This window comes from Hyperolius riggenbachi, chromosome 1 (genome assembly GCF_040937935.1).
Source record: "Hyperolius riggenbachi isolate aHypRig1 chromosome 1, aHypRig1.pri, whole genome shotgun sequence".
Taxonomy (NCBI): Eukaryota; Metazoa; Chordata; class Amphibia; order Anura; family Hyperoliidae; genus Hyperolius; species Hyperolius riggenbachi.
Genome location: NC_090646.1, coordinates 177,284,902 through 177,429,080, shown reverse-complemented (window position 1 = coordinate 177,429,080; position 144,179 = coordinate 177,284,902). Strand labels below are relative to the sequence as shown.

At 43.0% G+C, this 144,179-nt stretch overlaps 2 protein-coding genes across 2 annotated transcripts; one reads left to right on the top strand and one right to left on the bottom strand.

The window, feature by feature from the left end:
- Positions 1–43,521: 43,521 nt before the first annotated feature.
- Positions 43,522–80,223, top strand: TDO2 (tryptophan 2,3-dioxygenase). Its single transcript, XM_068278879.1, has 12 exons — positions 43,522–43,587; positions 43,665–43,770; positions 49,199–49,289; positions 50,882–50,952; positions 61,204–61,331; positions 62,196–62,382; positions 64,584–64,691; positions 66,237–66,348; positions 68,421–68,478; positions 68,567–68,646; positions 70,847–70,937; positions 79,604–80,223. Exons 1-12 carry the CDS (start codon positions 43,553–43,555, stop codon positions 79,755–79,757), a joined length of 1,221 nt encoding a protein of 406 aa, XP_068134980.1. The 5' UTR covers positions 43,522–43,552; the 3' UTR covers positions 79,758–80,223.
- A 763-nt stretch (positions 80,224–80,986) lies between these two features.
- On the bottom strand, positions 80,987–127,936 carry CTSO (cathepsin O). Its single transcript, XM_068278880.1, has 8 exons — positions 127,597–127,936; positions 107,168–107,273; positions 106,182–106,321; positions 102,887–103,054; positions 102,455–102,576; positions 98,906–99,069; positions 97,583–97,675; positions 80,987–82,117 (listed from the first exon to the last, which is right to left on the bottom strand). Exons 1-8 carry the CDS (start codon positions 127,852–127,854, stop codon positions 82,083–82,085), a joined length of 1,086 nt encoding a protein of 361 aa, XP_068134981.1. The 5' UTR covers positions 127,855–127,936; the 3' UTR covers positions 80,987–82,082.
- Between the last annotated feature and the right edge of the window lie 16,243 nt (positions 127,937–144,179).

Sequence of the window (144,179 nt, the reverse complement as noted above, 5' to 3'; positions counted from 1 at the left end):
GCGATTGAAAGTTTCAATCGCCTGGCGACAGTCGCTGCAGCAACTCCGCCGCAACTGTCGCTAGTCCGCGTGAGTAAAGTTACAAGAAAAAAGGTTATGAAAATGAATTGGATCACTTAACCACTTAACGACCGCCCCCAGCCGATGGGCGGCGGCAAAGACCGGTCCCAAACGACCGCAATACGCCCATCGGCGGGGGCGGCTGCGGGAGTGGCTATGCGGCGATCGCGTCATTCGTGACGCGATCAGCCGCCGGGGACTGGCTCCGCCCCCCGTTCGCCGTAACCCGCCGGCCGTTCGGAAGCGCCGGCGGGTTACTGGCATCCGGATCGCCGCTGCAACAGTGTATAATAGGCTTTGTAATGTATACAAAGCCTATTATACTGGCTGCCTCCTGCCCTGGTGGTCCCAGTGTCCGAGGGACCACCAGGGCAGGCTGCAGCCACCCTAGTCTGCACCCAAGCACACTGATTTCCCCCCCCCTGCCCCCTGATCGCCCACAGCACCCCTCAGACCCCCCCCTGCCCACCCCCCAGACCACTGTTTGCACCCAGTCACCCCCCTAATCACCCATCAATCACTCCCTGTCACTATCTGTCAACGCTATTTTTTTTTTAAGTCCCTAATCTGCCCCCTACTCCCTCCTGATCACCCCCCCACCCCTCAGATTCTCCCCAGACCCCCCCCCCAGACCCCCCCCCCCGTGTACTGTATGCATCTATCCCCCCTGATCACCTGTCAATCACCTGTCAATCACCTGTCAATCACCTGTCAATCACCCGTCAATCACCCCCTGTCACTGCCACCCATCAATCAGCCCCTGATCTGCCCCTTGCGGGCAATCTGATCACCCCCCCACACCAATAGATCGCCCGCAGATCCGACATCAGATCACCTCCCAAATCCATTGTTTACATCTATTCTCTCCTCTAAACACCCACTAATTACCCATCAATAACCCCCATCACCACCTGTCACTGTTACCCATCAGATTAGACCCTAATCTGCCCCTTGCGGGCACCCAATCACCTGCCCACACGCTCAGATTGCCCTCAGACCCCCCCCCCTTATCAATTCGCCCGTGCAATATTTACATCTGTTCTCCCCTGTAATAACCCACTGATTACCTGTCAATCACCCATCAATCACCTCCTGTCACTGCCACCCATCAATCACCCCCTGTCACTGCCACCCATCAATCAGCCCCTAACCTGCCCCTTGCGGGCAATCTGATCACCCACCCACACCAATAGATCGCCCGCAGATCCGACATCAGATCACCTCCCAAATCCATTGTTTACATCTATTCTCTCCTCTAAACACCCACTAATTACTTATCAATCACCCCCTATCACCACCTGTCACTGTTACCCATCAGATTAGATCCTAATCTGCCCCTTGCGGGCACCCAATCACCTGCCCACACGCTCAGATTGCCCTCAGACCCCCCCCCTTTATCAATTCGCCCGTGCAATATTTACATCTGTTCTCCCCTGTAATAACCCACTGATTACCTGTCAATCACCCATCAATCACCCCCTGTCACTGCCACCCATCAATCACCCCCTGTCACTGCCACCCATCAATCAGCCCCTAACCTGCCCCTTGCGGGCAATCTGATCACCCACCCACACCAATAGATCGCCCGCAGATCCGACATCAGATCACCTCCCAAATCCATTGTTTACATCTATTCTCTCCTCTAAACACCCACTAATTACCCATCAATCACCCCCATCACCACCTGTCACTGTTACCCATCAGATTAGACCCTAATCTGCCCCTTGCGGGCACCCAATCACCCGCCCACACCTCAGAACGCCCTCAGACCCCAGCCCTGATCACCTCGCCAGTGCATTGCTTGCATCTATTTCCCCCCTCTAATCACACCTTGAGACACCCATCAATCACCTCCTGTCACCCCCTAGCACACCTACCCATCAGATCAGGCCCTAATTTGCCCCGTGTGGGCTCCTGATCACTCGGCCAAACCCTCAGATCCCCCTCAGACCCCCTTCCGATCACCTCCCCAGTGCATTGATTGCATCTATTTTCCCCTCTAACCGCCCCCTGAGACACCCATCAATCACCTCCTGTCACCCCCCTAGCACTCCTATCCATCAGATCAGGCCCAATACATCCTGTCATCTAAGAGGCCACCCTGCTTATGACCGATTCCACAAAATTTGCCCCCTCATAGACCACCTGTCATCAAAATTTGCAGATGCTTATACCCCTGAACAGTCATTTTGAGAAATTTGGTTTCCAGACTACTCACAGTTTTGGGCCCGTAAAATGCCAGGGCAGTATAGGAACCCCACAAGTGACCCCATTTTAGAAAGAAGACACCCCAAGGTATTCTGTTAGGTGTATGATGAGTTCATAGAATATTTTATTTTTTGTCAAAAGTTAGCGGAAATTGGATTGTTATTGTTTTTTTCACAAAGTGTCATTTTTCACTAACTTGTGAGAAAAAATAAAATCTTCTATGAACTCACCATACCCCTAACGGAATACCTTGGGGTGTCTTCTTTCTAAAATGGGGTCACTTGTGGGGTTCCTATACTGCCCTGGCATTTTAGGGGCCCTAAACCGTGAGGAGTAGTCTAGAAAACAAATGCCTCAAAATGACCTGTGAATAGGACGTTGGGCCCCTTAGCGCACCTAGGCTGCAAAAAAGTGTCACACATGTGGTATCGCCATACTCAGGAGAAGTAGTATAATGTGTTTTGTGGTGTATTTTTACACATACCCATGCTGGGTGGGAGAAATCTCTCTGTAAATGGACAATTGTGTGTAAAACAAATAAAAAAATGTGTCATTTACAGAGATATTTCTCCCACCCAGCATGGTTATATGTAAAAATACACCACAAAACACATTATACTACTTCTTCTGAGTACGGCGATACCACATGTGTGACACTTTTTTGCAGCCTAACTGTGCTAAGGGGCCCAAAGTCCAATGAGTACCTTTAGGATTTCACAGGTCATTTTGAGACATTTGGGTTCAAGACTACTCCTCACGGTTTAGGGCCCCTAAAATGCCAGGGCAGTATAGGAACCCCACAAGTGACCCCATTTTAGAAAGAAGACACCCCAAGGTATTCTTTTAGGTGTATGATGAGTTCATAGAAGATTTTATTTTTTGTCACAAGTTAGCGGAAATTGATATGTATTGTTTTTTTTTTCACAAAGTGTCATTTTCCGCTAACTTGTGACAAAAAAAAAATCTTCTATGAACTCACCATACTCCTAACAGAATACCTTGGGGTGTCTTCTTTCTAAAATGGGGTCACTTGTGGGGTTCCTATACTGCCCTGGCATTTTAGGGGCCCTAAACCGTGAGGAGTAGTCTAGAATCCAAATGCCTCAAAATGACCTGTGAATAGGACGTTAGGCCCCTTAGCGCACCTAGGTTGCAAAAAAGTGTCACACATGTGGTATCGCCGTACTCAGAAGAAGTAGTATAATGTGTTTTGGGGTGTATTTTTATACATACCCATGCTGGGTGGGAGAAATCTCTCTGTAAATGGACAATTGTGTGTAAAAAAAATCAAATAATTGTCATTTACAGAGATATTTCTCCCACCCAGCATGGGTATGTGTAAAAATACACCCCAAAACACATTATACTACTTCTCCTGAGTACGGCGGTACCACATGTGTGGCACTTTTTTGCACCCTAAGTGCGCTAAGGGGCCCAAAGTCCAATGAGTACCTTTAGGATTTCACAGGTCATTTTGCCACATTTGGTTTCAAGACTACTCCTCACGGTTTAGGGCCCCTAAAATGCCAGGGCAGTATAGGAACCCCACAAATGACTCCATTTTAGAAAGAAGACACCCCAAGGTATTCCGTTAGGAGAATGGCGAGTTCATAGAAGATTTTATTTTTTGTCACAAGTTAGCGGAAAATGACACTTTGTGAAAAAAAACAATTAAAATCAATTTCCGCTAACTTGTGACAAAAAAAAAAAATCTTCTATGAACTCACCATACATCTAACGGAATACCTTGGGGTGTCTTCTTTCTAAAATGGGGTAATTTGTGGGGTTCCTATACTGTCCTGGCATTTTAGGGGCCCTAAACCGTGAGGAGTAGTCTTGAAACGAAATTTCTCAAAATGACCTGTGAAATCCTAAAGGTACTCATTGGACTTTGGGCCCCTTAGCGCAGTTAGGGTGCAAAAAAGTGCCACACATGTGGTATCGCCGTACTCAGGAGAAGTAGTATAATGTGTTTTGGGGTGTATTTTTCCACATACCCATGCTGAGTGGGAGAAATATCTCTATAAATAGACAATTGTGTGTAAAAAAAATAAAAAAATTGTCATTTACGGAGATATTTCTCCCACCCAGCATGTGTATGTGTAAAAATACACCCCAAAACACATTATACTACTTTTCCTGAGTACGGCAATACCACATGTGTGGCACTTTTTTGCGGCCTAACTGCGCTAAGGGGCCCAAAGTCCAATGAGCATCTTTAGGCTTTACAGGGGTGCTTACAATTAGGCACCCCCCAAATGCCAGGACAGTAAACACACCCCACAAATGACCCCATTCTGGAAAGTAGACACTTCAAGGTATTCAGAGAGGAGCATAGTGAGTCCGTGGCAGATTTCATTTTTTTTTGTCGCAAGTTAGAAGAAATGGAAACTTTTTTTTTTTTTTTTTTTTGTCACAAACTGTCATTTTCCGCTAACTTGTGACAAAAAATAAAATCTTCTATGAACTCACCATGCCTCTCACTGAATACTTTGGGATGTCTTCTTTCCAAAATGGGGTCATTTGGGGGGTATTTGTACTATCCTGGAATTTTAGCCCCTCATGAAACATGACAGGTGCGCAGAAAAGTCAGAGATGCTTGAAAATGGGAAAATTCACTTTTGGCACCATAGTTTGTAAACGCTATAACTTTTACCCAATCCAATAAATATACACTGAATGTTTTTTTTTTTATCAAAGACATGTAGCAGAATAACTTTCGCGCTCAAATGTATAGGAAATTTTACTTTATTTGAAAAATGTCAGCACAGAAAGTTAAAAAAGTCATTTTTTTGACAAAATTCATGTCTTTTTTGATGAATATAATAAAAAGTAAAACTCGCAGCAGCAATCAAATAGCATCAAAAGAAAGCTGTATTAGTGACAAGAAAAGGAGGTAAAATTCATTTAGGTGGTAGGTTGTATGACCGAGCAATAAACCGTGAAAGCTGCAGTGGTCTGAATGGAGAAAAAGGCTCTGGTCCTTAAGGGGCGAAAAGACTGTGGTCCCGAAGTGGTTAATGCACAGAAATCCAGCAGAAACTGAATGCCAGGGAGGTTAATAGCACATGGCCAACTTTTTTCTACATGTTACACCTAAGTTCTCTCTTTGCCTCACAACCAGCTCAGCTCAGGAGCCTATAGGCACATAAGCTCTTGCGCCCTAAACTCTGCCCCTTAACACATGCCACACCACCACCACTTATTAACTAAAACCATACAAGGTAATGTAGATATGAACAAAGACAACTTGAAACTAGAGAATACCAACAATGTGCAGATATTACCAACGACATGTAGAATTTACCAATTATAAACTGCTATTACCAACAACAAGCAGATAATACAAATCACAAGTACATTATATTAATAAAAATTGTGATAAATATTTTCTTATCACAGGCAGGTAGTAAAAAGTAGATTTTAGGAAGGTGGTGGTAGGCAATACAGACATTTGTCTGCACTGTTTTCTGCTAATCTGCTGTCTTGGACTGAGCCTTAAAGAGAGTCTGAAGCCTTATAAAATATCTGTTTTTACTTACAATTTTTATAGTGTAGTATGGTGGTTGCTGAAACGCTACTATCCCGCGGCTGAATGATCCCAGAAAGTTGCCTCTTTCCCCCCAAATCTCCGGAGCAAAAATCCATGACTTTCTTGGTTGTGGATTTCGCTGCCCGGGGAGGCGCAGACGCTCTAGCTCTGCATCACGAGTGTCAATCAGCGCACGGATCTCTGCGTCCTCCCCGCCCCTCTATGTGAAGGAAGACTGAGAGGGGCAGGGAGAGGCGGCGATGAGCGCCGATTGACACAGCAGAGGCAGAGCTAAAGCGGAAAGCTCTGCCTCAAACAGGAAGCGATCCCCGGATTTTGCCCCAGGGATTTGGGGGGCAAAGAAGGATAATTCAGTCGCGGGATAGCGACGTTTCAGCTACCACCATACTACACTATAAGAATTGTAAGTAAAAACAGATATTATGTAATGCTTCAGACTCTCTTTAAAGAATACCCGAAGTGACAAGTGACAAGATGAGATAGACATGTGCAGGGCCGGATTTACAGTTCAGGAGCCTATAGGCACAGAAGTTCTGGCGCCCTAAGCCCCGCCTTTCAGCACAGGCCACACCCCCAACCCACGCCCCCTTTTCTTACGAAAACTAATGTAGATATTACCAAAGGCAATTAGAGAACACTAACAATATGCAGATATTGCCAATGACATGCAGAATTTACCAAATATATGATATTACCAACAACAAGAAGATAATACAAATTACAAGGAATTAATACAGATAACATACAGTTTCTAATTACAGGAAGGTACTAATGAGTAGATTTTAGTGATGGGTAGATTCTATTGATAGGAAGGTTTAGGTAGGCAATATGGATGGTCTGTGAGTTGATCCACATTTGGTTGCAATTAGTCTGCTAGTGGGAAGCAGCTGTGTCCTGCCTCCCCACATAGAAACAGCACACGGTTTGGGTATACTCAAGTGATGTCACACTAAGGACTGAGCTCAATCCTTACAGGTGACACTTATAATAGGCGCCTCATCAGTCCTCAAAGGATACCTTAATCCTAAACATATCATCAAATTGACGCCCTGTGTGTGTGTGTGTGTGTGTGTGTGTGTGTGGGGGGGGGGGGGGGGGGGGTGGGGGGGGGGGGAGGGGTCGTGCATGTGCTTACTGTGTTTCCCGTGTCCAAGCATCTGCGTCTGCGTCCGTTTTCCTCCCGTTCAGAGTCCTGGTCGGCACCCTGTGACCCTCACATACTATGCTGTGCACGCGCAGTTTGTCCGACAGGTACGTCTTGGTGCGAGAGTGCGCACGTAAAGCACTTGGAGGTTCCCAGCAAGTACGGTCACAAGGCGCCCAAGTGGACATACTGCGCATGTACAGTGTAGTATGTCTGGGCTTGAGAGCGCCAACAGGACCCTTAGAATGGGGAGGAAAATAGGCAAACGAAGGCAGACACCGGCCCACGGGAGGTGCAGTAAGAATATGTACAGCTCCCCTCACACACAGACAATTTGAGGATATGTTTAGGACTAAGATATCCTTTAAAAGAAATATCAGGCATTCGCGAAAATGTGGAAAATGCGATGTACTTACCTGTTGCTTCCTCCAGCCCCGGAAAGCTGTGTCCCTTGCTACAGTTCTGCTCCCAGCTGGTCTCTAAAGGTCCCCTCGGTTGCAGATGCCGACCTGGCAAGGTCGTTATTTTCTGCGCCAGTGTGCGGCTGCTCACGATCACGTAGCCGGGAGATGTGTGCAAATGCAGCACTTCTGCGCCTGCACAGAACACTCCCGGCTACATGAGCGTGATCCCGCAGGTGCAGAAGATATCAACCTCGCTGGGTTGGCATCTGCAACCGAGGGGACCTTTGGAGGCCGCATGGCAACGGAGCTGCGGCAAGGGACACATAGCTTTCCAGGGCTGGAGGAAGCAACAGGTAAGTAGATTGCATTTTCTTTAAAATACATACTTCCTTTAACCCTCACTGATCTCTAGCTGAGAGACTACATTACTTCCTCCTAAATGTGTCCCCTTCTGAGGCAATCCTATGCTTCCCCTTATGGCCCGTACTCACGGGCTGCAAATGTTGCCTGTCGCCAGCACACGTGAGCGTGTGGGCGACAGGCCGGCGACAGCTCCTCGCCAGGTCCCTCCGCGTACACACGCGGAAGAGGGACCAGCGGCGAGGCGGAAGCTGTCGCCGTCGTTCCTCCTCCCTCCGCCGGAAGCTCCATATACTTTAATGGAGGTTGCTGTCGCTAGTCCGCGTACTCACGCGGACTAGCGACAGTTGCGGCGGGGGTGCGGCGGCGACTGTCGCCATGCGATTGAAACTTTCAATCGCATGGCGACATGAGCGACGGGCGACAGTTCGGGGTGCGCGCGCGTGCAACGGCCCATACTCACGGGCGACCTGTCGCCGCAACACGCGCGCACCGCGTGTTGAGGCGACAAAAGTCCCTCGGGTACTTATCCGTTAGCCGGGCGCATCCTCTAGGTGGCGACAAAACTCCACCAGAGTTACATCTTTCCCTACTATCCATGTCGGCCTGGAGGGGGAATAGTAATTAGCGCCACCTGCCGGATGCGCCCGGCTAACGGATAAGTACCGTCCCTCGTGAGTATGGGCCATTACTCTTTCAAGTGGTTCCCCTCCCCATTTGACACCTAGTCCTGGCCTCCAGCAGTGTTTTCACAGAGTGACACCTCAGCACTGACCAGCTGTCACCTGATCTGATCAGAGCAGCAAATACATCTGATCAGTTCAGGAGATATCTGGACAGAGCTGCCTGTCACCCTATGGAAACTTCACAGGATTGTCTCAGCAGGGGATACTGTTCAGGAGGGGAGGGGGGAGCATTATAGTCTCAGCTAGGAAAAGGAGGGGGGGGGGAGAGAGAGAATCAAAGGTCCCAAGCCTCTCTGCATAAAAGATTAGCCACTTACTGTCACTGTAACTGGCTGCAGATGTCCTGGCTGCAATGCAGGTAGTCTGTGTAAATGCACGCTGGTCCTGTAACTGTGATGTCATGGAGCAGAAAGGAATGGCATCTTCAAAAGTCCCGGGCACAGGAACAGGCTGAACCAATAGACACAGGGAGGGGGGATGAGGGCAGAGCTGTAGCCCACACGTTGTGCAGCAATCACAGCATTCCCTGCTGCTCTCCCCACCACTCGCCTGTCACTTTACTGACCCTTTGCCAGCACGTGTGAAATGGAGGGAGGACGGGTGCTGTGTGTACTTAGCCTGGCTCTGCTTTCTCCTCCTCCCTCCCCCTCTACAGACTTTGTAGTGACTTCAGTAACTTTCACCCCTTATAACCCCGGCGGCTACAGAGTGAACAAATAAAGCCAGCCGGAGGACAGTGTATGCTGCTCTCATCTCCCCGACACCTCCGTCCATGGCACTGGCTACTTCTCACTGTGTCCCCAATAATAGAATACACACGGGGCGGGGGGCGGAGTTGTAATGTAAACAGTGCAGCCGGGGCGGGCAGTGGTTCCTCAAACTCCCAGCCAGCAGCAGACGGACAATCTCACCGCCCCCGCCGCCTATGCACGCAGCTAGCTGTTGTTCACACAAGTTATAGCGCTGCGTGCAGGCATGGAAACGGTGGGCGGGGAGAGCGGGGTAATGAATGTGTGTGTGTGCATGTGTGTTGTCACTAGCCACCCGCAGCCCGCCCCTCTCTGTAGTTGCAGCCGCGGCCACACCATTATCATGTAAATGAGGGCGCGAGCGGCCGCTATTGCAATTTCACTCATTTAAATTTAAAGGGGACATGACACAAACCCGCCCTTTGACCAATCAGGCGCCTGTAGACACGTGCCTAGTGTGCCTTATGGTAAATCCGGCCCTGGACATGTGTATGTACAGTGCCTAGCACACAAATAACTATGCTGTGTTCCTTGTTTTCTTTCTCTACCTGAAAGAGTTAAATATCAGGTATGTAAGTGGCTGACTCAGTCCTGACTCAGACAGGAAGTGACTACAGTGTGACCCTTCCTAGCAGAAAATGGCTTCTGAGAGCAAGAAAGAGGTAAAAAGGGGAATTTCTTATCGGTGAGGGTCATGCTGTAGTCACTTCCTGTCTGAGTCAGGACTGAGTCAGCCACTTACTGTACATGCACATGTCAATCTCAGCATGTCACATGTCACTTCGGGTATACTTTAACCTTTCCTTATTCAGTAGAACCTGGGTGATGTATGTACTCTTATTACACACTGTTACCTTCTAGTACCAGCATCATAATTCACTGCACTAGCACTTTGCTAATGGAAATGTTATTGCTGATACATACAGTATGTTATAAGTGGTTTTGCTTTGCACAGGAATTTATTTGCACCATTTTTATGTTTATCACCTCGCTGATTTAGTCATTTCTTCATGAGTTTCACGGTGATTAGCACATTGCACTTTATTTGCATATCCTGAACCCGGGTTCACATGCACTGTGTTGCACAGGATTAAGCAGAGAGCAGTATTTATAAGCATACAAATACAAAATTTTGGACCAATTTTGGAAGCAAAATTTATGAATGATAAATGATTTAAGATAATCAGTTGGTTATCTGAGAGGTGTGAAAGTTATGATTGTTTACAATATTGTGTAGATATTTTTGGATACAAATAAAATGAATTATTTTTGAGAAATTGAATAGTGCTGTTTCCTCTTCTTTTTCACGTTAGTAAATTGCATATCGATTGCCCAGAACACACTCTGTATTAATGAGCGCGGTGAAAAATCTTCTTGTTTAATGTTGTTTTGTCATTTTGCTGGGGTAATGTTGTCTGCACAGCATTGCTCGTTAGTTTGCGGTGGCTTTAATCTAGCGTGTTTACAGACCTTACATTTGTCCTTCCGTGGCATGTAATGTGCTCTTGCTACATTAACAAAACCTTAATCGCAGTACTGCCCTAAAAGATCCTCATAAAGTTATTGGGGGAAAAAAAAAGAAAGAAATAGAAAAACTATACAAAGAGGATAATTCCTTTAGAGTTCACGCAGACATGGATTATAATGAATGGCTGACCCTGATAACAGCTGAAATGATGTGTAAGAATTTGGCAGCAGATCTGTGTACACCAATATTTTCCAGTTCTCATCTCACAATGACGGTACTACTGCACATTGTTCTCACTGATCCTGGCAATCTGCATGCACACAGCACGGTAACATTGCAGTTTATAACGATAGTCTAACAGGTCTTAATACCTTATTTTTGTGAAATGCATGTAAAGTTCTTTGACTCCTGTAGAATTAAAAATCAAATGGACTTTACTTGGTGCAAATGAACTCTAAATTCCGGGCAATGTTTATGGTGACCAGTGTCAGCCCTCACTGATCCAGGCTGTGACAGCATCACAGGATGTCCCTCTCTGTACTCAGACTTTGCAATATGTCCCCTGGAAAAATCACAACTAAGCAAATGTTTGTTTTCACTATTCCTAGATAGTTTCCAACCCCATCCATGGTGCTTTGGTGGCAGCTTTATAAACATCACCAGGTGCACCTGTGTCATGATGAGTATTTGTAAAAAATCTTCTTATGTGCTTTAATTAACACCATCACCAATATGAATTATTATTATTTAGTATTTATATAGCGCCGACATCTTAAGCAGCGCTGTGCAGAGCATATATTGTCTTGTCACTTAACTGTCCCTCAGAGGACTCCCTAATCCCTACCATAATCTTATGTCTATGTATGTATCATGTAGTGCATGTATCGTAGTCTATCGTAGTCCTCAATTTTAGAGGGAAGCCAATGAACTTATCTGTATGTTTTTGGGATGTGGGAGGAAACCGGAATGCCCGGAGGAAACCCACACAGACACGGGGAGAACATACAAACTCATTGCAGATGTTGACCTGGCTGGGATTCGAACCGGGGGTCCAGCGCTGCAAGGCAAATGACCTGTCAGCAGATTCAAGTTCCTGAAAACCAGACTTCTTGATGAGTCACTTGCACAAATCTTTTCTTGAATACATAAAGAAACAAATGGCTCTTATTTCTCTAATGATGTGAAAAGAAAGCCTTGCCTGTTTTGAAAAAAAAAAATCAAACTTATTTAAATACTAAAAAAAGGAAATGTTTAGGATAATTAATCAATCAAAGTGCCAAGCTATAGTAAAAATGTCTTGTAGGAGGCTGGGTTTAACTCGGTGGTACTGAAGTGCATAACAAAGACAACAAATAACTTTTTTGCTTTCTGTTGTTCCCCCCTTGAGAGTGCTGAGTTACTTACATGCTGGTGATGCTTATTCTGGGAATCAATCTTCCTTTGTGAAAGTATAAGGGACTAAAAGAGAACAAAAAGTTCTGTTTTTCAGTCATCTTTTAGACCCTAAAAATCAAATCTGACCAGGACCTATCTGATCTGTGCCACACACTAGGAACAGATTTTAATAGATTCCAGTATGAAGTCTATTCAAGATCTATCGAACAGATCGAATGCAATGCTATGGGCCATCGATCTGCCGCCCCTTTCGACCAACCACCAATGTACTGATATCTTCCCTCCAGACTGATTGACATATTCAATTGATAATGGATGAGAGATTAATTAAGTGATCGATCGGGCCACCATTTCTAGCAGATTCAATCACAGTGACCAAATAGGCTAGATAGCAATGGTGAAATGGATATGTTTATGGCCACCTTAAAGTGAACTGAGCACCATTTTTAGCCCCCAGGGGATTTCAATAGCACATGAAAAATGCATGCCAACAATATGTCTCATTATTAAAATAAACTTTCATTTTACCTTTTATTTTACATTTAAAGTTTAGCACTTAAGTTTTATTAGCCTACTTCAGCAGGCCTGCGATCCAGCCCGTCCACAGAGATTTCAGACAGCTATGGACTTAGTAATTGTTTTATTGTACTCATTAGCAAGAAGCAAACAATACCTTTTCATCAACAGAGGGGGTGGGTAAATAAGACACTTTCTTCAAAGAGCTTCTCTAGAGGGAATGTGTGAATATAGAAACCCCGACTTCTGTAAATAAGGATGGCGAGAATGGGAAGGGGGAACATGGCAGCTCCTATAGCTATTACAAGCCAGGAGAAATTCCAGGGAAAGAAAGGGTGCTTAGTTCCCTTTAAGAATTACATGGGGTAGAATGAAGAAGTCAAATTCTACCAGTACTTCATTTGCATCATTGCCTAAATTACCCAGAATGCATACATAAATACAAGTAACCTTTTCAAACTTCCAAAAACATTTAACACTCTTTAAGTTATTGTTCTGAGTCTTCATTTTCTCACAACACATAATACATCAGTGTTTTGCTAAATATTCTATACATTTTCTAGAGTTAATCCGCAAGACCCAGACACCTGCTGAGTGCAGCCCTGCTGGTATGAAGAGGCACATCCTGTATAGCTTTAGATCTGCAAAATATTGTATCTCACTGAAATTTAGCTCCAGGCTGCATGACTTGAAACCTGGCCAATTACATTTTCAAGAATGTGCCAGCTAAGGCTCTGTACACAGTTGTTAAAACCACAACATTCCCCAAAATGGCCGCTGGAACGAGCAAGGAGAAACACACTGCAGCAAGGTAAAGGACAATAACATGATTTTAGTAGGTTGTGAGAAGTGGTAGCCTTATGTTTTTGCTAAAGCTGACATAGAGTGAATGATGATTAGTCCGTTTATTTGATGCTTTTGTTCAACAGTATCTTATGTAGGAGATTCCAAGATAGTAGCAAATATGTTAGGAACTGATCTGGATGGACCAGTATATAGGCATAACTCTTATCATAAACCAAAAGTGGCCACAAAATATACTCTACAATGTTTACCTTTGTCAGTGTAACGGATATGGGCATTTTCTTACCAGTTCCTCACATACTATTGAAGGCGAGGTGTCCCCAATTTAAAAAAAAAGTGTTTTGTTCTTTGTGTTATTTTCTTTATGTTGTTCTAGTTCCCATTGTTTTCTTGAGGTTGTTGTGTATTGCACTTTTCCCCCATGGCTGACTTGAGAATCAGTAGGCAGGTTTCTTACATTTAAATTCATTGAAAAAATAATAAAAGCAATGTAAAGTAACCATTAAAAGTTAGAATAAAGTCCTTGCTTGGGTCTTATGAAACCAGGGCCCTCATTCAATTGACTTTTTCTCTTAGGAGATCATTTTTCATCTTCTGTTTAAAATAACTTTTCAGTACTTTGCAATTGAAAAAGTTCTGTAAACATGATTCTGTTTTCTTGCTTGTTGATGGCTTAAAGGCATTTTATTGATAAGAATATCACTCAACTTATATTGCCAAGGTATGGAAATATCACCTAGGTAGGAGAAAAGGTGAATTGCATACGGACCCTGGACGCACATGCAATTCACTTTTTCGCCTGAATTTTCTCCTAGGTGATATTTTCCCAACTTGTGAATAAAATGCATTTTAAATCGACAGCAAGCAAGAACATACTCAAAATAATGTTGATAGTAGTTTTTCAACTATTTTTTAGTACTTCTTCAATTGCAAAATGCTGAGAAGTTGAAAAAATTGAAAATGCACAATGAAAAATTACCTCCTAGGAGAAAACGCAGGAGAAAAAGTGAATTGCATATAGGCCCCCAGGCCTCCAAAGATGTTTTCAACCTACTGTACAGACACCATGGCCCATATGCAATTAATGTTTTCTCCTGACTTTTCTCCTAGGTGATACGTTTTCATCTTCTATTTAAAATAACTTTCCAACTTTCCAGCGCTGCGTAATATGTTGGCGCTTTATAAATACAACAAATAAATAAATAAATAAAATAAATAAAAGTACCGCAAAGTAGGTGAAAAAGTACCGTCAAAATTATTTTGAGTAATTTCTTGCTTTTTGGTGGTTTTAAAGGCATTTTATCGACAAGTTTAAAATTATCACCTTGGAGAAAACTCAGGAGAAAAAGTTAATTGCATATGGGCCCATGAAGTTGGAGCTCACATTGCTCTGCTCCTTGTCTCATTATAGAGGGAGATCTGGGAAGGAGGAAAACTAATATGCAGCAAAGGAGAGAGTGAGGAGATGTATGACAGAGACAGAGGGCCCATATGCAATTCACTTTTTAACCTGAGTTTTCTCCTAGGTGATATTTTTAAACTTGTCAATAAAATGCCTTTAAGCCACCAGAAAGCAAGGAAATACTCAAAATAATCTTGATAGTACTATTTCACCTACTTTTTGGTACTTTTTTAGTTGAAAAGTGCTGAAAAGTTATTTTAAATTGAAGATGAAAAATTATCTCCTGGGAGAAAAGTCAGGTGAATAAGTGAATTGCATATGGGCCAGACTGTAGTAATCCTTACACCTTACTACATAGTAATTACAATACTAAGCATATCCACCTTGACCCGTACTTTGCCTTAAGGTACGCAAATTTGATTTTGCAACTACAACACAACAAATGCTCTGCTGCACTTAGATGACCCCTTCTATTTTATAAAAAACACACACAAATATGAACATTTCTCTTGCAGCTGATGCTGCTGTGTGTTGTTATGAAAGGATGAGCCCTGATAACAGATGAAATGAGATGTGAGACTTTGGCAGCGGTCTGCGTATTCCACTTACACCATCATATGCCTGTTCTCATTTCACACTGGCTGCTGCACAATGACATCTCTGATCCTGAGACCCTGGATGCACCCAGCATGGCAAGACTTCCATTTTTGAAAAGGCTGCCTGACAGTTCTTGTTATCCGATGTTATGAGCAGTCACTAGGTATCTAAACTACTTCATCTCATGCTTTCACCTGTTTGTAAAAGCTTAATGGACAGTAATGCCAAATTACTGGTTTATGGAGTGCATACTATGCTTAATTATTTCTGTAAAGGACGCTACTTTTCTGATAGCTGCATCAGGATTTCTTAGCAGAGGATTTCTTGTGATCAAGGATAGTTATGTTCTAGGATCACTCCCCTTTTCTGTGGTATGCACCTTAACACAAATATACATACATTCATGTTTGCTTGTCTTTACAAAATGATCAGGTCATGATGACTTCAATAAGTGGTGATTGAATCTCAGCACCTCTACACCACCAGTGATTCAGCAGAGTAGAAACTAAGATTTGCTCAAATGGACAGATATTCCATTTTTTTCTGGTAAGTAATAAATCAACAAGGGCATCCTTAGGACCCATTACCAGTGCACTCCAATAGCCTTCAACCTGGTAATTCTCATGCCCAAGGACAGACATATGATGGAGATCCAAATAAAGTGGCCATCACACCATTTTGGGTCAAAGTATCAAAAGCCATCTGGTTATAAAGGTCCTCTAAGTCACCTGATCCTTCCTTCAACTACTTCTCTTACCATATCTCTACCCTAACCCATGTCATCGACCCAATCTCTTGGCTTTCCTTGCCATTCTTCTCTGAACAATGCTAACATACTAGCATTAATTCTTAATATGACCCTGAAATGAAGATCGAAACATGAAATGTTAAGACAGCCTTATTTACCCCATCTTTTCTGCACTGCTTGAAGCTTTAGTCAATGTTGACCTCCATTCCTCAAGGGCTATTTTCCTCGCAGATTTTGGCACAGCTCAAATAAGTGAAGAACACATTTCTCAATTTTTCAGTCCACCTTAAACAGTAGCATGGATATGGCCAGGACTGGAGCTTGACACCTGTGCCCTAAGGGGATGAGCAGTCAAATGATTCAACTGCTTTCCCTTATCCTGGCCACTGCATTGATACAAAAGCCAGGGAGTGGAAGAGCATTTTTGGGGTACTGGTTAATGCTCATTGGCAGGGACTCTCATGAAAACACAGCAGCGCCTGAGTGAGTAGTGCTACCTTGAAGGGAGCTTTATGCTTAGTTTTATTGTTTTAATTACAGTTTGGGTCATTTTAACTTAGTCCATACCAAGTGCCTAGCCATCACCTCACCTCCAAGCAAATCACTTATCTTCTTCCAACTGATGCCTTACCTATCAAGCAATCTTTTTGTTAAACCTCTCTAAACTCTGGTCTTTACCCAAAACTTAATCAATACGCCCAGCTTAATTTTCAATCCTGAATATCTCAAATTAAGGTCCCTATACCTAACACAACCTGCCTTATATAACCTCATAAACTTTCAATTAGCTGTTAGCATTGGGAGTGTCACATTTATCAATGTCAAGCTCACAGTTTCTCACTGACTTCACTGAACCATTAAAAAATCTACGCAATACCTTTACTGGATTACTATATGCTGCATTGCAAAGTATATTTTAGCCTCTGCTTGACTGAAAATCTAGTAGAAGAGAGTTGCTGAATGACAATCCCTCGCCATTTATTGGCGTCGCTGTACACTGCTACATTTCTAAGTGCACATAAAACATGGCTCTGTATTTGTGTTAAGCTAATAAGCTATATGGTGGATTAAAGAGTTGAATTCTGAAATAGGAATTTCCTCAATGAATAATGCTCACATACAATGACCACAAAGGTCCTATGAACCTTAGACTATGCCTCTATTCTATAATATGATCTCTAACAGCATTCAATCTTTGAATTCTTATTGTTTTAATTACATGTATGTGTCAATATCATCCTATACCCCAAATACTGTAGATCTGAGAGTACATAGCAATATTGTTTAATTAGAGAAATATTGAGAATCCTCGTGACACACATTATGCTATTAAGTATATTCATCAAAGAGGGACTTTACTGAATCTAACTTAATGATTTAGTCAATGTTTGCCCATGGACCCAATTACTCAGTTGAAGTTTTCTCCTAAGCTCTCTCCTATGTGGTATTTTCACAAGCAATAACATATTCAAAATAATTATGATAGTACTTTTTCACATATGTTTTGGTACTTTATAGTTGCAGAGTGCTGAAAAGATATTTTAAACATAAAATGAAAAAATATCTCATAGGAGAAAACTTAGAAGAAAAGGTGAATTGAATGCTCTGGGGAGAAGGCTGCATACCTAAATAGCCTAGGCTAAACATCACTGGAAGGGCAGTGATTTCACACCAATTCACAGCAATATATACATTTAGGAAGTGTTTTTGATGCTGAAACCAGGGTAATAAGTGTAAAATTGGGTATCCTGAATAATGTATTACATTGTACTATATGTTGCTGCAGTGCTTCTTTTACTGGTTGTGTTGACAGAGATGATTAGGAAACATCTTAGTGGTATCATGTGGATGGACAAAGTCTGATGAAACAGGAACACAGTTCAGCAATCATTGATCAAACCTGGTGGGAGGAATGCAGGTCAATGACATTTTCTACAGAACTCAGAGAAACTCAGAGAAAAAGTTTCTCCGAAACAATTAGAATTTCCTGTTAAGCGTTAGCAAGAAGTTCTGAATCAGGTTGATACCATTTATTGGCTAACTTAGAGGTAAATAAAAAAGTAAGCTTTTGGTTAATAAGCCAACATCGGACTTACAGTAGTTCCTGCATATTGACAAGATGTTAAAACACGCAGCTTATATACGCTGGACATTCGGAGGAGAAACATTCTTTTGTAAACATAAATACAGTCAATGTCATTAGATGCCGATAAGCGGTAACTCTGAAAAATGTGAAATTTTACTGGCCTAGTATTTGATTTAATGAGAACCTGAGGTGGAATTTGTAAATGTTAATAGGACCCAGAGGCATGTCATGTGCACAATGACATGTCTCCGTGTCCTTCTATCGGCCCTGCTAGTCCCCCGTTGGCTCTGCTGTCCCCCCTGAAACTATCGCCAGGCTAGTGACAATCTGCGACAGACTGTTTACCTGAGGCTTGTCAATCAGCCTCCTCCGCATTGCCGCCACCATTACAGGCTCCCCCAGCCACTGCCCGCCTCTGCTAGCCTCCTCCAATCGGAAGTACTCCTTGGTCACAGCTTGGCTTTCGATTGGAGGAAGCTAGTAGGGGCGGGAAGCGGCGGGAGGAGCCTGTCATGGAGGCAGCGGTGCTCAGGAGACTGATTGACAAGCCTCAGGTAAACAAACGGCTAGTGACAAGCAGATTGTTGCTAGCCTGGTAATAGTTTCAGGGGGGACAGCGGAGCACAGGGGGGAGTGGGAGCTGTGATAGAATGACACAGAGGCATTTCATTGTGCACATGACATGCCTCTGGGTCCTATTAAGATTTAAAAATTCCGCCTCGGGTTCTCTTTAATAACTTGCTTTATACTTAAAGGTATTTACATTGGAAGGACTAGGGAAAATAATTAGATTGCAGAGTATCAAAAGTAAAATACATGAATGCATGAATAATCATCATTAACAATACTAGTGATTAACCAGTTCGCCGCCCGGGTACAGTATATCTACGCCCCTTTTAACTAAATTTCCCCGATCAGGGCGCACCTCCGCCGCTATCGCCACTGTCCGCGATCCCGCTCGATGTGCGCACGCTGCCGTGCTCGTGCATGTCGCTGCCCGCTCGCCCGGATATCAATGAACGGAAAACTCCCGATCATTGATCTAGGTTCCCGCAGCAATGATCAGCTGTTTCCATGAGAAGCTGCACAATCATTGTGAAAAAAAAAAAGTTTCCCATCCTCACTACACTTCCTGTAAGCGTACTTTCTACTCTTACAGGACCATTCAGAAAAATATACTGTAACCATCTTGTGGCCAAATAGTAAAACTACAGTCAAAAGCATTTTTTACATACAAATACATATTTTTACATTTTAAATTAACTCCTTAATTCCCACAATCCCCAATTGTCACCATTTTTTGGGGAAAAAAAAAAATTACAATAAAAAAAACATAAATAGTTACCTTAGGGTCTGAACTCTTTAAATATTTATGTCAAGAGGATATAACATTTACTTTATAAATAAAGGGCTTGTAATTAGGGATGGACGCAAAACGGAAAAAAATGCACCTTTATTTCCAAATAAAATATTGGCACCAAACATTGTGATAGGGACATTATTTAAATGGTGTAATAACCGGTACAAATGGGCAAATAAAATAAATGGATTTTAATTATGGTAGCATGCATTATTTAAAAACTATAATTGCCGAAAACTGAAAAATAATGATTTTTTTCCATTTTTTTTCCTATTTTCCCATTAAAACATATCTACAATAAAATAATTCTTGGCATAATGTCCCACCTCAAGAAAGGCTAATTGGTGGTGAAAAAAACAAGATATAATTCATGTCATTGTGATAAGTAATGATAAAGTTATAGGAAAATGAATGGAAGGAGTGCTGAAAGGTGAAAATTGCTCGGATGCTGAAGGGGTAAAACCCCTCAGTTGTGAAGTGGTTAAAAGGTAACTTCAGTCAAGCAGCAAACACCTTGCACACTATAAAGCATGTGATTGCAGGGAAGAGTTTTAGAGCATGGAGTTTTTGCCACTGTCTGGGCTGCTTGCCTCTTTTTGGACACCTAGCAGGGGCGTAACTAAAGGGGAGCAGCCCCTGTGACCGCAGGAGGGCCCAGAGATGTAAGGGGGCTCTAATTACTATGACTATTATGGCCACAATTGTTTTATGACCCTTGCAAGATGAGCCTGCAGGCCATGAGGGTCACCAGGGGTAGGCAAGAGAAAGGGGGTGAATATTGAGGGGCCCCATCAAAGTTTTGCTATGAAGTCCCATGATTTGTAGCGACAGTAATTGGTAATACTCACCATGGCTTCTCCCCTTTCTGTAAAAAAGCCCATCTCATGCCCCACAAGCCCTTCATAAGCTTGTAGGGTAGGCACAATGGCAAGCAGGAGGACATTGAAATAAACCTGAGGTGACAGTTATATGGAGGCTGCCATATTTATTTCCTTTCAATCAATACCAGTTGCCTGGCTGTCCTGCTGATCCTCAAACTCTAATACTTTTAGCCATAGACCCGGAATAAGAATGCAGCATATCGGGTGTTTCTGGCATTATTGTCAGATCTGACAAGATTAGCCACATGCTTGTTTCCGGGGGACTTCAGACACTACTGCAGCCAAATAGATCAGCAGGGCTGCCAGGCAACTGGTATTGTTTAAAAGGAAACACATATGGCAGCCTTCATATCACTTTTATCTCGAGTTCACTTTAACTTTCAGCTAATATATATAAGTGTATGATAAAGATGACCTTCAGGGAGTTTAATTAGCCAAACTGAAAAATGGATTAAATAATTTCAGGACAGATGGATGAGAGGAAACTTTGCAATCTGCTCAGCATGCATACAACCTGCCACTGGGGGGGGGGGGGGGGGGAGGGAAATGCAATGTTGCTATAAGTACCAGGTACAGGCTAGTTTTAGGCATACACTATACAATTGAGATCAAGTAAAATTATCAGTGTCTCTGAGAGACCGGATGCCTCGCTGAATTCCGGCTCCATCCATCCAACGGCTGCTACTCCACCGCAGCAGGGACACCTTTGGTTCAGCCCTTCCATGATGCTAGCTGCTAACCCAGGAGAAAGGGACGCCGAGGCCGCATACTTCTGTGACATCCAGATCATCTTCACCAGCTCTGCTGAATGCTGCCCAGGAGCCAGGACACACCACAGAAATGAACACTACTGCACTTTGAAGTGGAACTCCTTGGCCAGCACTGCCTGATGTCAGCAATCAGAATCCTCAGCAGCATCAGCCATCACTGCTGAACCTTCACCTCACTCTGTCCCCACTACCCTCCACCCATCCAATTTTACAGCAATTCAATAAAAACGATCGGATCTCCTGAAAAAATCGAAAGCTTTTTTTTCATTCAACTGAAAAATCAGATCGGATTTCCCGGTTTCTTCGATTTTTATCGATCCGGAATGCCAGATATTTTTCTTCAATCTTTCTAAAGATTGTATGGTGTGTGTTAGATTGTCAATTTATTAATATACAAACCCTAGCAATTTTGTCAGAGTTTCCAATCATTTTTAATATAATTGGGGAAAAATTGAACATAGGTGTGTGGTACATTGGTCATATTTTTGAAATGTTACAATAAGTCAGAAAAATTGATAGCAATTCTTAAATTGAACAGATATTTAAAAAATTGTATGGTGTGTGGCCACCTTTAGGCATAACAGATAAATTGCCAAGTGCAACTGGTGGCACGGACATGACTGTATGAGCTTAGGGTCTGGACTACTGCTCTAGGGATCAGATCTAATTCCTACAGGTGACAGCAATTGTGCATGTGTACACTGCTCTTAGAAACATAAATTGATAATTTTGTTTGTATATGCATATAAAACACAGTTATCCTACAGTGTTTGTATTAGAAACTCAAAGACAAGAGTTCTAATGTTTGCTATGGAGTAATAAAGGGCCCATATGCAATTCACTTTTTCACCTGAGTTTACCCCTAGGAGATCATTTTTCAACTTATTTTTAAAATTAAGGGCTCTGCCTCTGATGTAGGAGTCCTGGGTTCAAATCCTGGCTCTTCCTACTCAGTAAGCTGCACCTATTCAGTAAGGAGTTCATTGGGCAAGACTCCCTAACACTGCTACTGCCTACTGAGTGCGCTCTTGTGGCTGCCTCGCAAGCGCTTTGAGTCCGACAGGAGAAAGGCGCTATACAAAAAAAGGAATTATTATTATTATTATTATTATTAAAATAACTTTTCTGCACTTCACTGCAGTAGAAAAAGTACTAAAAAAAGTAGATGAAAAAGTGCAATTAAAATTATTTTGAGTATCTTCTCGTTTACTGGGGGCATAAAAAGCATTTTATTTATAAGGAAAGAAAATATCACCTAGGAGAAAACCCAGGAGAAAAAGTTAATTGCATATGGGCCAAGGTGTTGAAAACAGTGCCTTATGCCCTCTACAGCATGCAGCAAGATGGGAGTCTTGCTAGACAGTCTTTTGGCAATGGAATTCCTAACAGAGTACTGTACTATCAAGTTTGCAAAGAACAGAATTGTGAGCTTACTGTTAGTTTTTGAAATGCGTAGCCGGCTGTGATTAAAATATAACAAAAATCAAAATCCCCTTTAATGACAGAGGGAGAGAATTATCAGGTGATTATGAGTTTAGGGCTGTTCTTCCATAAATCGGTTGACATTTATGTATTAATGTGCATTCTCTGTCCAGTGTAATTGCTTTTTATTAGAAAAATTAAAACATTGAAATGGTCAGAAAATAGCGAAAAAAATAAATAGTAAAGTTTCAAAATTTGTTAAAGGGAAACCCCTTTCACCGCTCGACTTTTTTTACAACTCCAGACTGCGATCCAGAGCACAGAGGACTGCAAATGACCCCTCACATCCAGGCCACTGCTACTTTAGCTGGCTACCATCTGTGAGGAGGCTTTGGGCAATCTCCACCAGGACTGTAGCATGGGGGCAAATGCTTCCGGTAGTATGGTGGACTGGATCACCTGCACCCTGTCGAGTAACGCACTGCATTAAGCTGCTTCTTTTTGTGTTACAGTCTCCAGTGTCATACTCTGTTTAAAGGACTTACGATGCGAGAATTGAAAAAAAAAGTTAAATGCCTGGCTGCAAGTTTTAGCCACAGAGGACGCCATCTGAGTCCTCTGTTTCATTCCACCGTGGTCTCCTGCTTATTTTCCTATTGAGGTTGGGCCTCGATCCCTCAGGTCGTCTGCATGTGCCCCATCAAATATGGCCGCCCAGTTGTCATAGCCACGAGTGAGTCTGCCCAGCTCTGAGTCCTCCTCCAGCCCCATCATGGCACCCGGCAGTCTTGTGGACATAAATCGCGCAAGACTGCCGGCGGCAGGACCTGGCGGCCATATTTGATGGGGCACATGCAGACGACCCAAAGGATCGGGTCGGGGTCCCAACTCCTGACGTCAGTAGGAAAATAAGCAGGAGACCACGGCGGAATGAAACAGAGGACTCTGATGCAGCCAGGTATTTAACTTTGTTTTCAATTCTTGCATCGTAAGTCCTTTAAAGCTGCTTTTATTATTGTATTGACCATCACTATTTATCTATGGTTGATTTTATGGTTGTTTTATGTCATCAATTGTCTTAAAGTTTAATGTCTTCCCATCTGTGCTGTTTTTCTGTGCCAAACACAATTGCAGCCACAACCAGGTGTGCTTTTCTGAATAAACCTGTTTCTGATTTTCTGAAATAGATTTTACAATAGCGAATTATATTAATTTAGTAATAGAATCATTAAAAATAAAAAACAAAACAAAGGGAATGTGTAAAAACAAAATAAAACATTTTCCAACAAGTCTTCTGTAATGCATGACATTTTGTATCTTTATATATTGTATAATATATTTACATCTCATATCAGCAGAGTCACGTTTAAGCTCATTTTTATTTCTGGGGCATTTTTTCTCATGGTACCACAATTGTTTTACACTTAAAATGTACCCAAGGCGAAATCCTTTAACCACTTTAGCTGCAAGGACGTGAGCCTCACATCCGTGGCAGGTGCTGCTACAGCCACAGGCACTTGAGGCTCTCGTCCCTGCAGTTTGGGGGGCTGTGAACACGATCGCGATGGTCCCAGCGACAGGGGAGGTTGGTGGCAGGGCACAGAAGTGCCTCCGGCTCGCTCATTTCCGTCACTCCTGCCTTTGTTCCCATTCATTCATCTTCCTTCTAGGCCACCGTGATCGCAGGCATCAGTGAGTTGCCTGCGTCACTTCCGAGTAGCACAGCAACCTATTATTTCCTATTAATCGTACTTATTGTACACTTGTAGGAAGTAATGCGCGAGGACATCTTGCGGCCAAATAGTAAAATTACACCTACATACAATAGGGATTTTTTTTTTATATTTATGTTGAGATTATTATTACATTATGGGCTTGTGATTAGTAATGGATGTAAAACTGAAAATGCCCCTTTATTTCCAAATACAATATTGTCACCATACATTGTACAAGGGATATAATTTAAATGTTGCAACAACCGGGACAAATGGGCAAATAAAATATGTGTTTTTCATGCACAGTTTTATGTTTTATTTTAAAACTATAATGGCTAAAAACGGAGAAATAATGAATTTTTTTCCATTTTTTTTATTATTCCCATTAAAATGCATTTAGAATAAAATAATTCTTACCATAATGTACCACCAAAAGAAACCTAATTGGCGGCAAAAAAACAAGATATAAATCATTTTGTCGTGATTAGTGGTGTTAAAGTTATTAGGGAATGAAAGGGAGGAGCGCTGAAATGTGAAAATTCCTATCGTCCATAAAGTGAAAACAAGTCGCAGGCTGAAGTGGTTAAATATAGTATACAACTTCAAAACTTTGAAAAAAAAAATCTACATTTTTCCTATCAAGCAGAAATTCCTTTTATGTTATTTTTTTACTCGCATTTTCTCTTTAACAGAAAAGGGCAATATGTAAAGAAATCAGCAAATTTATTTAGAAATGGGCCCATTTGAAACTTCTTGGGAGATATTTTATGTTCTTGAAATTTGGAACCCTGGAATTGTTTTTGCTGTTTTTTATCATTTGCACTAAAAACATATTCCATTTTTTTAACCAGTTCGGCCTATCTGGACGAGCTTCCTCAACCAGATAGGCACTGCAGATTTCCCTGCGTGGTGCGCGCGATTGGGCGCGCACCCGCCGCCCGCCGCTAGCCCCCCGATCAGTGAATGGGAATATAATTCCCATTCACCGATCTGACTTCCCCGCAGAAATACCAACGCTTTCTCTCCAGAGAGCGCGGTATTTCTGCCCCCAGGAAACAACTCCTCTGATTTTTAGTTCCTGGATGCGAGATCGTTCGCATCCAGGAATTTTTTCACTGTGGCCATCTTGTGGCCAAATAGTAAACTGCACCCACATACATTTTTAATTAAAGAATTCTATTATTTTACATGTAAAATAAACAGTTTTCCTCCCACACCAAAAATTACCCACATACATTTTTTATTAAAAAATAAAATAAAAAAATTACAATAAAAAAACAAAACAAAACCAACATAAATAGTTACCCAAGGGTCTGAACTTTTTAAATATGCACGTCAAGAGAGTATGTTATTATATTATTTAAAATTATAAGCTTATAAATAGTGATGGACGCAAATTGAAAAAAATCACCTTTATTTCTAAATGAAATATCGGCACCATAAATTGTGATAGGGACATCGTTTAAATGGTGTAATAACCGGGACAGATGGGCAAATAAAATACATGAGTTTTAATTACGGTAGCATATATTAATTTCAAACTATAATGGCCAAAAACTGAGAAATAATGATTTTTTTTAAATTTCTTTCTCAATCTTCCTGTTAAAATGGATTTAGAAAAAATAAATCTTAGCAAAATGTACTACCCAAAGAAAGCCTAATTAGTGGCGGAAAAAACAAGATCTAGATCAATATATTGTGATAAGTAGCAATAAAGTTATAGGCGAATGAATGGGAGGTGAACTTTGCTTGGATGCATGAGATTTTCGGCACTGCGGTGCTGAACCGGTTAACATAGCAAATAGGTAATCAGAACAACAAACACACTAAATAATGGAAATACATAAAGATATTGCAACCAGGGGCGTAACAATAGACCCTGCAAGGGATTCAGCTGCAGGGGGGCCCGGAAGCCGCAGGGGGCCCTGTGGGGGGGGGAGAAGTTTCCTTTCCCTGTCCTGAGAGACTGACAACTAAGGGCAGGGAGAGCAAAAAAGTTCTGCTCTCTGCACAATTGTTCTAATGACTACATCTGTTTAGCCACTCAGAAGAAATCATAAAAACTTTTGTAGACAAAGATTTGTAGACGGTACCTATTCAGTGTGCAGCATGGTCTTCTGTACATCGCCCAGCCCCCTACCTCTCTACCCAAGTGCTGTGTACTGTAGTGATGCTGGAGAAGTAGGGTAGGGAGGGGGCCCCATCCAAAGTTTCGCTGGGGGGCCTAGTGATTTCTAGTTACGCCCCTGATTGCAACATCAATATATCATCCTGATGCAACCTGACAGCAATCAAGTCACTAGACACAGTTTTATAGAATACTATGAATTTTGTCCAGAACAACATCTGCATTGAGTTTATATTTTTTCAGCATGTTTTCTGCATGCCCTTTGGTTTCCACATTCCAAAAACATACTGATAAGTTAATTTGTTCCCCCTGCTATATACATACTATATAATAATAATATGTGAGGACATTACTATGACTATGGGAGGGAAATGGATTGTGAACTCCTCTGATGACAGTCAGTGACATGACTATGTACCCTGTGAAGTGCTGCAGAAGATGTCAATGCTACATAAATACTAAATAATAATAGTCTATCGAGGTAAGGTTTTTGGGAACAATAAGTAAATGTACTGTCATACTGAGTATATACTGAAAAGTGACACAAAAGCATTCTACAGTATAATATCTTTATACATTTCTATGATTTGGTATTACTGTCCTTTAGTTGCCCATTTGCCTAACCTAGTAATTACAAGCAGGCACTGAAATTTCTCGTCTGTAGACTGATTTTCAAATATGATGAGAAACTATTTCAGCCAATGCTTCCCATGTCTATTGGTTATTATTTTTGTAGCTTGCACATTGTATTGTCATTCAGGTTTGATGAATATTCACATTTCTTTAATCTGCAATTATATATTTTATTTATTTATTGTATTTATAAAGCGCCAACATATTACACAGCGCTTTAATCTGCAATAAACAAACATTAAAAAAATACCAGGCCAAGTAGTTTGAGCATTAGTAACCTGCTGACAATTCAGCACACCTCTATCACTAATTGAATTTGACACTGATTACTGTTCCTTTTCAAACTTCACTTCCACATTTTATGACATAGATATCCCTTCTCTGATAGGAATAATTCCTATGCACACAATTACTTCATTGGCAAATGCTTTCCTTTTGTTTACCAATTACCCTAAACCCCTGTCTGATTGCTCTTAGCAATCACATCAAGCAACCATTTCTTCTTAACATTCCCATTGTGAGATTATGTGAGTACAATGACATATCGTTAATGGAGCACTTATGTAGCCACAGACTCATCTGACTTCATCAAATGGTACAAACTACTCTCTGATGTCCTTGGAGTGTGCAGCCTTGAGATTGTTTTTAACCACTAAGTAGTGAACCAATTAGAATGTGTGTAGACTTGACAATCAGTGTCACTGTTCACTCAAATTTGTCAAGTTCTACCAAAATACTTTGTCTTTGTTTATAGCTTTTGATGATCGAGTAACCAGACAAAACATCTAACTGCAATTAGCCATTAAAAGGTTAAAAATTATCCATTAAAAGTGTGTTGTAATTAGTTATACTATGTAGTCATCTTTGAATGTCCCACAGCCTGCATGGGTATGGAGGCTAAGTAATTGGGAAATAGTAAATTCGGGCGCATGAGGCAAGTGGACAAAAAGGGCGCCGCCATATTAATTATCGTTTGACGGGCGCCCACCGGGAATAAAGGGCGCCCGCGTAAAATAACGTTTTATCATTACTTTTTTGCTAATTTATGTTTTCCACATTTCCCCACGATCATTGTCGTTAACATATATTAAAATGTTATCCCTTACTGTTTATAAAACATTACTGTTCACAAAATAAAGCGATCAGTACGTAACGTAAATTGTAATATACTTTATCCTTTACTGTTTTTAAAACATTATTCTCCACACAATAAAGCGATCACAAAGGGGGGTCTTAGGTTTTGGCACCACCAGGGGGGTCTTAGGTTTAGGCACCACCAGGGGGGTATTAGGTTTAGGCACCACCAGGGGGGTCTAGGGGTTAGGGGTAGGTACAGGGAGGGTTCTGTGTGAGAGTAGGGTTAGGTATAGTTTTAGTAAAACTTTAGTAATACTTACCATGTTTTACAAAACGTTATTATACGTTTAACTTTTGAAACAGCGAAGATTAAAGTTTTCACAATTGCCGATTTCATACACATTATTTAATGATTTAAAACTTTATAAAACATTATTTTTAAATGAAATATAACACAATATTTTTTTTAAACGTTATTCATGCTTATCGTTTAAACCCCACGCCCTTTTTTCCCGACGCTCTTTTTTGACGTATGCAAGTAATTGTGTCTGTTTAGTTACAAACTAACTTGTTTAGTTAAATACTAACTAGTCACTATCTAAATGAAAAAGGAGATGTGCAAACTCAGTGAAGTACTTAAAGAGGAACTCCAGTTAAAATAATGTAATAAAAAAAGTTTTACAATAATTATGTATAAATGATTTAGTCAGTGTTTGCCCATTGTAAAAGCTTTTAAATCCCCGATTTACATTCTGACATTTATCACATGGTGACATTTTTCAAGTTGGCAGGTGATGTAGCTACTGCATGCTTTTTTGGCAGTTGGAAACAGCTGTAAACAGCTATTTCCCACAATGCAACAAGGTTCACAGACAGGAAACTGCCAGGAGTACCACGGTCCTAAGAGTTTCTTGTGGGAGGGGTTTCACCACAATATCAGTCATACAGCGCCCCCTGATGGTCTGTTTGTGAAAAGGAATAGATTTGTCATGTAAAAGGGGGTATCAGCTACTGATTGGAATAAAGTTCAATTCTTGGAGGAAGTTTCTCTTCAAAGCCAATATTTTATATTAAAAAAATCATACACAAAACAATGTATCCACAGGAACAACTAACTGGCTTACAATCTGCTCTTTGTCATAATTAGTCATTACTACGAGTTGATAATTCTACTTAGTTAAGGTAGCCATACATCTATCGATGTATGTGCAGACTCGATCAAGAGACAAATCTCTCATCGAATCTGATAAGGGAGAGATCTGTCAGCTGCCCATACACCACAGGCTGATTCCCAATCAATTTCATGCTGAAATCAATCCGGAATCGGGCTTGTGCGCCGCATCCACCGCCTCGCCGGTGTGCCCCGCTAATGTAAATGTCCCCCCATGTCCCATGACCCGCGTAGATATACATGACCTGTCCGCAGCCTCCGCTTGTCCCGTGCTGGCTTCCGGGATTCCTCCTCCGCATACACGTGCACCCCACGTGACATTACACGCGTGTATATGAAGAGGGGAATGCATCTGGAGCAGTGGAGGGACAATCGTAGGCCGCAGACAGGTAATGTATACTTTATACGGGGCACCGGGGACATTTACATTGGGGGGCATAGCATCGGGCCAACATCTTGCAGCATGCGTGAACGAGAATGCAATCAATTTTCCTCCCATAATTGGTCGCATTTTCGGTCGCACATGCAATTGGCGGCACCGATTTTGATCCAATTTGATTATAATAATTCAATTGGATGGTCGATGGGCCGCCAAGTCGCCTCATGTATAGCCACCTTTAGTGTGTAGTAATAGCACAGTGTTCTGTTGTTTAGTTCAGATGATGTATTTCAAATCGCTGTTTTTAAAAGAAATAATAATTCATTTATAATCCCTTGTATGGGAGATAACCTTCCTATGTATTTCTGTTTACTGCTACATCTGTGTTGGTCTCAAACATGAATTTCCTCAAGAATATAAATCTCAGGAACCCAACAGTCAACAAACAGTATCCTACCAATGTATTTAGATTTGGATTTTAGGCATCTTAAAGGGACTCCGAGCAGTGCAGTAACTATGGAAAGATGCATACCACTTTGAAGTTCTCTTTCTCCTCTTTTCAACGATATATAAACCGCCGTCCTACGCCTTTCAGTTTTTGTTTTTTTCGCGATCGAAATCGCACCTGCCGCGATCAAAATCACGAAAATAACGAAAACTAAAAGGCGTAGGGCGGCGGTTTATATATCGTTGGAAAGAAGAGGAGAGCTTCAAAATGGTATGCATCTTTCCATAGTTACAGCACTGCTCGGAGTCCAGCATTGTATTACACAGGATGACACTTTCCCCAGTGTCGGCAGCTCCATTCAGCACAATGCAATGAAATACAAGGAACCCAGGGGAATATTATTACAAACATCATGCTGGTAGGTGTGAGGATATAATTAGTTAGTTGTGGGTATGCTTAAAGGCATACCCACAGGCACTGCTCGGAGTCCCTTTAAAGGACCTCATGTTGCCCCCCCAACCCTGGTGCCCAGTGCGCCAAACATTACCTCTCCGCATCCGCCACTGCCTCCATCCATACACGCACCCCACGTGGTCCTGCTAATGAAGTGGAAGATACAGCCGATATAAAGAAGTAGCGGCTAAATAGCTAGCATTTAGTTGGTACAGCCATTATATAGAGCTAATGGATAGAATAGTTGCTAATTAGATAGCACAGCCGCTATTGTTGGTTCAGCGGCTATACAGAAAAGGCATCTAAATGTATTTATCTCTCAAATCAGTAAATTTACATTGACAGTATAGCCATACCAAAATTTCCTTGCGCTGTTATTAAGAGTCTGCTGCTGACTGCTTGCATATTGATTTTGAGTGTGTTACCTAGATCATTTCAGATATAGTGACTCCTAATGACCCAGCATGGCCTTTCCTGAACTCAACCTCCCACTTAGGCTACACATTGATAACTTCTGTATGGCCTATACCTGTATAATTGTATGACAGGCACAATGTGATTGTATTGTAATAGTACAGTACATTCACATCAGCACGTTGGCAGGAATCCATTGGAATAAGCAAAGGATGCTGTGTGGTACTGGATAACTTGCATTTCCAGTGGCAGTAAAGCATACTGTTAATGTACTGTATGCAGGGCCGGATTTCTGGCAAGGCCACATAGGCCATGGCCTAGGGCACCAGAAATTTAGGGGCGCTCAGTGAGGGACAGTAAAGCTGTCTTATGCAGCCATCCCTATCTACAAGGACAGTTTTACCCTTTGAACTTTCTGTCCTGTACTTGTGTCATCCCTGCGAGTCCTGTAAGCGCTATCCTGCAGGTACACATCAGCCTAACTTACATGGAGACACAATGGGTCCATCATTAATGAGATGGCAAACATAACATAAAAGTTGTTAAGGAAAACATAACTTATAATCTATACGTATATTACTGAAATAGCTATTGTCTGTGACATCCAATGATAGAAAGTAAGTAGATTTCTCATTGGGGCACACAGAGACAACATCCATACAGATGGTATACTGTAGTTGGCCTTGGGCGGTAAAAAGTACAAATCCGGTCCTGACTGTATGCAAATGAAGCTTCAGGAATCAAATCTCAGCTGTTGTGAAACATTCCTTCTTTCACCTAAGGAATATTGCAAGGATTAAACACCTAATTCCTTCAGAGGATCTTCCAACCCTAGTTCAACCCTAGTTCATGCCTTTGTCACATCAAGGTTAGACTACTGCAACGTCCTCTACACAGGCCTGCATAAGAAAGACTTACGCCGCCTGCAATTAGTACAGAATGCCGCCGCAAGGCTGTTAACGAGCCAACCCTGCCATTGCCACATAACACCAACCCTGAGCTCACTCCACTGGCTACCGATAAAATGGAGAATTCTGTTTAAGATTGGCTTACTGACATTCAAATCCTTGCACAATCTGGGCCCTGGATACCTGAAGGACTTGTTGCAACTACATCACACCCCCCACAATCTTAGATCAAAAGGACGTAACAACTTGGTCACCCCCAGAGTCCACCTCAAAACCTTTGGAGACAGAGCCTTTTGTCATGCTGCCCCTACACTTTGGAACTCCCTGCCACACCCAATCAGGACAGCCCCATCCCTGGAAGCATTTAAGTCTAAACTGAAAACCTACCTTTTCAGTCTGGCATTCATGAACATCTGACTATCTCCTCTGTAACACAACCCAGCCTGAAACCCTGTATTAATCTGAGACACAGCTATGCGCTTTGAGTCCTATGGGAGAAAAGCGCTTTACAAATGTTATTGTTATTGTATCACATTGCTCGCGTACCATGCAATGTGACATCTCCCCCCATTGTGATCCTGTTTTACAGGGTGTACAACGCAATCCTCCTGTATGAAAGTAGCCTTAGTCTATCTCTGAGGCTAGTTTCACATTAGCAACCTGCATTTTAGTTGTGGTCTGATCGGACCACAATGCTGAAAAGAGGCCTCGTATACTCCTGCGTTGATACACGGTAATGTAACTTTTGTCAGCAAACCAAACTATAAGGGCCAGTTCACACTTGTTTTAAAAACGTATCCGGGATACGTTTTTAAAAAGCCATACTTCTGCTGGCCTCCAGGCTGTGCAAGGGAACGAGCGGCAGGACAAGAGGTGGTGAGCATATATACGCGTATATACCGACGTGATGCGCGGACCAGAACGTGCCTGCCATCCAGATTAGATCTGTGTCAAACGGATCCGTTTTTCAGAAAAATTGATCTGTTTGACACGGATCCAATCTGGAACGGCTCTAGTGTGGCCAAAATATGAATTGCATGGTACATATCGAACCAAGGAAGTGTACTGTGTTGAAAAAATAAGCTTACGCGCATACGCACCGCAAACGCGCCCTTCAATTACATGACTTCTGGTCAACACAAGTCGCGTCAAATCGGATACTTCCGGCGCAATGCATCGCATGAGGTATGAAATGTCCCATAGACTTTCATTGCTTTAGCATTACCCTGTGGTAAAAATGGGTAAAGCAATGCAAGGCTCCAGTGTGAAAAGGTGCCTAACGCTGTCCCATGCCTAAAGCTGGTTAAGGAGATGCCAATACGGTAATTCTGGCTTGCATATAAATTGTCTGCAGATTGGAATTTTGGTGAATCAGGATCAACAAGAAGTTAATTGTATAGGCCCAATTCCATCTTCATGCAATTTGCCTGACATTTGTATGCAAGACTGAATTATTAGTACCTCATATACTCACGTATAAGCCTAATGTTTCAGCACAAAAATGTGCAGAAAAGTTACCCCCCCCCCCCAACTTATATGCGGGTCAGTGGAACTGAACAGATGGTGGAGCAGGTTTTGTTACTGGAAGAGAAGCATAAGGATCGTGCACTAGTGATCCTGCTTTTTCCAGCTGACTCCCTGCTGTGTTCGTGCCCCCCATCCACTGCAACATGGTATGCAGAGTGCGCTGCTCAAGACTACCTGTATCCCCTGGCTTACGGCTTGTTCAAGCAACGTGTTAGCGGTACAATGATCGGGTGTTCTTCCTCGTGGCAGTAAAAAAAAGGGTGCATATGGCTAGTGGACAAAAAGGGCACCGCCATAGACTGTAATGCAAAATATCGGCTATTGGGTGCCCGACAGGAAATTTGGGCGCCCGAGAAATATCGGTTGCAAGGATCGTGTTAACAAAAGTTTTCGTTTACAGAATAGGGTTTATTACAAATATTGTTTACAAGTTTGTTTTAACTTTGTAGTTTACTTATTTTTCCATTTTTATTCGCTTTCAGGGCTGTAACAAGAACATTTTCATTTACACTTATTTTATCATTTAAAATTAGTTTTCATACGTATAATGCTTAACCACTTAAGGACTGCAGTCAAAAAACCCCTTAAGGACCAGAGCCTTTTTTTCCATTCGGACCACTGCAGCTTTCACGGTTTATTGCTCAGTCATACAACCTACCACCTAAATGAATTCTACCTCCTTTTCTTGTCACTAATACAGCTTTCTTTCGGTGCTATTTGATTGCTGCTGCGAGTTTTAGTTTTTATTATATTCATCAAAAAAGACATGAATTTTGTCAAAAAAATGACTTTTTTAACTTTCTGTGCTGACAGTTTTCAAATAAAGTAAAATTTCCTATACATTTGAGCGCGAAAGTTATTCTGCTACATGTCTTTGATAAAAAAAACCCCATTCAGTGTATATTTATTGGATTGGGTAAAAGTTATAGCGTTTACAAACTATGGTGCAAAAAGTGAATTTTCCCATTTTCAAGCATCTCTGACTTTTCTGCGCACCTGTCAGGTTTCATGAGGGGCTAAAATTCCAGGATAGTACAAATACCCCCCAAATGACCCCATTTTGGAAAGAAGACATCCCAAAGTATTCAGTGAGAGGCATGGTGAGTTCATAGAAGATTTTATTTTTTGTCACAAGTTAGCGGAAAATGACACTTTGTAACAAAAAAAACAAAAAAAAAAAGTTTCCATTTCTTCTAACTTGCGACAAAAAAAAATGAAATCTGCCACGGACTCACTATGCTCCTCTCTGAATACCTTGAAGTGTCTACTTTCCAAAATGGGGTCATTTGTGGGGTGTGTTCACTGTCCTGGCATTTTGGGGGGTGCCTAATTGTAAGCACCCCTGTAAAGCCTAAAGATGCTCATTGGACTTTGGGCCCCTTAGCGCAGTTAGGCTGCAAAAAAGTGCCACACATGTGGTATTGCCGTACTCAGGAGAAGTAGTATAATGTGTTTTGGGGTGTATTTTTACACATACCCATGCTGGGTGGGAGAAATATCTCCGTAAATGACAATTGTTTTCTTTTTTTAACACACAATTGTCAATTTATAGAGATATTTCTCCCACTCAGCATGGGTATGTGGAAAAATACACCCCAAAACACATTATACTACTTCTCCTGAGTACGGCGATACCACATGTGTGGCACTTTTTTGCACCCTAACTGCGCTAAGGGGCCCAAAGTCCAATGAGTACCTTTAGGATTTCACAGGTCATTTTGAGAAATTTCGTTTCAAGACTGCTCCTCACGGTTTAGGGCCCCTAAAATGCCAGGACAGTATAGGAATCCCACAAATTACCCCATTTTAGAAGGAAGACACCCCAAGGTATTCCATTAGGAGGATGGTGAGTTCATAGAAGATTTTTTTTTTTTGTCACAAGTTAGCGGAAATTGATTTTAATTGTTTATTTTCACAAAGTGTCATTTTCTGCTAACTTGTGACAAAAATAAAATCTTCTATGAACTCACCATACTCCTAACGGAATACCTTGGGGTGTCTTCTTTCTAAAATGGGGTCATTTGTGGGGTTCCTATACTGCCCTGGCATTTTAGGGGCCCTAAACCGTGAGGAGTAGTCTTGAAACCAAATGTCGCAAAATGACCTGTGAAATCCTAAAGGTACTCATTGGACTTTGGGCCCCTTAGCGCACTTAGGGTGCAAGAAAGTGCCACACATGTGGTACCGCCGTACTCAGGAGAAGTAGTATAATGTGTTTTGGGGTGTATTTTTACACATACAGATGCTAGGTGGGAGAAATATCTCTGTAAATGACAATTATTTGATTTTTTTTACACACAATTGTCCATTTACAGAGAGATTTCTCCCGCCCAGCATGGGTATGTATAAAAATACACCTCAAAACACATTATACTACTTCTTCTGAGTACGGCGATACCACATGTGTGACACTTTTTTGCAACCTAGGTGCGCTAAGGGGCCTAACGTCCTATTCACAGGTCATTTTGAGGCATTTGGATTCTAGACTACTCCTCACGGTTTAGGGCCCCTAAAATGCCAGGGCAGTATAGGAACCCCACAAGTGACCCCATTTTAGAATGAAGACACCCCAAGGTATTCCGTTAGGGGTATGGTGAGTTCATAGAAGATTTTTTTTTTGTCACAAGTTAGCGGAAAATGACACTTTGTGAAAAAAAAAACAATACATATCAATTTCCGCTAACTTGTGACAAAAAATAAAATCTTCTATGAACTCACCATACTCCTAATGGAATACCTTGGGGTGTCTTCTTTCTAGAATGGGGTCATTTGTGGGGTTCCAATACTGCCCTGGCATTTTAGGGGCCCTAAACCGTGAGTAGTCGTCTTGAACCCAAATGTCTCAAAATGACCTGTGAAATCCTAAAGGTACTCATTGGACTTTGGGCCCCTTAGCACAGTTAGGCTGCAAAAAAGTGTCACACATGTGGTATCGCCGTACTCAGAAGAAGTAGTATAATGTGTTTTGTGGTGTATTTTTACATATAACCATGCTGGGTGGGAGAAATATCTCTGTAAATGACACATTTTTGATTTTTTTTACACACAATTGTCCATTTACAGAGAGATTTCTCCCACCCAGCATGGGTATGTGTAAAAATACACCACAAAACACATTATACTACTTCTCCTGAGTATGGCGATACTACATGTGTGACACTTTTTTGCAGCCTAGGTGCGCTAAGGGGCCCAACGTCCTATTCACAGGTCATTTTGAGGCATTTGTTTTCTAGACTACTCCCCACGGTTTAGGGCCCCTAAAATGCCAGGGCAGTATAGGAACCCCACAAGTGACCCCATTTTAGAAAGACGACACCCCAAGGTATTCCGTTAGGGGTATGGTGAGTTCATAGAAGATTTTATTTTTTGTCACAAGTTAGTGAAAAATGACACTTTGTGAAAAAAACAATAAAAATCCAATTTCCGCTAACTTGTGACAAAAAATAAAATCTTCTATGAACTCATCATACACCTAACAGAATACCTTGGGGTGTCTTCTTTCTAAAATGGGGTCACTTGTGGGGTTCCTATACTGCCCTGGCATTTTACGGGCCCAAAACTGTGAGTAGTCTGGAAACCAAATTTCTCAAAATGACTGTTCAGGGGTATAAGCATCTGCAAATTTTGATGACAGGTGGTCTATGAGAGGGCAAATTTTGTGGAAACGGTCATAAGCAGGGTGGCCTCTTAGATGACAGGATGTATTGGGCCTGATCTGATGGATAGGAGTGCTAGGGGGGTGACAGGAGGTGATTGATGGGTGTCTCAGGGGGCGGTTAGAGGGGAAAATAGATGCAATCAATGCACTGGGGAGGTGATCGGAAGGGGGTCTGAGGGGGATCTGAGGGTTTGGCCGAGTGATCAGGAGCCCACACGGGGCAAATTAGGGCCTGATCTGATGGGTAGGTGTGCTAGGGGGTGACAGGAGGTGATTTATGGGTGTCTCAAGGTGTGATTAGAGGGGGGAAATAGATGCAAGCAATGCACTAGCGAGGTGATCAGGGCTGGGGTCTGAGGGCGTTCTGAGGTGTGGGCGGGTGATTGGGTGCCCGCAAGGGGCAGATTAGGGTCTAATCTGATGGGTAACAGTGACAGGTGGTGATAGGGGGTGATTGATGGGTAATTAGTGGGTGTTTAGAGGAGAGAAGAGATGTAAACGATGGATTTGGGAGGTGATCTGATGTCGGATCTGCGGGCGATCTATTGGTGTGGGTGGGTGATCAGATTGCCCGCAAGGGGCAGGTTAGGGGCTGATTGATGGGTGGCAGTGACAGGGGGTGATTGATGGGTGGCAGTGACAGGGGGTGATTGACAGGTGATCAGTGGGTTATTACAGGGAAGAACGGATGTAAATAATGCACTGGCGAATCGATAAGGGGGGGGGGGGTTGAGGGCAATCTGAGTGTGTGGGCGGGCGATTGGGTGCCCGCAAGGGTCTAATCTGATGGGTAACAGTGACAGGTGGTGATAGGGGGTGATTGATGGGTAATTAGTGGGTGTTTAGAGGAGAGAATAGATGTAAACGATGGATTTGGGAGGTGATCTGATGTCGGATCTGCGGGCGATCTATTGGTGTGGGTGGGTGATCAGATTGCCCGCAAGGGGCAGGTTAGGGGCTGATTGATGGGTGGCAGTGACAGGGGGTGATTGATGGGTGGCAGTGACAGGGGATGATTGACAGGTGATCAGTGGGTTATTACAGGGAAGAACGGATGTAAATAATGCACTGGCGAATCGATAAGGGGGGGGGGTTGAGGGCAATCTGAGTGTGTGGGCGGGCGATTGGGTGCCCGCAAGGGTCTAATCTGATGGGTAACAGTGACAGGTGGTGATAGGGGGTGATTGATGGGTGATTGATGGGTAATTAGTGGGTGTTTAGAGGAGAGAATAGATGTAAACGATGGATTTGGGAGGTGATCTGATGTCGGATCTGCGGGCGATCTATTGGTGTGGGTGGGTGATCAGATTGCCCGCAAGGGGCAGGTTAGGGGCTGATTGATGGGTGGCAGTGACAGGGGGTGATTGACGGGTGATTGACAGGTGATTGACAGGTGATTGACAGGTGATTGACAGGTGATTGACAGTTGATCAGGGGGGATAGATGCATACAGTACGCAGGGGGGGGGGGGTCTGGGGGGGGTCTGGGGAGAATCTGAGGGGTGGGGGGGTGATCAGGAGGGAGCAGGGGGCAGTTTAGGGACTAAAAAAAAAAATAGCGTTGACAGATAGTGACAGGGAGTGATTGATGGGTGATTAGGGGGGTGATTGTGTGCAAATGGTGGTCTGGGGGGTGGGCAGGGGGGGGTCTGAGGGGTACTGTGGGCGATCAGGGGGCAGGGGGGGGCAGATCAGTGTGTTTGGGTGCAGACTAGGGTGGCTGCAGCCTGCCCTGGTGGTCCCTCGGACACTGGGACCACCAGGGCAGGAGGCAGCCTGTATAATACACTTTGTATACATTACAAAGTGTATTATACACTTTGTAGCGGCGATCGCGGGGTTAACAACCCGCCGGCGCTTCCGATTGGCCGGCGGGTTGACGTCGCGGGTGGGCGGAGCCTATTGCCGGTGGATGCGCGCGCATCCCAGCGCGCGATCCCCGGCCAGAGAGTGCCCCAGGACCTGACGCCAATCTGCGTTACGTGGTCCTGGGGCTGCCACTTTGCCGCCGCCAATATGAAGTAGGCGGTCGGCAAGTGGTTAAATATCATTTTCAAACCTGTTCTATTAGAAATACATCACTCTTGGTATTAATTTTGTTTTTTACACTTATAATGCGTCGATTATAGTTTTATTAACTTACTAATATATCGCTTTTAATATTACCATTATTTTTAATGCGATTGTGATTTTAAGGCTATCTATTCTAATATATATATATATATATATATATATATATATATATATATATATATATATATATATATATATATAAATATATATATATATATATATATATATATATACATATACACCGTTTTCTATTTATAATAATATTAATGTGTGCGTGATTTTAAGGCTATTTATCATATTACAAATATATACATTATTCAATATTACTATATTATTTATTGTGAAGTATTTTAAGGATTAAATGTATTATTGTTTATATGTGTGTAAGGGTGTTTGTGCAGTGGGGATGGTTAGGGTTAGGCACTACCAGGGGGGTGGTTATGGTTAGGCACCTCCAGGGGGTTTTAGGTTTAGGCACCACAAGTTGGGTCTTAGGGTTAGGCACCACCAGGGAGGTGGTTAGGGTTAGGCACCACCAGGGAGGTGGTTAGGGTTAGGCACCACCAGGGGAGTCTTAGGGTTAGGCACCACCAGGGGGGTGGTTAGGGTTAGGCACCACCAGGGGAGATTTAGGGTTATGCACCACCAGGGGGGTGGTTAGGGTTAGGCACCACCAGGGGGGTCTTAGGGTTAGGCACCACCAGGGAGGTGGTTAGGGTTAGTCACCACCAGGGGAGTCGTAGAGTTAGGCACCACCAGGGGGGTGGTTAGGGTTAGGCACAACAATGGGGGTCTAGGGGTTAGGGATAGGTACAGGGAGGGTTTTGTGTGAGAATAGGGTTAGATATAGTTACAGTACAATATACACCACCAGGGGGGTGGTTAGGCACCACCAGGGGTGTCTAGGGGTTATGGATAGGTACAGGGAGGGTTCTGTGTGAGAGTAGGGTTAGGTATAGTTACAGCACAATACATGTAATATATACAAATTATTAAATGATGTATATTTACACAAAGAGGGGGTCTAGGGATTAGGGATAGATCTGTGTGAGCCTACAGTTAGATATAATTGCAATAAAATACTTGTAAAATCTGCCATTGTATTACTATGCTTAATACAAGTGTAAATATCATTTTTTGTTGTAGACGCTATTTGATGTTTCATTTCAGAATTCGTTTGTTGTTATAGATGGTATTTTGCCATTTAATTTCCGTTTATTCAATCTATTTAGCACTACATTTTCGTTTACAAGCAATAAACGAAAAATATTGTTTTACATTACAATTTATAATTTCGGCTATATCCCGCGCCGTTATTTCCAGGTGCCCTTTTTTGATACACGCGTTTTTCCTGTGTGGTAATCCTGTGTCTCAAATCTATGATGCCATCTAGTGGGAAAAGTGAGTACCTCAGCTTATACGCGGGTCGGCTTATATTCGAGTATACATGGTATCTTATTTGCGATCTGTGCCTATGCTTTGCCAAAACTGCAAATTACTTCCTTACCTAGCTCTGGCCTTAATTTCTCCCTGACCGCTATCCCTGTCCCCGGCTGGATGACACTAGGCTGTCTGTGGAGTAACATTGGTAAGAAAAGGGTTTCCTTCAATTAATGCATTTTTGTATCATTTTTCTTTTCCTCACAGGAACTTGTATTTGAAGAATAAGTCATGTCAACCCCTTCGCTCTGCTACAGAGCAGAGAGAGGATGGAATGAATAATAAAGAGCGAAACAAAATGGATGTAAAGTGAGTACAATCAAATTTTGGGAATCAAAACACTTATAAGAATGCAGGTTACAGAGGAGATAAAACGTAACACAGCAGCTCAGGGTATGTCCCTATAAAGACAGTTAGTATGGATGTACAATGTATCTTCTGTGTATTGTAAAGGGTATCCCCTATTTACCTTACATCAAGCTTTAAAGCACACCTGAAGCGAAAAAAAAAAAACCCCAACAACTTATAATGAATTCTATGTGTAGTACGGATAACGAATAAAACATTAGTAGCACAGAAAAGAGTCTCATATCTTTATTTTCAGTTATATAGTTTTTAATAAAATTGCATCATTCTGTCACACTTGCAGTTTTAAAAGCGCACTCTGTCCACTACCACTCTGGGGGGGGGGGGGGGGGGTGCGGGTGCGGGTATTTGTGCGACCTAGTGGACAGTGTCGTGCGCAGCGGGTTATGAGGGGGAGGGAGGCTGGGGTGCGGTTGCATAGCTAGCATAGTTGCCCCAGTATAGGGAGTTTAGTTGCCCCAGTATGGCTAGTATAGTTACCCCAGTATAGCTAGTATAGTGCTCCAGTATAGCTAGTATAGTGCCCCAGTATAGCTAGTATAATGACCAGTATAGCTAGTATAGTCCCAGTATGGATAGGTAGTGCCCCAGTATAGTGCCCAGTATGGGTAGGTAGTGCCCCAGTATAGCCAGTAAAGTGCCCAGTACAGCTAGTATAGTGCCTAGTATAGGTAGGCAGTGCCCAGTATAGCTAGTATAGTGCCCAGTATAGTGCCCAGTATAGCTAGCATAGTGCCCAGTATGGTGCGCAGTATAGCTAGTATAGTGCCCAGTATAGCTAGCATAGTGCCCAGTATAGGTAGGTAGTGCCCAGTATAGGTAGGTAGTGCCTAGTATAGCTAGTATAGTGCCCAGTATAGGTAGTTAGTGCCCCAGTATAGTGCCCAGTATAGCTAGTATAGTGCCCAGTATAGGTAGGTAGTGCCCCAGTATAGTGCCCAGTATAGCTAGTATAGTGCCCAGTATAGCTTCCTAGTATGGGTAGGTAGTGCCCCTCCCCCCTCCATGGCCGCCGCTCCTGTTACCTTATCATGAGCGGGCGGCCGCTTGTCCGATTAGATTCCCCCGTAGCCGCTCTCCTCAGTGGCATCTCCTATTACAGCAGCGCGCTCGGCGGCTGCTGTGATGAGCAGGAAGCGGTACAGCGGCTTCCTGTACCAGCGATATGCATCGCCGTTACCATGGGAACCGCTGTACCGCTTCCTGCTCATCAAAGCAGCCGCCGAGCGCGCTGCTGTAATAGGAGATGCCACTGAGGAGAGCGGCTACGGGGGAATCTAATTGGCCGCCCGCTCATGATAAGGTAACAGGAGCGGTGGCCACGGGGAGGGGATAATCAGAAAAAATCTGTGTTGCTGACACCATTCATTACAGAGACTCTTTTCTTTGCTACTAACATTCTATTTATTAGCTGTACTACATATACAATTAAAAATGGGGGTATAGAAGTGCCCAAGGTGAATAAAATACATTAAAAGCAACTAAAATATAAATAAATGAGGTGGCTTACCTCAATGATGACACACCCATATTGGAATGGATATTAATTAGTAAAAAGAAAGCACAGGCAATGCGTTTCGTGGGAACTCGCCCACTTCCTCAGGCCGATTAAAGTGTCACTTGCCTCTCTGCAAGCCCCCTTTGTGAGTATTATTTCAACATCATTTAGATTTATTCATTAATCTGTGACGTACTGCACTATCTGGGCTCCCGTTGTCTCTGTGTTTCTTTCCATAGGGTGCATATACTCACCCTCAACCTTCTTGTACATATACAATTCATTATATCATAAGTTTATTTTCACTTCAGGTTTGCTTTAACCTTTCCTCTTCTAAAAACTTACCCCAACCTAACCTCACCTTTACCTAACCCTAACATATGTGCTTCCAACTATGCCTAAACCTAACCTACCCAAAAACTAGTGCTACTCACTTCCTTCCTCCATCCGAAATCCTAACCTTTATTGACTTCCTCTAACCTGATACATTATTGATATCTATTACAATGACCCAGCTCTAGTCATTTCTTCACTGAGGCTCTGTGCCAAAGCTAGCGGTGGCACAAACTGTTGTATCACCGATAATGTGCTGTGATTGCCAGTTGTGTACCTTTGTGCTCACCCTCAATCGTGGGTCCTCATATAAAAATAGAATGTTTTGTCCTAACTGGCTGCCCTTTTTTAACTTCTCTACTTATTGCTCAAGTTGTCTTTGCATCTGTTCTTGTAAATCGGCTTTGTACTGTTCTATATATGCCTGTTTTCTTTCAATGTCAATGCATTATTTTATAAAGTCCTATGGTGATGACATAAATTCCTGTTACTGCAAGTAAATATTACAACTATTTTGGTTGCTTTGGACAAAGTGACAGCAAACAGAAGCAGAGATAGGCATCTCGGTCACAGTTTAATAATTATTGACAGTAAATGGGCAGAATGACCAAGAGGAAAGGTGATTGGCTAATACAGAGCTAACGGTGGGTATAAATGCAAGTAGAATTCAGCTAGTTTAGGTTTGTTTGGCTATTGAAGGCAACAATACAACATAAACAATGAGTGGATGTCCGTTTATGGGAAGGAGGCTTCAGTAAGTATCGGATGTTCACTTTAACTGCTGTGAGGATGTCTGTGTACAGATAACTTCAAATATTCCATCTTTTTAAGGCATACCTTTAATGAACTATCAATGGAAGACAAAAATGGGGACTGTGCACAAGATGGATTAAATAAAGCAAGCAAAGGAGGGCTGATATATGGAGATTATTTACGAGTAAGTACCATTGTAAGAGTGTTGAAAGTTTTCAATTTTGACAGACTTCTCAATGTCATAACTTAAAAATGGGGACGGCACTACAGCCGTTTCGCGCCCGCCTGGCGCTTGTTCACGTGCTTGACAAGCACGTGAACAAGCGCCAGGTGGGCGCGAAACGGCTGTAGTGCCGTCCTTTCACTATCCCTGGTCACCCGATCCCTATACACCCCAGCACCAGCATCATCAGGTTTGATCATTCCTTAACTTGTTTGATGGTGTATAATATGTGGCATGAAGATAAATAAACGTTCAAAGGACAGTTGCCCGGTCTACTTTTGATGTACTGAATTTGTGCTGATTGCTTTTTTTGCAAGATACCGGCTGCACGTCCTTTGTTTACATCACAGCTGCAGTACGGGGGTGCTGAGGGGCGAAGATTGCCTGGTTGCCGGGTGCTTACGCGGGCCTGCATACCCCTCCCTAGGAGCACTGAGTGCCAAGTTGCCCCCATTTCCTGTCAGTGTACGTCATTAATACTTATGCTACACCCTGATCATTTTGGCTGAAAATCTTGTGTGTGAATATACACTCCTGACTTCACGTGTCTTTACTGGAGTGATTTGAAAGGATGGATCCTCACCTCTTCACTGTCCTTTTTCCCTGCCCTTTCTATAGAGCAGAACACACTGCTCAGCTGGGAGCCTAATAGTGTGTCTGTACAGCTCCTATTCCTAAACTGCTGCCAAAAAGTGAACCCTGACTAACAGGAGTTAGCAATGTGTGCCTGGTTTTACACAAGCATTTATGTAATGAGCAGGTCACCAACCTCCATGCCAAATGTCTAGAGGACACAGCAGTGGCTGCTGGAGAAAGAAAATACCCGGCCAATTGGCATTTTCACAAGAGATAAGGATAAAACTTGGGGTAATGAGGTGCAAATAATTCCGCCCTGCATGCAACTGTGAGGCCTGGAACCCACTCCAAAGCTCTATCGCTAATCGCAATCGCTAGCGTTTTAAATGAGCGTTTTCTAGCGATTTTGGTAGCGATTTTAAAAAGTGTAAGGTTTTTGCCAGCGATTGTGTAGCGATTTGCGATTATGGTATTTGATTGGTCCTTTGAATTAATTTTTTTTTTACAGTGTACAGTAATTTAAAAACACTAGCACATGCTCTACCCCTATTGGTTGGCCCTCTAGCGGCCATTTTAAAATGATTGGAGTGTATAAATAGATGTAGTTCCCTATCAGGTCCTCCACCAGATGGGAGGGCCTGCAAGCAGGAACTTAACCTAATTGGTTGATGACAGGGCGTCCAGACCATTTTGATTGGCTCCCTAGTGGAGCAAGGACTATTTAAGGCTGATTGTGTCTCATGTATTCAGAGGGCTTGTCAGCTTGAGAAAGAGAGGAGTCGCCTCTCGAAACGTCGCACAGACTTGCCCTTTTTGTCTTTTTGATGCCTTAAATAAATAAAAGAGCTTATAATACACTTGAAGACGGTGCTGGGTCTCTTCTCTTGGAGTACTAGCAAATTGCTCTGTATAGCAATTTATGAGCGATTACGCCAGCGTTTATATATTTAACATTGCAGAAACGCAGCGCAAAACTCTAACGCTCAAAAATGCTGCATGTCCTGTGTTTGCGATTTTGGTAATAGCAATCGCTCCAGTGGAATTAGGCCCATCCATTAACATTAGCTGAGCATTTAGGGAAATCGCTAGCGTTTTGAAAACCTCCCTAAACGCTCAGAAAATCGCTCTAGTGGGTTCCAGCCCTAATGCAAGTTGTATCAGATTGAAACTCAGTAGGAAATTCATTTGATTATTAAAATATATCAAAGCGCTATAGCTGAGGTGATTACAGTCCAACTAGCTTGATTAGCCACGGAGTGCGCTATCACCAGGTCTGGTAAACCTTCTCAATGTCAATTTGTTGTTGTTAAGCGCACATCCATATATTCAATAAAGTTCCTCTTGTTTTCAGTGAATTTATACTGTGATCCTCCACCATAGACACCCATAAGCATGCAAACTCACCAGATGTATTGGCCACTGCTAGATTGGCCATCCATGCACAAATCCAGGAAGCCTAGGAGCCTCAGGATCCTGGTGCCATCACATGTAAATGTGACTGGATATTCTTTTCCTCCACATAATCTTGCAAAGTGTTACCTCAGAGAAAGATCTCTCATAGCATAATACTGTATAAGCTTAAAAAATGTTATTATAAAATCACACTCACATGTTCCAAGATTTGTAAAGCGTACTATTTCCCACGGGCTCTCCACCGCTGCCAAGCTGGGCGATGTCTATGTGCCAACTTTAGTCATCCCTCCTTCCACCCTATCTCGGCCTGCGTCGCACTCTCCGGGGTCCGCCGCGCGTTTCCCGGTACGTCCATGATACGTCTAAGTCTCTGCCCCTAGACGTACCAGGAAACACACGGTGGACCCCGGAGAGTGTGGCGCAGGCCGAGACAGGGTGGAAGGAGGGATGCCTAAAGTCGGCACATAGACATCACCCAGCTTGGCAACGGGGGAGACCCCGTGGGAAATACTCTGTGTACTTTACAAATCCTGGAACATGTGAGTGTGATTTTATAATAACATTTTATAAAGGATATTCGAAGTGACATGTGATATGATGAGATAGACATGGGTATGTACAGTGCCTAGCACACTAATAATTATGCTGTGTTTCTTTTTTTCTTTCTCTGCCTGAAAGAGTTAAATATCAGGTATGAAAGTGGATGACTCAGTCCTGACTCAGACAGGAAGTGACTTTAGTGTAACCCTCACTGATGAGAAATTCCAACTATAAAACACTTTCCTAGCAAAAAATGGCTTCTGAGAGCAGGAAAGAGATAAAAAGGGAAATTTCTTATCAGTGAGGGTCACACTGTAGTCACTTCCTGTCTGAGTCAGGACTGAGTCAGCCACTTACATACCTGATATTTAACTCTTTCAGGCAGAGAAAGAAAAAAAGGAACACAGCATAGTTATTAGTGTGCTAGGCACTGTACATACACGTCTATCTCATCATGTCACATGTCACTTCGGGTATCCTTTAAGCTTATACAGTATTACGCTATGCAAGATCGGTCTCTGAGGTAACACTATGCAAGATTATGTGGATGAAAAGAATATCCAGTGACATTTACATGTGATGGCACCAGGATCGTGAGGCTCCTAGGTTCCTGGATTTGTGCATGGTTGGCCAATCTAGCAGTGGCCAATGCATCTGGTGAGTCTGCACACTTTCGGGTGTCTATGGTGGAGGATCCAGAGGCAGACAATAGGCCCGTGCAGACCGTGCAGCCGCACAGGGGCCCCAGTCCTCTAGGGCCCAAGCAATTGCGCCTGAGTATCCTTTAGGCTTTTCTTCGTGAATTTCTCTTTGAAACTCAAGAGAAACAGTGTTAATAACTTGTGCCCCAGTCATATATAAGTATAAAATGTGCGGTACATTAATACAGTGCTTACAGAATGTGACCTAGGTTCATGTACTTTTATCTTATCAGCATTGTTTGGATCCAACCATGATCTGTTATGACCACGCCCACTCACATGGGGCCTGCTACATTTATTCTGCACAGGGGCCCATCGCTGGCTTTGCCCGCCGCTGGGAGGATCACAATATAAAGTCACTGAAAAGGAGAGGATAAGAACTTTATTGAATATATGGATGTGCACATAACAACAACAAATTGAAATTCATTTGATTGGTCTAATTCCAAGTTGAATAAAATGTATGTTTTATTAACATACATTTATTTATTTTACACCTTTTTTCACAACTGAAAGTGACCACAGACACAGAAAATATTACCAGAACAGAGAACCATCAAGTTATTAAACCACCGTTATCCGAGTCATCAGCTTATCCACTGCTAAAGGGGAATTTAGAACATGAAATGGGAACATTCTTTTGGCCTGGGACACACTTTCAATTATGACTGGCCAATCATTGACCAATTTTACCATCTCCATGTAGTATGAGAGTCAGCAGATATTGAATATTAAGCAGATTGTGCAGGTAAACCCTCATACTACATAGAGGTGGTAAAATTGGTCAGTGATTGGCCAAACATACTTGAAACTGTGTACCAGGCTATAGGCTAGGTTCACAGTGGACAGTTGCATATCACACACATTATAATGAGTGTGAACTGCAATGGAGACTGGGCATAGACTTTAATACAAAGCCTGCATGCAGTGAGTTACAATAACATGATCAGTTGCTATGTAGTACTGTGAACAGGCTCACAGAATTGTATGGGCGGTGAGCTGACATGCAGCATTATTCTGCAATGTAACTAACATGCATGTGAGGTGTTGACAGGCAGTGAATTCACCGCCTTTAGTAGAAGACTACGGCTTTCACTGAGCTATGCAGCAGATAGATAGGGAGGAGATCTGTTGCATGCCCCTCACAGGACAAACCTTGTCACCTTCATCCAGAGCAGGTTGTGGAGTTTTTTCTGTGTGAAGCAACACTCACACACACATCTACTAAAATTGGCCATACAGTGGAAGCAGAGCAGGATCATCCACCAGGCAACTTAGGCAGGTGCCTGGGGCTAGTGAGTATCAAGGGGCCCACCTGCCACCTTGACCTCTCTGTACTTCAGCTTATCAAAAAATACTACTTTGCCTAGGGCCCCATTACATGCTAATCCATCTCTGAGTGGAATATAGTTGAGAGCTCATGTAAAGAATTGATATCTCCCTTATGGTGGCCATACATGGTACAATAAAAACGTTTGATTATCCTGTTTATTTGATGTAAATGATCGAATCGAGTGAAAGTTGAAAATATTTTTTTTTTCGATCAAGAAATTTGAACGATTATCCCGGTTTTTTGAGAAAAATCATATCGGACATGCTGGAAAAATCTTTTTATTCGATCTAACGGGATAATCGAACTAAATTATGTAATCGAAGAAAAATGAAAAATTGTACCATGTATGGCCACCCTTAGGACTGTTTTCCACTATGAAATGCGATCGTGATTGCGCAATCATACAGTGACGCTGAAACGAGACAGCTAATGATTTTGGTGCCGCCTTAGGCTGTAATGAGAATTGCAGCTATTGTGGAACTCAGTGACTAATTTTGGCACAGGAACTTGCTGAAGCTCAAATGAGAAAAAAAGGTGTAACTTGACCTTCAACAATAGCCGGTGCCCGAATTACGTGTCCCCCCTCAGTTGAGACATCTTGGAGAGGGAATACCATTAAGCCACCTCAGATTTTGTCTGTCGGCTTCACCCTGTACTGAAATTTGGCCGTGGCCATTTAACATGTATGCCGCATCCAGAACCAATGCTGTATACTGAGCCGCTTATCAAAACTTTAAAATTATGGTTTTGGTTGGAGTACAGTGACACTGAATTGCTTAATTTGTGAGAAAAAGACGGAATAGTAATTATACTTTATTTTTTGTAGCTTGATAAAGTGCTGGATGCTCAGGTACTACAGAGTGAAGTGAAGGGCAACAAGATCCATGATGAGCACCTCTTCATTGTAACTCATCAAGGTAAGCAGAACAAAGCAAATACAACAAATCTGGACTGCTGGCAATGAAGGGTACCAAAGGGAACCCAAAGACAAAAATGAGGGAAGCCTCTGGATCCTCTAGAAGCTTTGCACATCCTCCAGGCCCCCACCATCCTACAAGAGTGAGTGGCTCTGTGCCACTGTGCAGGCAGGGCTGGTTCATACAGGCACAGCATATGCTGCGCTCGTACATGAGGAGGAAGGCAGTCACAATCATAAAGAGGGTCCCTGGCAGTAGCCTTGGTCTCCAGCAGGATGTAGGAAGCCTCTGGAGGATGTTCTCCTGCACGGGGCTGCTCTGGGGGACAGTAAGGGCAGTTTCAATAGACTCACATTTTACCCATTGATTCCTAGGAAAATAAAAGATTGTACTGCTGTCAAGTTACAATACAGAGACATAGGCTGCTTTCAAGTAACAAATGACTTTGGGCCAATATGCAGAAAGCAAAAGTTAAAATCAGTTCTCACAAATGACACCTAGGTAACCAGGTAACTTATCTGGTGAAGACCTCATTCCATACTCTTCAACATGTGTTACTGCATAAAGTGGCAGCACGGTGGCGTAGTGGTTAGCTCTCTTGCTTTGCAGCGCTGGGTCCCTGGTTTGAATCCCGGCCACGGCACTATCTGCATGGTATGTGTATGTTCTCTGCGTATCTGTGAGGGTTTTCTCCAAGCACTCCAGTCTCCTCCTACATTCAAAAACCATACAGGTAAGTTAATTAGCTTCTCCGTAAATTTGCCCTCGACTAAGATACATACACTAAACTATATATAGACATGTGACTGAGGTAGGGATTAGATCGTGAGCCTCTCTGAGGGACAGTTATGTGACAAGACAATATACTCGATATAGCTCTGCAGAAGATGGTGGAGCTATATAAATACCAAGTAATAATAATAATAATAATAATAATAATAATCAAGTGTCTCTTAAGCTAAAATGCTAACTATTTGGGAAACTATGGCATTGTCCTGGGAGCAACAGCTTGATGGTACGAGCTGTGGATCCCAGCAGAAGGTAAATATAAAATAAGTCAAATGCAGAGCTCTCTTACATGTTTTGAAAATAGCAAAATAGCAGCAATACAACGTACTACAATCAGTGGTATTGTATGAGGGAGAAATGGAGCCACAGAAAATGATTGGCTGCAAATTGGACTAGCTAAATGAAACATTTCTACAGAATTCAGCAAGTCTCATTTTAAAGATACTGATTGCTGTTGCATGATAGATAATCCACCACTAAAAACAAACACCTCCTTATCCTTTGTGCATTCGGCATCAGTGTGCAGAGGTGTGCAGAATGGGTGAGCTTACAGCGGGCTTCATCAAACTGTCACACCATGGGAGTCAATTCCGTGAAATGGGAGCGTTTGTTCACTTTGAAGCTTGTCTTTCATTTCACAAGCATTGTGGTTTCTGTTCTGTTGTGCTTGGTATTAGTAGGAGGGCTTTTCGGTCTCTTTTATCCCGCTATACATTCCTAGTGGTTTGGGTCGCCCCGAGCTGCTTGTGTGTGTTTTACTATTTTGATTGCAGAATAATAAGTTTGTTTTAAACTCTTTACAGCTTATGAACTGTGGTTTAAACAGATTCTCTGGGAATTAGATTCTGTTCGGGAAATCTTCCAGAATGGACATGTAAGTAAAGACATCCCAGCAGACCATCAAGTGAATGTTAGATAATATAATTGTTACAGCGTACATGTAAAAAAAAGGCCCCTGGTAAATAGGGCGCTGGAGATAGCCACGAGTAGAATATTGGTAAAATTACCGATAGTTACTAGTTAATTCATATAGTACTATAACCTAAAGTTACATAACCTTATCTTAACACTAGCCGTCCATCTCGATGCCTAACACTAACTGATCTCCCACTGGCCGTGCCTAAGCCTAAAACCTCCCAAGTGGTGGTCAACACTAAGAATCCCCCACGGTGGTGCCTACTCTTACCCCCCCCCCTCCCCCATGGCTAACACTATCCCCCAACGTCGCCTACCACTAAAGATCTTTTGCCACCTAACCCTATCCACCGATATTTTCTGCACCACCAAAGGCGGCAATGCTAACAGCAGACAAAAAAATTGCTATTAGCGGTAAGTTGGCTATTTTATCAAGTGTTTTGGCTATTTTATAATTGTTACACCCTGTTAAAGTAGTGCCCCCTGTTTAAGAGGTTTATGCTTGCACTCCCCCAAAAGCACAGAGCATAGCATCACATAATGGGAAGCCAAGCATGTACTTCCCAACTCAGTTTAATACATTGATAGGTAACACTTTTCATCAAAATCTCATAAAAACAAATCAGTTCAGTAACAACTGTGTAAACATTCCCCGAAGACAAACATTTCTCGATCGATTGAACTGTTAAGGCTTCAAGTCTTTAGTGACAATCTATATAAAGCAATAGAAGCATCAGCTATACAGTGAATAGTAAGCAGTAGAAATATCAGTATGGCTAAAGAAAAGACCCACAGCAAACGTCCTAATTAGAGATGGCCCAAACGGTTTGCCGGTGAACGGTTCCCAGCGAACTTCCGGGGTTCGCGATCGCGGAGAACCGCAAACTTTTCCGGAATTTTTATTCACCCCCTAGTACATCATTAGGGTCAACTTTGACCCTCTACATCACAGTCAGCAGGCACATTGCAGCCAATCAGGCTACACTCCCTCCTGGAGGCCCTCCCCCCTTATACAATGCAGGCAGCGTCAGGCATTGACAAAGGACAAAGAACAGACGTTCCCTCCAAAGACCGCACCACTCAAAATATAAATGTTGCAAATTCATCTTTATTCAAAAAATGAAATAAAAACACTTAAAAATAGTTGTTGAGCGTCAGGCATTGGACTCACTCGTGTGCCTGCAGTAATTAGAGAAAGGATAGCTGCTGCAGACTGTTATAGGGAAAGCTTAGTTGGGCTCTTGTAGGCTTGTTAGCTTGCTCCTTGCTGATTCTTATTGCTAAAAAAAAGCACCCCTCAACAACTCTTTTGAGAGCTAATCTTGTTCTTGTGATCTATTTAATTTTTTTTGTGTGTGGCCCACTTGCATTATATTTATATACAGCACTGTCAGTCAGCCGCAGCTGGCCTTTGGCCCCTTAAATCCTACTGTGCCACTGCCAGGCCCAGCACATTCAGTGACTACCTGTGTGTGTGACAGGCAGCTGCACATTTGTAATCCCAATCACTGCACCTGTTCACTGTTTAGTCCACCTACCTACCTACCTACCTACCTACGTGAGCAAACGCATTGTTAATACACCCAGTCATTGCACCTGTTCATGGTACGTGTGTGTGTGACAGGTCACAGGTGCACATTTGTAATACCCAGCAGCACTGCATATACCTTACCTGTTGTTCAGTGCACACACCTACCCACGTGAGTGCACGCAGTGTGATATTTAATACCACCAGTTACTGTACCTGTTCACTGCAACTGTGTGACCGTACATTGTATTAGCCAAGTCAGTGCATACCTTTCACTTCATCCCCCCCAATATGGACAAAACAAGAGGCAGAGCCAGAGGCAGGCCACCTGGCAGGTCTGTTCGAGGTCGCGCTGTCGTGATTTTGTGCAGCCCTCGACCAAAGTACAGTGTTCAGAAGAAGGCACGTGCCAACAACCGCCAATATTGTCAGGACATAGTTGACAATTAACACAGAACACCTCATCTTCCTCAGCTTCTGCACGGAAGCGTGACATATCTTCCTCCTCCTGCTCCGATTCTGGCACGCCACTTAACACTCCGTCGGCAGCCATCACCAAAGTGCTATCATCCCAGGGCTCAGCGGTGTGGAAATTTTTGTGTGTGTCTGCCTCAGATGAGAGCAATGCCATCTGTACTCTCTGCCACCGAAAATTGAGCCGTGGAAAGACCAAGACCCGCGTAGGGACAACTACCTTACGAAGGCACATAATTACAAAGCACAAACTGCAATGGGATGACCACCTGAGGAAAAGCAGCACACAAAAGCAAAGCCACACACCGCAGTGGAAGATACCAGGCCGCAATTATTTCTCGAAAAAGGCGATACCTAAACTGTACCATGATGTTGAAAGGCAAGTGGTGACATCTCTGGCACACAGTGTTGGGTCAAGGGTCCATCTGACCATGGATGCCTGGTCTGCAAAGCACGCTCAGGCCTGGCCGAAGACTAAGTCAGTCCCCACACACAGTATCTCTGCCTGCACGCCATGTGACTGCCTGCCCCAAGACTAAGTCGGTCCCCACACAGCATCTCTGCCTGCAGGCCGCTTGACTGCCTTCTCCGCCACCACCAACAGGGTCCAGGACTGCAGGCGGATTCCTGAATTTTTAAGGCCGCTGCTAGCAGCGGCCGCTATCATAATTTTTCTGGTGCGTGTACATGCCTGCCTAATTTTTCTATGATAATATTATAATTGGGAGTGTGTCTTTTTGGCAAATGGAAGAAAGACTAAAAAACCATAGCGTCCCTTTTGGTGTGATCCACTTCACCCCAGACAATTCACTGTATTCATAGAAAGGACCAGATATATAAAGTACGAAGTCTCTCAGTTCTTGTGGTACAAAAGTATCAAAACATCTTTATTGACATAAGTACAAAAATTCTTGGTTTAAAAAAAAGGAGGAAATCTCTGTAAGGTGCTCCTCATAGGATAGTCACAGGAATATTCAATAGTAGCAAGAGCTTAAGGTATTCAACAATATATCAATTAACGGTATATAAATTGGCAACGGCACGCTCGTTTCGGGCAAAAATACCCTTCATCAGGCCACTGTATTAAGCAATTTCTACAAAGAAAACCAAAAAAGGACAACGGTTAAAAACATTAATATAATGTATCAAAATTAAAAGAAGAGACCAACACCCTACAGAGAGAGTATAAAGAGAAAAAGTGTAGACGGAGTGTGTTTCACACATAAACCCAAAATCAGGGTTTCCACACAGCGTCTCAGAATATAGTGTCAGAAGAAGACATGAGAAAATAGTGATTATAATATAGAGTTAGATCTGTCTAAAGGCAACATAAGACTCAAAAGTTGCACAACCGCAGAATAAGCAAGAGCTGATAAGAAAAATAGAGTAAAATCACCATAGCTGAAAAGTAGCATATGCAGCAACCACATGGGGCCTGTAAATACTGGTTCCCAAAAGCTGCGTTGAAAAAGAATAAAGACACCCATAAGCGTGACCACAGAGCATTTAAATAGATGATGTACAGACACCAACCTATTTATCCTGTTGGCGACATATGGCAGGAGCAAGAAACAAAACGGCATCTAACTTAGCAGACGCATATCACACCTAGTAGAAAATATAAAGCATAAAAATGACATATACTCTAGAGTATCACACAGCCTGAAAGATCCATTTAGCCTCAGCAGCACTACCCCACAAAGCATAGTGTCCATTAACTACACCTCTCCATAAATGATAGTATAAAGAAGTGAAGTACAAAATGGGGTGGACATAAATAGAAATACCTCCTCACCTATCAATCGGAGATGGACATAAAGAATACTTAAATATATGTCAAACAGCCCGCATAACACACCCCATCTCACATGGGTTATCCTTACCCTAGATAAAAAAGGTCCACAGCTCCAACAAGTCTCCCATATCTTTAAACTATTCACACTGATATAGGTATTGTTTATCCAAACAAATATATAGAGAAAGCTAACAGATACTTACCATCCTGACGGCAGGTATAAAGAACCATGCGGCTAAAGGCAGGAGTGTAGCATGTAATGGCGATCAAGCCATTTAAATACGAAGTATCCGGCGTCCCCAGAGCACCAGCACGCCTGACAGGAAGTGTGTCATGCGGCCAATCATGGGGCACTATAGGGAATGCATCAAGCCCGGCCAATAGCGTCCAGCGTGTGTACGTAACCACGCTGGAACGCAAACCCGGAAGTGACAGGCGGAGAATTCCGCCCAACAACAGCCAATCACTGGCGAGACAGGGAAACTACGGAGCGCTTGGCTTGTATAGAGCCAAGCCAAAGCACAAATCTAAACAAGGGATTATGCGGAAGGGAGGCGGATTCTATGTAAATTGCCCCCATGAAGACACCACAGGTATTATGTAAATTACACCCCTTACAACACCAATACAATAGGACAGCCCAGAGGGAGAGGAAAAAAGGCAAGGGCAACATCAGTCACATTGTAACTAATGTTTACATTGATATTAAACACATAGGTGCCCAATCTATACCTAACCAACCTCATCCCCAACAAGGGACAGTGTTATCAAAAAAAGAGGGGGGGGGGGGGGGGAAGGAAATATAGAGCCAACGGACAGGATTGTGCGGGTAGGCTGCATATAGCCCATGGAAATAGATAAAAAATAAATAGAAAAATAAATAGAAAATACCCAAATGGTCGCGTTCCAGCGGGGAAAAAAAAGGGGCAAAAGTTCACATGATTAAAGGGCCCTAAAAAGAGGACATTCAAATGAAAATATTCCCCCGAAAGAAGGCGACCAAAGGCTATAAATCGTGTAAACTCCCCAGAGTACATATCATCAATACCAAGTTTACCTTATCACCATGCCATATGGGCCAACAATCGGTGGATATAGTTGATTCAGAGGCATCATAGGCTGAGAAGAAAAACAAAAACAAAATCAGACAAAACTAATTACATATACTTATCATCAAAGGGCAAGTCACACACAGAGGGGAAGTAAATCCAAACTTAACAACACTCTATTGTGGCTTATATTCTATATTTAAGCCAAACGGGGTAAGGGTCTGCAGTGATCTAATCCACTGGGCTTCCTTATGTAACAGGAAAGCCTCTCTATCTCCACCTCGTCTCAGGGGTGCAACAATCTCCAGCACAAAAAAACGTAACTGACTTGCCGCGTGGCCTCTTTCCACAAAGTGTTGTGCTACAGGTGAGGCTATCTCATGGACACTCAGGTTTCGGCGCAAAGCCACATTAATATTGGACCTATGTTCTATTATCCTTTCTTTCACAGGTCTTGTGGTCTCCCCCACGTACAATTTGCCACAGGGACATTTTATGCCATATACAACATATGATGTTTCACATGTGGCATAATGTTGGAATTTAATCTGATGGCCTTTCATAGGATGATTGAAGGTTTTACCCTTCATCACCAACTGGCAACACGAACAGTTAAGACAAGGAAAAGTTCCTTTACGGACAGGGGCAAGGACTGTTTGGGAATTGGCCCGACCAGAACCTATATCTGCCTTAATGAGATGGTCTCTGATTGATTGTGCCCTTTTGTAAGCAACCATAGGTGGAGTTCTAAATAGTGGCACTTCAGACCCCATTGATTTCAGAATAGGCCAGTGTCGTTTAACCACAGAAGTTATTTGTGGGGATATGACGTTATACGATGTGGCAAGAATCATACGATCGACTTCCCTCCTAGACCCAGCTTCGCGTGTTCGTAGCAATTCAGACCGTTCACGGTCCAGGATTTGCTTTTTAGTACGCTCCACCAGGTTCTTGGGGTAATTTCTATCAACGAACTTAGATGCCATACCGGACATACGATGAACACTCTGTGTTTGATCACTTACAATGCGTCGAACGCGCATAAACTGCGATTTAGGTAATGATTCGCGAAGACTCTTTGGATGAAAGCTCCTAAAGTCTAATAACGTGTTTCGATCTGTCGGTTTAGTGTAAAGATCAAAGGACAGTAGTCGCCTCGATCTACACACGTCCACATCCAAGAATGCAACTCTTTCTGTTTCAATATTGCATGTAAATTTCAATGACGGCGATGCCCCCTGTAGTGCTTTGTAGAAGAGCTCAAAGGAGGGCCTGGGTCCAGACCAGATCATAAAGATATCGTCAATATAACGACGCCATATACAGGCGTGATGTTTAAATAAATCATTCTGGTAGACCCAGTCCTCCTCGAACTTCTCAACAAAGATATTGGCGTAAACAGGTGCAACATTGGATCCCATAGAGGAGCCCCTAAGCTGTAAATAAAAGGTATCCTGAAAAAGAAAAAAATTCCTCTCCAGGACCAACTCAAGTAAGGACATAATAAAGTTAATCTGTGTATTTACAATAGTCTCGTCTCTTAATAAAGACTGTCTAACAGCTTCCTTCCCCTCTGTGTGCGGGATACAAGTATATAATGATTCAATGTCCAATGTTACCAAAAAGCAGTCATCATGAGGCAAAACCAGCTTACTAAGCTGACTGATGAAATCAGACGTATCCCTGAGATACGATTTTTGGTTAATCATATATTTCCTCAAGACTTTATCAAGGAATATGGCCGTGTGACTTAAGATCGAATCACACCCGGCTACAATAGGGCGGCCTGGTGGTTTCTCTAGTCTTTTGTGGATCTTTGGAAGGCAGTAAATGACTGGAGTAATTGGTTTGTCATTATACAAATAATCGTATAGTTTTTGATCAATAATACTGCCCTCCAATGCATCATCTAACACCGCCTTAATCTCTTTAAGAAATTGAAAAGTGGGATTGGCGTCTAACTTTTTATAGACTCTATCATCAGATAATTGCCTCAGGATTTCCGCAATATAGTCACATCGGTTCATAACGACAACCGCTCCCCCCTTATCCGCTGGCTTGATCAAAATAGACTGATTACCCTTTAAATCATACAAAGCATCTTTTTCGGCCTTGCTTAAATTATGTTGCATGAATGGAAAACGTCCTCTCCTATATTCCCTTTCTAACTGCACCATATCCCTCTTCACCAACCTAATATATGACTCAACCCGTTCATCATTCTGGGGTGGTCTATTACCTGTTGGTAGAAACAACTTTAAATCTTTGGCATTATACATGGTTTTATTGGATTCCAACCTTGGTAAACCCATTGGTTTAGAAAAAAAAGCTTTCCACCTTAGTTGATCAAAGAATTTTTCAAACTCAACATCTAGATTAAAAAAATTTGGTGTAGCAGTGGGGCTAAATGAGAGGCCCTTAGACAACACAGATATCTCATTAGTAGAGAGAACATAATCAGAAATATTAATCACAGGGGTTAGCTGTAGTTCTGGTCCAAAAGTTCCGTTTGTTATGTGCGATCCCTGAAGTAGTAGTCTCTCCTCGGTATTTGTTTGGGTGTCGGTTTCTTCCTGGGGACTTTGGGAGGCACCTGTCCTGGTACCCCTAAAAAAGAAGAGTCTGAAGCAGATGATCCAGAGGATGGTGTGGGTGAATTTGGGGCATTTGGCACTTGTTTTGGATGTCTTTTTCTTGATTTTGGATGACGTCTCCCACCACCTGGTGTATGTGGATGGTTCTTCTGTTGCCATTTATATACGTAGCCTGACGTGTAGTCTCGACAGTCTCTTTGAAATTTTTCCCTTTTTGTTTGCAACACCTCTTTCTTATATTTCGAGAGGTTTTCCTCCAGGGAAGCAACTTTTGCATCAAATGACTCTTTAGAAACTTGGCTAGAAAGTTTTTTGCGCAACTCAATTGCCTCTGCTTTAAATCCTGGCAGCTTCTTATATATCCACTCAACGTACAATAACAAGATATCAAATGATGATTTATTCAAAATGCCCTCAAATCGGCAAAGAAACTCACTATCGTCCGTAAAAATATTGGGACGTATGTGTGACCGCACCCCTCTCGGAATTTTCAGATTCTTATAATATTCTGCCAAAGTTTGGCCATGTAGTTCAAGATCTATAATATACTTTTCGATCTTTTCAAGCTCTTTCAAATCTACGGTTGATTTATCATAATCACCCAAGATTCTGCAGCATCCCTCCACATTACTCAGAATCCTTTTGATGTCTTCATCTACATAGGAAAAGATGGCTGTACCAGCCGACTGTGCTGATTCCTCCGTAAGAGGAGTTAGATCGTTAGATGACATGAAAAACACAAAGTGTGACCGTCTCAAAAGAGGTTACAAATTATTTGGTTCTCCCCAGTGGAACAATCAATGATAATATTATAATTGGGAGTGTGTCTTTTTGGCAAATGGAAGAAAGACTAAAAAACCATAGCGTCCCTTTTGGTGTGATCCACTTCACCCCAGACAATTCACTGTATTCATAGAAAGGACCAGATATATAAAGTACGAAGTCTCTCAGTTCTTGTGGTACAAAAGTATCAAAACATCTTTATTGACATAAGTACAAAAATTCTTGGTTTAAAAAAAAGGAGGAAATCTCTGTAAGGTGCTCCTCATAGGATAGTCACAGGAATATTCAATAGTAGCAAGAGCTTAAGGTATTCAACAATATATCAATTAACGGTATATAAATTGGCAACGACACGCTCGTTTCGGGCAAAAATACCCTTCATCAGGCCACTGTATTAAGCAATTTCTACAAAGAAAACCAAAAAAGGACAACGGTTAAAAACATTCTTTTTCAACGCAGCTTTTGGGAACCAGTATTTACAGGCCCCATGTGGTTGCTGCATATGCTACTTTTCAGCTATGGTGATTTTACTCTATTTTTCTTATCAGCTCTTGCTTATTCTGCGGTTGTGCAACTTTTGAGTCTTATGTTGCCTTTAGACAGATCTAACTCTATATTATAATCACTATTTTCTCATGTCTTCTTCTGACACTATATTCTGAGACGCTGTGTGGAAACCCTGATTTTGGGTTTATGTGTGAAACACACTCCGTCTACACTTTTTCTCTTTATACTCTCTCTGTAGGGTGTTGGTCTCTTCTTTTAATTTTGATACATTATATTAATGTTTTTAACCGTTGTCCTTTTTTGGTTTTCTTTGTAGAAATTGCTTAATACAGTGGCCTGATGAAGGGTATTTTTGCCCGAAACGAGCGTGTCGTTGCCAATTTATATACCGTTAATTGATATATTGTTGAATACCTTAAGCTCTTGCTACTATTGAATATTCCTGTGACTATCCTATGAGGAGCACCTTACAGAGATTTCCTCCTTTTTTTTAAACCAAGAATTTTTGTACTTATGTCAATAAAGATGTTTTGATACTTTTGTACCACAAGAACTGAGAGACTTCGTACTTTATATATCTGGTCCTTTCTATGAATACAGTGCCTAATTTTTCTGACTGCACTGCAGCTGCAACAACACAACAAAAGGCATGTACATGTGCCAATTCCCCTTCGTGATCGTTACCTTGCTGCGGTGAAGGGGCTTGCGTATCACAATGAAGCAATGACTGCCGGCTATATGAGTGTCTCGGGGTGCAGGGGGGGGGCACACCCAAGATAATAAGGTTGTTGCTTCATTGTGGACAGACCAAATTCAAACAGCTGGACAGTCACTGTTGTTCTATCATTCAGCTACCACAGCCCAACGACCATATGGGCTTGAAAACCGCCACGGCCTGCACTCTTGCCATGGTGCACACCAGTCCAGCATGGCCGTCACTACACAAACAGCTGTTTGCGGTGTGTTATACAGTGAGTTTGGTGTGTCAGTGTGAAGCAGTACTCTAATTACACTCCCTGATTGATGTATACACATGCAAGATGTTTTAAAGCACTTTAAGCCTCCAATTTAGCATTCAATGTGATTTATGCCCTTAAAACGCTGCTTTGCATCAAATCCAGATGTTTCCCAGGGACTTTTGGTGTCTATCTCACTCATCCATGCAAAAACTCAGATGTTAGAAACATCTTTTCCATCACTTTTGTGGCCAGCATAAATGTTTCTAGTTTTCAAAGTTCGCCTCCCCATTGAAGTCTATTGCGGTTCACAAAAGTCCGCAAGTTCGTGAACATTTGCGGAAATTCGCTAACCTAAAGTCGGAGGTTCGGGCCATCTCTAGTGCTAATCACTGGGGATACTTGAGCGTAGAAAATCATTTTTACAATAATACATTCTGCTAAGCATTTAAAATATGAAAAGTTTTCATCGATGCCCAAATCTATGCATGTTTTAGAAAACCATTGCACTTATGTTCTTCTAGGTGAGAGACGAAAGAAACATGCTGAAAGTTGTGACTCGTATTCACCGAATTTCCATAATTCTGAAATTACTGGTGGAACAGTTCTCAGTTCTAGAAACCATGACCCCCTTGGATTTCTTTGACTTTAGGTAAATCCCTACAATTTACGGTTTCTTACATTCACCACTTTTTTTAATGATCTTTTCAGGCGATAGAACTGACAGAAAAGAAATGTTTTGTATAAATGAGGCATGGGTTAGCTTACTTTACTTGGTTAGCTTGGTCCTCAGTTTTAGTGGTCAATTGACCTAAGCTCAGATCAGGCGTTTCCATTTTTTTTTTTATTTAACAAATCATTGTATCGCGGACCGCGGTAACTTAAGAGAATCTGAAGTGAAAATGAACTTATAAATTGTATGTGTAGTACAGCTAAGAAATAGAACATTAGCACCACAGATATGATTGATATTATTTTCATGTACAGGAAGAGTTAAGAAACTTAATTTGTTATCTATGCAAAACAGCTTCTCTAACCCGTCTTGGGTCAGAGACAGTCCTATTTTCTGAAGCACTTATACATCAAAGAAACAACGAGAGGCAGTTTCAGATAAGGTTTTACTGCAGGAGAGCTCAAAGGGTCATTAGCTCTGCTCTGTTTCATAGTTTAAAATATAGAGTATCGTTTGTAATTGCAAATATGACAGAATGATACCATGTTATATAAAAAAAGCTATATATTTGAAAATAAAAATATGTGACTCTTTTCTTTGCTACTAATGTTCTATTAATTATCCCTACTACATATACAATTTATTATATCATAAGTATTTTTTTTTTTTGCTTCAGTGTCACTTTAAATTATGATAAGTGTATGATAATTGGTTACAGCTGGGATAATGTACCAGCTTAGTGAAAGAAAGAGGGAAATGTGGAGAGCATCCTTACAATGTTTTTCCCATTATTTGGCTTTGAATTGATTCTTGGTATAAATTCATTTTTTTCTCCATTTACAGGGAATACCTAAACCCTGCCTCTGGGTTTCAGAGCCTTCAGTTTCGGTTGCTGGAAAATAAAATTGGTGTTCCAGAAAGCCTGAGGGTTCCCTATAACAGGCGCCACTACCGGGATAATTTCAAAGGAAAGGAAAATGAAATGCTTCTTAAATCAGAGGAAGAACCCGCCCTTTTGGGTCTTGTTGAGGTAGGTCAGCTGTTGTAAGCTGTTGAGTAAAATGCAATGGTTCACAGTAACAAATAAGATGTGACTATGGTATGATCAGTTTAAGCAATAGCATAAGAAGTGTTCAACTCCGCTCAGTCGCCACACAGTAAGCACTAAAGGGCAACTGAAGCGAGTGGGATATGGAGGCTGCTATACAGGATCTTCTCAATAAATTAGCATATTGTGATAAAGTTCATTATTTTCTGTAATGTACTGATAAACATTAGACTTTCATATATTTTAGATTCATTACACACAACTGAAGTAGTTCAAGCCTTTTATTGTTTTAATATTGATGATTTTGGCATACAGCTCATGAAAACCCAAATTTCCTATCTCAAAAAATTAGCATATTTCATCCGACCAATAAAAGAAAAGTGTTTTTAAAACAAAAAAAAGTCAACCTTCAAATAATCATGTTCAGTAATGCACTCAATACTTGGTCAAGAATCCTTTTGCAGAAATGACTGCTTCAATGCGGCGTGGCATGGAGGCAATCAGCCTGTGGCACTGCTCAGGTGTTATGGAGGCCCAGGATGCTTCAATAGCGGCCTTAAGCTCATGCAGAGTGTTGGGTCTAGCGTCTCTCAACTTTCTCTTCACAATATCCCACAGATTCTCTATGGGGTTCAGGTCAGGAGAGTTGGCAGGCCAATTGAGCACGGTAATACCATGGTCAGTAAATCATTTACCAGTGGTTTTGGCACTGTGAGCAGGTGCCAGGTCGTGCTGAAAAATGAAATCTTCATCTCCATAAAGCTTTTCAGCAGATGGAAGCATGAACCCACTTTTGAACCAGAAACAGCGGCAGAAGCGCCTGACCTGGGCTACAGAGAAGCAGAACTGTTGCTCAGTGGTCCAAAGTACTTTTTACGGATGAAAGCAACTTTTACATGTCATTCGGAAATCAAGGTGCCAGAGTCTGGAGGAAGACTGGGGAGAGGAAAATGCCAAAATGCCTGAAGTCCAGTGTCAAGTACCCAAAGTCAGTGATGGTCTGGGGTGCCATGTCAGCTGCTGGTGTGGGTCCACTGTGTTTTATCAAGGGCAGGGTCAATGCAGCTTGCTATCAGGAGATTTTGGAGCACTTCAGGCTTCCATCTGCTGAAAAGCTTTGTGGAGATGAAGATTTCATTTTTCAGCACGACATGGCACCTGCTCACAGTGCCAAAACCACTGGTAAATGGTTTACTGACCATGGTATTACTGTGCTCAATTGGCCTGCCAACTCTCCTGACCTGAACCCCATAGAGAATCTGTGGGATATTGTGAAGAGAAAGTTGAGAGACGCAAGACCCAACACTCTGGATGAGCTTAAGGCCGCTATCGAAGCATCCTGGGCCTCCATAACACCTGAGCAGTGCCACAGGCTGATTGCCTCCATGCCACGCTGCATTGAAGCAGTCATTTCTGCAAAAGGATTCCCGACCAAGTATTGAGTGCATAACTGAACATAATCACTTGAAGGTTGACTTTTTTTTGTTTTAAAAACACTTTTCTTTTATTGGTCGGATGAAATATGCTAATTTTTTGAGATAGGAAATTTGGGTTTTCATGAGCTGTATGCCAAAATCATCAATATTAAAACAATAAAAGGCCTGAACTACTTCAGTTGTGTGTATTTGAATCTAAAATATATGAAAGTCTAATGTTTATCAGTACATTACAGAAAATAATGAACTTTATCACAATATGCTAATTTTTTGAGAAGATCCTGTATTTATTTCCTTTTAAGCAATACCAGTTGGCTGACTATCCTGCTAATCATCTGCCTCTAATGCTTTTAGCCATAGACCCTGAACAAGCATATGCAGATCAGGTGTTTCTGACATTACTGTCAGATCTGACAAGATTAGCTGCATGCTTGTTTCTGGTGCAATTCAGACACTACTGCAGCCAAATAGATCAGCAGGGCTGCCAGGCAATTGGTATTGTTTAAAAGGAAATAAATATGGCAGCCTCCATATTCTTATCACTTCAATTGTCCTTTGAATGTCCCAGAGAGTCAAACCAGTAAAGTTCAGATTCCTGATGGACTAAGTATGAACCATGTGCAAAGAAAGACCTGGGTCTCCACCTGGATGATCTGCACAATTTACATATAGTTATAATTTCTTTTGATGTAACATTTATAAAGAAACCTCAATGATCACAATATGTATCCCATTATTTCATTTAAGGCTTGGCTTGAACGCACGCCTGGACTGGAAGAAACAGGATTTAATTTCTGGGGAAAGTTGCAGGCCAATATATTCCAAGGATTAGAGGAAGAGTGTCAACAAACAAAGGTACGTCTTGGATTGACAGCCAGTCATTTTACAGCATGGGGACATAATAGTCTGTTTGAAGATGGGACATTGGACATAGATTTAATTTCTCACTTGAGTCTTGTCTATTAAAACTACCAAAATCAAATTGCCACTGTAGATTTATGTATGCCAAAACGTCACACTACAGTTGGGATATGCATACCCCCCCAGGTAGGACAACTTTCATATTTATAACTTAAAGGACAGTTGTAACCTACTAAAACAAAAAAGTTAGATACTCACCTAAGAGGAGAAAAGGCTATGGATCTAAAGGCTCTAAAGTTGCATACACACATCCACTTTTCATTGGGCAATGATTGGCCAATTTTACCACTTCCATGTAGTATGAGAGCATACCCGCACAATCTGTTCATAGTATTCAATATCTGTTGGCCCTCATAGTTCATGGAGGTGGTAAAATTGGTAATTGACTGACCAATCAAAATTGGATGTGTGTATGCACCTTTAGAGCCTTATTTCCCACCTGATGCGTCTTAGGGTTTCTTCAGAAAACGAATGGCTACGTACTGCGCTCGAGCATGTGCAGTATAAAGCTGTTCATCTTCTGAAGAACTCAGTGACCTGAGTACTTCTATGGCCATCCGAGAAACCCGAAGGCCACTTCAACATTAAAGAAAACCTGTAACGAGAAAAGTTCCCCTGGGGGGTACTCACCTCAGGTGGCGGAAGCGACCGGATCCTATCTAGGCTTCCCCCCCCCCCCCCCCGTCCTCCTGTGTCCTACGGCGGTCTCGCTGTGCCCCTCCAAACAGCGGGGATGTAAATATTTACCTTCCCGGCTCCAGCGCAGGCGCAGTATCGGCTCTCCCCTCGGAGATAGGCGGAAATAGCTGATCGCTGTTGGCCTGTTCTGCTGCGCAGGCGCAAGTCTCCTGCACCTGCGTAGTAGAGCGGACCCGACACAGTTCGTCTATTTCCTTCTATTTCTGTGCTGAGAGCCGCAACAGTGCCACCCACTGGAGCCAGTGAAGGTAAATAAATTTAGCTTGTCTAGCTTGTCGAGTCTGGATTACCGGAGACTTCGGGGAGACAGCACTGGATTGCCTGCATGCCTGCAGCTACAGGGGAGTAGGAAGCCTAATTGGGACCCTAAGGCTTCCACCTCCCGAGGTAAGTACCCCCCAGGTGACTTTTTTTTTTCAGTACAGGGTCTCTTTAAAGTCAAATGCTGGAAGGAGGGGACGCAGAAAGGAATGTGGAGGCTGTAAGGGATCCAGAGTCTTCCCTCCTCTAAGTTGAGTATCTAACTTTTTTGTGGTCACATTTGTCCTTTAAGATCCATTTAGAGTCATGTCATTACACCCATTCTCTGCATATGGCCTGTTCTCACATCCTGATACTAAGCACACTAGGGCGCATATTTCTGTGTAGGGTATACAAATGTTCTAAATATAATTCCAATGCACTGCAACATTAATTAATTGTAACCATATGAATAGTACATATTAAGCAAACTATACTTGGTGCAAATTTTAATAATTCAAAATATACATTCTTCTTAAGGGTAAACCTGATTCAGAGGACAAAGAGGAAAAGCTGGCAGAGCTACAGAAACAAAAAGAACTCTTTACAGCTTTATTTGATGAGAAGCGTCATGAACATCTTGTTAGTAAAGGTACTGAAGCTTTATAAAGAAGCTTTATAAATGTTTTTAAATCAGGGATGTCAAACTCAAATACAAAGTAGGAAAGTAGGCCGATACTGAACACTGGGACCTAGTTGTGGGCCAACCTCATAGTCTACTGGCCACATTCTTCCCTTCTAAAGTTCCCTGGTGTCTAATAGCTCCTCTCCAACCCCTATACAGTTCCCTGGTGGCCTAGTGGTCCTCCACCCTCCTTCTCTCCCTTATACAGTTCCCTGGTGTCTAGTGGCTCCCACCCTCCCTTATACAGTGTTTAGTGCTTTCCCCTCCTTCCCCATATGGCTTCCCTGGTGATCTAGAGTGCCTTCACTGGCTTCACTCACAATATAGCTTCCCTTGTGGTCTAGAGTGGGACAAACAAAATGCAAAGTAGGGAAACCACTTGGGGGCCAATTGGAATGGCTCTGAGGTCCAGATTCGGCCAGCAGACTGGAGTTTGACATGTATGGTTTAAATAAACACAAATAGAATAAAATAGAATGCTGGTCAAACCCAACATTCACCCTTATTATAAACCAACCTTGTAATAAGGGTGAATGTTGGGTTTGACTGGCATTCTATCTTGAGAAGAAGGAGGTTCAGCTTTGAAAGGTAATAGTGGAACTGTCATGAGCACGGATATATTTATTACAAGTATTGGCTTCCTGAATGTTAGGTCTTTCAAAAAATGATGGGCAATGAGATACTCATAAACCGTAAATACAAATTTTATGCAGTTGCTGTATTTCATTGGTCCTATTCCAAGCTGCATAAATTATGATAACATTAACATAAAATCTTAACTCCTGTTAAGGGCAAAGAATGGATGCATTGCCTGTATCATGGCAGATTCATCACTAGTTAGTTACTAGTTAGCAAATAGTAGAAATTATTTATGAGGACCAGTGCAGAGTAAACAGGAGGTATACTAGATAGAACATCTGACCAATCACATATCAGCTTTTAAACCTCTTATTCAAGCTTATGCTTTTATAAATGCTTATTTTGTGGAATACATCTTCTAGTTCAAGCTCATGCTTTTAGAAGTGCTTATTTTGTGGAATAGATCATAGTATACAGTGCACAAATACTCGTCCGTTGCACAAAAAAAACAAATTCTGCATTTTTTTATTTACCTGTCTGGTTTGCAATGGTGGCTTCCTGTACCAATGTCTGCTGCAGTTAGTGTAGACTCTACACTCTAGACCAGGCATGGGCAAACTTGGCCATCCATCTGTTAAGGAACTACAAGTCCCACAATGCATTTGCCTTTGAGTCATGACTGTTGCTGTAAGACTCCTGCAATGCATTGTGGGACTTGTAGTTCCTTAACAGCTGGAGGGCCACGTTTGCCCATGCCTGCTCTAGACTCTACACTGTAGAGTAAACAGCAGTCTATTTCTGTTCAAAAGTCCTCTCCTTATCCACTCATCACCCACAGTCCCGGAGGAACTAGGAGGGTACACCAGTCAGTCTTCACTATCAACACAGAGCTGACCCAGGCCAACTCCTCCCTGTCCTTTACAGGAGAGAGCAGAGGGAGGAGTCACTGGATAGTTCTATGCAGAGAAAGAAACCTCCACTCATGTGACTTACTTTTCCAAAGGTAGTTTCTCTGGAACAGCTGCATCAAATATTAAAAAAGCATAGCCCTACTTCACCATTACTATCAATGAAAAAATCTGTGAGGATACTCCACGTTCAATCCAGTTTTGTTTGCCATGAACCAGGACAATCAGGCCCACTGCTAAACAAAAAATAGCTTTGATGTCTCCAACCAAGGAAAGGTGAACATGATTGCTTGCAATGGGCTTCAGGGTTCTATGTTGAGGCATATTATAATTGCACTGCCATGCTAAAAACAAAACAAACAAAAAAACAGCAAATGTATTGTTATGTTACAGTAATAGAGTGAAACACAAACCGTTTGTTTGTTTAAAAGTGTTTAAAAAGACTATAGTTAAATTTTGAAATAAAAATGACATCACTGTTTAAAACATGTCAGTAAATGTATGAAGTGTTATAAAATAGATAATCTTGTAAAGCACCAAATTGTTTTACAGGGGACAGACGATTATCATATAAAGCTTTGAAGGGAGCTTTGATGATCTACTTTTACAGGTAAGCTAGAAATGTTAGTGCTGCTGATACCTGTGTGACGTAATGACATCTTATTACTATTGCTGATAATATCATTCTGTTTTGTTAGGGAGGAACCACGCTTCCAAGTCCCATTCCAAATGCTCACATCTCTCATGGATATCGATATACTGATGACCAAATGGAGATGTAGGTTGTTCATTACATTCACCTGATGTTATGTTTCACTGCTGTATGTGTATCAGGATAAGCAATGTAAGACTAGTCATTTTGTTTTCAGCAGGATATCTTTTTTTTATGGTACATCAAATATGGTTTTGAAAAGGGAAGAGTTAGAGTGGCAAATGATATGTGCTTCTATCACCTAGTAATGGGAACTGGATTATCTGAAAGTCCTTAGAATTAGGGAGAGGATACATTTCAAGAGCTAAACGCTAACCTAAAAAGCTCTCCAGTCTCTCTCCTCTGTACATTTTCTCACGTTTCCAGATACCAACCCAACCGCAATCTCAGACCTGCACACAACCTTCTTCTGTCCTCTAGAATCACCTCCTCACATTCACATATACAAGATTTCTTATTTGCTTCAGCTTCACCCATCCTCTGGAATGCTCTTCAACAACACATCTGTCACTCACCAACCTGTGAAATCTTTAAACGCTCCCTAAAAACTCACTTTTTCCAACAAGCATGCAATCTAACTTAGGCCACACACCCTTCAACCACTGATCAAGTAGTACTCCTGGCTAGATAATAGATCTTGCAATCTGTTAAACATTTAATTCATCAGGTTACATCTGTCACTGTAATTACCATTTCTGTATTTTGTACCAGTGCCATATTTGGTGTATACCATTATCTGTATTATGTACTCCACGTTTGTTTTTCATACTTTATACAGTGCCACGGAATATGTTGGCCTTTATATATCAATAATATTAATAATGAAATGAGCATTGCTGTAGCAATTAACTGCTACACCCATCATTTCACTTTAGAGACTTCCCAGCCCAACTATGATGACTGGGGTTTTATGTAAACATTGACACAAGGACTGAGGCTACACTGAACAAAAGATGCCCATTAACGATAAAATATGTTCATCAGATCGATTATCCGATTAGATTTGCGGTATTGAAAGTAATGAGAAAGCAATTACTGATCATTCGCATAAACTGGACTTTCTCTCTTCACCATCAATGCAAAATCCAACATCCCGAATGACGAAGTTCTTTATATTTTTTTTTACATTGACTTTCTCCACATACTGCATGGATTTCTTTACAATTTGATTGTAAAAATCTGATCGAAAGATCACATCTGAGGAAAATATTGTACCGCTAATGGACACCTTCACCTTTTGTCGGGAACTGAAAGGTGTACTTTGTACTTATGCTGTGTCCTGAAAAAAAGAAAACAGGACTTACCCGGGGCTTCCTCCAGCCCACCGTAGCCCTCAAGGTTCCCGGCATCCTCCTGGCCCTCTCTGCGGTCTTGCTGGCTGCTCCGGTAATGCGCCAACTTTGGGTGAAATCACACGTGCTTGACCCCACACTGCATACCAGTCACGTCATCACACCGGCTGCCGTAAGAGTCCTGCGCATGCCACTTCATTCTTTAGAAAATCGTGCCACCTGGAGCCGCCATCGGGATCACGGAGGGGGCCAGGAGGATGCCGGAGGAGCTTGTGGGCTACGGTGGGCTGGAGGATGCCCCAGGTAAGTCCCGTTTTCTTTTTTTAGGACACAGCTCAGGGTTTAATTGCACATGATTTTTGGGATGCAACCCATGTGCTGGCTGATTAAGGCTGGTTTCACAGAGGGACGTTACAGGCACACGTTAGAGCAGCCTGTAACGCACTCCACCGCACAGCAATGAAAAATCAATGGGCCGTTCACAGTGCCCACGTTGCGTTACACAGTAACGCTGCGCCATTACACAACGTACTGCATGCAGTACTTTGTAAGCGGCAGAGCCGCGTTAGACTGCTTGGACATGCGCAGTAATGTTGTGGAGGAGCAGAGAGCAGCCAAGCACATGGCTAATTAATATTCACTGCACTCAGTGACGTGCAGTGTTTACTTCCTGGAGCGGCCGCTCTGTGCGGCGATTGGCCGGGCGGGACCACGTGTTGCCGCATGCGTCCAAGAGTGCGCATCACGGACTCCAGAGTGAGCTGCACAACGCGGCTCACTCGGACGTCCACATCAGAGAGCACCAGGCGTTGCGTTGGGGGCACGTTATGCGACCATAACGTCCCCTAAAACGCAACGTCCTGGTGTGAAACCAGCCTAATGGAAGAACCACAAGTGCTATAGTTTTGTCCAGATAATTTTAACAGGAAATCTTTACACAGCTACATACTGACATCTACCATGTCCTTCCTCAGATAATCATGTGTGTATGGTGCACAGAATGATCGGCAGCAAATCTGGAACAGGTGGCTCATCTGGTTACCAATATTTACGCTCAACGGTCAGGTGAGATGGCTTTATACGTACTGCAATATTTTACTGTGTGAGAATGTGTGAATCTAACCATGTACATGCAAGCTTTACACTTACCAGGTAGTGGTAAATAGCATAAATAAAAAGAACTAGAAAAGCGCATACAATGAAGCTGCCAACTATACATCTTCATTGTACCACCTTGCCACATCTGTATAATACAGTATAAGGACCAATATCAGCGCTGAGTAATATGTTGGCGCTTTATAAATACAATAAATATATAAATAGACAGAAAAATTTTAACAGATACTATAGGTAAGATGTCATGCTTTATGGAGGTGAAAAGATTGTACAATCAAGATTGTATGGCTTTTGACCCACTTACAGGTGGCCAAACTCGGTACAATTGAAATTTCTTTTCAATTTTTCTGATTGATTGTAACGTTTAAAAATCTGACCAATGTAGCACACCGATGTTTAATTTTTCCCCAATTATAAAAAAAAAGATTAAAAACGATGAGAAAATTATATATTTATTTATATTTAGAAATTGACAATCTACCCTACACCACTCAATTCTCATAAAAATTGATCAGAAAAAAAAAATCCACCACTAGCTCGCCTTAGATCAAATAAAAAAAAAAAAAAGCTGCTTGATTTCTTGGGACAACCAATTGTTTTATCGGATTGCCGTAAAATCAGATCATTTTATTGTATTATGTGAGGTCACCTTAGGAATCCCCCAATATTAATAGCACACAATCAGACATCAAGAATGAACTACTGCATGTGGATTTGTTTTGCAAAGAATAAAACAACTCATGTTAGTTTTTATTGCGAACATCTTAACTTTGTACACTTGCAAGACTATCTTTGGTTGAGACATGGGTTTAGGAGCATCCCGTAGGAGACTGTAGTGTGTGTATAAAGCTGCTTCTTGAAGTTGTTTAGCAATCCAATACTCTGGAAAAGTGCTGCACCATCACCTGTGTAGCATTCATGCCTCAAACTGTCGCTCTAAAGCTCAACACATGATCATTTAGTGTGACTGTGAGGGCCCAGTTCCACTAGCTGAGACGCGCGGCGGCACTTCCGGGTCTGCAGGAACACAGGCGAATCCTAGAAGCAGTGCCATACACGGATATGGGATTCGCAGCCTCCCGCGCGAAAACTGGGCAGTGTCAGTCGAATCACTAGGGTAAGCGATTCGGCCGGCGGCGCCAGTTTCCTTTGCGGATTTGGAGCGAAAACCGCTCCAGTTGAAACGGGCCCTTACTGTGCATGTGTACACACCTTTACATGGTAGCTTAAAACTGCTGCGCTGACAGATTTCCCTATTATAAAGGAAAAAAGTAATGAAGGAAGAGCTTGTGTTTAAAAGTATAAATTAGATCCTCGGCTCTATGCAGAGAGCAGCTCACTTCATTAGGTAGCTGAAAATGGCAATATTGACAGTTCAGCATACAAGTGTATTGATGGATAAACCACTGTTGATCTTCCCTCAATCATCCTTGTCAGTGTGATAGCACCGTCCAGGGATCCAATATGGAACCTGGTAGCTCTCCAGAGGTGTCTCTGGACAGTAATCACAAAACCAGATTACCATACACATTAAACAAATTTTCCTTGTTTATAGGTCATATTAAAACATAACTTTTAATAAATTACATCTGATAAAATAGAACAATGTACAGATAGACTGTCAATTACTTGTATAGTTGAACTCAGGGGTGGAGATACTCCATTATAGCTCACTGTAGACCCAGAGTTTAAAAGTAAAAAGGAGATATACAAGTAATTGACAGTCTATCTGTACATTGTTCTATTTTATCAGATGTAATTTATTAACCACTTGCCGACCGCCTACTTCATATTGGCGGCGGCAAAGTGGCAGCCCCAGGACCACGTAACGCAGATTGGCGTCAGGTCCTGGGGCACTCTCTGGCCGGGGATCGCGCGCTGGGATGCGCGCGCATCCACCGGCAATAGGCTCCGCCCACCCGCGACGTCAACCCGCCGGCCAATCGGAAGCGCCGGCGGGTTGTTAACCCGACGATCCCCGGATAGGAAGCGTATAATACGCTTTGTAATGTTTACAAAGTGTATTATACAGGCTGCCTCCTGCCCTGGTGGTCCCAGTGTCCGAGGGACCACCAGGGCAGGCTGCAGCCACCCTAGTCTGCACCCAAACACACTGATCTGCCCCCCCCTGCCCCCTGATCGCCCACAGTACCCCTCAGACCCCCCCCTGCCCACCCCCCAGACCACCATTTGCACACAATCACCCCCCTAATCACCCATCCATCACTCCCTGTCACTATCTGTCAACGCTATTTTTTTTTTTAGTCCCTAAACTGCCCCCTGCTCCCTCCTGATCACCCCCCCCACCCCTCAGATTCTCCCCAGACCCCCCCAGACCCTCCCCCCCCTGTGTACTGTATGCATCTATCCCCCCTGATCACCTGTCAATCACCCGTCAATCACCCATCAATCACCCGTCAATCACCCCCTGTCACTGCCACCCATCAATCAGCCCCTAACCTGCCCCTTGCGGGCAATCTGATCACCCACCCACACCAATAGATCGCCCGCAGATCCGACATCAGATCACCTCCCAAATCCATCGTTTACATCTATTCTCTCCTCTAAACACCCACTAATTACCCATCAATCACCCATCAATCACCCCCTATCACCACCTGTCACTGTTACCCATCAGATTAGACCCTTGCGGGCACCCAATCGCCCGCCCACACGCTCAGATTGCCCTCAACCCCCCCCCCCCTTATCGATTCGCCAGTGCATTATTTACATCCGTTCTTCCCTGTAATAACCCACTGATCACCTGTCAATCACCCCCTGTCACTGCCACCCATCAATCACCCCCTGTCACTGCCACCCATCAATCAGCCCCTAACCTGCCCCTTGCGGGCAATCTGATCACCCACCCACACCAATAGATCGCCCGCAGATCCGACATCAGATCACCTCCCAAATCCATCGTTTACATCTATTCTCTCCTCTAAACACCCACTAATTACCCATCAATCACCCCCTATCACCACCTGTCACTGTTACCCATCAGATTAGACCCTAATCTGCCCCTTGCGGGCACCCAATCACCCGCCCACACGCTCAGATTGCCCTCAGACCCCCCCCTTATCAATTCGCCAGTGCAATATTTACATCTGTTATTCCCTGTAATAACCCACTGATCACCTGTCAATCACCCATCAATCACCCCCTGTCACTGCCACCCATCAATCACCCCCTGTCACTGCCACCCATCAATCAGCCCCTAACCTGCCCCTTGCGGGCAATCTGATCACCCACCCACACCAATAGATCGCCCGCAGATCCGACATCAGATCACCTCCCAAGTGCAGTGTTTACATCTCTTCTCTCCTCTAAACACCCACTAATTACCCATCAATCACCCCCTATCACTGTTACCCATCAGATTAGACCCTAATCTGCCCCTTGCGGGCACCCAATCACCCGCCCACACCTCAGAACGCCCTCAGACCCCAGCCCTGATCACCTCGCTAGTGCATTGCTTGCATCTATTTCCCCCCTCTAATCACACCTTGAGACACCCATAAATCACCTCCTGTCACCCCCTAGCACACCTACCCATCAGATCAGGCCCTAATTTGCCCCGTGTGGGCCCTGATCACTCGGCCAAACCCTCAGATCCCCCTCAGACCCCCTTCCGATCACCTCCCCAGTGCATTGATTGCATCTATTTTCCCCTCTAACCGCCCCCTGAGACACCCATCAATCACCTCCTGTCACCCCCCTAGCACTCCTATCCATCAGATCAGGCCCAATTCATCCTGTCATCTAAGAGGCCACCCTGCTTATGACCGTTTCCACAAAATTTGCCCCCTCATAGACCACCTGTCATCAAAATTTGCAGATGCTTATACCCCTGAACAGTCATTTTGAGAAATTTGGTTTCCAGACTACTCACAGTTTTGGGCCCGTAAAATGCCAGGGCAGTATAGGAACCCCACAAGTGACCCCATTTTAGAAAGAAGACACCCCAAGGTATTCTGTTAGGTGTATGATGAGTTCATAGAAGATTTTATTTTTTGTCAAAAGTTAGCGGAAATTGGATTTTTATTGTTTTTTTCACAAAGTGTCATTTTTCACTAACTTGTGACAAAAAATAAAATCTTCTATGAACGCACCATACCCCTAACGGAATACCTTGGGGTGTCGTCTTTCTAAAATGGGGTCACTTGTGGGGTTCCTATACTGCCCTGGCATTTTAGGGGCCCTAAACCGTAGGGAGTAGTCTAGAAAACAAATGCCTCAAAATGACCTGTGAATAGGACGTTGGGCCCCTTAGCGCACCTAGGCTGCAAAAAAGTGTCACACATGTAGTATCGCCATACTCAGGAGAAGTAGTATAATGTGTTTTGTGGTGTATTTTTACACATACCCATGCTGGGTGGGAGAAATCTCTCTGTAAATGGACAATTGTGTGTAAAAAAAATCAAAAATGTGTCATTTACAGAGATATTTCTCCCACCCAGCATGGTTATATGTAAAAATACACCACAAAACACATTATACTACTTCTTCTGAGTACGGCGATACCACGTGTGACACTTTTTTGCAGCCTAACTGTGCTAAGGGGCCCAAAGTCCAATGAGTACCTTTAGGATTTCACAGGTCATTTTGAGACATTTGGGTTCAAGACTACTCCTCACGGTTTAGGGCCCCTAAAATGCCAGGGCAGTATTGGAACCCCACAAATGACCCCATTCTAGAAAGAAGACACCCCAAGGTATTCCGTTAGGAGTATGGTGAGTTCATAGAAGATTTTATTTTTTGTCACAAGTTAGCGGAAATTGATATGTATTGTTTTTTTTTCACAAAGTGTCATTTTCCGCTAACTTGTGACAAAAAAAAAATCTTCTATGAACTCACCATACCCCTAACGGAATACCTTGGGGTGTCTTCTTTCTAAAATGGGGTCACTTGTGAGGTTCCTATACTGCCCTGGCATTTTAGGGGCCCTAAACCGTGAGGAGTAGTCTAGAATCCAAATGCCTCAAAATGACCTGTGAATAGGACGTTAGGCCCCTTAGCGCACCTAGGTTGCAAAAAAGTGTCACACATGTGGTATCGTCGTACTCAGAAGAAGTAGTATAATGTGTTTTGAGGTGTATTTTTATACATACCCATGCTGGGTGGGAGAAATCTCTCTGTAAATGGACAATTGTGTGTAAAAAAAATCAAATAATTGTCATTTACAGAGATATTTCTCCCACCTAGCATCTGTATGTGTAAAAATACACCCCAAAACACATTATACTACTTCTCCTGAGTACGGCGGTACCACATGTGTGGCACTTTCTTGCACCCTAAGTGCGCTAAGGGGCCCAAAGTCCAATGAGTACCTTTAGGATTTCACAGGTCATTTTGCGACATTTGGTTTCAAGACTACTCCTCACGGTTTAGGGCCCCTAAAATGCCAGGGCAGTATAGGAACCCCACAAATGACCCCATTTTAGAAAGAAGACACCCCAAGGTATTCCGTTAGGAGTATGGTGAGTTCATAGAAGATTTTATTTTTGTCACAAGTTAGCAGAAAATGACACTTTGTGAAAAAAAACAATTCAAATCAATTTCCGCTAACTTGTGACAAAAAAAAAAAATCTTCTATGAACTCACCATCCTCCTAATGGAATACCTTGGGGTGTCTTCTTTCTAAAATGGGGTAATTTGTGGGATTCCTATACTGTCCTGGCATTTTAGGGGCCCTAAACCGTGAGGAGCAGTCTTGAAACGAAATTTCTCAAAATGACCTGTGAAATCCTAAAGGTACTCATTGTACTTTGGGCCCCTTAGCGCAGTTAGGGTGCAAAAAAGTGCCACACATGTGGTATCGCCGTACTCAGGAGAAGTAGTATAATGTGTTTTGGGGTGTATTTTTCCACATACCCATGCTGAGTGGGAGAAATATCTCTATAAATTGACAATTGTGTGTAAAAAAAATAAAACAATTGTCATTTACGGAGATATTTCTCCCACCCAGCATGGGTATGTGTAAAAATACACCCCAAAACACATTATACTACTTCTCCTGAGTACGGCAATACCACATGTGTGGCACTTTTTTGCAGCCTAACTGCGCTAAGGGGCCCAAAGTCCAATGAGCATCTTTAGGCTTTACAGGGGTGCTTACAATTAGGCACCCCCCAAAATGCCAGGACAGTGAACACACCCCACAAATGACCCCATTTTGGAAAGTAGTCACTTCAAGGTATTCAGAGAGTAGCATAGTGAGTCCGTGGCAGATTTCATTTTTTTTTTGTCGCAAGTTAGAAGAAATGGAAACTTTTTTTTTTTTTTTTTTTTGTTACAAAGTGTCATTTTCCGCTAACTTGTGACAAAAAATAAAATCTTCTATGAACTCACCATGCCTCTCACTGAATACTTTGGGATGTCTTCTTTCCAAAATGGGGTCATTTGGGGGGGATTTGTACTATCCTGGAATTTTAGCCCCTCATGAAACCTGACAGGTGCGCAGAAAAGTCAGAGATGCTTGAAAATAGGAAAATTCACTTTTGGCACCATAGTTTGTAAACGCTATAACTTTTACCCAATCCAATAAATATACACTGAATGTTTTTTTTTTTTATCAAAGACATGTAGCAGAATAACTTTCGCGCTCAAATGTATAGGAAATTTTACTTTATTTGAAAAATGTCAGCACAGAAAGTTAAAAAAGTCATTTTTTTGACAAAATTCATGTCTTTTTTGATGAATATAATAAAAAGTAAAACTCGCAGCAGCAATCAAATAGCACCGAAAGAAAGCTGTATTAGTGACAAGAAAAGGAGGTAAAATTCATTTAGGTGGTAGGTTGTATGACTGAGCAATAAACCGTGAAAGCTGCAGTGGTCCGAATGGAAAAAAAGGCTCTGGTCCTTAAGGGGTTTTATGACTGCAGTCCTTAAGTGGTTAAAGTTATGTTTTAACATGACCTAAAAACAAGGAAAATTTGTTTAGTGTCACTGGACAGATCAGGATATTAGTAAATCACAGGCTATTGCGAAAAGGCAAGTTACATTTATTGAGCAAAAATAAAATGCATGCAGTAGCTTGATGCGTTTTACAAGGATCCGCCGCATTTCATTACAGGCAGTTTGGCAACGATCAGTGCTTTTTAAATGTTGGTACTGTAGTTTCCCCATCATTCACACAACCGATGCACTCGATCCCGTTCTCTCATTTTGAGCATTTCTGCTCGGCGCATTAGTATTCCCCTGCGGGAGTCAAAATGCCTTGCAACAATTGAACCATGGGAAGCGCAACCTGAGGTTGACTAATGCTTTTCTGCTCGGTAGCAGAAAAACATTTGACAGCGTCTACAAAAGACGCAGCTGCCTCTTACACTTTAACCATTGCACAACTCCCAGAGTAGGGGTATGCCATGAAATTCCTCAAAAGCAAGCCCTTCACGAAAGTCTAGACCGTTTCTTAAACCATAAAATGTACAGTATTTAACAATTTAATCTTACACCGCAGCTTTGAAAAGAATGGCAAGGTAGACCTGGTGCACACGATGCGTTTTTGGTAGCGTTTTCAAAACCGCTGCCGCTTGTGAAAATGCTTGGCTAATGTATCTCAATGGTATGGTGCACATCAGCGGTTTGGGGTTTTTAGCAAACCGCATACGTGGCTCCTGCAGCATTTTTGCTGTTTGCAGATGCCTTTCTGCCTCAAATGTAAAGTATAGGCAAAGCTCAAACTGCTCGGAAAACGCTAGATCAGAGCAGTTTTCCAGGCGTTTGTTACAGTAGCTTGCAATGTAAACAGAGGCGCCAGCAGAGTAAAAATTTATCATAGGTAAAAACAGATTAGCGGGGGGGGGGGGGGGGGGTCTTTGGGCAAGGGTGGACTTACCTCCCCAAAACCAAACACAACTACTATGTATGGTTTAAACAAGTACTCCAGAACAAATTCAACGCGTTTCGCAGGTCTCTAGCCCGCTTCCTCAGGCAATAATAAAAATTGGAGTAACTCAGAAGTTGTGTAGCCAAATACAGCGCCTCTGTACTTGGCTACACAACTTCTGAGTTACTCCTATCTTTATTATTGCCTGAGGAAGCAGGCTAGAGACCCGCGAAACATGGAGTACGAATTAAATCTTGTTTAAACCATACATAGTGGTTGTGTTTGGTTTTGGGGAGGTAAGTCCACCCTTGCCCCCAATCTTTTATCTGTTTCTACCTATGATCAATTTTTACTCTGCTGGCGCCTCGGTTTCCATTGCAATTATTGTTATCCACCTGGTGGATGAGTGAATGTTTCTTATTGCTGCTACATTGGCATTCCTTTATCATCATTAACACACGATTGGGGCTCTCGATTGGGTTTTTGCTTTTTTTTGTTACAGAAGCTGTTCAGTAACAGCTTTACTGTAACAATATATGAAATCTGCTACACAAGAACTCTCCCAAAACCGCTAGACATGTTTAGAAAATCTCTCTAAACATGCTTAGAATCGCTGTGAAATCGGCTTCAAAAACCTCTAGCGTTTTGCAGATCTGCTAGAGGTTTTTGGTGTGCACTGGGCCGTACATAGTTTTATTGGTATAAGTTAAACTGATTGAACAAATAGACTCTAATCGGCAGGTTTTTCCTTTCTGTTTTGCTTCTTCCTTTCTCTCAAACAGTGACCGATACAAAGTGTTTGTAGATCTCTTCAATCTCTCAACGTACTTGGTGCCAAGACACTGGGTACCCCGACTCAACCCCAACGTACACAAATTCCTGTACACAGCAGAGTGCTGCGATAGCTCCTACTTCAGCAGTGATGATTCTGACTGAGGGCACCATACAATCATCAAGCAGGAGATGTCCATGCCAACTGTTTATACTACACAATAACTTATATGTCATGTCTTCCATAATTAACTTTGTCATATATATTTGATTTAACAAAAGCTAAGGAAAGCCCAAAGCCATTGCATCTTGCAGCATAGAAATTGTAAGATTATTGCATGGTATAACAGATCGTAAATATTTGTAGTTGTATGTAGATAAAAGAATGTATAGAACATGTACGTAGTATGTGGAGCTGTGTAGTACACATGGCTTCAGCTATATATAAGCCTGACTTTATGTAAAGAGTTAAACACTATTTAAAGACATTTGTAGTTTAAGTTACTTTATTTATACAAAATCCACACGAAGCAGTGTGCTTTGAAAATATATTTGTCATTGAATTTGTGCAATGTCTGTAATTGTAACTAATCTTTTCTATATAACATTCAAATATAACAGTTCATTTGTATTCATATTGTGTGCTTATTTTACAACATACATCAGTACATACAGTACAAGTGCAAAATCAATTCCAAGCATACATATACATCAAATAAAATGGCTGGAATAATGTATACCCCAGAAGGCCACACAGACACTACTTGTTATATAAAAGAACAGTGGGGAGGGGATGAGGGGTGTGTACAAACAGACACAGGGCGATGATGAACCAGTCAGCACTAGCCCTGATACTTAAACATAACGCCTGTAATGCGTTGGCACTTTATAAGTAAACCGTGATTATAGTAACAGGGCTTTAAAGCAAAATAAACATCAGCAAACAGCACAGGATATAGTAAGGTTCCTGACTGGAAAACAGTTTTTTTTTCTCTGTATGAGCCCAGCCTAAGACTATCTGAACTTTTAAAAGTCCCTGGGACCCCTTGCACTTTTCTTACCTCTGAAATACAGAAAAAAAATGTAGGGAATTTACAACAATTATTGCACAGACCATCCCTACTCAGGGATTCTAACAAAAGGTCATACAGCAAGTGACTAACCAGGATTAATTTGAGCTAGATTAAAGTAACCGCAAGGTGAAAAATAGTTTTTAATATTTATATTTACCTCAGTGTTCTAGAGACTATTCAGCTCTCTGAAGAGAGGCCAGATGAATGAAGTAGTCTGGAGGGGTCTGAAGAGACTTTAGAACACCAAGATGGTATATTTTAAAAAATGTTTCATCACCTCAGGTGCATTTTACAGTTGGACAACAAAAATAATTCAGAAAATCAACAAGTTGTTTTTATTTTATTATTTGCTTCAAAGTGGCAAAACGTTTCCTACACATGCTTGGATCATATACTGTAGGATTACTAAAAGGACAGTGAATTAGAATTGTGTTAGTGCTGTTACATGTACATACCCACAACATACATCCAAGACAGTCTGGATTTATTAAAAACAAGTTCCCTAGTTTAGTAATCTCTCAAAAATCCTGACTATAATTCAATATAAGCCAGAAGAGAGTTGCACATCTTCACCAACTACTACATAACCTTTATAAATTTCATCCCGGGTTTGCTGGTTCACCAATTTCCTCTCCATCCAGTAAACTGAACTGCGTGTTTAAAAAAAGTGAGTCTTTGAGCATTGTTAGTGCTGTGGATCTGCAGTATGCAAAGTTACATTATACATTTGAATGTATTTCTGCTGTACAGGTTTTAAAATGATCAGAGTTCCTGGAAAGATTGTACATGTACTCCCAACACTTCTCCCCAAACCCAGTGAAGATGGCAGGGATAGCAGAGAAACAGATGCTAAGATATGTGCAGCTTTCTGAAGCTTTATGTACAGCTTTGTAAGGCTTTCAAGACAACATTTCATATTCTGCCACGGATAATAGTGCTCAATAGCTCAATAAAAGGGAAAGGAAAGCTATAGATGACAATCCATTTTAAGTGAGATGAATTAGTAGTCTAGAGAGTATGCGTTCTAGTGAGCTAGACTAAGATTGGGCATCAGGCAGTCTGTGCATTGAGAGCCATCTATGTGTGTGCTTATACAACACAATACAGAACCAGTGTTTGCAAAAAGCATTACAATATTTGTCGATTCAGAAAAGAGGCCTATAAACCCTTTACTTATGTTGATCAGTCTACTGACACTCATTTTCAGGTTATATGAACTGGTCAAGCTTGTATTTGCAGCTTGTTACATGACGACTGCAATTAGGGATTTGTTGCCGCACAAGTGCAGTTGTCAGCTATCACAGTTCCAGTATAACTCCTGCCAAAAATGGCCGATATTCATCATAGTTCTGATCAGAAACATTCTCTTTAGGAGGACACAGTCAGAAACGCGGCACATCTTGCAGTCTTACTAAAATCACAACAATGGAAAGGTTACAAAGTCTGCAACTCCTGTGAAGAAAAAAAAAAAGTTTTTAGTACCCGAAAAAAAAAAAAAAAAAAAGGAAGGAAATTTAGTACAGAATGAATAATAGTAATTTTAGAGGAAAAAGATGCCCACCAATGAAACTATTTTTTTCGTCCAATCTTACCATTTCTATATAAGGGACTACCTAGACCTAGAGTATTCAAAGTATATTCACTCAGTTTGCCATTCTACTACACAGCTTTGGTTAGGGTTGGTTCACATGGGCTTCTAGTCGTGTCTCGAATAAATGCTTTTCTGCAAACGTGCAAAAAAAAAAAAAAAAAGCATTTCGCGTCTTTACATTCAGCGTTTTTCACCCCCGCAGGAGGACACAGGACCATGGCAAGTAAGACAGGAAACATTGTGATCCGAACACGGCGTATATGCATAGAATGGTCAACACCTGTACTGAAGCTGCCCATTCATTTGAATGGGAAGTGCTGTAACAATGAGCAGCGCGGCTGGCGGTAAACATTCTACAAGAACCCGTGTGAACTGGCCCTGAGATTTGGAAAAAAAAAAATGCTATCATTAGCACTTGGCCACTAATGATACAATTTGCTGAACGATCGTTTACGACCACTAACAGACAAAAATATCCTAATCAATCCGATCAGATTGACAGGATTGATCCGAAAATCGGATTGACTTCATTAATCAGATCGGATTGGTTAGGAGATTTTCCTCTGTTAGTGGTCGCAAACGATCATTTCCACGCATTCACCGGATTGTATAGTTGTTGGCCATCTTGGACACTCCCATTTCCAACTGATTAGTGGTGAAAGAAGCTCTACAACCTAAAAGGCAACAGCCGTTGTGTTCCCCAATACAGTATACTGTATGGCCTAGTGCACACCAAAAACCGCTAGCAGATCCGCAAAATGCTAGCTGATTTTAAAACGCTTTTTCTTCTTTTTCTGCAGCGTTTCAGCTAGCATTTTGCGTTTTTGTGAAGCGTTTTTAGTGTAGTAGATTTCATGTATTGTTACAGTAAAGCTGTTACTGAACAGCTACTGTAACAAAAACCGCCTGGCAAACCGCTCTGAAGTGCCGTTTTTTAGAGCGGTTTGCGTTTTTCCTATACTTAACATTGAGGCAGAAACGCCTCCGCAATCCAAAATCTGCAGCAGCCCGGGAGTCGGGAAACGCCTCCCGCTCTGGTGTGCACCAGCCCATTGAAATACATTACCCAAGTGTATCCGCAGCCGCAAGCGGATCGCAAAAAACGCAGCCGAACCGCTCTGGTGTGCACTAGGCCTAAGTTCTGATATGTGAGAAGCATTACAGACTATAACAGAAGCTATCTGCATTATGCAAGCCCCACACAGCCAGGAAAACAAACATTGACAGACTGTGTAGAGTCTATTTGACGGGGTAAAGTTAGCTGTGTAGTGAGAGGACCTGTCTAATCAATACTTTCTGTTAGGATGTGCAGTTTATAAGGCTGATGAAATTCATAACACGATCTGCATCTGGCCAACACAGATTCATTTAAATTATACATTTAGGAAAGGTGTCAGTACTAGAGGCGTAACTAGAAATCACTGGGCCCCCCTGCAAAATTTGGATGGACCCCCGCCCCGGGACCGTTTAGGGGGGCTAGAGGGGTTGCAGCAAGAGGGGAGAGCATGGCCACCGTGGAGGGGGGACACTCCCCAGCCCCCACTGGTATAGCCTGGTCATTAGGGGGGGGGTGTAAGACTACGGTCCTCAAGTGGTTAAAATCTGAGGAATGGGAGTCGGAGTCAGATGATTTTTTTCACCCACTCCATAGCCCTGCTAGGGATGTGGAGTCCAAGTGTCAGAGCTGGAGCAATTTTGGGTTCCTGAGGTCGGAGATGTCAAACTGAGGAGTTCGAGTTTTTTGTACAGACTCCAAAGCCCTGCTCTGGAACTCTACTTTCCTAATACTATTAGCCTGGCTACTCCCTTTATCACATGTATGTAAAATAGGTGATTAACACTGCTTCCTGATGTTCCTGTGCAGCCTCTGTACCTATTGTATCTGGTGTCCCCAACCTCTTAAAATACAAGTTCATTTGGACATGTACTTTTCTCTTGCCTCATATTTAGTACTTATGCTTGGAAGTTATTAACTTGAAATTTGTAGAAAAACCTTATAAGAATAATGGTAACAATAACATTAAAGAGAACCCGAGGTGGGAATTACTTTTACTATTGGGGCACAGAGGCTGGTTGTGCGCACTAAGACCAGCCTCTGTTGCCCCATCGTGTGCCTCCATGTCCCCCCTGCTCGCCGCTATACCCCCCGCATTGCTGGCGACACGCAGCGTGTCGCCAGCTCAATGTTTACCTTGCGCTGTCAGTCAGCGCTGCTCCCCTGCCTCCTCCGCATCGGCGCACCCGCCCGTGTCCCTTCCCTCCCGCTGATAGGAGGGAAGTGACGCGGCGGGTGGCGCCGATGCGGAGGAGGCGGGGGAGCGGCGCTGACTGACAGCGCAAGGTAAACATTGAGCTGGCGACACAGCCAGCAATGCGGGGGGTATAGCGGCGAGCAGGGGGGACATGGAGGCACACGATGGGGCAACAGAGGCTGGTCTTAGTGCGCACAACCAGCCTCTGTGCCCCAATAGTAAAAGTAATTCCCACCTCGGGTTCTCTTTAATAACAGATTAGGACCGGTTTGTCCACTCTAGAGAGATTATTTTACATGATGTTGCCATTGACACAAGATGGGAGGTGACAGGAAATCTTTAAATCACTTAAAGGGAACCTAAACTGAGAAGGATGTGGATTTTTCCTTTTAAAACAATACCAATTGCCTGACTCTCCTGCTGTGTCTCTAATACTTTAGCCATAGCCCCTGAACAAGCATGCAGATCAGGTGCTCTGACTGAAGTCAGACTGGATTAGCTGCATGCTTGTTTCAGGGTGTGATTCAGCCACTGTTGCAGCAAAGAGCTCAGCAGGTCCAGGCAACTGGTATGGTTTAAAAGGAAACATCCATATCCCTCTCAGGTTTAGATTCCCTTTAACCACTTCCCGACCGCCGTATTGACAAATGGCGGCCGGGAAGTGGACCCCGCAAGGACCGCCGTATAGACAAATGGCGGCGGTCCTTGTAGGGGCATGGGCGGAGCGATCGCGTCATCCGTGACGCGATCCTCCGCCTCTCACCCGCCGCAACATCCCACCGGCCATACGGAATCGCCGGCGGGATGTTAAATAGACGATCGCCGCATACAAAGTTTATAATACACTTTGTAATGTTTACAAAGTGTATTATACAGGCTGCCTCCTGCCCTGGTGGTCCCAGTGTCCGAGGGACCACCAGGGCAGGCTGCAGCCATCCTAGTCTGCACCCAAGCACACTGATTTCCCCCTCCCCGCCCCAGATCGCCCACAGCACCCCTGAGGACCCCCCCTGCTCACCCCCCAGACCCATGTTTACACCCAATCACCCCCCTAATCACCCATCAATCACTCCCTGTCACTATCTGTCAACGCTATTTTTTTTTACCCCCCCCCCTGCCCCCACCCCCTCCTGATCACCCCTTTACCCCTCAGATTCTCCCCAGAACCCCCCCCCCTGTGTACTGTATGCATCTATCCCCCCTGATCACCTGTCAATCACCTGTCAATCACCCATCAATCACCCCCTGTCACTGCCACCCATCAATCAGCCCCTAACCTGCCCCTTGCGGGCAATCTGATCACCCACCCACAGCAATAGATCGCCCGCAGATCCGACATCAGATCACCACCCAAGCGCAGTGTTTACATCTATTCTCTCCTCTAAACACCCACTAATTACCCATCAATCACCCATCAATCACCCCCTATCACCACCTGTCACTGTTACCCATCAGATCAGACCCTAATCTGCCCCTTGCGGGCACCCAATCACCCGCCTACACGCTCAGATTGCCCTCAGACCCCCCCCTTATCAATTCGCCAGTGCAATATTTACATCTGTGCTTCCCTGTAATAACCCACTGATCACCTGTCAATCACCCATCAATCACCCCCTGTCACTGCCACCCATCAATCACCCCCTGTCACTGCCACCCATCAATCAGCCCCTTGCGGGCAATCTGATCACCCACCCACACCAATAGATCGCCCGCAGATCCGACATCAGATCACCTCCCAAGTGCAGTGTTTACATCTGTTCTCTCCTCCAAACACCCACTAATTACCCATCAATCACCCCCTGTCACTGCTACCCATCAGATTAGACCCCTATCTGCCCCTAGGGCACTCAATCACCCGCCCATACCCTCAGAACGCCCTCAGACCCCAGCCCTGATCACCTCGCCAGTGCATTGCTTGCATCTATTCCCCTCTCTAATCACACCTTGAGACACCCATCAATCACCTCCTGTCACCCCCTAGCACACCTACCCATCAGATCAGGCCCTAATTTGCCCCGTGTGGGCTCCTGATCACTCGGCCAAACCCTCAGATCCCCCTCAGACCCCCTTCCGATCACCTCCCCAGTGCATTGATTGCATCTATTTTCCCCTCTAACCACCCCCTGAGACACCCATCAATCACCTCCTGTCACCCCCTAGCACTCCTATCCATCAGATCAGGCCCAATACAACCTGTCATCTAAAAGGCCACCCTGCTTATGACCGGTTCCACAAAATTCGCCCCCTCATAGACCACCTGTCATCAAAATTTTCAGATGCTTATACCCCTGTACAGTCATTTTGAGACATTTGGTTTCCAGACTACTCACGGTTTTGGGCCCGTAAAATGCCAGGGCGGTATAGGAACCCCACAAACTGACCCCATTTTAGAAAAAAAGACACCCCAATGTATTCTGTTAGGTGTATGACGAGTTCATAGAAGATTTTATTTTTTGTCAAAAGTTAGCGGAAATTGATTTTTGTTTTTTTTTCCACAAAGTGTCATTTTTCACTAACTTGTGACAAAAAATAAAATCTTCTATGAACTCGCCATACACCTAACGGAATACCTTGGGGTGTCTTCTTTCTAAAATGGGGTCACTTGTGGGGTTCCTATACTGCCCTGGCATTTTAGGGGCCCTAAACCGTGAAGAGTAGTCTAGAAAACAAATGCCTCAAAATGACCTGTGATTAGGACGTTGGGCCCCTTAGCGCACCTAGGCTGCAAAAAAGTGTCACACATGTGGTATCGCCGTACTCAGGAGAAGTAGTATAATGTGTTTTGGGGTGTATTTTTACACATACCCATGCTGGGTGGGAGAAATCTCTCTGTGAATTGACAATTGTGTGTAAAACAATTGTCATTTACAGAGATATTTCTCCCACCCAGCATGGGTATGTGTAAAAATACACCCCAAAACACATTATACTACTTCTCCTGAGTACGGCGATACCACATGTGTGACACTTTTTTGCAGCCTAGGTGCGCTAAGGGGCCCAACGTCCTAATCACAGGTCATTTTGAGGCATTTGTTTTCTAGACTACTCCTCACGGTTTAGGGCCCCTAAAATGCCAGGGCAGTATAGGAACCCCACAAATGACCCCATTCTAGAAAGAAGACACCCAAAGGTATTCCGTTAGGAGTATGGTGAGTTCATAGAAGATTTTATTTTTTGTCACAAGTTAGCGGAAAATGACACTTTGTGAAAAAAACTATTAAAATCAATTTCCGCTAACTTGTGACAAAAAAATAAAAACTATGAATTCACCATACTCCCAACGGAATACCTTGGGGTGTCTTCTTTCTAAAATGGGGTCATTAGTGGGGTTCCTATACTGCCCTGGCATTTTAGGGGCCCTAAACCGTGAGGAGTAGTCTTGAAACAAAAATGACCTGTGAAATCCTAAAGGTACTCATTGGACTTTGGGCCCCTTAGCACAGTTAGGCTGCAAAAAAGTGCCAATCATGTGGTATCGCCGTACTCGGGAGAAGTAGTATAATGTGTTTTGGGGTGTATTTTTACACATACCCATGCTGGGTGGGAGAAATACCTCTGTAAATGACAATCTTTTGCTTTTTTTTTTTACACACAATTGTCCATTTACAGAGTTATTTCTCCCACCCAGCATGGGTATGTGTAAAAATACACCCCAAAACACATTGTACTACTTCTCCCGAGTACAGCGATACCACGTGTGGCACTTTTTTGCACCCTAACTGCGCTAAGGGGCCCAAAGTCCAATGAGTACCTTTAGGATTTCACAGGTCATTTTGAGAAAATTTTTCTCAAGACTACTCCTCACGGTTTAGGGCCCCTAAAATGCCAGGACAGTATAGGAACCCCACAAATGACCCCATTTTAGAAAGAAGACACCCCAAGGTATTCTGTTAGTAGTACGGTGAGTTCATAGAAGATTTTATTTTTTGTCACAAGTTAGCGGAAATTGATTTTTATTGTTTTTTTTCACAAAAGTGTCATTTTCCGCTAACTTGTGACAAAAAATAAAATCTTCGGGGCGGAGCCGGCAATGGAGGAGTGAAGACGTGCTGTCGCTGAGCTCCCGGGCCCGCATGATGAATTAGCTATATTCTAGACACTATCGCCTACTTTCTCCGGCTAAAGTGGCATGGACAGGGGGAAGAGGAGCAAAGCCAAGGATCGTGCACCTCAGACCCCTTCTCAGAGACCTGTAACCCGCTACTTTCAGAGGATCGTCCCGGACACGGAGGCCTCTAAGATGGCGGATGAATCCTCTCCCGCACCTCCAGCCGTTGAACAACCTAACACAAGCCTCACAGCTATAAGCGGGCTGGAAGATATCTGGAGATACCTGAGGAGCCTGCCTACTAAGCAGGACCTTGACGAGCAGACAGAGCGTATTGTGTCCTCCACGAGGGCGGAGATCTCCGGGATCCGCTCCGACATTGCAGGCCTGACTGACCGGGTATCCTCCACAAAGGCGGACATCGCGCAACTCCGGGCAGAGATCGCCATCCTTAAGGCAGATAAGAAGAAACAACGCATCTCCACACAGACCCTTCGGGCACAGATGGAGGACATGCAGAACAGGGGCCGCCGTAACAACATCCGGATCCGTGGCTTGCCCGAATCATTTGAAACGGACGCCATCTTGCCCGCCCTACGCACCATCTTTAATGGCGTGCTCAACCGCCCCGTGGACCAGAAGATTAAGTTTGACCGGGCGCACAGAGCCCTCCGGGCTATGCCCTCCGCCCAAGACCAGCCACGGGACGTTATTTGCCGCCTCCATAACTACAAAGACAAGGAGGACATCATGATCGCTGCACGAGACAGGGGCCCTCTGACGTGGGAGGACTCCACAGTTATCCTCTACCAGGACCTGGCTCCTTCCACACTAGCCCAACGCCGCGCCCTCCGCCCGCTCCTGCAAGCTATGCAGAATTCCGGCGTAAAGTATCGGTGGGGATTCCCGTTTCAGTTGATCGGACAGAAGGGATCCAAGGCTAGTGTACTACGCTACCCAAGTGACCTCACCTCCTTTTCTCAGGCCCTCTCTCTACCATCTGTGGATCTACCGGACTGGGACCCTGATGTTTACTCCGATCGCCCGCAGAAGCCGAAGAAAGCCAAATAAGTCGGGCTGGTCCGTGAGTAATGTTTACCATTGAAGGCTGCCCCTTTGTTGCTTGTGCCGCTTTTTTCCCTTATGCTGAACATCCTCCCTATGCTCCTTAACTAAGGCCTGTCTGCACTCTTAGCACCCCGAGCTGTATCACTCCTCAGAGTGAATACCTCACCCGTCCTTGAGTGACTGTAACTGCCCACCCTCAGAGGCCTAGGGTTTGCCACACTCTGACCCATTACGGATATGAGCCTCTCATTCATTTTTTTTTTTTTCTTTTTTGTTTCTGCCCCCATTTTTTCCTGTTGGGGCTACCCCCCAGCCCCCCTTCTTCTGATCGATGATAGACTGCTGCATCCCCCTCCCAGTGGAGAGACCTCTTCACCAACATGCAACTGTTTACATAATCGGCAGGCGACTTGTCTATTAACTCTGAATATATATACTATTTCATGTTCACAGCATGCATTAATCCGATGTTATACATTGCTATTATGTCCCCTGTGGGGAAGATGTGCGTGGCTTGGGGGATGCGGGCGGGGGTCTTAGGCTGAGGGGGGAGTGGGGGATAGCTTCCCCCCTTTTTTCTTCTTTTTCTCTTGGAGGGTTGAGGAGCCTTGCTGGGGATGAAGGGCAAACGTACTCTAATGCTCCCACTCATACAATGTGACCTTTACCTCCTAGCAACGGGTTCTGGGGGAGGGTTTATAATGAGCGGGGATACTTTAGAGTGTGGAGCACAAGATATACTTAGGGGGAGAGATATAAGCCTTAAGGTCTCTTAATTGTTATTATAGGCTAGAATATGTTTATTCTATAAGAATACTGGTTCTTTCCCATACCATGCCGTTAACTGTATGCTAACAGTAGTTGTTGGAGAGTAGGTGTTGGGTGTCGCTGCTACATGCGGTTTCCCGGGGGCCGGGGGGCACCCGCTGTTCGGTGGTGGGCTTCCTTACCCCAGGGCAACCAACTGACACGAGACGAGAAAGTAGGTGTCGTCTCGTAGAAGAGCAAAAGCTGGCCCGAACTGGTCCAGCTTAGGTAATTAATCAGTCATGTGTAAGTTACTTACACACCTTGCGTGGCTTCTTACACGCTTATTCTTTGTGGTATGTTATATGTGTTTTTCTTTTCCTTTCCTATCTCTCCTTATTACTGTCTCTGCGGGGTTTGGGTCTGCGCCTCCCAGGTGCCAACACCTACACATCTACATTCCAGCAGTCACTTAAGTTATATTCTCTAAACGCCAGGGGGTTAAATGTTCCTGAAAAGAGATCTTCACTGTTGCACCTATGCCATAAAGAACATGCCAATGTGGTCTGCTTGCAAGAAACACACTTCAAAGGCCCTTCCGTGCCCAAAATTTACAATAGATATTACAAACTTGCTTTTTTTAGTACTCCTCAGGATTCTAAAACTAAAGGGACAGCTATCCTGATTTCTAGGGACACCCCCTTCACCCTGGTGGACCAATACGAAGACCCACAGGGTAGGTTTAATCTCATCAAAGACACAATTCACTCCCAAAAGATCACCATTAGCTCCTTTTATGCGCCCAATGTGCAACAGGTGCAGTTCTTTCAGACCTTTCTAGCCAAGGTAAACTCATTTGCAGAAGGTAGTATTATGCTTGGGGGCGATCTCAATCTTACTCTGGACCCTGAGATTGACTCATCCTCGAAAAAGTCCCCGATCTCGTATAAATTGTTACGTAAATGCAAATCCCTACTACGCTCCATGCAATTGGTGGACGTGTGGAGATTACACAACCCATCCTCAATTGACTACACCTTTTACTCCACCCCCCATAATACTTACACGAGAATCGATTACATTTTCATATCACATAACTTACTCTCAGTCTCAGTAGCACCTTCTATTGGGAATATGCACCTCTCTGACCATGCTCCAGTCACAGTGGGCTTAGATCTGGGGGAGAACAGACGTGGCCCTGCTTCCTGGCGTCTAAACAACTCCCTTATTGAAGATAAAATTATACATTCCAAACTTAAGGCAGAGATTGAAGAATTCTTCCAGATCAACACCGCACATGACACTTCTCCTATGGTGGTGTGGGAAACCCACAAATGTTTTGTAAGGGGGCTGCTTATTAGGGAGGGAGCTAGACGTAAAAGGGAACGGGATAAAGAACTCTCAGAAGTACTAACCAATATTGGGGAATTAGAACTGAGGCACAAGAGGGCGGGCTCCCTTTCAGCCTTGTCTTCCCTCGCTAAAAAGAGAGAGAACGCCTTAAATCATTGCTATTTTTTAAAGCTAAGTACGCGGCCTTAAGGTGCCGACGTACCTTCTACGAATTCGGCAATAAATGCGGCTCCATCCTAGCTAAGGCCTTAAAAGCCCAACAGACTGCTAACTATATTCCCCAAATTAAGGATAAACACTCCACTTTACACCATAAATACGAGGAAATTGCCAGGGTGTTCAGGGACTTCTATGCTGACTTATATAATCTGCATTCGGGAAGTACACTTCCCTCTAAAGAAGCTAAGCGTAGGAAGATAGAGGAATACTTGAGACGCTCCCGGTTGCCTAGACTCTCGCCAGAAGATATTACATTATTGGAGGAACCTCTATCGGAGGATGAACTCCACATAGCCCTCTCACAGACACCAACGGGCAAAGCACCCGGGCCAGACGGCTTTACACCAGAATACTATAAGAAATTTAGCCCCATCATTTCATCACACATGCTTAAAGCCTTCAACCTCACTGCGGGTCCGTCCCCGGGGGGGGTCCTTTCTCCACACATATGCTAGAATCCCACATCACGGTACTACTAAAAGAGGGGAAGGACCCTGCACTCTGCAAAAGCTTTAGGCCCATCTCTTTGTTAAATGTAGACCTGAAGCTTTTCTCTAAAATGCTGGCGAATAGATTGGCGCCCCTCCTCCCAAAACTGATCCATCTCGACCAGGTGGGCTTTGTCCCTGGCCGAGAGGCTAGGGACAACACCATAAGGACATTAGATGTATTGCACTGGGTGAGGTCCCGGTCCGAACCAACCCTCTTACTCTCTACCGATGCCGAAAAGGCTTTCGATAGGGTGGACTGGGACCTCATCGAAGGCACACTTAGATATATAGGTATATCAGATGAAATGCTAAAACGCATCCTGGCCTTGTATTTATGCCCATCGGCGAGGGTCAAGGCTAATGGTGTCCTCTCTGAACCTTTTACTATTCATAATGGGACACGCCAGGGCTGCCCTCTGTCGCCCCTAATTTTCGCTCTCTCCTTGGAGCCATTCCTCTGCATAGTAAGAGCTAACCCAGATATAAAGGGAGTGGACTTCCCGAGGACTTCCTTTAAGGTGGCGGCATATGCGGACGATCTCTTATTCTACCTATCAAATCCACATATCTCACTTCCCAACCTCCTGGCAGAGTTTAGGTTATATGGAGAAATTTCAAATATGTCTATCAACTATGATAAAAGCGAGGCCCTGGGAGTTCTCCTCCCAGGTCAGCTTAAATCTACCTTGCAGAGCAACTTCCCTTTTAAGTGGCCTGGTCGCTCCCTGAAGTACCTTGGCATACAAATCACTCCAAATCCCCGTGATATGTTTACTCACAATTCCCCCCCAGCCTTAGAAAGAATTAAACAGGACCTACAGAGATGGAATAGGCCCCAATTTTCGTGGTTCGGCAGGAACTGTATAATTAAGATGACAATTATGCCGCGGCTCCTGTATTTATTTCAGACGATGCCTATATCTATCCCTTCCTCATTTTTCAAACAGGTCACCCGGGTTTTTTCCCCACTTCATTTGGAACGGCCGCAAACCTAGACTAAAGTATTCTATCCAGACAGCTCCTAAGGAAAAGGGAGGTATGGCTGTGCCAAATCCTCGGCTCTATCATACCGCAGCAATCCTTACAAGGGTCATTGATTGGCACAGACATGCAGCACACAAACGCTGGGTGGGACTAGAAGAGGAGATAATGAGTACTAAACTGGACCTCTTGTCGTGGTCGTTGCGAGCCATTAGGAGCTCGTCGACGGCGGCGACGATGATCACACTGACTCTCAGAAAACTCTTGAACCTCAGGGACAAACTATCCCTGTCTCCATGGCCCTCCCCACTGCTGCCTATCCTGGACAATCCCAACTTTACGATGGGCTTGAACAAGAGGGGCTACATATCTTGGCGAACTGGCCCCCCCCTTCGGGCTATGCATTTAGTCTCGGGTGGGAACTGGGTGGATCTGGCAGACCTCAAAGTAACCCTCAATGCACCTGACCTGGACGCTTGGAGCTTGCTCCAGTTCAAACATTTCCTTATGTCTCAGGGTTCAAGGGCGAGTTTTTCTAGACCACTCTCTCCCTTCGAGATACTTTGTATGGGCGAAGGCACAATTAAAGGCTCCCTCTCCCTGACATACTCCCTCCTAAATGATGTTGAAAACCCGTGTCAAATTTATAAAGATAAATGGGAGGAGGATTTAGGTATGGCATTTACTGATAAACAATGGCATAAGATCCTGGCGTTCTCCCATAAATCTTCCATTTCCTCTAAAAGCCAGGAGGCGAGCTACAAAATTTTCACTAGGTGGTACTTGACTCCGGCCAAGTTACATAAAATGTACCCTTCAACCTCTCCCCTTTGTTGGAGATGTGGGTTGGAGACAGGCACCCTGCTGCACATCTTTTGGTCATGTGGAAATATCAGGCGGTTCTGGACGGATGTGAGAGAGCTAATGCACGTTGTAACAGATTTCCTCCCCCCAGACTCTCCCGCATTTTTTCTATTGCACCATAATCAATGGTCATTTAGGAGGTACAAAAAAACTATCACTAGACATCTAATTAACGCCGCAAAAATTCTGATAGCAAGACTATGGAAGTCACCTAATGCACCTACCCTGCAGGATTGGTTCCGAGAAATAGAGTGGATTGAGAAAATGGAGGACCTCACCTCCTCAATGCATGGGACACGGGAGCAGTTCTGGAAGACCTGGTTTGGCTGGTTCGAATTTAAAGAAACACCAAGGTATGCCTCTCTCACATCCAGATAGAAATGCCTACCTATAAGGCAATAGGCCTTTTGAAGGTTCTCTCACAGCTAACACACCCCCTAGGCGTTGGAGTGTATCCTTTAAAAGTGGCGCTTGGGAATAGCGTAGACCCCGACCCGCAACTGCTATTATATCCTTACCTGTATCCTTTTTCTACTGTCTATCTCACTCTTCTAGATATGTTAAGTCCAATACATTATGACAGTTTCCTTGTTTAACTGGTTCACAATTTATAGTTATCTTTTATCTAAGGAAAGATACCCAGAAGCTTAACAGGATAGTTTTGCGGGATTGGGCTATACAAGATCTACTGCGGGATCCCGGGTGTTTGTTCCCTCAGGGCCCTGGGTTCCCTACACACCTAACCCATCACGTATGGCTCGATCTACATGCACCATGTTAAATTATACAAGGCCGCTGGCTCTTCTGGATTTAATAATAATGTGTGGTACACGACATGGATAATCTCTGTATGCTATTCTTGGTGGCGCTGGTTTGCTACCAGATATTTCTTTATATTGTACCAGGTCGCTAATACTGTCATGGTTCTGCTAATGTTGTTTATTTTTCTGTCTATGTAAAGAAAAACTTGTTATAAAAATAAAGAATCTTTAAAAAAAAAAAAAAAAAAAAATCTTCTATGAACTCACCGTACTACTAACGGAATACCTTGGGGTGTCTTCTTTCTAAAATGGGGTCATTTTGGGGGGTTTGTGGGGTTCCTATACTGTCCTGGCATTTTAGGGGCCCTAAACCGTGAGGAGTAGTCTTGAAACGAAATTTCTCAAAATGACCTGTGAAATGCAAAAAAGTGCCTCACATGTGGTATCGCCGTACTCAGGAGAAGTAGTATAATGTGTTTTGGGGTGTATTTTTACACATACCCATGCTGAGTGGGAGAAAGATCTCTGTAAATGGACAATTGTGTGTAAAAAAAATAAAAAAAATTGTCATTTACAGAGATATTTCTCCCACCCAGCATCGGTATGTGTAAAAATACACCCCAAAACACATTATACTACTTCTCCTGAGTACGGCAATACCACATGTGTGGCACTTTTTTGCAGCCTAACTGCGCTAAGGGGTCCAAAGTTCAATGAGCACCTTTAGGCTTTACAGGGGTGCTTACAATTTAGCACCCCCCAAAATGTCAGGACAGTAAACACACCCCACAAATGACCCCATTTTGGAAAATAGACACTAAGGTATTCAGAGAGGGGCATGGTGAGTCCGTGGCAGATTTCATTTTTTTTTGTCGCAAGTTAGAAGAAATGGAAACTTTTTTTTTTTGTCACAAAGTGTCATTTTCCGCTTACTTGTGACAAACATTAATATCTTCTATGAACTCACTATGCCTCTCAGTGAATACTTTGGGATGTCTTCTTTCCAAAATGGGGTCATTTGGGGGGTATTTATACTATCCTGGAATTCTAGCCCCTCATGAAACATGTCAGGTGGTCAGAAAAGTCATAGATGCTTGGAAATGGGAACATTCAATTTTTGCACCATAGTTTGTAAACGCTATAACTTTTACCCAAATCAATAAATATACAATGAATGGGTTTTTTTTAATCAAAAACATGTTTGTCCACATTTTTCGCGCTGCATGTATACAGAAATTTTACTTTATTTGAAAAATGTCAGCAAAGAAAGTTAAAAAAATCATTTTTTTGCCAAAATTCATGTCTTTTTTGATGAATATAATAAAAAGTAAAAATCGCAGGAGCCATCAAATAGCACCAAAAGAAAGCTTTATTAGTGTCAAGAAAAGGAACCAAAATTCATTTAGGTGGTAGGTTGTATGAGCGAGCAATAAACCGTGAAAGCTGCAGTGGTCTGAATGGAAAAAAAGTGGCCGGTCCTTAAGGGGGGTAAAGCCCCAGGTCCTCAAGTGGTTAAAGAATAATGCCCTGCCTACTAATCTAAACTCACAAAAATACAGAAGCCGGAAAAGCCCTTAGAAATAAAAATCTGCTGCCATAGGCGCCTACTGTAAAAGGCGTGATTTGCAGCAAAGGAAGTAAATTCGGCCACATGGCGGGGTCCGCTATCGGGCACCTCCCGGCGCCGAAATGTACCTCCTTTACTGCAAATTGTGGCTTTTACAATGGCAACATGATGGCATTGCAAGCGAAAGGGCTTTACAACGGCAATATGACAGCATGCCGACCCGGGGCTAAGTAACTCTTGCATTGCATAGCTATGTAATGCCACAATTAGCATTTTTGTATGCTCTGGCATCCACGATGCTGTCACTGATGCTAATCAGGCGCCTCCCTGTGACGACATTTAGCTTAGATCCCTTGTCACATATCGCGACTTTGCAGAGGGGGGGGGGGGGTTGAGGTTTAGAAGGGGGAGCAAGTTTAGGTGCCCCCTGGGGGGTGGGTTAAGATTGGGCACTGATGGGGTTCTTAGGGTTACACACCACCAAAGGGGTCCTAGGGTTAGGCATTAGGAGGGTTATGTGTGAGAGTAGGGTTAGGTTTTGCTATAATAAAATATTGATAAAAATTACATTTATTTTATTAGAACACTTAAATAAGTGTTTAGCATGGCCACAGGAACTTACTGTGAAAAGTAATAAAATATACCCTGTGATAGTATAGGTTAGGTCTTTTAACACTTTGAGATGTTTTGTCAGGGCAAAAATAGGCGGGACTTTGCCCATTAGTATGCAGACATGGAGTCACCAGATATTAAGAATTTCCCAAAGAATGAGTTATGAAAATAAAAGAGTCCAGGGACTGCAGCTTGGGTAACAATGACAGGGAGAAGACTGAAAAGAAAGAATTGCTATTGAAAGAGAGGTGGATAAGTAACAAATAGAATACCGGAAAAAATAATAAAAATAGAAAGTTTAATAGTTAATTTGACATGAATTGATTCAAAATTAAAATGTTAGATATTGATGGTCAAACTTACCACATAAATTACTTCCCATCTTAATGTGTACATAGCCATCTATACCCCAAGATTTTCCCCAAGAGTTCTTAACAATCCAGTAAGGAATGTCACCTACAAAATACATCAATAACAATTATTTTTTACTTATATAGCACCAACAGCTTCCCTAGCGCTGTACATCATACAAAACAAATATTGGGGAACACAGATACATGAGAGGTTCAAAACACTGTATGACATCCAGCATTACAAGTACAATAACTAGCAATAAATAAAAGTAGTGGAGAGCAAAAGGGAATGCTAGAGAACATAAGTAATCAAACAAACCTGGACCGGATTTAACCACTTCGCAACTAGACCATATTTATCCCTCATTGACCAGAGCATATATAAATACAGTGTGTGTGTTTGTGTGTTTGTGTGTTTGTGTGTTTGTGTGTTTGTGTGTTTGTGTGTTTGTGTGTGTGTGTGTGTGTGTGTGTGTGTGTGTGTGTGTGTGTGTGTGTCCGGTATTTCTTTCCCCCCCCCCCCCCCCCCCCCGAACAATTTTGCTTTCTATGCATTTTAATGTAAAAAAAAAAAAAAAGAACAAAATAGGATATATTGTTTCTCAGTTTTTAGCCATTTATAAGGGTGTCTACTAGTCCCCCATATATTTCCCTGGTGTCTAGTGGTCTTCTATACGTACATACAGGTTTATCTCATCGTGGTCACGTCACCTCAGGTACACTTTAAAGCACAGGTTTTCCATAGTGCAATGGTATTGCAGCCTGCTCCCTCTTCCCGCAACTTGACAGTCAGCTCTGAGCTTAGATGGTTTTGTTGAACTGGTGGAAAGTGATCTGAGGTAATACTAGTTAGCGGTACGCAGTAATACTAGTTAGCTCAACACAGAAGCTTGTGTGCGTCTATGGAGAACTAAAACCACTTAGCACCAGTGAAGCAGATTTATCTGAAAGCAAGCCTGCCAAACATACTGTAAAGTTATTTAATGGAAAAAATAAAAAAATAATAAAACATTTTGGTTTGTCACTTTCTATATCTTAGTACTTTTAAGTTGGATATGTGATTTGGCTTCTGGCCATTTAGACCCAACCAATTTTCCAGAAATATAGAGAAGGGAAAATGTCTCTACTAGTGCTTAGTAGAAATACATTTTACTAATTGGTTAAATTCCATTGCTTAAATACTACAAGCTTGGATGGTTCTGGATTCTGTTGTCTCTTTTTCATTTTTGAGGCTCCAGAGACAAAAACACCCTTCACCTTGACATGAAAGGGTATTACAGATTCAATGCTATGCCTAATTTTCCTAGTAATGAAAACATTACTGTCTGCTTACCAGATTTATCATAGCCAACTAGGACAACTGCATGATTTGAATGTCCACTGGAACAATGGTGTTGAATGACACCTCCAAGGTAATCCTGCCAGCTAAGTGCATCAACTATAATTGCTAGTGGTCCATAGTGTGTTAGAAATGTCATCATGCGTTCTTCAGCATTGCTATAGAGATACAGGATTGAACAAAGAAAATAATTAAAATTAAATTAATTAAAATTAAGTTATTAAAGCAAAAAACAAAAACCTACATTATGATAAAATCACATTGAACTGCTAGGTGGCGGCCCTAGCACAGAATAACAGGCTCCCAGGCAGGGCACTGTGTGGACAGGCGGTTAATCCATGTTCCGCTAACATTTTTCAGTTGCAGATCACATGCTATAGCAGCCAGAGTTTCAGCAAATGGATAAACAGAGCGCTCCATCATTTTCTGCCATAGTCATGTAACTGATCATGTGGCATGGCTGTGTGATGCAGCCTTATCAATGTACAGCTATCTCTTTCTGCTTGATTTTAAGCAGGGAAACAGTTTTAAAGCCCTAGTTCCATCACATGTTTTTTATGCATATCATGTGGAACATTATAAAATCTGCAATGCACAAAGTTTTGTTCATTGTGCATGGATCTTAACTATATCTTTTTTTCTGCACAAAATCAGCGTTCAATAGCTGAGATCTTATGTATGGGAAGATCATAAAAACTCTACCAATGTGGAAGGTCTACAAGCAGTCACACACTGGATTTTCCTGTTCGATACCCGGCATATTTGGTGAAAACATCCCAAAACTGTATGGGGCCAAGTTCTTTTGGCATTCTAAAAACCTTGCAATATACATGGATGAACATGTTGGATGTATTTTTGTGTACATCTAAAACAACAACAAAAAAGGTTTCCGTAAATGTGTGTGCTAGATAAGGTTATATAGTGTCATATTGATAATGTTATTGATATTCTACTGCCGCCTAACCTTACCTAACTTTAACACTCCCCACCCATCTCTAACACTAACCCTGTCCCTACCAACTACTAACACTAACCCTCCCCCCATCTATGATGTGGGGTTCAGTTACATGAGCTAAACCTTGGGCACCCTATCACTTACTCCTAATGATATCTCGTGTTCTGCTGCGTGCGCCGATTTCAGACTCCCAATATTAGGGGTTTGGCCAGGGCCCGATTTGCACTTTCCAATGCCCTAGGCCTGCTGTCACCAAGTGCCCCCCTCCCCCCCCCCCAAAAAAAAAATATTTGGTCCAACACTCTGACTAGCAATCACTGGTTTGAATGGGCTCATTTCAGTTGTGCTGCTCTGCCCCCCAGTCAACAAATAATTCCTGTAATTTGCGCTCCTGCCCGAATGTGCACAGCAGCCGATAGTGTTCTGGACTTGAGAAATGACGCTGATGTATGATGGGTACTTGTCAAGAATGCATAACACTGTACTGGCCTCAGTTGCTGTGCACATCTGGGCAGGAGCAGGAAATTACAGGGAGCGCGAGTGGCCAGAGCATGCACTGCTTCTTTGTCCTCTATGCGACTGGCTGCAGTCAGAGCCACAAACAGGTGGCAGGGCCTGTGCAATGGAGAGAAGCCCATAAAAAACAGAGAACAGGTAAGTAGCAAACATCCTGTCAAGACCCACTTTGGATGTTCTGTTATAATTGGAGTGGACCTGAACTCAAAACTTCCTCTCTGCTCTAAAAGATATGCAACAACATAACCTTTTAACAACAACATTTCTTTGTTACAGCTGATATAAATCCTGCAATAAATCTGCAGTGTCTACTTCCTGCTTTTATGGAAGCAGACGTATTGCTAACATCCCGTGCTTTCAAATGAGCTTAGATGTTGTGGCAGTCAGGTGACACATTGTAGAGATAAATTACAACTTGTGATTAGACACAGAGGAGGGGGGGATTAGACAGGCTCTCTAAATACATACATGGTACATTTTTCTGTGTTCCTTCTGTCCTGTGCAAGAGTTCAGCTCCACTTTAAAGCATCTGAATGACATTTATTTATATTTGCTGAAAAATCTATGCATCTCTTTTGAATGCTGAATGCACATATGGTGGTGAGCTCTAACATATTGGCAGTATACAGGAACAAAGTATGAAGAAGGCTTATTAGCAGAAAGATTACTCTTTTTCTTTTAAGCAATTAAATGGTATCATCCGGATTCAAAACGTTCTGCTTTCACTGATGGCTAAGATGGTACAATGCTTTACTGCTAAAGGAAAGCAGAAGGATGCCAAACCATACACACTAGCTTAGAGGTAGTAACAGCTCAGGTGTCCTTTAAAGTCACAGTTTAGCAATGAAAGGGAAGCAAGCAGTTCTCATAGATGGTAGGAGATGAAGGACAGAAATGATCCAGGAAAGAGTTAACTGAATCAGACAAGCGATCACTGCTAGCTAGGAAATACAAAAAAGAGAGTCATAAATAAGGATTAGTTAAAGTAATTTACAACTGCTGGGTCAGTGTCAAACCTGTGAAAGAGGTGAAGAAACTAGCAGACCTCACTGATGTTTGGGAATGCCTGCATTAAAACTCAGTGTAACTTAGTTCTATCTGCTTTGTAATGTAAATCCCTGGCATTTCTCACATCATCTGTATGTCTATCATACAGAGGAATGGTGACAGTTATGATTGATCCTGATTGTTATATCACATCAGGAAGTGAGAGAGAGAAGCAGGGATTGGGGAACTCTGGAATTCAGCAGAGCAGGGCACTGCCTGGCTGCGCTGTGGGACCAGAAGAGATGATTTACTTTGACATATGACCTCTTCTCTCTCCAAGTCATGCCACCCATCTTATCTGATTTTATCGCCCTAGGCCGTGGCCTTTTTGGCCTTTCCAGAAATCCGGCCATGGGTTTGGCTACTTAATGGCAGAACCCCTGGCACCACTTAAATCCCTGTGCTGCTAGTTGGAGTTGGGATACATGGCATACACTGTCAGTCTTTTCCGCAATCTGGATCATGCACCTCTGAGTCCCACTGTTACGGTTAGCCAGGGTTTGGCTATGTAATAGCCAAACTTTAGCAGCACTCATTCTATAATTTGGGCGCTGAAGCAGCATTTCACACTGTAGTCTATGGTGGTGCCTAATTTACCAGCCAGCTGCAAAAGCCCCAGCAGGGGCGTTTGTAGGCATAGGCATTCCTGGCTATTGCCCCAAAAGTCACAATTCACTCAAGTGTTCTCCCCAGAAATTTTTTCCAGCCGGGTGGCATGAAAAAGTAGCCGGTTGGTGAGCAACCGGGGGAATGCTGGGTTGCTGCAACTCTGCTTACAGCATAGGAGGAGAATAAGAAGGTGAGCCGATAACAGCCGGGTGCTCACCAAGATTAGCTGGGTGGAGCACCCGGCTAAAAGAGCTTGGGGAGAAGACTCTTGCTGCTTCTGTATTTTTCCCCTATGCTAAAAAATATATATTTAGTTCTACCACATCAGACTCTTTAGGACTCTGAACCTGGTCACAAGTTAACACAATAAATATAAATAGTAACCATAATACTTATATTGTTAGAGAACAGTTTACCTTAAATCATAAGCTTTATAATGTTTTATGGACACTCCAAATTCTGTCTTAGGGAAAAAATGGCATGCTCCAGTTTGCGCCTTAAAAGGGTATTCCGATGACTTCACAAGTTTTGTTTGGGACTAGAAAATATGATAAGAATATTAGATACATCATTCAAAAATGAAATACTTTACAGACACAAAAATGGAATACAAGCCTATTTCAAATGAACTATGTAAAACTTATGAGCAAAACACAAAGACCTTCACACATTACACACATACCTCTCAAACAAGCTATATTTAAAAACTTGAATTCATCCTCCTTTAAAAGGGCAAGCAAGCAAAGAGCAAAGTCAGCCACTTAAGCAGGTTAATGTATAGCACAAAAAACATGTGATTTCCTTAGAACAGAGGAATTATGTAAACATATCAAGGAAAGTCAAACAACCTGCTGTAACCATTTCAAGGCACTCGCAGTGGATCCACCACTGCAGCCATTGTCCAAATATGAGCAGTCAATGACCTGCTGTACACTAAGTTCCATGAGTTTATGTTGTTGTATGGCATAATCTGACTCCACAGTGTCCACTATACTGAAAGCCCAACAAGCGCCACACTGAAAAACAAAAATACATATTTATTGAATTTTGTGAGCTGCGACTATTAAAACAAATGTTGTGATTGGTTACATTAAATGATGAGCAAAAGAAAATATCTTAACATGCAAATCTTCACTCAGAAAAGGAAGTACATTTAGGCTGCTTTCACAGTAAGACGTTACAGGCACACATTAGTGCAGCCTGTAACGCAGCCCACCGCACAGCAATGAAAAATCAATGGGCTGTGCACAGTGCCCACGTTGCGTTACATTGTAACGCAGCAAGTTAAATGAAAGTGCTGCATGCTGTGCGTTATACGCAGCTAAGCCGCGTTAGACTGTTTGCACATGCTCAGTGATGTTGGAAGAGGAGGTCTCCCCTCCTCCTCTGCGGCCAGCCACATGGCTAATTAATATTCACTGCACTGTGACGTGCAGTGTTTACTTCCTGGATTGGCTGGCGGGACCATGTGATGCGGATCACGTTGTCTCCGCATCGCACAGCACAAAAAAGGCGCACCAAGAGCTGCATAGCGCAGCTCTTGGTAGCGTCCTCCTCCAGCACCACCAGGCGTTGCGTTAGGGGCACGTTATGCGACCTACAACGTCCCCTAAAACGCAACGTCCTGGTGGGAAAGAAGCCTTAGGCCAAAAAAAGCCTCTAGTTTCTAGTTATTTAATCTGATCAGCAGGTGCTGGCTTTGAATGGCTAGATTTTTTGTTTTTGTTTCCAGTTTCAGTGAATGATCAATGTTCATTCCGCACACCCTTGGTATAAACCATTAATGTGATATTGGAGACCTCAAACCCATTCTCTGAGTGATTGACAACATCCTTTTTAACATTAATAAATAAAATGTAGTAAGGCTGGTCCTTCCTAACAGGAGGCCAAAAAAATAAATGTAGTTTTACTTACATGGGGCTTCTTCCAGCCCCTAATGGTCATTTGGGTCCCTCGCCACAGCTCCGGTCCTCTCCAGGGTCCCGTTGCCAGCCTCTAAGGTTAGAAGCTTCAGCTACAAGACATATCTACATCCTCATGGCTTAGATGAAGTCACAGAGGACATAGATATACTGTAGTGGTGGATAACGTGGTTAAAGTATACCCATAGGGCAAAAATGCCCCTAGGTGGTTACTTACCTAGGGAGGGGGAAGCCTCTAGATCCTAAAGAGGCTTCCCCATTCCTCCTAAGTAAGGAGCGATCAAGCGCTGCCCCCCACCCCAACAATCCACACAGGGCAGTAGCAGTTACAGCACATGGAAATATTTACATCTGTGCTCCTGCAAAGGGTACAGTACCAACTTCCCCTCGGGTGCCAGCGGAAATAGCCGAGCCCAATCTGGTCCGCTCCATTGCCGCATGCTATTCTGGGGAGCCAGCAGTGGAGCAAGAAGGCACAGAAGAATAACGGAAGCCTCATTAGGATCCAGAGGCTTCCCCCTCCCAAGGTAAGTACCACCCAGGGGACTTTTTGTTCCTTACAGGTTTACTTTAATAAATGATTAACTAAACTTGCATGTTAGGAGCATATTTTATTCACTACTAGTTATAATACAGGTCCATGAAGTGACCGATTGCTTTAGTGTGTCACAGTTATTAGCAAATGCAATGGATAACATTACCAGCTACAGCTTGTTGGCATTTCTTATACAGTACATGAGTCAGCTACAGGTTCTCTTTGGAGATGGCTCAAACAACCTTGATAAATATGTCTCCACACTGAAATGCCTGCAGTAGACAAGCACTTTCTATACTACATTCTGCACCCAGTTATGCACAGCCACAGTGATCAGAGAACATCAACGAGATACACATTTTTTCCGACTGGAAGCATTGTTGCAATTTATACGTAGAGTGAAACTGGACCAAGCAAAAGCATTTTTTGCTGATTCGGACTGGCTAAGTACCAAGATGCATACAAATTTGCATCAAATCCTAATTTGTGATTCATTGGTAATCTCGAATCCTGAGTGAAATAATGTTCTTTCACCATATGGATGAAAGCTCAACTATTTGGGCGAGTCCTGTTCTATGCATTTTGGATTGGTTGCTTTCGTCCTCAACTAGTTAAAAACACAGAAGTCCAAATAATTAACCAACTGAGAGTTTAGATACAAACAAATCTGTGAAATAACCGGCAGAAAACTGAGTATCACCATACAAACAGTAATTATACATTACTACTAATAAGACTAGCTGATCCAAGGAGGAGGCATATTTTTCACCAACTGTTACCTACTGTTAGCTCTGATCTTTTTTCGGATGAGGTCATTAAGAAAACAATCATTTTAAAACCAATGTAAAAAAAGATGTTTTGGAAAGGTGTCCCTGCATGGCCACATCTGAATACAAGATCATGTCACACCATATATCTTGTGAAGTCATTAAGGAAAACTGAACTAAGGAGTACAGAAGGTCCCACTAATGGCCATCCTTTGACGGTGAATGAGAAAAATGGAATACAGAAGATGGATCCTAGAATCCTACACCAATGCTAACTGCACATTTTCTACTGTACTCTCCACACTTGCTAAATAGGAGAACTGTCACAATAATTCTCAGTCTATTCCTCTATGACGGTGGTACCCAACCTTTTTCAAGTCGCAACAAGTCACGCCAAACATTCAGATCTCCATGACACACTGCTGGTGGCACAGTGGCGATTGCTAATCAGTGGCTACAGCTGCTGGTACAGTGGTGGCTGCTGCTGGCACAGTGGTGGCGATGTTGTAAAAATGCTGCCTACCCCAACTTTCACTAACCATTTTTTCCTAAAGTTCTGCTTTCCCCTACACTATTCCTCCTCACTCTCTTGAATCAGTCTCCTGCGGCCATTTTCGGTTGTCCCATAGCAGTTACTATTGGATTACAAAAAAAAGTCTGCAAATGTGGATTTCTGTGGGCATTTTTTGTAGTCCTATAGTAAGGACTACTGGACTATGCCGGGATAGCAGATCAGAGCTGCAACACATATTTGAAGCTGCCACGATACATAGATGTGTCATAGCACATGGGTTGGGAATCACTGTCTCCCAATGCATGTCCTGACTTACACATTTGTATATATTGTTTACATATATCCGGAGAACTATATTATCAGCAAATTATGTACCCCGAATACATTGTAACATTAATAACTTACAGCCATCTGATTTTTAACATCACTGACAACCTTTTTGTCTCTCCAGTCAAACTGTAAAGGCAAGTTATCTTCAATGGAAAGAGTATAATTAGGTACAATGTAGTCTTCTTTCATAACTGGATAGCTCCTCAAGTAAATACCTGAAGGAAAAATAGTAGGATAAAAAATGAATATAGCATATTGCTGGTTGTACAGATAACTATTATCCAAGAACTCTAGAGTAGAGGCCTGCATCGGGTCGGGTTCCCGCTGGTTACCCAAACTGCGCGTCAGGTTCGGGAAACCAAGCAAGGATGAGATAATTTAGTCAAAAGTGAAAAATGATCTTAATCACTTGTTTGACTTTGGTTTGTGTATAAAAATAGGTTTAACTTACTTTACAGCCTTCCAGTGAGACTACCAATGTAGATTTTATAATAAAAAGGAGAAAGCAGGTCGTGGCTCGGATTGCGGGTCTGGAGACCTGCAGGTCAGGTGCAGAAGGCAGATTCACCAGAAAGCAGGTTGCGGGTCAGGTACAGGTAGCGAGCCTGCTGGTGCGGGTCTGAAAAATTAGACCGGTGCAGGCCTCTACTATAGAGCAAATAATGTAAATGCAATCTGATTCCCCTGCAAAACACAAACTATCTTTCCAAGGAAAAGTTCCCAATCACAATGCAAGATGCAATACAAGTAGGCAGCATTGCAAATCACAACTCTGTGATTTGCAATGAACCTTTTTAAAAATGCACAACCTGTTATATCTTCCTGCATACTGTATGTGAATAGCATGCAATTGCTTTCCTATATGCATTTTTTTTACAAAAAAATAAAAAATTAAATGCAAACACGTGAAAAGTGCTTGCTAAATGCAAGTGCAAACGCATACAAAATGCAAATAGCATAGAAAAACACAGAAGCGCACATGGCAGAAAACTCAGTTTTCCGCAGAGACAATTGTGCTCCCAGCCTGAAAGACAATGAAGAATGGTTTAAAGAAAACTTGCGTGAAAACTCCTCAGATGACAAATCAGAAAACTGGTTAATTCCATAGACTGCTTCTCCAGGAGCCCGTGCAAAACCATTCAGATACTTATATCTCTGCAGGTTTTCCTAGGAAGAAAAGATGCCTCTTAGAAATGAAATACATTGTTACTGCAGCTGGTGGGCTACACAAAATGGTGTAATGAATTCTATATTTAATTTAATATATTTAATTAAGTGAAGTCAAATGACTGGTAAAGCTGCCTTCCGTGCAGCTTTACTACCCTGTCTGTGCAGCTTGTCTTTACAGTGAGTACCTGTTATTTCATCCCACTGCAGGCACAGATGATATAGGAGACACAAGAGATCAAATGAGTTTTGTTTGGGGAGTGGCTTTACCACCGGATTCAACCAATGACATTTAGTTCAAAATAGCTCTACGTTCTGGTAATGTTTATACTGTAAGTATTGTTGAGTTATGTAAATTAAGTTACATGGGCTTCCAAATGGCTACAAAGCCATAGCTACTCAGATTTGAAATGTTAATGAAGAGCTGATTAATCAGCTGTGACCACGGGTGACGGAGGGTTAACTTACCCATAAGTCCACAGGATCCTCTGCGTGTCAATCGCATCATACGTGGAATGTTGGCCCCGTTCCACCACTCACTACCGTGATTCCTCCTTCAAGCCAGAGGGAGGAAGCGTGGTAGTGAGTTGTGGAACTCAGCCAACACTTTGCCTATCCTTCAAGCAAGCAGGACGAAGCGTGGTGGTGCGTCGTAGAACGTGGCCAACACGACGCAGCTGATTAATCAGCCCTTCATGAACAATTTGCATTCAAGTAGCTTCGGAAGCCCATCCCTGACAGCAGTCACCTTTTCTTCTTATAAAGTCTGCACAGTGCTGCTTTTTTTTTTTTTTTCTTCGGTGCCGTACTCCTCTTCCTGCACCTACATCTTCTGCTTCTTGGAAACCAACCGAGCATGTCTGTGGTGGATCTTCTGCTAGTGGGTAAAAAAGAAAAAAAAAAAAAAAAAAAAAAAGAAGAAGGAGGAGGAGAAGGGAGAAACCCTCCAGACAACAAAGATGATCCTTCACCAATCATGGAGATTGACAGTGGGTGAGATTGAATCCTTGCTGGAAGATGACAGTTGCTATGCAGCTGAAGCTTTAGGTGGAGAGACTACTTCACCACGACCGTACGTGTGTGTGTACGTGTGCGTGCGTTTTAGCGAAAGTATCCTCAATGAACAAGTGTGTGCATTACTACGCAAGAAATCTACAGCAGGCACTGTGAAATGTGTCAGAGGTTTGTATTCCGCGTTGATAGAATATATTTTTTCATTATAGACAAGCACATATATATATATATAAATTGTTATTTTATATTTTGAACATACTTTTTTTTATGGGCAAAGTATCATCAATTAATTAACAAGCGTATGCATTACAACATAGGAAATCTCCAGCAGCCACCTCTTCTTCTAAATGTGCAACATGACTATGAAAGTTCTACTCGAGCAGTATCGGGGGCATAGCTGCTGAGTGGAATGGGGACGCCATTAGCGGTATTCAAGGGGAGGTACAGAGGGTATCAAAGTAGAGCAGGGACAACTGAGTGAGTGGAGCAGAACAGGGACATCTCTGAAACAATCTGTGGTGGCACATTCACACCATAAGACGCACCCTCATTTTCCCCCTTTTCTGAGGGAAAAAAGTGCATCTTATGGTGCGAAAAGCACGTTATATATTGTATACTGACATCAAACAAATGACAGCGCTCATAGGCCGCAACTGAATTGTAGACTAACAGAGGCATGCAGAGCCCCATGTTTGGAAGCGCTGCCAATGTCTCCTGCTGTACAAAAGTTATATATACTGTAATAGAAATGCTTAATCCGCAAAAATGAAATAGACCAATAAAAGAACAAGTTACTTGTGCTGCTGCAGTAAAGCAGTCACTGCATTTTTAAAGTCAGACATATACTGTACATATCTGATTGTGACTGTATAGCTGAAGTGTACACAGAAATCTTTTACATACAATAAATAACATCTCTGCGGTAAGAATTAAACCTTATGTGTAGTTGCGTCACTAGTAGGAATGGTCAATGAGATGTAAATAATTCTGCGTTGATGCAGGTTTATGCAAATTTTGGATGCAAATTTAAGAACTCCCTTTTCTTATGAAATCAATTAATTTGATATGTTCAATTTGGGGAAGGTGACAACAAATTAAGTTACACAGTTGTACTATACTCTACATATGCACTACCTGCAGAGCTGTTGTGAATCCACTGAGAGAATGTTGTGAGCATTGCATGCAGAGGTGTTTTATATTACCTGTAAACCTGGTTCAGATTGTGCATGAAGAATGTGTGATAGAATCCCCTCATTCTCCTGCAAAGTACCTGCACATCACTCTTATGCTACGTACACACTTGAGATAAAAGTCTTTAGAAAAGGCAAGATCACAGACCAATCTTACCACCTTCCAAAAGATCAGTTCCTGCAAAAAATCCATTCTTGCAAAATGCATTCATAGTCTATGATATCTGCAGATCCTTCATACACACCTTGTTTAGCAGACATTTATCTGCAGATCAGACAATCATCTGCAGATCTGAAGATCCATTCTGGTGGATCTGATCTGCAGATGAATGTATGTTAAACAAGGTGCATATGAGATCTGCAGATATCATAGACTATGAATGCATTTTGCAGGAATGGATCTTTTGCAGATACTGATTTGTTGCATGTGTACAGCATGATCTTGCAAAGATTATTATCTGATGTGGAGTTCAGCTCAATAGAATAGACTGTGTAGAGTATGGCTCTCATACTACATGGAATGGGGTAAAATTGGTCTGTGATCTTGCTTTTTCCAAAGATTTTTATCTCAAGTGTGTACGTAGCATTTGATGTAGCCACAGTTAGATTACCTAGGGCCTGATTGATGTCCTTGGTTACTGTCTGTACCCTTAAAAGATCACTTGAGGCAACAAAAATAAATAAATATGTTTTACTCACCTGGGGCTTCTACCGGCCCCCTGCAGATGTCCGGTGCCCACGCAGTCTCGCTCCAATGCTCCTGTCCCCCGCCGGCAGCCACTTCAGTTTTCAGTGACAGGTAATGACAGGCCTGGAACGCAAACGATTCTTCGCGTTTCTGGCCACAAAAGCGCCCTCTATACTGCTATTGTGGCCAGGAACGCAAAGAATCACTCGCGTTACCAGGCCTGTCGGCGCCAGTCATTAAAAACGGAAGTGGTTGCTGGCGGGGGACAGGAGCATCGGAGCGAGACTGCGTGGGCACCGGACACCTGCAGGGGGCTGGTAGAAGCCCCAGGTGAGTAAAACTCATTTTTTTTGGTTGCCTTAAGTGTCCCTTTAACAAGTGCTATACTCTTACCAAGAACTAGATTTAATTTCTATTCAACAACTACCCTACAGCTATATCCTAAGTTTAGTTAAACTGCATCTCTGGTGTACATAAAAAAAAACAAAACACAGAGGTACACTGATGCTTAACCTCCTTGGCGGTTAATTTTTTCTGTAAAAATTGCAGAATTCCAATTTTTTTTTTAATGTTTCATGTAAAGCTACCAGAGTGGTAGCTACATGAAACACCACTAGAGGGCGCATGTGGCCCTCTAGTCAGATCGTCGCCGGCATCTATAGCAAACAGGGGAACGCGTATATAACGCGTTCCCCTGTTTGGCTTCTCCTGTCGGCGACGATCGGGATGACGTCATGGACGTCAGCCGACGTCCTGACATCAGGCACACCCGATCCAGCCCATAGCGCTGCCCGGAACTCATTGATCCGGGCAGCGCAGGGCTCTGGCGGGGGGGGCCTCTTCAGCCGCTGCGTGCGGCCGATCGCCGCAGAGCGGCGGCGATCAAGCTGTGCGCGCGGCTAGCAAAGTGCTGGCTGCGCGCACAGCAATTTACAGAACGAAAATCGCCCCACCGGGGGCTGAGATCTCCCCCTGCGCGGCATAGCTCGGGCTTACCGCCAGGGAGGTTAAAGGACTTACGAGGCCAAAATCTGCCCCCAAAACGTAAAAAAAGTTAACTACCTGCATGACTTTGTAAGGCACGGAGGACGCCGTCCGCGCCCTCCGTGCAGTACCGCCTGGTCCCCTCTGCTCAATAGCCCCCCGAAAGGCTGCGACCCCACGGTCCGGGTCGGTATCTGCAGCCTGCATAAAGATGGCCGCCGGAGCTGGCCACGGCTGCGCAGTCCGCATAGCCGCTACTGCGCAGCTCTAGGGCCAACCCTCCGATCCACGCTGCCTGTTACGTGGATCGGGGGGTTGGCCCTAGAGCTGCACAGCCGCAGTAGCGGCTATGCAGACCGCGCAGCCGTGGCCAGCTCCGGCGGCCATCTTTATGCAGGCTGCAAATACCGACCCGGACTGTGGGGTCGCAGCCTTTCGGGGGGCTATTGAGCAGAGGGGGACCAGGCGGAACGGCACGGAGGGCGTGGATGGCGTCCTCCGTGCCTTACAAAGTCCTGCAGGTAGTTAACTTTTTTTGGTTTTGGGGGCAGATTTTGGCCTCGTAAGTCCTTTAAAAGTAAGAATGTCCCAACACATAGTTTGTGTAATAAGATTCACTGGAACCCCATCAGGTGGGTTCAGGTGCATAATTCTGCCCCCTTGCCGAAAATGGCCCTATATCAAATATAGAAAAGGCTGAGGCCTTTTTCTTCAAGGTGGCAGAACTACTCATTTGAACCCAGCTGATATGGGGCTCCGGTGAATCTTTTTATTCAGAAGATATGCTGGGGCATTCACAATGGCAATGACAGGCCAGGATGGCTGATAGGGTAGAGTGTTAGCTTTCTGGTCAGGCGCTTTTTGTTCCCATAAGCAGATGCCATGTTAAAGGACAACTGTAGGTATATGAAGGCTGCCATATTTATATCCTTTTAAACAATACCAGTTGCCTGGCAGCCCTGCTGGTCAATTTGATGCAGCAGAGTACTGAATAATATCTGAAACAAGCATGCAGCCAATCTTGTCAGATCTGACAATGTCAGAATCACCTGATCTGCTGCATGCTTGTTCAGGGTCTATGGCTAAAAGTATTAGGGGCAGAGGATCAACAGGATAGCCAGGCAACTAGTATTGCTTAAAAAGGAAGTAAATATGGCAGCCTCCATATACCTCTCACTGCAGTTTTCCTTTAATAAAGCTGTACACTTCATAAGCTTTGGCAGTGATGAAATGCCTTCTAGGTTACATACATTCAATCAACAAAGATTGTTGTATGCAAATTAGAGGAGTCATGGGAATCGTAAACTAAGGAGTCTAAGTCAAAGGATTTTTGTTCCAACTCCACAACCCTGGTGCTCCAGGCAGACAGGCCAGAAAATCTAGACACAGAGAGCTCCTGAGGAAGTGGTCAGGTGGACCACGCCATGCTTGCAGCGCTCGTGCCTCCCTCTGTCCGGACTCTCTGCTGCTACACCTTCCTTCACTCTGAATTGCTTTTTTTGGTAAAGTATGTATTACTTATCCATCTAATAGCATTTATATGCCTGATAATTTTTTTGTACATGACCATGAGCATATCAGCTCCCTTCACTCTCTCTTTATTGTATATCCAGCATTGCATGTTTTTTTGCACATTGAGCACTAGCACTTTGGTTTTTGGATACCAGGTAGGAATTTATCAAATTATTGAGCGAACCCGGGTTCTCACTGTCCATTTGGGGCTCCTGTGTGAACCCCAGTTTGGATTTTTTTTTTTTGCAGCACATGTCTTATCTGTCTATCTTGAGGTGAGGCACTGCTGTTGATATTTATTATTGGGCATTATCACGTGTCTAAAAAGGGTGTCTTTGGTGTTTCACTTACACTTTTTAATTGTTTTTATTGTTTAAACTGTTCAATAAAGTTTGTTTTTTGATATTGTGGTGGTGCAGTCTACTGTATATATACAGTACAGGATCCTTTGTTCTTTACTATTCATGTGGCTTATTTATCCTGTTTATGCACGCCATCTTTATTAGGGTGTGCAGATGTATTCTATTCACTTATAGACACAGAGAGCTCACCATCAGTGTGAGAGATATATATCTGAATGACCGGCCTTCAACTTGTTATTGCATGGACAGTGACAGCAAAATATTGTTTACCCTGCTCAGACAACACATTCATGTTATAGACAGCTTGTCTCTGTTATATATAGAGAAGTTCTTCATCCATACCGCCCAACTTTTTGAGATGAGAAAGAGGGACACTTAAGCCACACCCCTGCCATACCCCTGATCACGCCCCCAGCAAACCACTAGTCACGCAGATCATAAAAATTTCATAAGAAAAATATGTTTTATATTTCAAACCACCCTGGTCCTTTCTATCCTGGTTCATTTTCCTTCATATTACATTTTTTAAAATTAGTAATATATCAATTTAAGGAATGGGAATAAAGTAAAGAGTCAAACACATGTTTTACTTACATACATATATACATACATAGGCTTGCAAAAGTATTCGGCCCCCTTGAAGTTTTCCACATTTTGTCACATTACTGCCACAAACATGAATCAATTTTATTGGAATTCCACATGAAAGACCAATACAAAGTGGTGTACATGTGAGAAGTGGAACGAAAATCATACATGATTCCAAACATTTTTTACAAATAAATAACTGCAAAGTGGGGTGTGCGTAATTATTCAGCCCCCTTTGGTATGAGTGCAGTCAGTTGCCCATAGACATTGCTTGATGAGTGCTAATGACTAAATAGAGTGCACATGTGTGTAATCTTATGTCATTACAAATACAGCTGCTCTGTGAGGGCCTCAGAGGTTGTCTAAGAGAATATTGGGAGCAACAACACCATAAAGTCCATAGAACACACCAGACAGGTCAGGGATACAGTTATTGAGAAATTTAAAGCAGGATTAGGCTACAAAAAGATTTCCAAAGCCTTGAACATCCCACAGAGCACTGTTCAAACGATCATTCAGAAATGGAAGGAGTATGGCACAACTGTAAACCTACCAAGATAAGGCCGTCCACCTAAACTCACAGGCTGAACAAGGAGAGCGCTGAACAGAAATGCAGTCAAGAGGCCCATGGTGACTCTGGACGAGCTGCAGAGATCTACAGCTCAGGTGGGGGAAATCTGTCCATAGGACAACTATTAGTGGTGCACTGCACAAAGTTGGCCTTTATGGAAGAGTGACAAGAAGAAAGCCATTGTTAACAGAAAAGTATTAGACGTCCCGTTTGCAGTTTCCCACAAGCCATGAGAGGGACACAGCAAACATGTGGAAGAAGGTGCTCTGGTCAGATGAGACCAAAATGGAACTTTTTGGCCAAAATGCAAAACGCTATGTGTGGTGGAAAACTAACACTGCACATCACTCTGAACACCCCATCCCCAGTGTCAAATATGGTGGTGGCAGCATCATGCTCTGGGGGTGCTTCTCTTCAGCAGCGACAGGGAAGCTGGTCAGAGTTGATGGGAAGATGGATGGAGCCAAATACAGGGCAATCTTGGAAGAAAACCTCTCGGAGTCTGCAAAAGACTTGAGACTGGGGCGGAGGTTCACCTTCCAGCAGGACAACGACCCTAAATATAAAGCCAGGGCAACAATGGAATGGTTTAAAACAAAACATATCCATGTGTTAGAATGGCCCAGTCAAAGTCCAGATCTAAATCCAATTGAGAATCTGTGGCAGGATCTGAAAACTGCTGTTCACAAATGCTGTCTATCTAATTTGACTGAGCTGGAGCTGTTTTGCAAAGAATAATGGGCAAAGATTTCAGTCTCTAGATGTGCAAAGCTGGTAGAGACATACCCTAAAAGACTGGCAGCTGTAATTGCATCAAAAGGTGGTTCTACCAAGTATTGACTCAGGGGGCTGAATAATTACGCACACCCCACTTTGCAGTTATTTTTAAAAAATGTTTGGCATCATGTACGATTTTCGTTCCACTTCTCACGTGTACACCACATTGTATTGGTCTTTCACGTGGAATTTCAATAAAATTGATTCATGTTTGGGGCAGTAATGTGACAAAATGTGGAAAACTTCAAGGGGGTCGAATACTTTTGCGTGTGCGTGCGTGTACATATACACACATACATACATAGAAAGAGGGACAAAGTCCTGAAAGAGGGGCAAATGAGGAGGAAAGAGGGACAAATGAGGAGGAAAGAGGGACAGGGCCCCCAAAGAGGGACTGTCCCATTGGGAGCTATGCTTCATCTTCAAATATGTAAAACATTTCTTGCTCAAGATGTGCATGAAGGCCTAAAGCAAACCTGAACTAAGTTTTCCTTCACCTGATATCATCACTGCCCTGTTCAACACATCTAAATTGCTAACTAATGCACATGCCATCTAATTGAGGTTGGCAGAGCTGCAGATTGCATAGTTTCTGTCATCGGCAGGACTGTGGAGTCAGTACAAAAATCAGACTTCAACTCCCCATTTTTATGAAACCACAACTCTAGGTACCCAAAATTGCTCCAACACCTCGACTCAGACTCCCCAGCCCTGGTCATCTGAGCTGGCATTAAAAAAATTCATTTCTGACTGAAACAATTATGTTTACATTAGAAAGCATCAATAGGACAGGGGCAGGTTCAGATACCTCCCAACTTCAGGTACCAAGAAAAAGGGACACAGACACGCCATTGCCCCAAATTCATGAGTGGCTCATGTAGTCGAAGCAGACTGTGGGTGGAGCTAAAGGTGTATGAAACAACCAGTGTTGTGCACCCTCACCCCTAAGTAAATAATATGGCCTTCAACACCAAACTGATATACGAGACGTAACAAATGGGAGACTGTTAGCAGTGGGGTCCCACAGGGGTCTGTACTGGGTCCAGTGCTCTTCAATGTATTTATTAATGACCTAGTAGATGCAGTAGTGAGCAATGTTGCTATTTTTGCAGATGATACAAAATTGTGCAGAATCATCAACTCTCAGGAAGATAGTGTCATATTGCAACAGTATCTGGATAGGATGGCTATATGGGCACATACATGGCAGATGAAGTTCAATGTTGACAAATGTAAAGTCATGCATTTTGGTCGTACCAATGGTCTAGCACCATACAAAATAAATGGGATACAGTTGGGGACATCAAACTTGGAGAAGGACTTGGGAGTACTCATCGACAACAAGTTAAATAATCGTACTCAATGCCAAGCCACTGCAGCTAAAGCGAACAAAATTTTGGGAGGCATTAAAAGGGAAATAAAAACTCAAGATGCTAGCATAATATTGCCCCTGTTTAACTCTCTAGTAAGGCCACATCTGGAATATGGAATTCAGTTCTGGGCACCACATTCCAAAAAAGATATTGCAGTTTTAGAGCAGGTGCAGAGACTAGCTACAAAATTGATACGTGGGATGGAAGGTCTCGCTTACCAAGAAAGGTTAGATAAACTGGGTTTATTTAGTCTAGAGAAAAGACGCCTTAGAGGGGATCTAATTAACATGTATAAATACATCAGAGGGCAATATAATAGCTTGGCGGATGAGCTTTTTGTCACTAGGCCTTCTCAAAGGACTAAAGGACATGATCTGCGCATGGAGGAAAAACGTTTTAGCCTTTTATTTAGGAAAGGGTTCTTTACAGTAAGAGTGATTAAGATGTGGAATGCATTGCCACAGGAAGTCGTTATGGCAAACTCTATACCTGCATTTAAAGGGGGCTTAGATGCTTTCCTTGCGTTGAAAGACATCCATGGCTACAATTACTAGGTTATGCCTAATGAGGTTGATCCAGGGATTTTATCTGATTGCCATCTGGAGTCAGGAAGGAATTTTTCCCTTTTGGGGCTAATTGCAGCGTGTGCACCAAATGACATTCAGCAGAATTTCTCTCAAAAATACATAACTGGGTAGAGTGCCGGTGTCAATCAACATAAAAACAAAAAATAATAATTAGGCAACGTATCCCCGTAAAAAAATATAATTAGGTAGCACATTCCCCCAAACATATTTAGGCAGCATTTCAAATCAATAAGCAAGAGTACCCCCATAAAGAGACACTGAAGCCAACTAATTTTGCCCATTTTACATTATAATTCGCTTCAGTGCTCTCATGACAAGTAAACTGCAGCTTCCCTGCTGCAAAACGAGGGCTGCAGAGCCCCCAAATCCCTGGGGGGGGGGGGGGGGGGGGGACAATCCAGCTGGCATTTCCTGGAAGGGGCAGAGCTTTCAGCTTCAGCTCTGCTCCTCCTGATGTCAATCGCCTTCCTTTACAGAGAGGGGCGGGGAGAGGCGGAGATCCGCGTGGTGATTGACGGCAGGAGAGGCAGAGCTACAGCTCATAGCTCTGCCTCTCAGAGCAGCAAAATCCACAACCAAGTTGGTCGTGGATGTTTGCAGGGGGATTTGGGGGCTTTTGCGGCGGGGACGCGGTGGTTTACTTGTCATGAGAGCACTGAAGCGAATTATAAGGTAAAATGGGCAAAATTAGTTTGCTTCTGTGTCTCTTTAAATCCTCAAACATAATGCCCTCTGACTACAGCACAGCCTAATACTGATACCTATGCTGTGCTCCTTACAGCTTTCCCTGGTGTTTCAGCAGTACCCCTTCCCCCGTTACAGTACTCCCTGGTGGTTTAGTGGTCACACCTTCCTAAAAGTCTAGAAGCCCCCCCCCCCCCCCCCCCAAGTATAACTAGCTCTACCTGGTAGTCTAGTAGTTACCCATTCTTACCCCATATAGCTTTCCCTGGTAGTCTAGTGGTTTCCCCCTCTCACCTCCATATTTTTCCCTGATATCCTAGTGGTCCCCCATTCTTCCTCCATGTAACTTTTCCTAGTATCATAGGGGTTCCCCTGTCCAGCCCTATTTATTTTTTTCTGGTAGCCTAGTGGTTCCCCTTTTACCAGCCCATTTAGCTTTTCCTGGTAGTCTAGTGGTTCCCTCCTCCATATAGCTTTCCCTGGCATCCTAGTGGTCACTTCCTTTATGCAGCAATTGGCACAGGTAGCTATGCAAGGTAAATAACGTACCTCACTCCCGTCTCTAGCTCTGCTCCATTCCCTGCACACAGAGCCAAATGTAATGAGTCCTGGGTGATTTTTGTTCAAGTACAGATCAGACCACATCACCCCAGCAATCGTTACAACCGACTCGGCATGCAGCTGGGATCCTTCCGATGCCACTCTGCATTGCTCCGTTGACAAATATTGAAGAGGGATGTAACAGCTACAAAGAAGCTGCACTACTTATTTTATGTTTTTTTTTTTGTTGTTGTTTTTTATGTTACTAGTTGGCAAAAAAAAAAAAAATATATAGTGGCAACTTCTGAAACGTAATTAAACACTTCAGCCTACAGCGTCGAAAATCTTAAGCATCCGAGCAATGTTCACCTCCCATTCATTCGCCAATAACTTTATCGTTACTTATCACAATTAATTGATCTATATCTTGTTTTTTCTGCCACTAATTAGGCTTTCTTTGGGTAGTACATTTTGCTAAGAGCCACTTTACTGTAAATGCATTTTAACAGGAAGATTAAGATAGAAATGGAAAAAAATCATTATTCCTCAGTTTTGGCCATTATAGTTTAAAATTAATACATGCTACAGTAATTAAAACCCATGCATTTTATGTGCCCATTTGTCCCGCTTATTACACCATTTAAATTACGTCCCTATCACAATTTATGGCGCCGATATTTTATTTAGAAATAAAGGTGCATTTTTTCAATTTGCGTCCATCACTATTCATAAGCTTATAATTTTAAAAAAAATTAATAAGATACTCACTTGACATGTATATTTAAAAAGTTCAGACCCTTAGGTAACTATTTATGTAGTTTTTTTTTTTTAATTGTAAATTTTTTAATTTTTTTTTAAATACAAAAATGTATTTGGGTAATTTTAGTTTGGGAGGTAAATAGCTAATTTTAGATGTAATATAATGTATTTTTTTATTTAATTTAGGTATGTGGGTGCAGTTTACTATTTGGCCACAAGATGGCCACATTCAAAAAATTCCTAGATGCGAACGATCTCGCATCTAGGAACTATAAGAAGAAGGTGATGTTTCCTGGGGGCAGAAATACCGCGCTCTCTGATGAGAAAGCGTCGGCATTTCTGCCGGAGACTTAGATCGGTGAATGGGAATTATATTCCCATTCACTGATCGGGGGGGCAGCGGGAGCGCGGGCGCGCGCCCAATCGCGCGCACCACACGACTGCAGCAGCAGTGCCCATCTGGACGGATATATCCGTCCAGATAGGGCGAAGTGGTTAAAGAACAACTGTCGCAAAAATCCCAAAATTTTAAATATATGTAAACATATACAGATAAGAAGTATGTTTCTTCCAGAGTAAAATGAGCCATGAATTACTTTTCTCCTATGTTGCTGTCACTTACAGTAGGTAGTACAAATCTGACAGAACCAACAGGTTTTGGACTAGCCCATGTTCTCATGGGGGATTCTCAGGGTATTCTTTATTTTCAAAAGCACTTTGTGAATGGCAGTTGCGTTCCGTCCAACTGCCATAAAAGTGTACGGTGAGCAGGGAGGCTGGCCAGCATCATTGTATAAATCTTTTTCAAGGAGAGTCTTTATATAAAAAAAAAAAAAATAAAGGCCATGCTGAAAATGCCCTATAGAGAGATGGACTATTCCAAAACTTGTCAATTCGGCCAGATTTCTACTACCTACTGTATGTGACAGCAGCATAGGAGAAAAGTAATTCATGGCTCATTTTCCTCTGGAAGAAACATGCATCTTACTTGTATGTTTTTACATTTATTTTAAATGTTAAAACTTCCACAACAATGGTTCTTTAATGTTTTTCCAATAGCTGCTAATTTGCCATCCTTTTTGCAAATACATTACATTGATATGTACAGGACAAGAGGTGTAACCCTAAAAAAAAAAAAAAAATCCAGTGCAGGTTTGCTGGAGAACTTATGTCCTACTAGCTCAGGACAGCCTTCCTAATTCAGCCTTCTTATTGTTTCTTGCATCATAGTCCTAACAGAGCTTTACACACAGTAAGTTGCTTCTGCTGCTGTTAAGCTTTGCATATTAATACAGCCTACATACAGCCTCAGGAATGAAACTTCCCGATGTAAAGAGGGGGGGGGGGGGGGGTGTTCACAACTCTTAATCTGAGGACATACCAACAAAAGTTTAGGTGATACCTTTAATGACTAACTGTACAAGATTTCCTTGCAAGCTTTTGAAACTAAGTTTCTGCTTCAGGCATGACACAGAACTAGATCAGAACTGCACCTATGTCTATGTTATGTATAGCAGTAGCCTGTTCTCAAAGGCCTAGTGCACACCAGAGCGGTTCTGCTGCGGTTTGCGATCCGCTTGCGGCTGCGGATCCGCTTGGGTAATGTATTTCAATGGGCTGGTGCACACCAGAGCGGGAGGCGTTTTGCAGAAACGCATACTCCCGGGCTGCTGCAGATTTTGGATTGCGAATGCGTTTCTGCCTCAATGTTAAGTATAGGAAAAACGCAAACCGCTCTGAAAAACGGCACTTCAGAGCGGTTTGCCAGGCGTTTTTTGTTACAGAAGCTGTTCAGTAACAGCTTTACTGTAACAATACAGGAAATCTACTACCTAGGTTCTCAACATGCGGTACGCGTACCCCAGGGGGTGCTTCTGATGGTTTCAGGGGGTACTCGGGCTTGATATACTTAGCCAATAATAACAAATTTAGAGTTTTAGAAAATGATAAATCTTATTTAAACACCAAATTAGTATTTTAGCTAATTAAAAGCAAGCAATAGTAAATGCTTGGAAAATGTTTAGAACGGATAATCATGTACTACGATTAAATATATAATTGACAAGGGGTACTTGTGATAATGTTTACTATGCTAGGGGGTACTTGGTGAGTACAGGGTTTGAAAAGGGGTACACACCGATAAAATGTTGAGAAACACTGATCTACTACACCAAAACTGCTACACACAACCGCAAAATGCTAGCTGAAACGCTACAGAAAAAGAAGAAAAAGCGTTTCAAAATCTGCTTGCATTTTGTGGATCTGCTAGCGGTTTTTGGTGTGCACCAGGCCTTTGTGTGCCGACTTTGCTGCTTCCCAAATATTTGTGGATTTCCTGTGGTCCCAGTGTCACTGTATTTGTATATAGGGAATGGCAGGGCTGTCAGAAAACTCCCACCCTACCTTTTGCTCAAATGCAGGTGGGGTGCGGGGGTAACAGCTCGTGCAACTTACGCAAGATGCTTGGAAAGCCAGTTTCATAGCTTCTGATAAATTAAAATAAGGGGGAACGTATAGTGGAAGAGAAACTGTAGTCAGGGAAATGTTGATCAAATATTCCCCCAGACTCTAATCAGCTAATTAATCCAAAACACCTGAAAATGGTTCCTATTTCATATACTAGTTTCAACTTTTAAGTTGAATTATTGAAAAAAAAATTTGCAGGTTATATTCTATTTTTTTTTTTTTATTTCAGCTGTATAAGTAACTGTTTTAAAACCATCCTAGGTAAAACCAAGATTAGTTCTATGTATATAGTGACATCTAGTGGAGATATTGATATCTGCAGACATTTATAATATTTTGACTTATAAAGTGATTTATTGATCATTATTATTATTTTTTTATATAGCGCCAACATCTTCTATAGTGCTGTACATAGTACAAAACAAATAGTGTGAAGCATAGATACAGGAGAGGTTAAAAACTCCATACAATCAGGACATCCAGCAATACAAGTACAAACACAGATATAGATATGATAGAATGACATCAGAAAAGAAAAAAAACACAAGGATTAGGTCCCTGTCCTTCCAAGCTTACAGTCTAGTGGGTAGCGGGTTGGAGACATAGCTTTGTTTGGCACAAAAATATAACATCTGAGCATTCGGCTTATCAATTGTTATATTTGCCTGCCAATCCGCAGGCAATGCTTCGGGCAGATCAATCAATCAATCAGATCCATTTGTCGATCTGTGGAGGATCAATCAAATAAAGGTAAAAACAACAAACATGTGGGTTATGGCTCTGGCACATGATTCTTAGGGCCTGATGCACGAAAGGCCAGTCATTTTCCTTGCAAGTTTACAAGTCCTAATGCCAGAGGAACACTACCTATTACTCTATTAGCGGTAAGGCACGTCACACTGGGCGGCATCAGACCCTTAAAGAGACTCTGAAGTCTCGTTTTTTACCTGCTTTTTCCTTATAATACTGTTCAGCACGATTGCCTCACTAAATTCGCCACATCCCCGCGGGGTAGATGAATCATTTATAGCTGACAAACAGCCCAGCAAAGCTCCCGGGCTTCTCTTCCTGGAGGGGCAGTCAATCTCCTCTGATCGCCGCCTCTCCCCTCTCAGTCTTCCTTTCACTGAGAGGGGCGAGGAGGAGGCGGAGATCAGCAGAGATTGATTGCAGAGAGGCCGAGCTACAGCTCAAAGCTCAGCCTCTCTAGGAAGAGAAGCCCTGCGTGTCAGGGCAGCACAATCTGCGACCAGCAAAGTCGTAGAACTTTGCTGGTCTATTACTAGGCAATAAATCATTCATCTGCCGCGGGGATGCTGCGCATTTAGTGGAGCAATCACGCTGAACAGGATTATAAAGAGAAAGCTGGTAAAAAACGAGACTTCAGTGTCTCTTCAAGGCTCGTACACACATCCAACATGCACACAACCAACATGACACCATACGACCTGTATGTTCACACGCCTAGACGGCTAAACAATCCATCGGGTGACACTGCAGGGCCGAGGCTGTACAGATGCATCACTAACATGCAGGCTAGCAATGTGTTCTGTTGCTATGCAGGGGGGAGTGGCACAGGAATGACATAATGTGTGACTCAGGTGAGTGGGGAGAACAATGCTCTCAGACGTTGCTTGGTCAAAGTGATTCTCCAGGTAGATCGCTGGCTCAGGGGTGGGGAGGTCAAGGGTTTCCGTACACACGGTGGATTCTCAGCAGAGGTGGGCAAGTTTCACCTATGGTGTGTACAGGGCATTAGAAAATTAGCCACCACATACAAGTACTTATTTGCTTTGGTTTACAAACATACAGATCCCTTGTATCTAGTATTATCTAACATGCCAAATGTAACTAAAATTGTACATGTGATTCAAAAAACACATCTATCAAATCTGACAGTAAACTATACACCTCAACATATCCAATCAATGAACTGTGGTAAATAACTTTGGATAGTTTAACTTTCAAAAGCGTCTTCCAATCACTTTTCAAGAGAGAAGCTGCAGCAGCAGTCATAACTCATTTCTTCAACAACTATCAAGCTTTGGACAAATCCCACGCTGTCCAAGTCTCTGCCCACAGTGTAATCTCAGTCCGCTCCCACCCAATATGCAAACTGACTGGAAGTGGGAGTGGGGAGGGAAGAAGGTCAGTAGAGACTAAAGTCACACTTCCTTCAGGCCAAGCACCAAGAAACTGCTTTTATCAGTTGGGTTTGCCCTTAATTTGATAAAAAATAATTATTCTACTATACTAATGAAGAAGAAAAGGATACAGGGTATACGTACGAGTAAAAGCATCCTATTCCATAGAGCTATGCTTATGTAGAGATGATCAATTTTTGTGTTCATGCAAATCTGGTTAAAATAGATCTTTAGATTGGTCCATTTTTCAATCAAAATTTGTTGCAACCGCATTTAATTGGTCCAGCTTCAATCTAAATAAAAATTGCAACAGAATTCTGTAACTGATCATCTACAGTCTAGGTTAACGTTGATACTTACCTAAGAAAAGGGAAGGCTCTGGATAGTATGCTTTCCCATTCCTCCATCAGACCCGCAGCTCCTCCACTGTCAGTTGGTAAAGCTGTTCACCCTATCAGCTCTTCAGAACTACTGGTGTCACCTGGCAGTTCCAAGGAGATGTATATTGCTACTGCCAATGTGCGAGTCTGCGCTGTGATTTACTACAAACAACTCAGAGACACAAGTAGTTCCTAAGAGCTGTTCAACCTAGCAGGCCAAATTTACCAGCGGACAGCACAGGAATGACAGGTCATCCAGAGCAACTGGAAGGCTCTATACCAGGCATGGGCAAACTCGGCCCTCCAGCTGTTACGGAACTACAAGTCCCACAATGCATTTGCCTTTATGAGTCATGACTGTGGCTAACAGACTCCTGCAATGCATTGTGGGACTTGTAGTTCCGTAACAGCTGGAGGGCTGAGTTTGCCCATGCCTGCTCTATACTATCCAGATCCTTCACTCTTCTTAGGCAAGTATCTAACCCAGGCTTTCTAAACCTCGGTTCTCTGGAATTCCAGGGTTCCTTGAGGACATTGCAGGGTTTCCCTGGCATTTTTCAGTCTAAAGAGCATGGCTTCAGTTGGTGGGGTTAAAAAATACCACCTTGGCTCTATAAAACAAAAACAAAAAAAAGGGGGTTTAATATAAGGAGCATGGGAATGAAAAACAGTATGTTAGTGGGGCAGTAGAATAAAGAGCCCTATTATAAAGGGAGCACTATAATTGTAGGAGCCATAATTAAAAACACTGGCAACCATAATAGATAGGGAGTGTTATAAAGGAGGAACATGGCCTTTTAAAGTTTTACCTGAAAAAAAAAAAAAGTATATGTAGCTGGGGCTTCCTCCAGCCGCCCTTAGGCCATGGGCACCCTTGCTGTCCTCCCAGGCCACTTTGAACCTCCGTTGGCTGGCCCGGTAAACCTGCTAGTTGCGATCTACCGTGTCCTTGCACAAGTGCAGAATGCTCCTGGCGCAAAAGGGCCACACATGCACAGTAAATTGCGGCTGGAGGATTTACCGCTCTGGCCAGCGGAAGATCTAAATGGCCCAAGAAGACGGCAAGGGAGCACACAGCCTAAAAGGGGCTGGAGGGAGCACCAGGCATGTATAAATGCTTTCATTTTTTTCTCTCACATTTCCTTTAGGCCACTTGCACACTGCATCCCACCGCAGTACATTTCCTCACCGCAAGGGCCATGCAAGTCTATGGAGACTTGTACAGTTCATGTGATGCAGTGCGCTGGAAGTATCAAAATTGATGCAAATTCTGCAGCACGTTACCACATGATCTGTGCCTACCGCAGATTATGCAGCAATGCAAGTCAATGGGTGACTCAGGCAGTGCGCACAACGAGAGCGGAGTGCGATGCGGACCAATAGGAATCCCAGTGACAGACTTCCTGCCCAGCAGGAGTATGTCACTAACCGGGGGGCCCTTATGCATATGACCCTGTCGCTGCACAGTTGCGCAGGGTCATATGAAGCCTAACCATCTAGTGTAAAACTGGACTGAAAGGGAGTTTGAAGCGTTTTTTTTTTTTTTAATAAAAAACAGTTACTCACCTAAGGATAGGGAAGGCTCTGGGTACTATATAGCCTTCCCGTTCTCTTCCCAGTGTCCGCATTCCCCCGCAGGCTCCCCAGTTTGCAGTCCATGACCAATTGGTTGTGGACTGCTCTCTTCTGGGTTAGGGGGACTTCGGCAGTGTTCAAAAGCACTTGGGCTTCCGAAGACGGGCCGCTCTGTACTGCGCTCGCGCCTTCTCTCATGCACTTGCGCATTACAGAGCCGCCTGTCTTCAGAAGCCTGAGTGATTCTGAAGACTGACGAAGTCTACCGCGGCAGGAGATTCAAACAGAGCAGCCTGCGGGGGAACGAGGAGATCGGGGCAGGGCTCTGTAGGACCCAGAGCCTTCCCTCTCCTTAGGTATCTGTTTTTTCTTTTTATTTACATTACAGAATCACTTTAAAAGACTGTGCCTCCTGGAAAATAAATCCCCACTCATGCAGGGGATTCCTGAGAACCCAAAAATGATTTTAAGAGTTCCTCCAGGGTGAAAAGGTTGAGAAGACGGATCTAACCTGAGGTTGAGTTTCCTCATTTCAGTATCCTCAGACCCAAATTTAGACCCAAACTCGGCTGTAAAAGATACACCACAGCATAATAACCTTTAAAGAAAAAGATTTCTATGTTACAGCTGATACAAATCCTGCAATAAATCTGTGGTGTGTCTACTTCCTGCTTTTATGGAGCAGACATATTAACATCCTGTGTTTACAAATTAGCTGGAAGGACTGGGTCTCAACCTGGATTGTAGCAGTTATAGCAGAAAATCTTTTTATTCCATAGCAGCAGAAAGCACACAACGTTTCGGCACAAGGCCTTGTGCCGAAACGTTGTGTGCTTTCTGCTGCTATGGAATAAAAAGATTTTCTGCTCTAACTGCTACAATCCAGGTTGAGACCCAGTCCTTCCTTCTTTGCTGGTTTGCCACATTTGCACCTTAATGGATCCAGGTGCTGACTGGTCGACTCCCTGGGATTAAAATTACACTGCACAGTTGAAGCCCTGGGACTTCCTTTCTTTCTGTGGTTTACAAATTAGCTGCTCTGCTCTGCTGTGACAGAGGAGATTCTGAGCTGACACAGCTGAGAGATCAAATTACACCGGCGATTAGTCACAGATGAGGGGGAATTAAGAGCAGCTAAGCTCTTTAAATACATTAAGGGTGCATGTCTCTGTTTTCCTTCTGTCCTGTGCAAGAGTTCCAGTCCACTTTAACCAGCTGAGCGGTCTGGACGAGCTCAGCTCGTCCAACACCGCCAGCGGCTGCCGCTCAGGCCCTGCTGGGCCGATTTTAATGAAATAAAAAGCAGCACACGCAGCCGGCACTTTGCCAGCCGCGTGTGCTGCCTGATCGCCGCCGCTCTGCGGCGATTCGCCGCGAGCAGCGGCGAAAGAGGGTCCCCCCAGCCGCCTGAGCCCAGCGTAGCCGGAACAAAAAGTTCCGGCCAGCGCTAAGGGCTGGATCGGAGGCGGCTGACGTCGATGACGTCACTCCGCTCGTCGCTATGGCGACGATATAAGCAAAACAAGGAAGGCCGCTCATTGCGGCCTTCCTTGTTTATTCTGGGCGCCGGAGGCGATCGGAAGATCGCCTCCGGAGCGCCCTCTAGTGGGCTTTCATGCAGCCAACTTTCAGTTGGCTGCATGAAATAGTTTTTTTTTTTATTTAAAAAAAACCCTCCCGCAGCCACCCTGGCGATTTAATCAGAACGCCAGGGTGGTTAAAGAGGTACTGTGGTATTATAAAAATTAAACAAGCTGACACTTACCTGGGGCTTGTTTCAGCCCCCTGCAGCTGTAATGTCCTGCACCATCCTCCTCAGATCAACCCTTCCTCGCCGCTGGTCCCGGGCTAACATCCGTCTAAACAGACAGATAATGCTCGCTCCCGCTGGCGTCATTAGGAGCTTACTGCGCAGGCGCAATACAACTTTCCATCTCTTCATGTCCACTGTGACAATACTCCTGCCTCCATTTACCTGAACACGGTAACACCTAACTTGCTGTACTTGGCTGCCCCTAGTGGATACTCTACATATTCAGATCTCTGATAACGGGTGTCAATGTCATGCTTGGGAAATTCATGCAGGTCGCATCCACTCTAGTAAAAACCCATATAAGATATATAAATACCAGGAACACTTGGTATCTTTCTTCAAATAGCGGACTGCCTGCGGGGTACTTGCTGCCGAATATCTCCATAAACTTCAGGGAAGTTTCATTCCTCCCAGCAGACGCCGCCACGGAGTCCGTGCTGCTGCCATTTCCCCCAGGCTGCTGCAGACAGGAGGTCCCGTCCGCTCGGCATGGAGAGCTCTGCTGCACGGGCACAGCCAGAGTGACCAGAGCCAGGAACGCGGAGTACAGCAGCGCACACCGCCACAGCAGCATCGCGCTATGCAGCCCCGACCATTCCTATTCACTAATCACCAGCTCTATGCGAACTGCAGAGCTACAAGGAAGTGAACGAGAGTAATCATGTCTCAGCACAAGAGTGAGAGCTTTGTTTTATTGCCAAGCGACACGGCAGCGCCATCTTGCTGGAGACTAGAGGAAGTGCAGAACTTGTGTAACATAACCAAATAAAATAAAATAAAAAAGACGCTGAACAATAACGTGGTGGTGCATAGCTTCCAACTGTCCCTCTTTTGGAGGGACAGTCCCTCTTTGGGAGCCCTGTCCCTGTGTCCCTCCTTCCTCCTCAAGTAATTTGTCCCTCTTTCAGGACTTTGTCCCTGCTCTTACTATGTAAATAAATATATGTATTTCTCTACTAAAATGTGCTTGATTGACTCTTAACTTTATTCCTATCCTTTAAATTGATATATTACTAATTTTAGAATTTTAATATGAAGGAAAATGAACCAGGATATAAAGGACCAGTGTGGTTTGCATTATAAAACAACAAATTTTTCTTATGAAATCTTTATGGTATGCGTGGCTAGGGGTGTGATCAGGGATGTGGCAGGGGTGTGGCTTAAGTGTCCCTCTTTCTCATCTCAAAAACTTGGGAGGTATGGTTAATGGTTAAATTGCTGCTTACTGTATACTGAAACTAAAGGAGATCAGTCACCCTCCAAAAAATTCAGCTATGAACCTATGGTAATAAACACAGTGTTTAGAAAATGTAAGAATATGCAAAAGTTTTATCCTAAAGGAAGCATCCAAGCTCCTAAAAAAGTGAGATCTACTTACCCCACCAGGTCGGCACCTACTACGCCTGTGCGAGAGCCGCTTGTGGTCACGCTGAAATCATGTGGAGTGTTCTGCGCAGGCGCAGAAGTACTCCAGACCATGTGAGCGCGGTCGCCAGCAGGGCTCGCACATGGTACTGTGATCAAGGTTGTTGCATTGAAAAGTGATTGATAATTGTAAAACAAGATCTGTTGTAGCTCAATTTATATGTAAAAGTGTTTGTGTAACTTAACCTTTTTATCCCGCAGCTTTTACCGGTGCACCGGCTGTGAAGAGGAGAAGATTGTATTTTGACCTGTGATGTGCAAGGAAAGTGTATATTTGTGTTAAAAAGTGTTACTGGTTGAGGAAGTTACACGTGGCCATTGTTATGGTCACAAATAAATCCTTGATATTCGCATCTGAGTCAGTGTCTGGTGGATTCCTCTCAGCCGGGGCTGAACGCTAAGGATAAATTGGGTCACACAGATCCGCCATCAGGATCAGGTAAAAACTGACAGTTTTTACAGCCAGTGTGCTGTAAACTGTCAGTTTTCTATTTGTTCCTATGTAGCTGCAAAACCTTCCGTTTCCGTTCCGCTGAGCGAAACGGTCCAGAAAATTGGGTCCTGCAGCACATTTTTTGTCCCTTCAGTGTAACGGACCACAGAACCGTACGGCCGGTTCTGTTGGCAAACGCAGATGTCAACCGGACCCAAGTAAGGGTCAGTGCACACCAAAAACCTCTAGCAGATCCGCAAAATGCTAGAGGTTTTTGAAGTAGATTTTCAGAGCGATTCTAGGCATGTTTAGAGATTTTCTAAACATGCCTAGTGTTTTTTGGGGCGTTTTTGTGAAGCAGATTTCATATATTGTTATAGTAAAGCTGTTACTGAACAGCTTCTGTAACAAAAACGTCTGGAAAACTGCTCTGATCTAGCGTTTTTCAAAGCGGTTCGAGATTTTCCTATACTTTACATTGAGGCAGAAACACATTTGCAAACCGCAAAAATGCTGCAGGAGCCACGTTTGTGGTTTGCTAAAACCTCAAACCGCTGGTGTGCACCATTCCATTAAGTTACATTAGCCAAGTGTTTTCAAAACGCTACCAAAAATGCTTGGTGTGCACCAGCCCTAAAACTGGCTTTTTTGGTGTTACTTAAAGAGGAACTCCAGTGAAAATAATGTAATAAAAAAAGTGCTTCATTTTTACAATAATGATGTATAAATGATTTAGTCAGTTTCTGCCCATTGTAAAATATTTTAAATCCCTGATTTATATTCTGACATTTATCACATGGTGACATTTATTACATGTTGGCAGGTGATGTAGCTGCTGCATGCGTTTTTGACAGTTGGAAACAGCTGTAAACAGCTATTTTCCACAATGCAGCAAGGTTCACAGACAGGAAACTGCCAAGAGTACGTACCCAGAATTTCTTTGTGGGAGGGTTTTCACCACAATATCAGCCATAAAGCGCCCCCTGATGGTCTGTTTGTGAAAAGGAATAGATTTCTCATGTAAAAGGGGGTATCAGCTACTGATTGGGATAAAGTTCAATTCTTGGTCAGAGTTTCTCTTTAAGTATCCGTTTAAGCCGGAGAGGACACAAAGCAGGGATAGAGTAAGAGGCTCACAGGGACCAACTGGCCGGTGTTTGCCTGTATACTAAGTGAATATACTGTACTTTGAGGCTACTTTCACAATGCCAATGTGCGTTGCGTTGCTACACAACGTGGATAAAACGCATCATAGGTGTGCAATGTTTGTGTCGCACATTTGAGAGTATAAAGCCCCGCCTTTTTAAAACAGATGTGCGCATGTGCAATGGCTATAACATAGTGTAACGCATCACAAAAATTCAAACATGCGAGCATTACCATAGACTAACATTGAACGCCTGAATGCATGATTTGCATAAGCACATCGCACTGCTTGCACTGTGAACGTTGCATTGAGTTTTCATTGCTCTGTGATTTCCGCCGTTACAAAACCTCCGTCATGACGCAACGCAATGGAGCACTGTGAACGTAGCCTGAAGCTGGATTCACAGTGGTAAGTTACATAACACATGCATTATAATGCATGTAAACTGAACTAGTGTGAACTGCAATGGAGACTGGACATAGACTTTCGCACAAAGCCTGCATGCGGCGAGTTGGAATAATGCGATCAGTTACAGTGCAGTACTGTGAACAGGCCCATAGAATTGTATGGGCAGTGAGCTGACATGCAGCATTATTCTGCGATGCAACTGAGCACTGTGATTTAGCCCTAAATGGATATTTGAGGTAGTCCCTCATATTACATAAAATTGGTAAAATTGGCCCAAAAAAAGATTGTATCAATAGTGGGCACCTTTAGATAATTTGACGTTCAACAGATTTTTAGAATGTACTAATTATCAGGGACAATCTGGGGACATTAGTTACATATAATGTTGTTATGTCTGAAACCCCTGTATGCATGCTGAATTGTTGAGGCTCTGTAAAATCAATGTACTGACTGGGCACAGATAACAGTGGGACACACTCAAATCTTTTGCATGACCTGCATGCCAGGGTCCCGTTTCTGCATACCAGTGTGCAGTGCTAGAGTATCAGTATTCTCTGTACAAAGAGGATATCTTTGTGAGTGATCACTGGGTGATTAAGAATAGGTCAAGAAAAATGTTAGTAGAATGAATAAACAATGCCCATACAACCCCCAAAAATATTTGCATGCTTGAAGGAATACTATCGATTCACATATTTTTTTCAATTGACACGGGAATTGTTTGGGAAGTGCTGCTAAGTACTGGTGTATACATTTTAGTAGCAACTTCTTTGTTTACTGTTATAAAAATAATTTCAAACTTTACTGACACCAAAACTGGGCTGACTGAGCCATGAAGAGATGGGAAATTCCCCTCACACTTGATCAGTTAACTCTATGGGCCTGATTCACAAAGCGGTGCAAACTTTTTCGCGGACTTTTTCGCGCGCAAAGTGCCGCGATTCGCGCGATCGCGGACTTTTGTGCGCGCAATTTAAATTGCGCGCGCAAAAGCCCGCGATCGCGCGAATCACGGCACTTTGCAAGCGCAAAAGTCCGCGAAAAAGTTTGCACCGCTTTGTGAATCAGGCCCTATGTGTAGCTCTGTGTGTGACAGAGAGAGACAGGACACAGGAGCTGCAGCTGTTGGGAAGCTCTGTTTATGACTGAAGTGTCTGAAGAGATCAGAGGAAATGTAACTAATTGTCACAGCTTTTCATACTGTTTTTGCTATCAGAGTTTGATATGTTTGATATTTGCTTTCTGTAGTCTGATATGCAACACTGGCTGTGCATTGAAGCAGACACCTCTTCTGCAATTGATTTGTCCCAATATAGCTAAATCCTACCCTCAATAAATTACAGCTTTTGCCTCTGATATTTAACATGAAAAGTAGGAAAATTTTTACACAGCTACTTAGACATTATTTACACACTGTCATTTTAGAACACTTGGGTATCGATAGTATTCCTTTAAAGGGAACTTGAACCGAGTAAAAATATTTAAAATAAACATGATTGATGTACCTGCAAATGAATATTACATACTAACCTCATCGTCAGTTCCTCTCAGAAGCTCACCATTTTCTTCTCACAATAATTACTTACGATTCTGACAAGATTTGGTTAGAACTGAAATATTTCAGTTGCTGGCAGTTATATATCAGTTGCTTCCAGTTATAACAGAAAGGACAGCTGATGAGCAAGGTAATGTCCATGTTTCCCCATGGTTCAAGTGGGCGATATTACAGTTTAACAGGGTGGGGACCAAGGAACTGTTATGGGGTAATGGCCATTTTCAAAATGCAGGGCGGATAATTCTATTGATCACAGTGGAGAAACAGCATGCAGGAGAGTAGAGGAGAGGAGAAAGAGATTGATGAGTAGACTGTACGGGAGGTAATTATGACGCGTGTATATTTATTGTGACTTTTAACTTTCAGTTCAGGTTTGCTTTAAAGTACCACTCCAGTGAAAAAAGTAAGCAGTAAAAATCTAACAGAACCAACAGGTTTTGGTCTAGTCCATCTCCTCATGGGGATCCTCAGAGTTTTCTTTGTTTTCATAAGCATTTCCTGAATGGCAGTTGCAAAGGTTAACTGACAAAATAATGTGCAAGTGAGTAAGGAGGCTGGATGGTATCTTACTACAGGAAATGCTTTTGAAAACAAAGAAAACCATGAGAATCCCCAGTGAGGAGATGGACCAGTCCAAAACCTGTTGGTATCATATATTAACTGCTTTCTTTTTTGTCCAATTTAATTGTTTCCTGACCCCATGATTACTGTGAGCCAATCACTGTAATCACACACGAAAATGGAAAAGACGACTCTGGTCCTTGAGAGGTCAGGACCATCCAGTCCTCAAAGGTTTAATGCAGTTAAATCACATACCGTGTAGCTACCCATCGGTACTGGAAATTCGCATATATCACCAGAATTTCCTGCTGGGGTTTCCTGTTGGTCAGTGGTTGTTCACTGACAGCATACTGACCAACAGTAAAACCCGAGGCAAATTGCAATGCTTTTGCCGGGGATCGCTGTACAGCCACAATACTGCTGTATAAGGAACCCTGGCAAATGTACTTGCTTGCATAAAAAATAACTTAATTACATGAGGGTTCCCTTCCCCCCTTTCTCAAGCCTCTATAACCCCTTGTAACCCATGAAGACTAGAATAGCCAAAATTTGGTACCTTGGCTACGTGGGTAGCTATACCAGTCCCATAGCTCCCAACTGTCCCTTTTTCGGAGGGACAGTCCCTTTTTGGGAGCCCTGTCCCTCTTTCCCTGTATCACCCATATTTGTCCCTCTTTTAGGACTTTGTCCCTCTTTCTATATAAATATATACATTTCTATACTAAAAATGTGTTTGATTGAATCTAAACTTTATTCCCATCCTTTAAATTGATATATTACTAATTTTAAAATGTTATTATGAAGGAAAATGAACCAGGATAGAAAGGACCAGTGTGGTTTGAATTATAAAACAACATATTTTCTTATGAAATTTTTATGGTATGCATGACTAGGGGGTGTGGCAGGGGCGTGGCTTAAGTGTCCCTTTTTCTCATCTCAAAAAGTTGGGAGGTATGCAGTCCACATGATGTCATAGTATGGGGGGGCTCTGGAGGAGACGGGCAGCAAAGCTCCCCCTCTCCCTCAATGCCATTGTCCATACCTACGCAATTTGCCTAGTGTGAAAGGAGCCTTAGGCCCCGTTTACACGCAGAGTAGGGTCACACTTTTTAAAAACGTATCCGTGACTCAGTTTTTTGGCCCTGATCAAAAACGGAGCTACGGATACCAATGTTAAACATAGCAACCTTCTTCACTCAAAAATAAAACTGATCCGTCTGCGTTCAGGGGGATCCGTTTTGAAAAACTGAATGGACAATCCCAGCATGGCAGCCCCCTCCTCCCACAGGCTGGGCATACGTTTTCATGGACTGGAAACGTATGCTTTAATTACATTTAAAAAAAGAAAAAGTTTGAAACGGATCCGATCTGCTAAGGACAAGTGTGGACCTAGTCTTAATCAGTTGGTATGCGTTTTTTTTCTTCTCTATAGCAGTGCATTGTGAAAAAGATTTCAGTTAAACGCGTTAAGTGTGAACTGTGCCATAGGAAAACATGGGCATTACTTTGAAAATCAGTTGTCCTTTCAGTTATAACTGAGTGCAACTGATTTTAGTAAACGTGGCCCTAATGCTGCTAAACAGTTACCAGTACCAGTTACCTGTCACGTGACAAGCATTACAGGGTGAGAAGATGTTACCCTGACAGATGCAAATTACACAGAAACAATACCTTGCATAGCATAGAAAAAAAAAATTAATTACGTGTATATGAAAAGTGGTCATTTTTGCACATGTCATTGGGATTGGGAGTAATCCCAAGATGTCACACAGCAAGCCATTGCAATGTTTGAGGCTAACTTTTGCTTTGTATGTTTACCTTTAAAGTCAGGAAAAGCCAAAACGATTGAGGAGCAAGAACTGGGTGAGAAATAGAGACCAGTTCTACCATATGCCATTCTTAAAGGGAAACCGAGGTGAGAGGAATATGGGGGCTGCCATATTTATTTCCTTGTAAACAATGCCAGTTGCCTGGTAGCCCTGTTGATCTTTTGACATAAGCAGTGTCTGAGTCAAAACTCTGGAACAAGCATATAGGCTAATCTAGTAAAACCTGAGTCAGCTGAGTCAGAGCACCAGATCTGCTGCATGCTTGTTCAGTCAGTAGATGATACCTCCTTTCCCATGAGAAATCTTTTCCTTTTCACAAACGGATCATCAGGGGGCTCTGTGTGACTGATATTGTGGTGACACCCCACTCACAGTGTGATGTAAGGACCATGGTTCTGACATCACACTGTGGGAGCATTGTTGCATTGTGGGAAATAATAGTTTACTGCTGTTTCCAACTGCCAAAAAAGCAAGCAGCATTTCCTTCCACAGACATCACCTGCCAGCAGTAAAAATGTCACCATGTGATAAATGTCAGAATGTAAATCAGGGAGAGGAAAGATTTTACAATGGGCAAACACTGACTAAATCATTTTATACATAATTATTGTAAAAATGAAGCACTTTTTTATTACATTATTTTCACTTTAAGTTAAACAAATTTGCCCAGTTTAACTTACCTATGGCTTCTCCTAGCCCCCTGTAGCAGGGGCGGCTCCAGGATTTTTTTTAGGGGGTGCCATGCAGGTGCTGGATCTCTTCTAGGGGTAGCTGTGAACTTGTGGCACCCGAAAAAAACAGGTTGTGTGGCCAAACACAGGCACGTGGCCAAAAAGGGCATGTCTATGCACTGGAAAGTGAGCGTGTATAGGTTATATAGTTGCCCCAGTATAGGTAGTGTAGTTCCCCAGTATAAGTAGTATACCTGCCCCAGTGTAGGTGGTATAGCTGCCCCAGTGTAGGTGGTATAGCTGCCCCAGTATGGGTAGTATAGATGCCCCAGTATGGGTAGTATAGCTACCCCAGTATAGGTAATATAGCTGCCCCAGTATAGGTAGTATAGCTAACCCAGTATAGGTAGTAAGGCTGCCCCAGCATAGGTAGTATAGATGCCCCAGTATGGGTAGTATAGCTGCCCCAGTGTAGGTAGTATAGCTGCCCCAGTATTGGTAGTATAGATGCCCCAGTATAGGTAGTATATCTACCCCAGTATAGGGAGTATAGCTGCCCCAGCATAGGTAGTATAGATGCCCCAGTATAGGTAGTATAGCTGCCCCAGTATAGGGAGTTTATCTGACCCAGTATGGGTAGTATAGCTGCCCCAGTGTGGGTAGTATAGCTGCCCCAGCATAGGTAGTACAGCTTCCCCTGCATAGGTAGTACAGCTGCCCCAGCGTAGGTAGTATAGCTGCCCCAGCATAGGTAATATAGCTGCCCCAGTAAGGGTAGTATAGATGCCCCAGTGTAGGTAGTAGAGCTTCCCCAGCATAGGTAGTACAGCTGCCCCTGCATAGGTAGTACAGCTGCCCCAGCGTAGGTAGTATAGCTGCCCCAGCGTAGGTAGTATAGCTGCCCCAGCATAGGTAATATAGCTGCCCCAGTAAGGGTAGTATAGATGCCGCAGGCGCAGTACAGCCCGGAGGACGTCCGATGACGTCAGCGCGCCCGCGTGGGACGCAGAAGAGCCCGGCCATGGAGCGCAGAAGAGCCCGACCTGGCAGCCGGCCTGGCCAGGTCGGGTCGGCCACCGAAGACGACCGGAAGCCTCTGGAGCGGCGGCGAGGGCACCTACTGCCTGCCACGGGCTGGAGGAAGCCCCAGGTAAGTGGATAGGGATTTTTATTTTTTTCAAGGTTTCCCTGGACCTTCACTTTAACCTTCGCAATCGACAATTCTCAAAAAATGGCAATTCCGATCAAATTTCTCAAACAAACTAAAAAAAATTACATTCTTTTACATACATAATTTTTGTCGAATCACGATCAAAATAATTGTTTTGGAAGTATTGTGTGTCCACCTTGGGGTGATACTTTTTAAACAGTATTTTGGCTGAGGTATGTGTAGTTATTAAAAATGCCCACTTGATGGCAGCAAATGATGTGCTTGTAATTTTCTTCATAGTTTTTCTCAGCATAGCTATGTAGGGTTTACATTTTACACAGAATAATAATTAATTTGGACAACATTTACCCTTTGTTAACTGCAGTCGTTGTGCCATTCTTGCTATACAGGTAGTCCCTGACTTACAAACGACCCGCCGAGGTTACAAACAAACCCACAGTCTCTATCTCATTCGTTAACCAGCCACTACCTGTATATCAAAGTTTTATCATAAGATTTGTGACCAACCAAAAATTATTTTGCTCATGTTAAAGCCAAAGTTCAGCCCCCCTTTTTTATATACTGTACATATAATAATACATAGTTTGGTGCATTGGACATCTGTACTTTATGCAATGTGCCCTCGAACCCCAAACTGCTCTGATCTGCCCAGTGGATCAACTCAACCCTGGGACAGCTGATCAAATTGTCTTTGCTGCTCCTCCATGTGGTGTTACCCACACGCTGTTTAAGGGCCTGTACACACTGCTGTGCTTGAGCTGCGCTTTTAAAATTGCATGTGCTTTTTAATCGCAAGGTCTTTTGAAAAATCATGAAAATCGCGAAGACCTGTACACACTGGTGCGATGCGATTTTTCTATTTTCATACAGGCTTTGCGATTTAAAAATCGCATGTGATTTTAAAAGCACAGCAGTGTGTACAGGCCCTCGTTGTCCCTCCTCCCCCTCTTCCCATATAGCTACAGAACACATTGTCAGCTACACAGCAAACGTGCATCTGTACAGGCCAGCCAGCGATGTCACTTGAGGGGATCGGGTGCCGATTCCCGATGGGCAACATAAATCAAGAGTTGTGTACAAACCTTTAGACTTGGTTTACATGGGCTTCTGTCTTACTTTACGCTGCTGTGTAAAAGCTTGTGGCTTTTATTGTCCTTTCAATAGCTTTTAACAGCTTTAATTTAAAAGCTTTTTTTTCCCAGGTCTTCTGATGGCTTTTTAGAAACAGGAAGTTTTAGCAGATTGCATCCCAGACGCGTGTTTTTTTCACATGATTACTGTGATCCGCTATAGTGCTGTTCCATATTGCTGGCTGACCATACCCTCGGTCTACTAGCTCGCCAATCTCGATATGGCTGTCCATACTCCAGCGTTTCCTAATCCTCGTGGTGTTGTCTCCTTCTGTCTTCTCCTGATTCCTCGTGGTTTGTTTTCATTTCCTGTTTCCAATTGACCTTGTGAATGTACTTCTTGCCAGTTATAGGCTGGTGGCTGGAATCGGCTTTTGCCTTTTATCAGCCTTTCAACAACGTGTAGAAGTAGCATGCAGTGTCCAGAATGAAGCAATATGTCGGACTCAACCACGGCATTTACATGACAGTTGCTAAAAGCCACTAAAAGCTCTAACAGGCTTTTAAAAACCTCTTCCATTCATTTGAACGGAGCTGCAGTAGATTCACTTTAAATTATGCTTTAAACATTTGCAGAAAACGCTGCATTTGTGTGAACCAGCCCTCCTAGACACATCTCATTTATAGTAGTCAGATAATTGTGCTGTTGATAACTTGTATCAATATGGCAATTACTCTTTACCTTTTCCTTGGCTTGTAGACAAGGACAACATTTGCCATTTATCATGTTTAAATTCTGGGGCAGCTATACTCCCTATACTGGGGCAGCTATACTCCCTATACTGGGGCAGCTATACTCCCTATACTGGGGCAGCTATACTCCCTATACTGGGGCATTTATACTCCCTATACTGGGGCAACTATACTTCCTATACTGGGGTAACTATACAACCTATACTGGGGCAGCTATACTCCCTATACTGGGGCAGCTATACCCCCTATACTGGGGCAACTATACTCCCTATACTGGGGCAACTATACTCTCTATACTGGGACAGCTATACTCCCTATACAGGGACAGCTATACTCCTTATACTGGGGCAGCTATACTCCCTATACTGGGGCAGCTATACTCCCTATACTGGGGCAGCTATACTCCCTATACTGGGGCAGCTATACTCCCTATACTGGGGCAACTATACTCCCTATACTGGGGCAGCTATACTCCCTATACTGGGGCAACTATACTCCCTATACTGGGGCAGCTATACTCCCTATACTGGGGCAGCTATACTCCCTATACTGGGGCAACTATACTTCCTATACTGGGGTAACTATACAACCTATACTGGGGCAGCTATACTCCCTATACTGGGGCAGCTATACCTCCTATACTAGGGCAACTATACTCCCTATACTGGGGCAACTATACTAGCTATACTGGGGTAACTATACTAGCTATACTGGATTAACTATACTACCTATACTGGGGCAACCATACTCCCTATTCTGGGGGAACTATACCTAGATACCCCACCTGCACCTGGTTACCTACATACTTATGCACTCCAAATCGTTTTGGCACTGCACCCGACCCCCCCCCCCCCCCTTCCTGGAAACCACCACAGAAACAATAAAAGTAATACTGTGACTGGAATCAGTTCAGAATGATAGAAAGCAGAAATATGGCTTCAAAGGTTTGTAAATAATCATCAGCTGCAGCTCTGTGTGTTCCTCTCTCTCTCTCTCTCTCCCTCTGCCTAGCAGTCTAAGGTGGCCATACATGGTACAATAAAAACGTTCGATTATCCCGTTTTTTCGATCTAAATGATCGAATCGAATGAAAGTTGAATTTTTTTTTTCGATCAAGAAATTTGAACGATTATCCCGTTTTTTCGAGTAAAATCAGATCGGACATGCTGGAAAAATCTTTATATTCGATCTAACAGAATAATCGAACTAAATTATCTAATCGAAAAAAAATGAAAAATTGTACCATGTATGGCCACAGTAAACAGTTTAAAGCCAAGAGGGCTCTGTGCATGCACACTACTAGAGCGCGATCAACAACACAAGTTGCCGGGCCAGTGCCTGTGCAGTTGTGCACAACCTGGCTAACCAGGCTGTAGGTACAGGGGCATTTGCAAGCCAAGGGAGGGGGATGGAGAAAAATAGGGGGAGCGGTGGGCATGAGGACTGCTGCCCATATTTGCCTGCTCCCGCCATTTTTAAAGTATACTTCTTCCCCCTAGGTATCCTTTAAAGCAGGGGTCCCCAACCCCTGGTCTGCGGCCCACTGCCAGTCCATGGGCTGTTTACAGCTGGGCCGCGGGTCTGTCTGGCCTCTCAGGGCAGCTATACTCCCTATACTGGATGTGTAAAGATGTGTAAATAATCATCAGCTGTAGCTCTGTGCGTTCCTTTCTCTCTCTCTCTCTCTCTCTCTCTCTCTCTCTCTCTCTCTCTCTCTCTCTCTGTCTCTCTCTCTCTCTCTCTCTCTCTCTGCCTAGCAGTCTAATGGAGCCCATACACGATACAATAAAAACGTTAGATTTTCCCGTTTATTCGATATAAATGATCGAATTGAATAAAAGTTGAAAATATTTTTTTTTTCGATCAAGAAATTCGAACGATTATCCCGATTTTTCGTAAAAAATGATCGGACATGCTGGAAAAATCTTTATATTCGATCTAACAGAATAATCGAACTAAATTATCTAATTGAAAAATTGTACCATGTATGGCCACCTTTAAGTAAACAGTTTAAAGCCTGGAATAGGTTATTCTGAATGGGGGGGGGGATGGGGGGAGCATCCAAGTAAGGAAAAAGTACAGGTCCTTCTTTTCAGATCCTTCTCTGTATCTAAAAATCCCCCAGCTGTTCTCATATGATCTGTGAGAAAGCAGGCAGGGCAAAAAAACAAACAGTAAATCATTCCTCTATGAAAAGTGACAGAGAAGTGGAACATAGCTACATGGTTTAGCTCTATCCTCTAGCCTGATGCCAACACAAATTGGTACAAACAGCTGGTAAACAAGGCATTTTTTTCACACAGGCTGGGATGAGAGACTTGTTCTTGTTTTTCTAAGAAAATACTGCATTAACTCAACTCTGTAATTTTAGCCCATTCACAGATCTCGGAAGCATTGGACCAATCAGAGAATGCAGAGTCATCTCAGAAGTATTTGGCCAATCAGAGAATGAAAAAATGACCAAAAGACCACTACTCGGAACTGGGAAAACAATTGTAAATCTACGGAATCATTAATCGGCATTGGCTGAAGTCTGAATTTCTGCACAATCAGTAATTGACATTTCCGACATCTCTAAAAGTCACGCCTTTTAGCGATGAAACTGTGACGTTATGTAAGCTGTACATCAAACCCACACTTTCACATCCGCATTCCATATATATCACAGACACTCACCACACTGGTCTGCCTAGGAGCAGATTAACCTACTATAGCGTGCCTCTATATTGATGTAAAAGCTATATAATGATAAAAAACCCAATTAAATAATTTCTTCATATTATGTATTTTATGACCCCATGGAGCATATAATTACATTTTCATATTGGAATGTGATTGATACTGCCAATTTTGTGAAGTTGCTGTTTTTTTCCACATCTGTTATGTTTAGCTTTACTTTCTGAAAGTGAAACTTAAAGCGGAACTGTAACTTCGCTGTAAACGAACAGTTTCACTTACCTGGGGCTTCCCCAAGCCCCCAGCAACCGTCCTGTCCCGCGCCGGTCCTGCACAATCCTCCGTTTTCCCACTTTAGCTAAGCTTCGTTACCGCCGACTTGTAAGTCGACGGCAACTGTGCTTGCGAGCCCCGGGCTAAGCAAAGCTTTCTTCGCCAACTGTGCCTGTGAGCCCCGGGCTACACGAAGCTTTCATTCGCTTTCCAGCCCACAATAGCATCCTGCTATTAGCGCAGGCCACTATTGTGGGTTGGAACGTGAAGAAAGCTTTGCGTAGCCCGGGGCGCGCGGGCGCAATTGCCGTCGACTTACAAGTTGGCGGTAACGAAGCTTAGTCGCGGCGGGAGAAAGGAGGATCGTGCAGGACCGGCGTGGGACAGGACGGCTGCTCGGGGCTTGGGGAAGCCCCAGGTAGGTGAAACTGTTTGTTTACAGCGAAATTTCAGATCCGCTTTAAGTAGAAAACAGAGTGCTCAAATATATGAACTATTTTTTTATTTTATCTACCTTTTTTTATCTATCCTCTCCTGGCAGAGAACGGGGCTTCTGAGAGCAAAGTATTCTATGGCTGTAATTCCTTATCAGTGAGGGACTATAGTTGCATAGCTGAATATTAACTCTTTCAGGCAGAGAAAGAAGAAACGCATCACAGCATATTTATTTGTGTGCTTTGCACTGTACATACACATCTATCTCACCATGACACATCCGTTAAAGAAAACCTGAACTGAAAATTAAAAGTCAAAATAAACATACACACATCATACTTACCTCCCATGTAGTCTACCTCTCAATCTCTTTCTCCTCTCCTGCATCCTGTTTGTCAACTGTGTTTAAAGAAACACTGAAGCGAAAAAAAAAATGTTGATATTATGATTTGTATGTGTAGTACAGCTAAGAAATAAAACATTAAGATCAGATACATCAGTCTAATTGTTTCCAGTACAGGAAGAGTTAAGAAACTCCAGTTGTTATCTCTATGCAAAAAAGTCATTAATCTCTACGACTTTCAAAGTCGTGGAGAGGGCTGTTTTCTGACTTTTATTATCTCAACTGTAAGTGAACAGTTTTCTTTTTATCTGCCAGAGGAGAGGTCATTAGTTCACAGACTTTTCTGAAAGAATCATTTTGAATGCTGAGTGTTGTGTAATCTGCACATATTAGAGAATGATGCAATGTTAGAAAACACACTATATACCTGAAAATAAAAATATGAGAATATTTTCTTTGCTGCTAATCTTTTTTAATAATTCATAGTACACAACCAATTCATTATATCATATTTTTTTTCGCTTCAGTGTCTCTTTAAGGGAATTCTCCGTCCTCCATTTTGAAAATGGCCATTACCCCATAACAGCTTCCAGGTGAGTACACTGTTAAACTGTAACATCGCCCCCTTGAGCTATAGGGAAACATGGACATTACCTGGCACATCAGTTGTCCTCTCAGTTATAACTGACAGCAACTGATATATTTCAGTTCTGACAAAATCTTGTCAGAACTGGAAGGGATGGTTGTCAGAAGAAAATGGTGAGCTTCTGAGAGGAACTGATGGTGAGGTAAGTATGTAATATTCATTTGAAGTTACCTCATGTGTTTATTTTAAATAATTTTACTCAGTGCAAGTTCCTTTTAAGCTTCTCTTTAAGGTTATGATCTGATTGGCTGTTTAAAATGTGCTGACAAGATTTGTATGGCTTGCAGTTTTGTGATTAGTATATAATCTGGATTTGTTTAAATGGCCTAAAACTTTTAGCTCCAATGCTTGAAAAAAGTCATGAGACATGTAGGCACACCAAGATTGAAGCAGGGAATTTTGGAGCTGGAGGCCACCTGGTAAAATGGGCACTGCATAGTTTTAATTGCAGCTATAGCAATGCTTGATGAGCAGGGCCGCTGACAGGGCATCACAGGAGGGAAAAATGTGTATGGGGCCAGAGTGTGACTAAGGCCCGGTGAACAGGCTCCCTGTGCACAATCCAATGTGTTTTTTAACTTCTTCCACACCCTTCAGAGCTGATCCAGAATTGAGAAAGTTGTTGCTGAGTGCGGGGCCCTGCCAGGACATCCCCCTAGTGGGGAAAAAAGGGGGGAAGTCTGATCGCCCTGCCTCAATCATGGTCTGTGCTGCAGGCTGGAGAGACCACGCAGCACAGATCTGGGAAAGCAGCCCCGGTCGTTAAGTGGTTAACAAAAAATCTCCGTTTGCTCACAGAAACCATCCCTGCCCCCTCCTCTCGCCATGAAGAGTAGCGCGTAATTTGTTCCTGCTTCTAGGCGCTGCTTCACAGCAGAACACTCTCTGCTGCCATTCGCTGGCTCCCAATCATGTGACCCTCATGGGGTTCAGGGACCAAGTGGAAGGGGGCCCCATGCTATCATTTTTGCAGGGGGGCCCTTTAAAGTCTAGTTACACCCCTGCTCCTATCCCAATTATTTCCAGTTTTATATCCCCTTTATAGATCCTAGAATGAATGCAGTCTTTTACCTGCTACCTCTGTGAAAGATGATGGCCAAAATGATTTGATTATTCAAAAGTGAATACAACTAATTGAATTCACAGTCATACATTTCTATCAGAAAATATACAACAGAATGCATTACCATCAGAAATGTAAATGCCTGTAGCAAAATATCCTCAAATGAAAAACAATGACTTGAGAATATATTTGGCCCTGCTTCAATTTGTCTGGGTCATTTTAGTACACCTATAAATCACCCAGTCTCAGTGCTGCTGCAAAATCCAGTACATCTGCTTGTAGTACCTGTTTCAAGAAAGCTGTGCCGAAATCTATTTTGTAGGTAAAAAGAAATAGAAAATGCTTGAAATAATTGCTCATCATGGCTAGATTTCTCTGTTAAGGGAGAGCCTAAGGTGAGGGAGGGGGCACTGTCCCCCCTCCCCACTGATGTGCAATGC

Excerpts from the sequence above, each read along its gene's own strand:
- TDO2 (XM_068278879.1), top strand. The coding sequence starts at position 43,553 with ATGAGTGGATGTCCGTTTATGGGAAGGAGGCTTCA. Across the intron at positions 49,290-50,881 it reads CTTCATTGTAACTCATCAAG|CTTATGAACTGTGGTTTAAA; the intron begins GTAAGCAGAACA and ends AACTCTTTACAG. Across the intron at positions 68,647-70,846 it reads ACTGATGACCAAATGGAGAT|ATAATCATGTGTGTATGGTG; the intron begins GTAGGTTGTTCA and ends GTCCTTCCTCAG.
- CTSO (XM_068278880.1), bottom strand. The coding sequence starts at position 127,854 with ATGCTGCTGTGGCGGTGTGCGCTGCTGTACTCCGCGTTCCTGGCTCTG. Across the intron at positions 107,274-127,596 it reads AAAGATACCAAGTGTTCCTG|GAAAACCTGCAGAGATATAA; the intron begins GTATTTATATAT and ends TTTTCTTCCTAG. Across the intron at positions 99,070-102,454 it reads TATAAAGCTTATGATTTAAG|CAATGCTGAAGAACGCATGA; the intron begins GTAAACTGTTCT and ends GTATCTCTATAG.